General features: G+C 31.2%; 1 protein-coding gene across 6 annotated transcripts; it reads right to left on the bottom strand.

Moving 5' to 3' along the window:
* Positions 1-2898: 2898 nt before the first annotated feature.
* On the bottom strand, positions 2899-75048 carry LOC121130128 (uncharacterized). Of its 6 annotated transcripts, none has more exons than XM_071893825.1 (14): positions 10751-10868; positions 10627-10686; positions 10034-10194; positions 7577-7704; positions 7404-7513; positions 6733-6865; positions 6568-6676; positions 6089-6502; positions 5334-6029; positions 5142-5266; positions 4954-5085; positions 4100-4209; positions 3855-4040; positions 2899-3131 (listed from the first exon to the last, which is right to left on the bottom strand). In XM_071893825.1, exons 3-14 carry the CDS (start codon positions 10179-10181, stop codon positions 3119-3121), a joined length of 2304 nt encoding a protein of 767 aa, XP_071749926.1. In that variant the 5' UTR covers positions 10182-10194; positions 10627-10686; positions 10751-10868; the 3' UTR covers positions 2899-3118. The 6 variants fall into 6 exon arrangements, with proteins under 6 accessions (XP_071749926.1, XP_040581787.1, XP_071749928.1 ...); XM_040725853.2 differs by having other exon boundaries at positions 10755-10863; XM_071893827.1 differs by lacking the exons at positions 10627-10686; positions 10751-10868 and adding an exon at positions 74934-75048.
* Between the last annotated feature and the right edge of the window lie 69131 nt (positions 75049-144179).

Here is a 144179-nt window from a genome sequence, read left to right on the forward strand (position 1 = left end):
TAAATTATTATGGACGAGAGTAATTATTGTTATTATTTCCCTATAATTTTTGGTAGATATAACATAGTATTTTTAGTACTTTGAAAGTTTCTAGCAGGAATACATACATCTTGGTAGTCCTTCTATTCCATTTCATTCCCTCTCCCAATTTTTATTATATTTTCCTTCAAAATGAGATAAGACTATTTTTTCCCTCTAAAATCATAATTAACCAAATATTGCATTATTCTGTTGGTCTTGAGACTACTTAGATGCCTATAATATATATGTATATACTTTACAAGCTTGTATTATATGTAGTATCTATGCACAAAAAGTGTTCGTCAAAAACATGGATCCTAATTCAACAATGGCCTCGGTGTAGTTTCATAAAATGACGTCATATATTGGCCAACAACATAATTACGCAGTTTTTCTTTCTGATTATATTTAAAAAAGTAGGCATGGGAAATACTTAGAGTAGGGGGGGGTCTCAAAATTTTTTAAGTGTTAATTAAAATAATATGAAGAGATAATCTTGCAGGCTACACGAATGAACCATGTGCTTTAATTTTAATTGGACAGTAAATAATATAAGTATGATAAATGTGAATTTTGAGCTTTCTGTTTAAAGTTTGTATCCAGACTGGTTGTGACAACGTTAATTATCTGATCTAAGTGATCATGAGTGAGTTTGGTATGGTATATATTCTTCACCACATTCATCTTAGAGAAAACAAACTTGCATCCTGAATTAATATAAATATGGAATAAAAACAGAAAAAACTAAAATCGATGGTTGGATCTATTTTACTAGCAAATAATTTAGCTTCGAGGTAATGTTGGTTTATGTAAAGGGATGTTAGTTAAAAAGGGGAATATTACCTAGAACAAGTTCAGCAATTTGCATGCAATACTTGTGTGCTTATAAGTCATACACCAAACCTAAAAAACTGGTTCCTTCTCACATTTAAAGTGAAAATTTAGTCTTTGGAAAGATAACGCTATCGTAACTGTTGCTTCAAATGTTTTTGGCCAGAGTATACCAATTCAATGGGAGGAACAGATAGATTGGATAAAAATATTAGTTGTTATAGAATTAGAGGAAATAATTGTTGGTGGAGTTTGTTCACTTGGATTCAAAATGTATGGATAATAGGAAGGAAAAAAGGGGATCAAAAGAAGGACAATTAGAATCTGTTGCAATGAGTTGCTTAAGAAGAAATCCATGTAATGCAAAAAGATATGGGAGAAAATCTACATCTGTACCAGGAGAAAATGATTTTAAATTTGACAATGTTGGCCATTTTGTCCAAAAAAGTAGTCGGAGAAGGTGTCGGGAACAATTTTGTAAAAAAAGAAATAAAAACAGTTCAAAATGTAATGTGGGCCTTTGTATAAAATGCTTTCTTCCATTTGATCAAAAATAAATATTTATTGTACCCTGTGGCTAAAAAGATAAAATGTATGAAGAATAACTTTTTGTACCTTAATATGCCTAGTGTGAACCTACGAACACAGCGTAGTTCTCAAAAAAAAAAAAACCAGTTGATTGAAGAAAAAACAATATACCTATATATAAATGATATTCATGTGAGGATATGATAAAAATTTCCCCGACTTCTGAAAGAAAAAAAAAATATCATCATTAATGGGTTAAAATCCCTATTTATCGCTCTAAATAATTAGCATTTACTTTTATTTGCCTTTTTAATAGATGGAAAAGTTGCGAGTACTTGATTGTGTCATCATCTTATTCATGGTATTATTCCATTAAAAGTGCTGTAGAAAATAGGATCAAATACGAGTGCGAGACTATTGGTATTTAGAACCTTAGTACCGTTTTTATTTTCCATTCCTGTTATTATCAATCCTTAATTCTAATTATTAAGTGTGAAAGGGAAGTTATAATTGTAAATCCTTGATGGACTCAGAGTAGAATTGAGGATCGATTTTGGAGTCATTTTTGCATTAAAATTGCTAGATACAGCGTAGGATTTGTATGTACTTCCTTCATCTCATAGTTGCTTATAGCTGATCTAATAAAACCACATGACAGCTAAGCTGTTTTCCTTCCAAACATTCTATAAAATTGGAGTGTTATCATGTCATTATTCCATTTCTTTCTACAATCCGACAGTGCTTAAATTTACAACTCTATTTACAGCTATTCAATGATAAGGATTACCTTATCTCTAGTAGGAAAAACACTAAATGATTATCACATCTGTAGATGAATTGTTCTTTTTCAATTGTGACTAAAATGATAACATCATCCAACACTTGCACATCGAGTGGTGATTGTAGCTATATGCCCACTTATAAATATATAAAATCTAATGATAGTGGAACAAAATTTTGTAATCTAAAACATGCAATACATACAAAAATGAAGTTTTAGATACATGTTTTGTATGTAGAACTGAAGACCTGTAACTACATAGTCATTATAACACTTCTCTTAGAGGGAGATAAGAGTATACCTTTTGATATTCCGGATTAATAGCAGCTTTACATAAGTTGAATCAAGAATAATATATGCATATTCCTCCTTTTAGGAGATATCATGATCAAATTTTATGTCATCTGATTCAGATAAATTGACCTGAATCGACAACACGGAAAATAGGGATCTTTTATGTAGCACAACAGCGTATATGACAGCCTTAATATATTTTAACGTTGAATTGAAAATATTTCCATGTCACTTGAAAAATTAACCTCATGAAACACACATTAGTGCCACCATTGAGAGATTCAACTTATAACGATTAGGATTGACGTTTTAGAGTTTGTTTGAGGTTTTCAAACTTTTTATTCATATTTGTAAAGTAGTCATTTCCATTTTGACCCCTGAGTAATTTTAAACCTTTTTTTTTTTTATACAAAAGAAAAAATTACAATAAAATTAGTCCTCAATGCATTCGAATTTAAACTTTATTTCTTTGTTGTAAATTTTGATTATGATTTTTTTAACCATTAAAGTAAAAAATTTGACATGAGTTTATAAATCAAAAACTTATAAAATAATATTCATACATGAATATATGTATAGTACAATATTTGATATTTTTCTCAACACTACTTAAATGAACACATAGTTGATCATTTAATTTGAAATTTCAAACTTTCAGTAGAATTATTGGGAGTCCCTGCAATGAAAATAAATAATAATTAGAATTTAAGCATTAATCTTTCTTATAAATTATCTTAAAGAGGCACAAAGGAAAGAGGAGACAAGCATATTATTGTAAACAAATTATCACCTTGAATTCAGGTAGGTTTAATTTCAATTTGATCCGTTAAGTTAATTTTTTGACCCGTGTTATTGCCAGGGATGGGATTTTTGTAGAGACGCATTAGTTTTATTATCCTTTCGCTCTACAAATGTCCCCTTCATGGTCATTTGTTGATCAAGGGTGAGTGAACGTTTTTGTATTTCGTTATCTTATGCTTTGTCATTGTCAGAGAAAAACTTTAGTTAGAAAACATTAGCGCATTTCTTTTCGTACTCTACTAATTTCCCATTCGTAGGTTCTTTATAGATCTTTTATCTCCTATCATTGCCAGGGATGGGATTTTGGAAGAGAAGCATAGTTTTATTATTCTCATGCTCTACAAATGTTCCATTCCTAGTCATTTTTTTGATAGAGCCGGTGTACGTTTTTTGAGTACCGTACTGTTCATTTTTTTGTCTCTCGTCGTTGTCAGGGATGACATTTTTGTAGAGAAGAATTAGTGTTAATCCTCCCGAGCTCTACAAATTTTCCATCTTCAATTATTTTTTGATCGTAGGTGTCTGAACGTTTTTGGCTTTGTTATTATTTCAACCCTCTTGTTGCCTTTTCCCTTAGAGTCTCTTTAGTTTATCTTACCTTGAAGTAATATGTCTTTCAATATATCTTAATAAGGTCACTACAGAATCTTGTGATGGTAAACGTATATCCGCATTGGTTGCCGTCATATTATGGCTTACAATTCGAAAGGTCTTGGACAATCCTTTTAAGGCAACAATGGCATCCTCATCTGTAACATCATCTCCAGCAAAGATAATACGAGCACTAAAAACACATACAACAACGAAATAATACAATAATAATTTATTAAAAGACTAACGTACTATTCTGTCCAATTAACACCGAATGTAACTCTAAGAATATGTAAAGCAGCTCTTCCTTTATTCCACTTAACTTTAGGTTTACCTTCAAGGGCGCAATGCGATTCTCCGACCTATAACCAAAAAGTATTTATAACCCCATCTTTAAACCTAAATGTATACAGTGTGGTTCATAACTAGGGATGCCACTTTTGTAAAGAAAAACAAGGTTTAGAAATTAGGAAAGGGAAAGTGGCTGCTGCTGCGTGTGCTCTTTTTTTTTTTTTTTTCTCATTATCATTTTCCAATTGTCGTAGTGTTAACTTATCCCTCTAAAGTGAGAGGCATTTTCACCAATCTTTGGTGTAAATTGTTTTAAAAATGAATAATAATATAAGAGATAAATATACATATATTTGAAATGATAATAATAATATTTGCCCAACATTAATGCTATTTTAAACGTTGAAGCCTCTCTTCTCTATATCAGTAATCCATTCTCCCTCTAAAACCATTTATGAAGGAACTGATATTTACAAAGGTATTACTTCAGTAATATCATAAGTCCTGCCTTTCCTTCAATCTCTAAAAAAATGAGATACCTATCCATAATAAGAGTCCTATCAATTGGATACCCACTCACAGATTAGGGTATATCCAACATTGCAAAGTCGAGGGAGTAATGGTCAAGTGAAAAGGGAGGCCGAAAGTGTGTGTTGTCCCAAAATTGCTTAAAATGGTCTATGCACCGTTCTTGCTCTCTGCTGGGTAACAAAGCTTCTACACACACATAGTACTCTTAATTTAATGATGTTAAGGTTAATGGGACTCTAATTCTGGACCACGCTGTAAGTATATATAACGTTTGCTATCAGTACCTTGAATCCATGACTAGCTATTAATTTTCGAGCATTGGTTACCATTTTTTCTCGTAGCTCCACTGGAGTTTCTCTATAATGAAATGTCAAAAGTACACCCTTGTTTTCGACCCATGCTCCTTCAGAACATACCTAAAGTACATTATGTTAAAACAAAAATCCAAGGCACTTAAATCTAATGTACAAACCTCATCTTGTAAAGCTTTAATGAGTTTAGCAGTTCTCTCGACTTGATCATCTGGCATGGGAACCGTAAATTGAGATCCGTCAGGATAAGATATTTCAAGACCATGATTACCAGCGTATGTTATACCTAAAAGTACAAACATGGTTGATGAATATTCAAATAAAATTATTTGTATATCTATGCATATGAATACCCTCTAAGCCAACCATTTTTTTTGCATTACTAACACTTCTTCCGGATATAATGGCAATAAAAACGTCTTTACGATGAGATAGTCTTTCCAGAATGGCCTTCGTTTCGGGTGGTATAACAGCTAAATCTGGGTGGCTTACAATTGGAGTAAGGGTTCCGTCATAGTCCAGAAGCAAACAAATAGTTTTATTTGGAACAAGGTAATCAGCAAGAAAATTAAAGTCACTCTCTGCATAAGGAGTCATTTTTCTATCAACTGAAGGAATTTGAACTCGAGATGGATCGTCATATGTTATTTTACCAATTGATTGCAAAAACATTTTAAGCCAATTTTCTGTATCATTTATTCGCTCACGATTCCTCAAAGCAGCCATTCTAACTTCTCTATCCTCTATCGGCATGGATAAAGCTCTGTCGATTACGTTGGCTAATTGACCAATTTCGTACGGATTTGCAGTTAAAGCCTCATGCATATATTTTCCAGCACCAGCAAACGGGCTCAAAATCAAAACACCAGGTTTATCAACGCGACAAGCAACAAACTCCTTTGCTACTAAATTCATTCCATCCCTCAAAGGAGTAATAAGACCTACTTCTGCGTCTCTATAATAACCAGCCAGTTCGATCTGGCTGACACTCCCATATATGTAGCGAATTGGAGACCAGGTAGTGGTAGAGTATTTTCCATTTATCTGTCCTTAAAAAATGAATAACCGTTTAGTATTTTGTCAAAATCAATAGACCAATAAACATTACCAACAAGTTTATCTAATAAATCTTTTAGATCTTGATATTCTTTAATATCTGTGCGAGAAGGAACAGCTATTTGTAATAATACAACTTCACCAACGTACTCTGGAAACTTTTCAAGCAATCTATCGAAAGCCAAAAGACGATTAGCTAAACCCTTTGTATAATCCAAGCGGTCAACCCCAAGAATAATTCTTGCATCATTGTCCATTTTGTTTGGAGGTGCTTCTTTTGCAAGATCATTGAATATTTTAAATGGTATTCCAATGGGCAATGGTAATATGCTAACAGTACGATTATAATGCTCAGCTAGGAGCTCTGATTTGTCAATGCGGCATCCCAGTCCTCTTTGAATACAATCCATGAAATTTAAAACGTAGTCCTCAGTATGAAATCCAATCAAGTCACAAGACATCATACCTGAATTAAAAATCATTAAAAAAAACAGTACAAAATACTTGGATTTGGATATTAAAGAATTGGACCTTGAAGAATAGAGTCTGCCCAAGGGAAAATGTTGACCAAGTCCCATGGAGGAAATGGAATATGAAGAAAGAACGCAAGCTTGCATCTTAGTTTTTCAATTTCACACACCTTTAAAACAACCATTGATATTAAGATGTGTGTATATACATGTTTTTATTATATACTTCTCTTATGGTACACGCAGCTAGCATTAGCTGATAGTCATGAATCCAAATCAAGGGATTAGCATCGGGAGATTCATTCAATATATCTCTTAGAACCTTTAGAGTTGCTTGAGCAAAAAAACCATTCACTTTTCTAGAAAAATAATAAGAATGTTTGTAACATTTCGAAAATTGAATTTGTGTTCTGTCAAAAGAAACGCAACCTATAAATAATTTTCTCAAAATTTAGTGTGGATTGATTACATTTGTCTTCTTCAAGGAATTATACTCGTCAATTTCTATAAAAAAATTATTCTTATTAGCCCATTAATGAGCTTAATTGTGTGTGCTGTAAGATGCACTTAAAGTAGTCAATGTTGATCATTACAATTAAAGACTGAGAAATTGAAATATTATATTTAAAAGGTACCATATTGTAGCCAATTTACCTAACTTTGATCGAATAAAGGTTCTAAACTATAGATAACATCCTTGGGTATCGCCACAAATTTGAATAATGAGTATACTATAGACTCAAATACGTCTATCAAACAAAAGGGTGTATCATATATGAAGTAACAAAAAGCAGGAATTGGGATTTTCTCCTTTTCTTGATTTATGTTCATGATTGTTTTTATGTTGACCTACCACAATTCTAGAACATTTTATGACTAAGAGGTTGCATGACTCACTTGTATCCTTCCCAAGAATCCTCTTCAAATATGGCTTTATCAGGCATGGAGTGAAATAATGGCCATAATGTTCCATTACAACATCCATTATAGTATAAATCATGGTCCTCCTAAAATTATTTCATTAAAATCGAATGGAACTCCTTTTAATTCTAAATCTAGAACGTATATACCTTTTCTATTTTTACAGGAACGATTTGATTTGATTTCAAGTCCGCAGTTGGATTTTTATCACTTGGAGATGATTCGGGAATGGTAATGCCTTCGTTGTATTCATGTCCTGGCCAACCAACCCATTTACCTGCAGTATAATAATGATTATTTATGTAATTAATATATGTGGGCCGTTATCACAAAAGGAAGCTAAAATGATTTATCTCAAAATGGAGTGTGTGTATAATATTTGTATTCTTTGACAAATTATTGTCAGTTTCTATTAACAAATTATTCTTATTAATCCTTGGGGTGTGATGCAAATTCCACTTGAAATAGCTAAAATTGATCGATTTTATTTGAATGGACCATCTCCAGGGCAATATAAGTCTCATAAATTATAGCCAAACCCCTTGAATATCTTAGTGCATCCCAAAAATTTGAATACAAAGCCCATAATTGACACAAATATGTCTATGAAATATTAGATTGTATGTATACTTATATGCAGTAAAAAATATATTGGGACTTCCTCCTTTTCTTGATCTTTAGTTCAAGATTATTTTTATGTTGACACACTACGTATTAGGTTCCTGGATTCGTATCTCTCAACTAAGAACAATATTTTTATAAGTTGAGATTATGAAAAATATTATACTATAAAAGTTAAATCTGGAATAAGATCAATATGTATATATACTTTGTATTGACGCAATACATATTAAGAAAACATACATTTTATACTTTTTCAAACAAAAAAATATTTGAATCTAAATAAAAACAAATAAGGGAAGAGGAACGAACATTAGTATAAATTATCCGGTTAAGGACAAACCTTGATAATACCCTTCAATAATTATAAAAAATATGTTATATATGTACATAGAAAGTTTATCAAATTTACGAATATATATACAAAAATATTATTTTTTGAACATATTTCATCAATGAGTTTAGGTCTTTTAATACCAAAATATAGATTCCATAGTGAGCATGGTTTACAATTATGATTGCACGTCATATTTTATCATCCAATATCGAAATGGGAGACAGCGTATGCGGAAAGTTAAAATTCAATCATTGCAGCCTTTTAGTAGTAGCGAAGCGACACAAATGATATATTATTGGAGTAAGAGAAAAATTTAATATAAATAACCACAATATTCAATTTTTGTCCAATAAATAAAATAGATTTTTCAAATTTTTTAGCAAAAATTTAATGTCTGTGAATAACTATTGATTTCTGACATTTTTCTCCGAAAAATTTAATATTTAAAACTTAATTTTACAATTTTTTTTCCCAAAAATTTCTTTTTTTGAGAATAGCCATGGATTTTTTAAATTTTTTTCTAAACAATATAATTTTTAAAAAATAGCTGTGGATTATTGAAATTTTTTCCAAAAAATTTAATATTTGAATTTTTTTTTTTTAAAACTTTAATTATTCAATTATTTTTCAAAAAATACCGAAAAACCAACCCCTGGGGATTTCAGTTCTTTCAAGTTATTTAGACAATTAGCACTTCGGAGGATCTGGAAAGTAAATTGACGGTCTCATTATGTGGAAGAAGTTGTGAGATTCTCTTATGGACTAGTAGGAGATGACCCGAAGGTAGGGTAGATCGCTTCTCATTAGCTTGCACTCAACATTTAATCTATCACGGATCTTTCTTATACAGCAATTACATTCAGGAATACTTTGTAGAGGAGTCGTAGCAGTTTCCAAAAATTTATACTTAAGTTAATTCTTTATTATGAAAAGGTTGCGATAATTGATTTTTTAATTTTCCGTGTACGCTGATTTCGAGGTAGAAAGAGTAATATGACGTGTAGACGAAATTATAAGCCATACATTCCATAATTTCACTGTTGGTTAAGAAAAATCTTTAATCAAACTCTATTAGTACAAACAGAAAATTGACGAAAATTCTATTATCAACTTTACCATGAATATACATAAATATCTATTTAATTAAAAAAAAAAAAAAATTGGCTGAGAACAACAATATGTGAATTTGTTTGCATATATGGATAGTCAACATAAAAGAAATCTTGATCAAAAATCAAGAAGAGTAGAAAATCCCAATTGATTTTTTAACTTCATATATAAATACTGGCAAATATTTCATGTACATTTGAGTCAATAATAGGATTATTATTCAAATCTGTGGTATGAGTTAAGATGCTTAATAGTTGTAATTATAGTTTAGAACCTTTATTTGATGAAGAGGCTTATATTGGCTACGCCATAGCTTCTTTAAAATAAAAACCTTAAATGTCTAACTATCTCATTGTAACCATCAATTTCGGCTACTTTAAGTGTAATTTGTGAACCAGACAAAGAGTTGATAGTAATATTTTGTTGATAGAAATTGAAGATCATTCGACGGTGAATACAAATTTAATTCAAACTCAATTTTGAGAAAATTCATTCTAGCTTGCTTTTGTATTGACAAACCATATTTGTAATTACTCACCATTAGATCTAGCAACAACGGGTGCTACAGCAGTCACGAGTCCACCAGCCGATGCTTTTCGAACCAATTCCCCAGTCTCTTTGTTCTTCTCAAGTACAAACGGAAGGCGATAGCTCACAACAACTAAGTTTTTTGTCGTTATTACCATTTTTACTTATAACCTAATAAGATAAATATTAAGTTATAAATAACAATGTTTTCACAAAAATTAATAAATATTAGAGTATATTATTTCACAGTAATATCTACAATTTAGAAATGTGTATATATTAAAGCATATATTTGGTATTACGTAAAAGCAAAAGATGCAAGACTGCCTCAATCAGTTTTCAGAAGAACTGATTCAAGCACAGTAATAGAGTTAGTTAAAGCAGGTACACATAATTATATGATTTTCCACAATCATGTGATGTAGTAAGACTGTACTACTTGACATCTACACATTCGAAAATGTTACCACAATTGGTATTTCAGTAGTTTATCATTCAAATATGTAGGCATCTACAAAATTAATGCTCTGTATATGTACTAAGTATTTGCCCCAATCCATAGTTTATTCAAGCTTTTAATGGTACTATATTAAATGTACTTACTTTCTGGAGTCGTGGAGTTAACATTAAGTAAATCTACATAAACTAATATTTAATACAAAACTAGAAGTAAAAAACATCGTTTAAAAAACTTGTTTTCTATGTGGCTTTTGACTGCTTTACATACATACATTTAGCTGGGATTAAAAACATTTTATGTCTGATACTGTGTAGTGAGTACCCTAACCTTTTCTTTTTGTAGCACGAGTTAACATTGTGTACCCATTATTATAACAAACATGACTATCCATAAATGTTATATTGAAATGGAGTTTAAAGTCATTTTGGTGAAGAGTCAAAGAGTAAGAATGATAAAAAAACAACAACATGCTTTAATGGAGTACTAATAACCAGGGGAATTCCCAAGAGTGTACGTATTAGGCCTTGATACATTAAAGTTTACACTCGAATCACATCGTTAATTGTATTGTACCACAATCTATTGGTAGCTTGCCAATTAGTCCCGACTATGAAACAATAATTCAATAATTGTTAGGAATTATTCACCGCTTCAAATGATCTATTTATTATTGAATCAATCAACATTCATAACACTGATTAGGAGACAAGAAGCACACATCGACAGCTGATAACAAAATACGCTGTGTATCTTGTGTTAACGAGTTAACGCCTTGTAATGTCCAAAGGGGAGTTGCTATTATTTTTACTTCAAGAAAGAGTCGAGTTGAGACAGCAATAGGCTATGAGACTTCAGAATGACTCGAGTGTGAGTCAATCTCCTGTTCTGATTCAAAATATTTAATGTTAATCTTATAAAATGGATTAATGATGTCGTGTATCCCTTAGTTAATATTGACCGCGAGTTGAGATGCCACAAGGCATGAGTAGAATGATTTATCAACTAATTTTGGATATAATGTAAAAATTATGTTGATGATTGACTCTGGGAACGTTACAAAAATATAAATGGTGCTTAAATAAGGATTATTATAAGCTAAAAAAAAGGATGTTTTTAATCTCAAGTAGTGTTGTGGTCAACTCTACCTATTCATTGACAAAGTTAAAAGTCTAACTAAATATAGGGACTCTTTGATGTAAAATAACGACCATTAAGACGCTTTTTATCGGATCAAAACCTCATAGGATCTCAAATTAATAACATTACGAGGAAGTCGGAAATTCTGTCGAAAAAGTCAAATTTCCCAATAGCCTCTTCGCATTTCTTGTGATATAAATTTTAGTTCGAGCTTGGATATTTAACGTTTCACTATGTTTTAAGTAATAATTATCGTAGGGTTTGCCTAGAAACTAGGGCCTTGCATTAGCTGACGAGACGTTTCGGACGTTAAACAGTCCCTTTACTCTATCAGTACTTTAAAATGTATAACTAATCTAAAATATAAATCTGATCTAGAATGAGTATTTCATTTTTAAGTGTTCAAACGCCATACATAAGTACGAACATAAATGTCAAATTTATGAATGTTTGTAACATAATAATATTAATAATCAGCTTTTGGCTCATAGTTTTACAACACCTGCTTGCTTGATCCATGTTATGTACAAAGATAAAGGTAAATAAAATTTTATAGCAAATAAAGCCACCTTCATAAAAAAAAATAAAAAATAAGCGAATGTGTACAATTAATTAGTTTATTGTAGTTCTCTTTGTCAATAAAAACTACAGCTGTAATTAAAGTTACACCATGAGCTTTTTTACTACATGTAAGAATATATGTTGTGTACAAGTTGGTTGGGATTTTGAAGCAGTCGTAACTAGAGTTGATAATAATCAAACAAAGGATATTTGAGATTTTTTTAGAACTTCAATATAAAAAGACCAAATAATCACCGACTATAGCAAATTAATTTCCGGAATACTTTTAAGTACATATGTTACCAATTGGCATTCTCCTATCCTCCCATTGTTCACGTCTATTAAGTTCTTATACATGTACATCAATCATTTTTAGGATCTTTGATAATTGCATGTCTTTCATCCCAATCCCTTGGTAAGTTTTGCATTTAAAATCAGTTTGTCCCTTCAAAAGATAACTTGTATATAAAATCAGTGTACTTTAATTATATTCAAAAGTCGGATGTTGCTAGGCATAATCTTTCAGCTTGTCAAGAATTCTCAATCTAAAGCTTGAAAGACCAAAGCCAATAATAATAGTTAGAGAAGAGAAGGTGGAGCGGAATTATGGTATTATTGAGTTGATAAATAACCTTCTTTATATGAGTTGCCTGTTATATTATTTTGGAAGGAGACTGAAATACTGCTATGTGAATTTTCTACATTTAAAATAGCATAAGAACACCCTTAGTTTTTTTCTTTTCAAAGGTCCAATCTTTAATAACAATATATAATAGCTATTATTTGAATGAAGAAAGAGAAAATATTCTTCATCCAAAATAGTGGAAAAAGTTACTCCTTCGAAGAACCGAAGTCACTTTTATTTCATCTTCTAATGAGGATGAGTAGAGAGAATTAAAGGCAATGATTGGATGCCGCACAAATGATGTCAATTTTTTCCTCGTTACGGAACCTTATTAAGATATATATATATATATATCTCTCCTTTTGGTTACATGGGAACAAAGATACTTAGAGCGGAACTAGCTAGGATCTATAAACATTATTCAGAAGAATTGTTTAATGCATGACGTCATTATTGATATAAAGTGGGGGTATTTTTGCGGGCATGTACAGCCTGGAACATACGGGGGCGTCTAGTCACACTTTTATAAAATACTATTAATCTAAATAAATTTACAAAAAAAGTATATATTTTGAAGTCTCAAGCTTCATAAACCAAACCAAACCCCAAGGATAGATATGTTTACTACTCTACTGTATTGATTAATTTTTAGTTGTAACTTCATTGTCAAATCATAGAGCTTCTACATGTCTTTTTGGTTAAATTCCTAGATAATATGTGAATGAAGATGCTTCTTATTTTAATGGACCAAGTCTTTCAACAGAACACCTTCTAACGTAGGAGTTTGTTATTTTCTTTGTGCTTTGTGATTAATTGATGAAAGTATTGGTTGGACCATACGCTCATCATTAATTCGGCTTTAATTTTTGGTATTTACGTCATTCTACTATATTAATGAATAATGATATGGAAATACATTATTTTAACTACATAGGTCGATCATTAAAATAATGGATATCAAATACATACATGTAAGTGATGGGCGGGTTGGCTTTTTGAGACCCCCGGGTCCTGCATCTTTTAAAAATATGCACTCGACCCGCAATATTGCATTTCACTTGTTTAGTATATAAAATTTAACAAAAATACATAACACATTATTTCCAAATGAATATTAATTAAATGTCTTTACTTGAAATAAGTAAACTAAAATGATTTTTCTCAAAATTGAGGCTAGTTTATAATTGTATTTTTCGAAGAATTATATTATCGTCTGTTTCCATCAGCAAATTATTCCTATTTATCCTTTGGGTGTGCCACATTTGCACGTACAGTAGACAAAATTCAACGTCACTAAAACATAATTAGAAATCGTTATATTTCATTTAAGGGACTTATATTGGGCCCAATATAAGCCCCTTAAATGAAATAAAGATTTCAAACTTTAGTTAAAGTTCTCGTTCATCTTAACTCATCTCTCAAATTTGAATATTACGCCTATAATCAATTCTAATATGTTTATGAAGTATTGGCTTTTCTGCATTTCTTGATTTTGTCCAAGATTGTTTTTAAGTTCACGTACTACAAGTTTATTTTTCAAAATTACTAAAAAAACATTCATTACGGAATATTCATATAAATTATTTTTTTAGTGTGACGTATTATAACAAATTATCTCAAAAATGGTAGAATCCGCTAACTTCAACTGTTACGTTCTATCTTAGTTTCCAAAAAAAAAAAAGGTTCTCCCTTTAAATGTTGAAAAAGGTGGAATTGCTTGAGTTTCGAGACGATTGTGGGATACATGCAGAGCTGAAGACATTATTGTGGGACCAGGTAATATTGCCACAAATATCAATCAAAGTTGACTAAACCATTTTCCACTGTTTTTTTTTCTCGTGTTTTTTTATTTCTCAGGGGCCCTTTATCCAAGGGACCGGTAAAAAGGTTACCCCCTGCATCCGGCCCTAGATACACGAGATCCCTGGAATCGTGATACTAGGTTTGTAAAATATAGGACACTCAAAGTGTACGTAAACACTTAACTACGAAGTGAGGAACGAGCTGGTGGTTATTGGAAAATGCAGATTCAAAATGCGCAGCCCGACATAAAGGCTAAAAACCAGCATTACATAACTAATATACATGCACGTATATAATTATTAGTATTGGATAATTTAATACGCTCTGCGGAAGTCCTTATATATTTTCTCCTATGATTAGTTGAATTCAATAACATCCCATGTCTTTAAAAAAAGATTTTGCGTATTGATATTTCAACATATTTTCACGTTTTTTGTTGGATTATAAACGAAATTACAAGGTCTCTATTTGAGATGATAATTGAGATTGTGTTCAATTAACAACGTGTAATCTACACGAATGCACAAAATTTTCATTTTATGTAAAGGTACTAAATATTGATGACCTTTTCATGGAGAACCAAGAGTTAAGGTCAGAACCATTCCCACTTCATGATTGCCAATGATTTTTTGCAAATTTGTTATGATTATTTTATAGTAAATGTTAACTAATTCCTTTATTGTTTACGAGAGGAATTGATTTTGAATATTGACAGTGCATCTTTCTTATCAAATAGAGTTATTTCTATGGCTCAGTGGGTCCCAAATATTTGTAATTTGCGTCACATCTGGGAAAATATTGAGATCATCATTTACCACCATTGATTAACAATTCGACAATTTTTTGACGGAATGATAAACAAAGTTTTGAATGACTTTTTTTTTAAAAGACATATTTTTTTGGGGTTCTAGGAAGATTGGACTCAGAAAAATAGTATGTAGTAGAAAATTGCCTACAATATCCGGTGACTCATCTACCAATCTGTTCAACTACAGATAGGACTGACCATTCTAATGATACATAGATAGTTTTCCCATCTGCAGAAGAAAACATTGAACATTAGGATAGATCGTTTATGGTTCTTAAAGCGGCGGTGAGGGGTTTCAATCTTTGAAGTTGTTTATACTGTATCGAGGTTCCACGGGTATAAGGAGCCTGGAGGGCAACCCAGGAAATTAGGAAGGTTACGTTATTGTCACACATCTACAGTGGGAAAATTCTATGAACCATAGATGGTTCGGACTCATCTGTAGACAAGGCGCCCGTAGGGGGTGGGCTGGAGAGTCTGTGCCCCCTAATTAAATAATTTTTGCTTTTTAATAGAAAATTTAATATATGAAATTTAATTTTTCAATTTTTTTTTCCGAAAAATTTAATTTTTTGCGGACCATTATGGATTTTTTAATTTTGTGTTTTTTAAATTCTAAACTCCCCAACCCTTAAAAAAATAATAAATATATAATCCTGCGGACGCCCCTGGTAGATGGACGGATTGATAGATAAAAGGTCTGCAGATAACAATATTCCATAGGGCAATTTTCCACATATGATTATTTGGATAATCTTCTTTTTAAAAGTACAAATTTGTTGACCTTTTTATAAAAAAGATGTTTTTGTGGAACACTTTTTAATAAAAACTAAGGGAGGTTTCTGTATTACTTGTTGTACGTGTAATACTGTTTGAGAACCCATACTTTATCTCATATAGATAATGATTCAACGAATAATTATTGATAGATTTGAGTGCATTGGTAGGTACAAAGTTCATGGTTATACCATTTATACTTGCAGTATGGATTTTCCTAGTAAAAAATATATTTTCTTCTCAATAAACATTTGTGATGACTTGCATACAAGGCGGATATCCTATAAAGTTTATGGGGATATATTACTCCTTATCTCAAAATATGCAGGATTATTTTTTCAATTGTTCACTTTCATGGAAGACTGAAAAAAAGGTCTGAGTCTTTCTTTGTTCATTTGTTTATATGTAGTAGAATTAACTAATGAGATGAGTAGTTCCTACTAAGGCCTTTAAAGCAGTTCCAGGTCAAAATGTTGATTTATTTAACAAAAATGTCAAAAATGTACAAACTTCCTAATGGAACATAGAAGGAAACTGGAGCTGTTGGCTTTAAAAATGAATAATAATAAATATTAAACTGTTATATAAAAGCAAGATTATGTTATCAATATAGATATTGTTTGATATTTTATCACACTAATTGTATCTTGCAACCTTTGAGAGTGGTATCTGTGAGTAGTTTCTTCCTCTCATGTTAAAAAAAAAAGAGAAAAAGACAAAATGCCTGAAATCAATGCATGTTTGTCAGCAAATTCTTTCCAATTATGTAGTTATTATTCAATAATTGCTGGGAATCTTTCATAGATTAACAGGAAATCAAATAATCAACGTTCAGAATATTGATTTGGGGCGCCCTAATCAATTAAGCATCTCACACCAAAATTCAATTGCATTTATGTTAAGTAAATATTCTGTCTCTTACCAAAATGGGCTAGTTTCACAACAATGATGTCATGTAAAAATTATACACTGCCTTAATGTATGGTTATATGGAATAGTGCCTTTTAGAAGAATATATTATAAGGATTTTAAACCCTCTCTGTCAATCACGGCGATATAAATCAAGGACATAATTGTTGAAGACGAAATAAAATAAATTCTACCTGAAATCTAGCCAATGTTCCGTATTTAAAGCAACAATTATTTAAAGTAAAATTATTATTATTTTTTTTTTAAAATCTACAGTATAGTCTAAATGGACCAAAAAAGAAAATTTGTGGTTGTAATGTCCTTCTGCTGTAAATCTCCAATGGATATCAGGAGGGATTGATCCATTAACAGCTTGTTAGTTTACCAGATTATAAGCCACTATAAAATTTGTAGAAATGTTACTAGAAGGCCTTGCCAAAAAAGAAAAGGGAATATTTTTACAAATTCTGTATTGAAGGCCATCAAAGATTGGTTTGTACTAATTCCCCACTGTAGAATTTAAAGAATAGTTAGAGACATGAGTACGTTAGTAACAAGTATGAATAAGATAATGAAAGGGAACCTTCTAGCTAAATTAAGGATTATAAATTTAAAAAAAAAACATTTTAGGAATGACAATACAAAATTAGCGAAGGTTCACAGTATCAAAATTTGTCTTTAAAGTCATCAAGGCAAGAAGCCCACGAGTGATTTTGTTTTGTGACTGGATTTTATTTAGAGTTACCAAGTTCTCTACTAACTGTCGTAAAGACAAGAATATACCCCCAAAAAACCTGAGGATGAATCTGACAAAATTAAACTTTCTTTTAAATTAAGGCACGCAGCTTCAATCGTGGGAGATATCCCCGCAGTAGGGCATTTCAGCCACAAGTTTTCTTTTCTTTTTCATTTCAGAGAAGATTTTTACATTAAAAATAAACCTCAATGTTTGTCATTATCACGCAACCCTATCAATAACAAAATCTCCATGCATTATTGATCCTATTTTACTTAAAGTAAGTGATGTTTTAAATACGGAACGTGGGGTATGTGAACTCCTTTTTTTTTGGCCAAGTTGCGTGTGTGTCCAAAGTTTATTTTTATAACTTACATTGTAGCATTTTGTACTTTTTTGTGTACATCTTTTAAACGGTTAGCAAACAAATTATCTAGTATTTTAGGCTCACTGATGACTCTATTTTTGAACGAATGAAGAGTAGAAAAATAAGAATTGGGATGCAATAATTTATTACTCCTAAATTAACATTTATTACCTTTTGACTCATAAATGACCCGAAAGTTTTATTTTTACAATCTTATTTGTGTTATAGTTTTCCTTTCACGTGTCTAGGAAGTACGCAGCCAGTAATATTTATATTTGGCTCTATTGTGGGTCATGAAATACATCAATGTGTAGAGTAGACATTTTTGGGTTAAAGCTATTTTCCTCCTGCACTAAGATCTTTTCTACTGGGGAATATTAAAAAACTGATTTTGCTAATTTTACAGGACTGTTTTTGCATTAAAATGGGCCATATTTAGGCCTCTTGAACTGTTCCAAATATGAAGCTATGAACAATAAATTGTACTTTTTATATTTTGAAGTATTTGCTTTATTATTACAAGTTTTTTTATCGTTTAAGGGGCTCAAGATGTGTTGAATAGTTTTCGATTTCCCAATTTTATGTAACAAAACAATGTGAAGTTTAACCCTAGGAAAAGAAATATATTGTATATGGTTGATAAGTAAGGAAACATGCCTATTCAAAGCAACCTATTTAAAACAGTACATGAGACCTAAAAATGACCTATTTTGACAGAAAAAAAACCCATTTTTTCCCAAAATTAAAAACACTTGTACTACGCCAAAAATGACTTGAGAGCCCTTAAACTTTGCCAAAGCCAGTTTTTTATTGTCTCCTGCAGTAAAGGTCTTTGTACAGAAGGAGAAAAATATATAACCAAAAACAGAGAGTCTAGTACACAAACATTTATCAGATTTACTGAAATAAAAGCCTCCAAGGGCCAAATATATTTTTATTGATGTAGCAAAAGTCAGTTTATGCAAAAAAGTGTGCTTTTATAAAGTTGTAGACTACAAATAGATGTTACGGGGGTACGAACAGTCTACGTTTTTGCCTATTGCATATATATTAGAACTAGAGGTGGGACTTGTCATCGAGAGCTTTTTTATGCTCAAAAATTCAAAAAAGCTTAAACAAAAAGGAGCCTATATTATAATGACGGACTTGAAATGAGAACAAAATAAATTTGAGGACTAGATGCAAACAGTTGAGGACTTGAAAATTTCAATAAATGACTTTTTTCTATCTAAGATATATACCCAATAAGAAGACTTGGCTTTCATTTAAATATATTTATCGCTCCTTCTGACACGTAAAAAAAATGATTTGTAATAAACATTTATAAAAAACTTTTGATAGAAGTTTAATTTACCTAAATTTGTTAATTTTACTAATAAACTGTAATGTGTAATATATGGATGATATTAAAACATAATCACGTTTTTTTTCCCCCCGAAAAGGTGTAAAATTTCAAAACTTTAGGGCGTTGAGCTACCTCTGAATATTCATAGAAATTGTTCAAATCGCGAATCGTATTTTTTTATCAAAAGGAACAGATTTGAACCCTCAAGTTTGTACTTTTCCACACAAAAAATTAATTTAATTGCCACCCTACTCTACATGGATAAATATGCTCTGAATAATTAGTTAAAAACTTTCTTTTTCATAAAGTGTTTTGTACGTCAGGAATGTTGATGCCTGCGATCTTTAAGGCCTCAACAGCCAAATTTTATACAATTAAAATTTGGTTGTCTCACAGATTAAGAAAAATGGTGAACTAAATTTATAAAATTGAGGAGGGAAATGGTGGATTTCTTGCCATATTTGTATCCTTTTTAAGCGTAAAATATCTTTTTTTATGATTAAGTTACTTAATAGTTTTTACTCATTTTCACGTATGTATGCAAATTTTCTTCCCTCGTCATTCGGCTTTTTAATTCATTTAAAAGGGCACATTCGTGGAGGTTGCATAGTAGGGTATGAAAAAACTAAAGAAATATATTATCCGTAAGGTGGTGTGGCAGTCTGTTGCTTGTGTATGCACCCTAAATAAATTAAAATGGTGATTCCTTCTTAATTTTGAGAGAGATTAACATTCATAGCACCCTCTATGTGAGTAACATACCTCACATTGTTACCTTTATTGTATCACGCAATCTTTCCTTTAAAAAGAAAAAGGCCCGAAATCATCTGGTAGTTAGACAAATAAGTCAATCATACCAACAGCTATTGTCATATTATTTCTCCCCAATTTTTAAAATGAATTATATAAATATTAGTGTTGGGTTTCGGTCTGGGAATCATAGACCGATCTGAGACCATTAATATTTTTTTTGGACCGAATTAGTTTGGCTAAAAAAACAAAACAAAAAACAACTTGGTCTGAACCATTCTTATGTGCAAATTTGGTATAGATCGGTCCAAAGAAAAAGTTCGGTCTATATTGGTCCAGAGGGAAAATTTGTTCTAGTTTGGATCCAAAAGAATCGGTCTATACCGATTTTAAAGATAAACTGTTTATGACATGACATCATATGGTTTTGTTTTTTTCAAGTACAATGACGTTAACCGAAGTTTAAACAGAGATAACTTGGATTAATTTTGATCCCACCGTCTCTTTATGTATACAGTATTTTGTTCTAGAACTAATCGTGTACTTTCGATATTTTTTTGGAAAAAATGAATGACAGTTGATCTAGACAAAAAAGGTATCTCATAATATTTGAGACCGGAAAAAAATCGGTCCAGAAAAAATCACATAAGATGGAATCGAAAAAAAAATGTGGTGCTGGACTCAAAACTAATAAGTATCTACTATAATATAATATTATATTACATGTCTGTCCGTCTGTCTGTCCGCGGATTAACAAGTTTCTTTAAGTACTCTTAGTATTTGCTTAAATAATTCGTAATAAAGGGAAAGAAGAGGATTAGCGAGTGTGTCTTATTTATTGTTAGTATATATACTACGGGTACATTCTAGTATTTCATAATATCAAAAAAAAAATTCCTATACTATTTTATTCGATACGTTAAATTATAATATGGCTTTGTACTATTTAACTAAAAGAATAGCTATTTGTATATGATAGTCGTCAAGATTTCTTCATACATAGAAATAATAAAAGGCCAATATTAATTTATAAATATACAACAATAACGAGGGATCAAAGAAGAAACTGTATTTCTGTCCGTTAAGAAAAGGAGCTTTTTTTATAATAACTTATAACTTTGTTTATTTTTCAAGAATGAATAATTATGAAATAGACATGACGTATCAAGAGACAAGAGTGAATCGACAGCTCACAAGAAAATACATTTGGTACTTATGTGTTATAGAGGTGACGCCGGGAACTATATTTTATAAGACATAATATTACATCATTTAAGTAGCTGTATAAATAAGAAAAAAATTAATAAGAAATTAATTTTGTCACTAACCTATTATATTTGTAATTCAATCAAAAATCAATTACGAAATCTCTCTTTTTAAAAATAATTTGTCAATTTGGGTAAAAAGGGAGATTGGGGAAGACCGTTGGTTTATCATCGTTCATGGTTTTAATCTGATAAAAGTTTGGAAATTTGTGAGTGGGTTATATACTAGACATACGTATATCGGTCTACATACATACATATATAAATGCCATAAAACCACAATTCCCTCTGTATTTTTTCTTATGGATATACCTACCCATGTTTTTTTATTGTTGGAAAACCTTATAAAAATTCTTGTTATTTATATATTATATATATATGTATTTCCATAATAAAAATTAGTTTGAGATAAGTAGGTTGTTTGGATGTAATTTAATTTCCTTTTATAATACCATGTGTAATATAATACCATAATATATATGTTATAAAAACAAAGGTAATTACAGCTTTTGTTTTCTCCAATTGAGTGGAACTCAAAACATCAGGCTACAACTTGAAGGAATATATATATATATTTAAGAGAGCCTCAGCATAATTCAATTTGTAAGAAGTAAACGTTTTTATTAGGTTTTTGAAAAATAATAGATAAGCCATAAACATGTAAGTCATTTGTAAGTTTGCAAAGAGAAGGTACTTTTTAATTAATTAGCTGCTAAGTATATAATAATACACAAAAAGATGTGTTTTTACACAGAGGTTGATGTTACACATTGTATCTTTGAACCGTTCATCCAAAAAGAGAAAGATGTTAATAGATATAATTGTATTAAAAATGACGGTACATTTATAAAAAAATTATAATGAACATGGACATCCTGTCAATTTGAAGAATTTTTTGCTGTTATGAGGTTTCATTAAAATGGCTACAAGTAGCTATAGGAAGAAGAAAATCCACATAAATCCCACTCTGTGTCTTGCAAGGGCGTAGGCAAGAACTATCCCTATTTCGATCCTTAATTCTACTCTTAGTCCACAGAGGACTTACACTTATAGCTTTCCAACAAATCCTTATTGTCACTCTTTAACGCACAAGTGATTACTTAATGTATACTTACATTTTATCTATTCAAGAAATAAAGAATAATGATAACAACGTTGGAAAAAAAACAACTTGCTTAGGTTGCAAATACAAAAAGTCATGCATTATTCTAAGGTCATATTTTATACAACTAGATATATAATGGAATAATGCCATGAACCATCTGATGACAATTCTAGCACAGGAAATAAAGCACAAATTTAATCATTAGTGGGTAATTGAACTTGCAACTATTTTTTGACCCGAGACTTTATCTTAAAGACTTGCAACATTGATCTCAGAATCAAATCCTAGCAACTCGACTAACACTTGGGAGCTAAAACTCACGACTTGATTTTGAACTTAAAAGGTTGATGAATAAGAAAACTACTACGTTTTTTCCTATTTTTTCTAAGGGCATCACGTGATATATACTCTGGAATTGTGAACAATTCTCAGTTGACAAATACCTTTTTTCACTAAAAACTCAATTTGGACTCGATGTAAATATTTAAGGACTTTTACTTATGACTAGACTTGGACTTACAGTAGAAGGACATTTTCCACCTCTACTAATGAGACCTGCACCCCACTAGTCCCCCTGTTCCTATCCCTAGAATAGTGACAAAATTATGACATAAATACTTTATGTGTAACGCTTCACCTTAAGGTTCGTTTCTACAATTTTCAGGGTCGCTGTTTTAATTAAGGAGTAAAATATATTTTTAAATACAATTTTTTTTGACGTTTAAAAACAGAAGGATTTGCGACTAACCAAGTGTCTTGTTAATTGATGGAAATTGCCATCAATAGAACGTAATGAAATAAATACAATAAATACCCTTAAATTGGGGCAATTTTCTTCCTTAATTGAATTACTTTTCGAATAACACAAAACAAAAAAATAATTATATTATTGTAGGTTAAAGATCACTACAAACAGTGTCCTAGTTTGAAGTGATAATAATCGTTCAATAATTATACTAGGATCTTTTAATATATGTTTTGTACAAATTTTAACTAAGGTTAACAGAAATACAAGGTCATACCATAACGCGTGTACGACTGATGTTTGACTTCCCCCACACTTTTAAAAATAAACGTCATAGTGTATGAGTGGTTGCGTGTTTTCTCAAAATCTGTTTTTCTTTCCCAGCAGGCGGTACGATACATTAAATTGAGAGTTCTAGCAATAGCGACGTCATAGACAGCTATGAATGGATGTGTGTTTTGTCACAATCTACCTGTATTGCCGCCCAGCAGTGATTAAGGTACATCAAATTGAAAATTCAAGTAAGCTTGATTACATGATAGTCTAACCTTGTATTTCTAATAACCTTGGTTGTAACTTGTACAAGTTAAAACCCACATTTGAGATATAATATTCTCAATGAAGATTTTACAGTATGACTTTTATCAATATAACTAAATGATTGAAATTACATGACATGGTATATATAACAATGTTGTAATTTTAACCCTTCTTATGAAAATTACCATCCAATAAGTATTATGGGGCACACTTTCAAGCTCAAATGCTCACGGTTCTTTCATGCGTAAGTACATGTTCAATGTTTATTAAATATTTTTAAAATTTAACACTAATTTGTGATAAATTTAAATCAAGAACTTATGACATCATTCCATTTAAACCAACCTAAATTTAAACATTCTCAACGTTGAATTGTTTGAATTCGAATCAGCTCTTGTTAAGCTGTGATCCATTTCCAACAATTATTAAAAAAATAATTGTTGGAAAAATTGACTAATAACGATCTTTAGGGCATTTTTTTTCTATTTCTTTCTGAAAGAAAGGCTGTGAGATATTACATGTGCATAAGGATAATGACTTGACAGATCAAAACGAAAGGATAGCAAAAATTACAACTTGTACACTAAATATGCATGTGGCTGCTACTTTTGCCTTCAATTATTTGGCATCAGGGCACTTTGCCTGAAGCCATTTCGCCTAAAACTATTTTCCCCCGAGAATATTTGGGTTTATAAATATAAATGAATGAGTTTTATATGTCATTATTTTTATTTCATCCCAATGTTTCAGTCATTTTTATAATAATATCATTTAAATATAACCAAAGAAAAAAACAAACAAATGATTAATAATTAATAGGACATAAGATAGCTGCTTTAAACAATAAAAGAGGAGTCCACACTTCCTCGTTGGAATGATTCTGTGTTTCTTCTGTAGTTCTTTGAACCAATTTTTTTTTAAAGAAGCTTTGTAAAATTGGGTTGTCAAAAAGGAACTCTATTTCTTCATTAAGCTATTCAATTGATAGGAGGTAAAACACTAGGCGACATTTTAGTGACTCCAAAGGCCTCCTGCATCCATGCATTTTATTAATCATGATAGTATTTTGGGGACTATTCTATCATTATTTATTTATAATTTAAGGTAGAATATCCTTGAGGAAAAATGGGTTTAAGGCAAGCTGTCCTGAGACAAAATATTTTAAGTCAAAAGTATCTAATGCCACCTATACAATTCAAGGTGGGAAGAGTACTTATGCTATAATCCCTAGTAAATTATCGAGTCTTTACTTACAAGACCAAGTCCTTGAATATTTTTGCTACCGTCCAATTCGAGTCCTCAAATTTCTTTTGAAGCCAATTCTTATACTATACGGTCCAAGTTGAGTACTGTTTTTTTTTTTTCAGTAATGGAGTCCAAGTCAAGTCACGAGCGTTGAATTGTCATATCAAGTCGAGTCAAAATATCAAAAAATCTCCACCTCCCCCGCTAATCACTGAAATCACGTTAGTGTCAAATATTATTTTGATAGCAGGAGGGATTTGTCCAGAGGTTCATTACCCTGTGTTTGCCACTCCTCCCACTTGATCAACATATGACAAGCATTAGATATCCATGATAAATAAATTGTCATTTTTCTATAGAAATAAATAGATTCTCTGCCAATTACTTTCTGAATGGTTGACGCTGCAAAATTGTTTGTATTTTTCATTTTTTACAAAAATGTTCAATCATGGATGACAATATATGGATGCTTTTGAAGGGATATAATATCATCATCATGATCTTTGTGAGAAAGAAAGGGTCCAGGAAAGGTGGAAGCAGCATAATGTATATCTGAGATAAAGGGTTATTATTATTTATGCGTTATTATTGGTATTATTTACTAGACAAACAAGGAGACCACCCTCGTTGTTGTCGGCGGGCAAGGAACATATTATCTAGCCAAACAAATTTATCACGTATTATTATTAATATGTATTCAAAATAAACAACAATATTTAGCCAAGGAATATTCTATACATGGAGTCTGCAATCTTTTTTTTCCTCCCTTATTCCCCCTTACTTCATCCAAAATAAGGGCATTTTAATTCGAACACATTGAATTGTAAACTTCAACAAAATATAATTTCTTAGTTAACATTAGAATTTCAACAAAATGAATACTATAAATAGATATGTGCCCGAGCTCTCTTAATCATTAGTGTAACCATCTTTAGCGGTAACTATGGCTTTGAGGTGGGAGTGGAAGGTCTGGAACCCACTACAGATGTAGTCATCTATCATGGCGTCCAAGTGCTGGCTTTGAGAGCCTCAGCGTTTGGATGACAGATACTACAGGCCTTCCCCTCAACATGCACCCAAAAGGTGTAGTTAAGGGGGTTAGCATCAGGACTGCAGGTGGGCCAAAAGTGTTAAAAATAATCCAAAAGAGTCTTACAACGGAGAAGAGTGGCTTTTTTTTTCATAGCTGGTGTCAAAAGTGGTCTCTCCATCCTCATAAGGCTCTTTTTACGGACTATTTTTATAGTTTTCTAAACAGTCTGCTGTTACATCCTATGATTTCTTGCATGGGGCCTCATGGAGTTGAGAGGATTGCCCTGGGCTGTTTTATTTAATTCTCCCAGATCCAGTATAACCTTTTTGACAGTGCCCTTCTTCCTCTCCAACGTTTCGAATTAGCTGACGTCGTAGACGCTGGTCCTGGAGAAGCCTAACCACTTGGAATGCGTGAATGGGAATTCACCAAACACGTTCAAGTGTTTTTTTCTCGACTTGTAAATAAGCTAGAGAGCTGAGATTTGGATTGTTTTGTAACTAACTGTTTGTGGTTTTAATATATGGAAATATGAATTAATTTCTATCACTCAACTTTTTTACATACCAAAAATGCTCAGGATTTACATCCTTAAGAATAGTAATGAAATAAAAGAGCCTCATCTAATAATAAAAAAATATAGTAATTAGTGTCTAAAGGAATTAAAAAGCTTTTGTTTCTTGACCAATTTATTTTATGTTGTCAGAATAACTATGAATAAAGTTATTTTATTCCATAGACATTCAATTACAAAATTACTTTAACTTAAATCTCTTTTTTACATCATAACTATTCCACATATAAAAATCCCCTGTAGTTGGTTAAAAAGAAGATAAAAATTAATGCATATTTTATGTATAAAGTATAAGAAGATATAAACACATATATTGCCTATAAACTTAAATTAAAACATATTATAAAATATAATACATTTGTTAGAGACTTTAATAAACTTCATCACTTTAACGTTAATTTAATAGATCCCAATGGAGTAATCTCAATTAAGGGACAATTTTTTTTGTTGGGAACGTGTATAATTATTTATATTATGAACATTTAATAAACTAATGAGTTCAATTATCGCAGATCATGGAGGGTTATAAAATATATATTGGGGCTGTGAACATTATCTTCAACTCCTTGGAATCCATTTTAGGAATTATTCATTCTTTTTGTATAATCAAATCTATTAGGTAGCGAGGGGTTAGATAATTACATATGCCCCCATGATTTAAGAGAGCATCCCTAGAAATTGTGTCAGTGAATTTTAATTCATTTATATAAAAACATTTTGATCTTAATAATGAATGAGAATGATTATTTTAAACGCATTAAGCTTCTCAGCCATCGATTTTCTCCCATTCTTGTCCATTTTAGTGTCTTGAACGTTGGTTGGTTGACCAAACTATATGTATAACGATGATGTCATACATTCGCAACCTTACAATTGTATTATCAAAATAATACATCTATTCAAAAAAAAGTGGCATCTCAGCCACTATGGTTCTGGCGTTACTCCTACGGGAACAATTACCTAGTATTATAAGAAATAGTCACACAGTTTGAAATAATTGGATAACTATCTCCACCAACGAAGTTGAATGGAAGTTATGTTTTTGCATATGTGTATTTGTTTGTCTGTTGGTTACCAGAATATCTTCAAAAGTTACGAATCCATTTTCATCTAACTTTTTACGAAGATTATAAATGGCCACAGTAAGAGGCCATTAAATTTGAAGAGGTCAAGGAGGCACAAAACGTTAAAAAATACATTAACGACAATAACTTTAGAGCAAATTAAGGTACAGAGCTCAAATTTTACAGGGAATGAATTTACTTGGAATGAAATTACCTAGTACCGTTTAAAACATTATCCTTACTTCATAAAACTGCAAAGATTCATTAGTAGTTTTGTTTTCCCAGATGACATCGATCCCTATCACTTAAATGTATATAAAAATACGCATATCCTCGTTCATAAGTTGACTCTGTAAAACAATTAACCACGTTCATTATACATTGTATCACCTATAGATCTAAAAATATGATCCTTTTGACGACAAAATGGTAATTAAAAGTTTGACAACCCTTATCATTTCTTTTGTATCAATTGATAGAGAGCAGAGAGCTCAAACGATAATTAAATTACTATAGTTATAATATACACATGTAAATGAATTTTTTCATTATTCATTCCATTGAGAATGAAGTTTGAATGATCTAAAAAATTCTCTTTATATTTATGAATTAAAAATAAAGTAATGCTGGACGTGTTGACCTCATTTAACAAATAAATATAAATATTCGAAAATATTTTGTATTTGTACCAAATATATCTGTTGATTATAATTATTGAAAAAAAAAGGAAAATTAATCAATTTTGAGGAGACAATGAAGCTAACAATTTGTTCTGACAGTTCATCATTGTTAGTACATGGTAGAATGTCTTTATATATGGAAATGAAATACATTCCAATGTGTGGATTTAAAAAAATAATTTTAGAATGGTTTTTAAATGGTCAGAAAAATTGGGGGATCCAAATATATATATAGATTCTAAACGTTTTTCTAGAGTTCGATATATTATCAAGTTTCTGAACGGTTTTTTTATTTTTAGGAGTGTCTGCAGGGGGTGTAGCCCCCTCCATCCTAACCACACAATTTAAGGAATTTTGCTTTTTTCTAAAAAAAAATTTATTATTTGAAATTTAATTTAATTTTTCAATTTTTTTTCGCAAATTGGATTTTTTGTTAATAACTATGGATTAAAAAAATAAATTCCGAAAAATGTAATATTTGATTTTTTTTTTTTTATTCTATATTTGAAATTTAATTTTTGAAATTTTTTGGAAAAACATTTGTTAACAGTTTGGGATTTTTGGAATTTTGTTCAAGAAAGAAAATATATATAAATTTTTTCTTAATAGCTACGAAGTTTTGAAATTATTTTCCAACAAATTTAATATTTGAACATATATTTGAAATTTTCCCCCAAAATTTACTTTATCAATTTTTTTATTGAAAAAAATTTAATTTTTCAATTTTTTTTTTAAATTCTAAAAAACCAAGCTCCCCATAAAATATAATCCTGCGGACGTCCCTGATTTTTGTAAGCTGTTATCATTATTCTTTAATTATTGGGGAGAGAATATCTAAGTATAAATTTAATTGCCTCATAAAAGATCAATACTTATGTTTTTTCAGGGAATTATTAATAGGGTTGTAAATCGTGAGCCTTTTCGGACCGTAAAATATAAAGAAATGGAAATGCACATAGTAATCTATTTGAATAATGTTTTGGAGGTTAGCAGCTTCGTGATTAAATCCAAGTCCAGCAAGGACTTGGACTTACAATTGCCCTGCAGCTCTTTAGGTTTACTCTCCGACATTTATGAGCAACCACAAGGGCGTTTACATTTAATAATTATATGTTCTCCCCTCAGGATTGATAGATATATGATAACAGCTTTATAAAGTAAAAACACATTGATAATGTTGCCAAGAACAAAAAGTACTTCAAATATACAATCCAACACGTTGTATGACCAAGATTTGTAGACCCCTAGTTGTAAATGTAAGTTCTAGTTGGACGGAAACTAGAATTAAGGATTGTCATTGGAATAATTATAGAATGACATATATATTTATTCTTTTTATTCGCAGCTAATCTATTCAAACGTCATGACAGGTAAGCTCCTCTTATCCTCAAAATTCTTCAAATAATTAGAGGTATGACGTTTTTAGTTATCAAACCTTTTATAATTGAAAGGTTATTCCTACAGATATTAATACTAGATATTACAGGTAGTACGGTACGGGGTTGTACCGTGGTTCGGTTGACGAAAACCTAGCAATATGGCCTTGGGATAATTTAGGTAAATTTTCCAATGTTTTCAATGTAACTCAGAACCACAGGTACATATGCAAACGAAATAATTTTTTCAACCGCTGGCGATATTGTGACTCCTAGCCGATCTTGTTTATAACCGGAAAATTGAGAAAAGCTAATCCTTTTGTGAAAAAAAAATTATAAATTCATGAAATATAATATCCTTATATCCCCCGTCTATTTAATATCAATCTTTGTTTTTTTAGAAAAGTTAATTATACTATTATACGGTACCAAACCACGTACCCTAAAAAGGTGTAAAACTACAAGAATTCATTGAATAATAAATCATGGTATTTTGGTCTTACATATAGTCAAGATGACAGATGAAATAATATCCATGGATGCAAATATTATTTGTCATCAACATCTGCTCTATATATATTCGTTTATAGACCTACAGATTTAATACGAAATTCTTTCAAGCATGGCGTTATATATTTATTTATGAAGCAAGTCATTTACTACAGATTGCTTCACCTGATGATTTAAATAATTAGTTGTTCAATAATCCAAATGCCATCTACGATTCCAGACTTACATTATTGATAATAATAGCTAATGCGATTAAAAATAAAGTTGCATTTTTTGCGAAATGTGTTTTTATCAAATGTTTTAAAGTCCTTCTGTTCGTCAACTCAAAATAATTCTTAAATAATCATTGCAACTTGTACAAGTTATACGGAGTAAATAACTAAATATTTGAACATTACATAGTATAGAGGTTCTAGGACTATTTTAATTAAATTAAATCCTCTGCTAGTTAACATCCTTTGTATAACACGGTTTTTGAACAGTATATAAAAGAAACCCCAAAAATTTCTATTCAATGTTTATTACTTATAAGATTATAGTTTTAATATTACGTTATGTAGCTACGCCTCAGACCTCAGATCGAAAAAAAGAAGAATCAATGCAATCAAAACAGAGGTATCCAAAAGGATTAGGCTTGAGGGGATGTGGCTCCCTCCCTAAATTAAGAAATTTTTGCTTTATACTAGAAAATTTAGTATTTGAATTTTTCTACAAAAAATTTAATATTTGAACTTTTTTTCCAAAAAAAAATTAGATTATGATGAAGAACTTTGAATTGTAGAAATTTTTATTCCAAAAACTTTTATAATTGAAATTCTTCAGCAAAAAACTTAATTTTTTGTGAACAGTTGCAGATTTTTGAAGGTTTTTCCAAAATTAATAATTGAAATTTTTGGTAATCAGCTGCAGATTTTTGGAATTCCCAAAAATTAATATGTTTAAATGCTTTTTTCCCCCATAAATGTTGAAAGCTGCAGATTTTTGAATTTTTTGGTGATTGCAGATTTTTTTTCCAAAAAATTGATATGTTTAATTTTTGAATTTTTTTCCCATAAATAATTAATTTTTTATGGACAGTTACAAAGTTTTGTTTTTACTCCCCAAAAAAATTAATTTTTCGTAGACAGCTGCGAATTTTGGAAATTTTTTTTTTTAGATTTCGAAAATTTTTTTCCCCAAAGATTAATTTGTTGAATTTTTGAAAGTTTTTCCGCAAAAAAATCAATTTTTTGTGAACAGGTGCGAATTTTCCCGAAAAATCAATTTTTATAATTTCTGAAATTTTTTGAAAAAAGCTACGGATTTAAAAAAAAAATTCCCGAAAAATTAATTCTTTAGGAATATCTACGTTTTATAGCAGTGGTTGTCAAATTTTTAATACACAAACTTATTCTAAGTGATACCCACAAAAGTGACTTTGGGGTTTTTTATAATAAAAGGTCATCCATTTTGTTACATAACATTCTGTCAAATTTTAAATAATGGTTGGTACTTATGGTAGATGGCTTGATTTTTTTAGCTGGTATATAATGTATACAAAAAGTTTGAGAACCAATTGAATCAAGTTACGATATAATGTTTGCTATAAAATGTATAAGGGATTTTTGCATAAAACTTTATGTTCAATGAACTTTCATATATAATAATATTTTTAGATAAATTATTATCTGTTTTGTCTTGACTTTTTTTCTAAGGAAAAATAGTGTCAATAGACGAGTATGATCATAAAATTGATCAAACTATTGAAAGGAAATTTGAAAACTTTTTAAAAGTCTACAAAATCATTTTTGAAGACATTTTCATTATATGCTTTTTTCCCCCATAAATGTTGAAAGTAAAAAGTTAAGAGTTAAATTTTAGTATGGATAAAAAATATATATTAGAATGGATCACTAATTTTATCTCCTCTGTGTAGTAAAAAGATACTGAAATATGAAAAAATAAACTACGTATTAAAATTAATGTATGTAGATAAGTGGCTTGTCAACACAAAAAAAAACCCAGAATATTTTTTATCAAAACTGAATCTAGATTCCATTTGACGAATGATCTATAATTTTTAACCACAAATTATTCTGATTTATCTTTAGAAAGCGTTGCAAATTGCAGTTGAAGTAGCATCAAGTCATCTTCATAATGAAAATATCATATTGTATTGATTGATTTTATTGGAAAGTCCATATCGGAGTCAAATAATACTTCATAAATCATGTTTAGATTGTAAAGTATAGCTAAATATTTTGAGTACCTCAACTCATCCCAGAAATAATTTGTATACAAATTCCATAATTAACTGAAGTACGCTCTGAGTGAAGGAAAAAATATATTGACAATTTCTTATTTCCATGATTTTTGTTCTATATTGTTTTTGTCTTTAACTTACAAGGTATATAGATCGAGGTCAAAATTTACTAAAATATTTGAATGAACATCATTTCTAGGAGTAATTGTTTATAAAAATATAGAAAGACATTAAGTTTAAAGAAGCAATCATCTCATAAAAAAATTATACATTTAAAAAGATACAACCCCCACAAAACCCATAAAAAATCATAACTTCCTCATTAAATCAGCCTCATATTTACATAAATATACAGTATTAACTACATGGGATCATGCTCATTTCATATACTTTAATTATTATTAGTTGTTAATGTCTGTACTTTGACAAGAAAGCCCTTGTAAAGTTCATCAGCTATTAGCATGCAAAAGAAAACGAGGGATTCATAGGATTTTAAATCCTAAGCATTTTTGGTACTTAAAGCAGAAATCGATAGTTAACATGGTAACATGGTATCATTAAATCAGCCACAAACAGCTGTATTGAGGGAGGAGAAGGAAATAAACAAGCACCTGGGTAATAATTAATCTGATGTTTATCCTCAATTATAATCTGAATCCAAGAAGGACTTAATCTTATAACTCTGCAAGAAATCCTTAAAGTTACACTATCTATGTCTTTGATGAGTATACACAAATAGTCATTGCAGTTTTTATAATTGTATGCTGTGTAGAAGTAATTATGATAACAGCTTAGGATAGGAAAAGGGTTACTTCAGTTTGCCTACTCTAAAAACGGGGGATCTAAAAAATTCTTCCAATTACCCTCCTGATCACTTAGTGATACATTGGATTGTAAATCCTAAGCATTTTGTGTAGTTACAAAATAAATCAAAACATAACATAGCGACCCTCACAATTTGAGGAATGTTTGAAAAGGTAGTAGCGTAACAGTCATGACATTTAATTACATTAGCTATGAGAGAAAATAACTATTTAAAAAAAAAATCCAATGTTGTATCTAGCAAGGACATAGACAAGAATAACTCCTTTGTCGATCTTCAATTCAACTCTGAGTCCAATGGAGTAGAGTCTCCAAAACAAAATGTTCTCTCCTCCAGAATACAATAATAATTACTACGATATCGAACCTAAATCCTACTCACAGTTTAACGTATAACTACCACATAAATCCTCAGTGTTACTCTCTATTATCTAAGAAAACAGCTACTTTATACTTATACAGGTATACTCGTCTAAAACTGAACACTCCTTTAAATTTTACAGGCTTAAGGGCTTAACGAAGAGTTCTGTTGTAGACCTTTAGGCCAAGATCTTCCTTAATTAGTCGGTCCATGGTCCTTCTACTGACGTTGAACTCCCTGGAGGCCGCTGACGGTGCCTCTCTTGTCCTCGACAGACTTTTTCACGGCAGCAATCATTTCGTCCGACCTTCGAGGCCTTGACTTAAATCTTGTGGTCGCCTCAGGAGTCCCTTTGGCTACCACGCTGTAAACGGTGGCGCGGCTGCAGTTCAGAACCTTGGCAATTTCAGTGGGAGTTTTTCCCCACGCGGAAAGTTCCAAAATTGTGACTTGACGTCTCTCCATATTATCGGCTGTTGTTTCACTGTTGCTATTTAGAATTTTGCTGGAGTTTTGTTTATAACTAGTCAAGCCCCTTGCCTCGAAGTATAAACCCGTTTCAACTCAATAAAATCACGAATATGTGCATTGCGTAAAATTTAAAGGAGTGTTCAGTTTTAGACGCGCACACCTGTATGTTCCATCCTCAATGATTAAAGAATGATGATAATAGTATTGGAGAATAAAAGCACAAATTATAAATAGTCTCGCACTCGTCTAAGGTCATATTTTTTTCAACTATAGTTGGGGTTGTAAATTGTACACTTATTATATATTTAAAAAAAACGAAAATTAACATAGACCATTCCAAGATCTGTTATGACGTTTCATACAATTAACTCTGAAATTATGAAAATAAACAAAGGTCCCACACTGGATCATAGAAGGATCTAGGTAGGAATGACTACGTTTTCGATCCTCAATTCTACTCCGAGCCCAAACAGGGGCTTACACCTACATATAACTCCCAAAACAATCCTCAGCGTTAATCTCCGTCATGATGAGCTCAAAAAGTTGTGATTACACTTTATATTTAGACTCCTCAAGAATGAAAAAATAAGGATAACAGAGTTAGAAAATAATATAGAACCACCGTTCAGGTAGCCAACATAAAAAAATCTTTGCACGCTGAAGAATTACCAGAACTCTATAACTTTACTCATAGACTAATATTCAAGTATACTCGACGCTCCTAGTGGACAAAAAAGTTATTACGTAGTCAAATATATTGAGCAAATATTGATGATGTAGTCAACGTCGTTTCGCCACTTTGTTTATATCTTTGGTATAGTCTAATATATTGTGAGCCATGATCATTCAATCCCCCCTTTTAAATACAAAGTTAATTTAGATATGTCCATATAATAATGACTCTATATCAATGTATGTTTAATGCCTTTTGCAAACAATTATTGAGTTGTCTTTGTAGTAACGTTATACTTTTATGAAAAAAAACAATGAATTTAACTAATTATGAGTAGGTAATATTAAAAAATATGCATTTAGCTTCAAATTTTAGAGTGATAGCTATTTTTGATAGGAAACAGTATGAAAGTGCCCTTTTAAATTATGAATTTGACATGTCTAAGTGTTAAAGAAATAAGCTTAGCCTCACTCTAAGTAATTCCATAACTCGCCACAGGGATTTTAAAGATTTTTAGGATAAGGCTGTAATAATAAGTTAATTTTAGATAGGCCCCGAAGAACATTTCTCTATGTTGATGTGAGAAGGTAAATTAGTCATTGCCATTGCCAAATGCTCACACAAAATCCCAAATAACCAATGTTAATAAAGTAACTCATCTTGTGTCACCCCGTGTGTGATCTGAACTCCATGAAATGCTTCTTCCTTAAGACAATTTCAAAGTTTAGCATCTTGTTTTTTGATAATTATCGACTTGTTTTGTTAACTTTTTGTTAGTGTTCTACAAAGAAAAGATATATGGGGCAAATGAGCAGGATCTTGACGTCCAAGAAAGGTGGAGCATTGGTTTAGAGTCAATTTTGGACAATTGTCATGCTGTGCGTCAGTGCAAAGTCCTGCCTAGAACAAATATTTGCGTCTGGCCGAGACTTTGTTCATTCCTGGGGCGACAGTGTTATTTAGGAGGTCAAGGTAGTCCTCCTTGTTGAGCCTTTGCATTGACCTGGAAAAGAATACGGCATGAAGTCGCCCTCCGTCGACACCGTGATGTAGGCGGATCCCTTACTGTTCTAATTTGGGACAACTTCAGCTTGCTCTCGACGATCCACCTGTCTTTCTTCCTGTTCTCGAGTGTGTAAACTTTTTCCTCTGATATTTATCTCAGAAGAGGAATTTGGCCAGTCTTTAGATGCCTTATGATCTTGGTGCAGCTCTCCAGAAGCTAGGCTTTAGTGGCAGAAGAGAGTAAGTGAGCCTGTCCATGGGCATAAAAGGTAAAGCCCAAGTTCTTGACTACCTTATTTACAGTCATCGTGTTTACGGAGCGGTCCTTGGCCAGCTTCGATATGGGCTTTGTTTTATTCACCTCAATTGAAGTCTTTAAGCCGGCTATGAATGTAAGGATCCTATTGTCGGTTCAGAGCTATTAAAAAACGTACTGGTGATGTCGCCTGACTCGTTTAAAACCTCGCAAATGGCTGTCTTGGGATACGCGGATTTATTATAATTTATACAAAAAACAAAACAAAAAAAAACTATTCAGTGTCCTTCTTGAATAAAAAGAAACATATTTGATGTAAAGTGAAAGAATAGGAAATAATAAAGAGGAATAAAGAATGGGAAGAAAATTTAATAAAGTTTTTGTAATCACCTTCTTTGTACAAAGCTTTACAATATCTCAAATTTCGTCTGAATGATTGTGTTTGGAGTTTTGATAAAATTATATCAACTAATAGAAAAAGTCTTAAAAATACTAATAATATTAGTTACAGAAAAAATAGTTGAAAACTGATGCTATTATTACAAAAGTAGTGATCCTTCCAAAAACTGTTTTAATAGAAATACCACGAAGAAAACTTGACAAAAATCTCATTTTGCAACACTATCCGATCTCCCCTACCAATAAAACTGTTTCCCCATCACTTTCTTTAACGATGGTGACCACCCCCAAAATATGTAGGTACATTAATTAATTAGTTTTCAAGGACCTTTAGATGATTAATTTCCAAACTAGTATTTATATTACACTCAATTGATAAATGAGTCTTTGGCACTTATATTTATTAATATTAATATGAAAATGCTATTGATAGCCCATTAAGCATGATGCTTAGTATGAACAATAAATCATGCCTTTATTTCAACCATTATCAAATGTGTACTATATCATTGCATCAAAGGAAGTAATGTGTCTGGGTGGGAAGAGGCATGCATGGAATGAAGGAAAAATGAAAGCAAGACTTTAATAATTGTCTTCCTTAATGAGAGGTCGGATTTGTAAGGAGATCAATTTAAACAATGTACACCCGGGTGCAGCGAAAAAATCTTTAACTTCGTTTTTGCTACATACATCTAATGATGCTAAAAAAACAACTAGATCTTCCTATGTGTCTTACAATGCAGAGAAAATAACATTTGATTGTGACTAATGAATTTTGGTCCATGCAATTTTAACGCTGGCAAGAAACCAACGGAGATGTTACTATAGGTCCAAACCAACTACCCAGACATGCAAGTGGTGTTCCAGAAGGATGGTGCGCCTGTACACCCATCCAAAAAGGACCAGATGGGGTTGTAAGGCACCTTGCCTTTCTGGCCAAAGAAAATATGGCTCCCTACTCACCAGATGCCAACCTATTGGACTTTACTTTTTAGGTGATGTTGAGTCCATGGCCATCATCTTCCGCCACCCGAATATCAACACCCTCAAGGACATCGTCAACCGGCACTGGGATGCCATGTTTGAGGACTATATCCGCGTTGGATGCAACGCCTTCCAGGGCTGCCTGAAATCCATCATTGGTGCCAAGGGAGGCTACATCAATGATTATGGTCGCCAAGATATCATATTACTTATTTTTATTTTATTGACAAACCCTATTACAGCTGGTTGCTAAAATACATCTTGTGTAACAAGAACAATGTTACTGTTATGTATATTAGTTGAACGTTCGGTTGCTATTGTGTACATGGCATTGATGCAAGATTAAAACAAGTCCCGCTGTTCCCGAACTAGTAATTGTATGGTTACATGATCTTTTATTGATTTATATTGAGTGTCCGTTTTAGAGTATGCATATTCTAATCAAAGAAAGATGTAAGGGTCTTCCTATTCGTGTAGCACGTCATTACCTTTATTGCATCGTGCAAACTTTCATACGAAAATAAATTTAAAAAAAACCCACAATCCTTTGGTAGTAAGTTCATTACTTTGGAATTATTATTAAATAATGTTGAAAAGTGTTTGATTAAAATTGAACTAATAAGTGGTCACAACACTGATAGGGAGAAAAGAAGCAGAAACATCGATAGATGACAAAAAAATGCAGCGTACAATGTACGGAGTGAAAAGTTATCAAAGTGATGAAAGTTGGGGGAAAATGTACATTCCATGTATTGGCCAATACATTTTTGGATTCAAAATTATTTTTGTACAACATGGAGGAACAATCAAATATTTAGCCCTTTAAATCGTTAGGCGAACACTTCTCTAACCAAAAGTTTCATAAACAATATTTAATTGTCTTTGGGTGGACTACGTCTTCATTATCAATAATGGATTAGACATATTTATGACGTTGGATAAAATTTAGAAGCTCCAAATCCTAGACTATCAGAAAAATGACATTTGGGAGTACCTACTCTTAGATATAGGAGTAGTCTTGGACCAGATTCAAACATCACCTAGTGACATTATAAGTAAACTTGTATTTCCCGAAAATATTAAAGAACTGAGATTCGGGTACTCTAACTTTGACGGATTTTTAACAAAAACGAGGGATTTTTAAGAGCTTAAAAGCTATTAATTAGGATTACCTAATATTATTTATACTGAGCCTAACATCTCAATTTATCTAGATAAACAGCTGCATGTTGTAGTTAGTCCAATGTTATTATAACAAGAATTGTAGTAATAAATAATATTTATGTTCTAATTGTAATTACATTTGGTTATTCATTGCTTCAGACTCAGCAAAAAGGTAACCTTAATATAAACTTTGGGTAAAATGATCATAGAATTCAAAATACAGATGTTGCTGAGTTTGCTTTCACCGATATTGATGTATAAAGATCCAGATCCAAGAAAACTAAATATTTTATTTAAAAAAAATAATATTAAACTCTTAGTCAATATTTTAAAAATACTTCTATTCGTTTCAGGGAGGTTTTCTTTTAGTTTGTGCGTTTTATAAGATTAGATCATAGTTTTCACAAGAAAAACACAAAAAAAAAAAAAAAAAATCTGTGTGCTATACATTAGTCATCATACCATTCCCTCTTCTTTGCTATAACATAATATACTTACTCACTTCACTGTACTATGAACGGGTAATTGAGTGTATAAATTTTAATAGCTGTTTCACTTTTAACATTAATTGATTTTTGTGAGAATGCAAGACTGTTCTATTGCCCCGGGATGTACAACAAGTCATTTGGGAAATAAAAAGACGGATAACAAAAGTTCCCATGGAATCTCAAGGAGTGAAGGAAAGTGATACAGGTCAATGAAAAGGTTTGAGAGGATTATCCTTATCCCTCAAATACTTCTAATACTTAATTCCTTCAAATAGAGGTGGCTTCTTTGCACCATCAGAAATCTTCTATAAACTAGTTATTTTGTAGCCTATTTCTACCAAAAAAATTGGAACAATCTTACACTCTTAATAACTAGTATATATTCGGAAAGAAATCAATCTTTATTTACTGCTGCCGTTATTCAGAAAATGGAGGTGGAAGACTGAATAAATATTATATCAAATAAAAATGTAAATTTGTTTATATCTTTCTAAAAAAGCAAACATCTTTACTTTGAAAAATATACTCTGTATTCAAGATTAATTTGGTTAGAGAAGAGAGGGATCATGCTTGGCAAAGTAATAAGTGGAGCAAACTTTGATAAGAAAGATTGTACTCTTGATCAGACAAAGTCATTTATTAATTATTTCATGAAAAATCTATTTATGTTGCTTTCACAGTTTTTTCTATCATTCATCTATCATTATCCACCTAATTAGTAAACTCAATTCTCACAAAACATAATTAAAAATTTCCCAATTTTGAGACAAAAATATATGATTTATTTATTGGACGTGACTATATTTGTAATGACGAATAATGTATTGTTTTATTTTTACTTTAGATAAAAGACCATAGTACTATGTAGATATAACCAAACCTTTCATAAACAATTTGTTTTTGACTTGGGGGAGAACGTTTTTATTCATAATGAGTTTTCTTGTCTACTTCAAACCTTTACTTTAAAAAAAACAGAAGGAAAATTTGAAGAAAAAGACTTTGGATAGTCATGTAAAGAAATTTTGGCAAGCTAATGCTATGTAAAGGTGTTTTTATATCTTTTAGAAATCATAAATAATTTAACTCAGTTGCTTTAAATCAGGAAGGTTCATCTTATGTTTTTCATTCCTGGACCCATAGATACATCCCTTTTAAATTTTCTAATCCCAAGAAATAACAGGATCCCGTTAGTAAATAATAATTACTGTGAAGTTTAAGTATTTTTTATATACTTTAAAAGAAAATTCAAACTGGTCTTTTCCATATGTTCTCTACTTCTAAATCATGACAAAATAGTTGATTTCAAAAGCAATTAACGTTCAGTTATGCTACCAATATCATTATTTCAAAGAATAAATCGTAAACACTTTAAACCAACTTCTTCATTTTATATGTATTCAATATTTAATTTAATGAATTATTATTTATAATTTAGAGAAGCTTATAATATTAAACAATTCAGGTTATTTCTTTGCCTCTGTTTATTTATTTATTAGTCATTTGGATTACAATAAAAGTTGCGGATCAAATCTGATAAGTAGATCATAGTAATTTGCCCTTCAATTTTTAAAGGGGTAAGTCACGCTTTATATTGCAAAAAATCCAATTTATAAAATGTGATCATAAGTGAAGTACTCTACCTAATATCTATTCTAGTTCAGTAATTGTTACCCTAAATATCCATCTCTCTTTTTCCTTGGGATCTCCAAAAGTCCTATCTATAGGTATATTAAATTAGAAAGATATTGAGCTTATATCTTACGATGTTTACTAAAGGACCAACTAGCTGGCTTTAAGCCTTGTTAAAATAATACTCGCTGAAATGCGCAGTTGCGGCTATAAGCTTTTCAACTAATCAGTAGCCAATGTGGTAAAAATAATATATATATATATAAATTATTTTAATTATTACATTATTTCTAGGACTTTAATTAAAAAGAGTTTCATCTCTTTGTGTACAATGTGCATACATGCGTGAAGATCCTTCTCTAAAGATCTTGTGTTTGATAAGGATTTTTTTTAAGAATTGAGAGCTGTATGTTTTTTTTAATATGTGCAATATACTGTCCCGTTTTCGGAAGTATATCTTTTTTCTCTATGTACTATTACCAATTCTCCTCTGTGCAAATAAAAAAACAAAACAGACAAAAAACAAAGGTTGAAGACTGTCTAGTCATTTTTGACGTAGTACAAACACTTTTTAATTTGAAAAAAACCGAAATTTTTGGGTAGAACCTAAACATTGTACCATATCAAAAATAATAATAGAGTCAAAAATTGGAATGTATATATTTTTTAGTATGTATTTTTGAAATGATTAAATACACTGTATTGTACAACATTTTTTACAAAGAAACCAAAATACTGAAACAAATATCGCTAGTTCATTTTTTTTGGTGTTTTCTCGAGTATTGACCAAGAAAATCAGAAGTAGTACTAAACAAATATTTTTGGGCCCCTATGTTATCAATAAGTATTTTTTCGTATAACAACCAAAAAAAAAAAAAAGTACTAGAATCCATTTAACTAAAAATGTAATTTTTTGGGGGAAATATTCATTTTTTCCACATTGAGTAAAAAGAAGTACGCGCTATATATTTTATTGGTTGTTTTTTCCCTAAGGAATAATCATTTTAGGAAAATATTGAAAACTTTTGAAAGATATTTTGAAAATAAATAAATAATTTAAGAACCACTTTAATATATACATTAATGCTTGACAAATAAACACAATAGATCGATTTTTTTTTGTTATTTAGAGACTTTAAGATCCTTGCAGAACTTATAAACATTGATCAAAATGCCTGGAACTATTTATTTCTTCTTTTTTATGAAAAATAGAACATTTAAAAACAAGAACAAAAAATAAGAGTTATGCACTAACTAGTGTTGGGGCTAAGTTCGAAAACCTTACACCGGTTGGATCAGTTTCTACTAAAAATTGGGTTTGGAGTTGGTCTAACAAAAAAAAATGGTCGGGATCTGTTTTACTTTAGATTCGGTTGTTGTTTTTTTCAAAAAATTTAATTTTCTGTGAATAACTGAATTTTTCAGATTAAAAAAAAAAAAATATTTCAAATTTATTTTTGAAATTAAAAAAAATTCATAATAATTAAAATTTGTTTTTTTAATTTTTTTCCAAAAAAGTATTATATTTTATACTTTTTTTCAAAAATTTTTTTTGTAAAAAGCTATGAATTTTTGAAAAAAAAATTCAAGAAATTAATTATTTGAAATTAAAAAAAATATATATAATTTTTGCTTTTTTTTATCAAAAAAAATTCCAAAAACCAAGAATAACCTAAAAACCTAAAATCTTTTAAAATTTGGTTTAGACCGATTCCATTCCTAATTTGTTGATTATGTCATGTATGTTACAAAATTTTGACCATTGACTTGCAATGACGTCATAGGAAGTTAAAGATACTGCATAAATCAGGGAGATAGAGGAGAAAATCCTTCTTCAGATTGATTCCGAAAAATCGGTCTACCATTTAAAAACGGTTAAATTTCAGAATACAGTCTTAGATCCCGATCTAGACCAAAAAATCTCAGGACCGAACCGAAAAAAAAAGTTTGGTCTAGAACGGTGTCTCAACCCTATGTAGTACTAGTTTATTCATAAGCATATTTTAATTAAAGTATTGAGAAAAATATGTTTATTTAAGTTAGACATAATGTGTATGTAAATATAAGGATTTTAGGAACACACACACACACAAAAAAAATCTATGTACTGTGTACACATAAGACACTGGGTTGTCGTACTTGGATCTTTGTGTGTGGTGTGACGAATGAACAGCTGTATTTTTGTAAAACCAAGTCATTTGTTTTGTCCACTTTTATGTTGTTGCTTGTGTAAGTAGGTTTCTACACCTTTCTTCGTACAGCTATTTTCCCTAGACGCACTCACGGAATAATCAGACATAATTTTTAATTCCCACATGAGTGGAACAAATAAGGAGGGATGTATAAAACGAAACGAGAAGAAAGAAAAGAACCACCCTCATCATTTTTTACTCCATTTCCTTCAAGATGGGAAGAAAAGAAAAACATGGTAAAGAACAAGCCTTATTATTACATATTTCTAGAAATTATATGACTAATTATATAAGTCAATAGTAATAATTAAGTGGTGATTAGGCGTCAACGAACAGACAAATTTTGTTCGTTGAAATATAGAAGATAGCTCCCTAAAAAATCTTTTCAGTGTTACTCAACGTTTTTCATGAGTATACTCACACGTAGCTACTTAATACTTAGATGTTCTCTCCTCAAGAATAAAAATAACAGTTTGAGAAGAATAAAAGCCTTTGTTTTTGGTTGTCAACAAGAGCAACAAAACTAGCAAGCAAAAATAACAACGCTAAATATATATACACCTTTTTTAAAAAAGTTCCTTAATTGGTCAGATTGCACTAATTAAGTATAGGTAAACATTATAGTATGGCAATTACTCCAATTACTCTTCTGACTTAGCCATTGCCTTTGAAGTCTATTTACATAAAGTATATTTCCTTCTCTAGGAGCACAAACCAACACATTTGAGTTCAAAAGAATAATTACTTCCGAGTGGCTTGTACATGAGCTCTGTTAATTGTATTTTTCTTCTAATTTTTTAAGATCACCGGATGACTGATGAGCCGAGGAGTACTTTTGTTCCAAGAGCGCTCCCTGGTTGATTTTTAGCTACAAATTGCTAAGTCTCATTTAAAGTCACATTCATTATTTTTGTATTCTTTAAACGTACTTCCATTTCTTTTTTAATATGACTTGAGGTGTATAAAATATGTGCTAGAATGCGGGAACGACTTTTTTAAGTTACAAACTGATCCTGATTTTTTCATTTTCAAATGCGGCTGTCATTATTAGTCATTTCTTGGTAAGGAAACATCTAAGTATGAAGTAATAACTATGTCGGTGCTCACAAACGACGGAGAATAACAATTAGGATTTGCTCCTCGGGAGCAATAAGTGTAAGTCTTTGTTGGAATCGAAGTATAATTAAGGATGCCATTGGAGTAATTGCTATATTAGGAGTGGGATTTGTGTTCATTTCCTTCCTCTTACGACTGACTATGCAGACGAAATTAATCACTAATATAAATCCCTTTGCAGTAGTGATACTTGTATTATAAGATTCCAGCCCTAGCTAAAAATAATAATGTGTATTTTACAATTACAGAGGCCCCAACTCTACCAAATATTAATTCACTAATCTCTTATGATTCCAGTGTATTTTGTTGTGAGTCGGATGAGGTTACAGAATTAGCAATAGGGTACCCCATGGTCTTTTAAACAACAACCATAGACAGGGCCGTACGCAGGATTTTTTTTTTGGGGGGGGAAGGAGGGGCTCCCAAAAATCTATAAATATTTACAAAAAAATGCAAAAATCTACACCTGTACAAAAAAAAATGAAATTTACTGAAAAAAAATTTTAAAAATTAATTTTTTGGGAAAAAAATTTCAAATATTACATTTTTCAAATTTTTTTACAAATAATTGACAGAAAGTTAAATTTTTTAGAAAACAATTTTAAAAATTACATTTTTTGCTCTGCTACATAATTTGCCTGAAGAACCTTTTTTTCAGCAAATAAATCTTGAAAAAAAATCCCTATTTGTATAAAAATTTTTCACGCTGCCCCAAAAAAATAATAAAAAAAATAGTCAAAATCAAAAATTTCTTATTTTGGGAGGGACGCTATAGACCCTCCAGCCAACTCCCTGCGGACGCCGCTAGTACACCATTAGTGAACATGAGAAAGTGAAGAAAATGAGACCTGAGAATAAAATATTGGTAAGCCAATTAGAAAATTAATTCGTATTTCTTCTGAAAGTATAAAAATAAATAGATAAATTCCACTATACCTATTATTCCCTAACGAAATTTCAATAAAAGAAATATTCTCTTGAAGTTAGAATTCATACTACTCAGTATGGACCCGTGTCCCACAAACTAAATTTAGTGGTGTCAATATTTTGTAAATTGTGCTAATTTTATTAATAATAAAAGCTGTTTTATTTATATCGAAATTAATAAAATCAATTTATATAAATTATAAAACAAAGACATTAATAGCCTAATTGAAATGAATGTTAAATGCAATCATAAAGATCTATTTAATGCAAAGCTGATCATAGTTTTACTCCATCTATGCACAAATAAATAGGCTTGAAGATTAAGTGAAAAATAAGCGTTGTTTGTACTTTTTGTTCATTTCCGAGTGCCCCAATTATCAAAAGATTAACATAAAAAAAATCTTCGAACTACGGTAATTTAGTACAAATTTTTTCACTCATTTTCTATTTGTTATCCAAAGACATTTTTTACGCCAGAATCACAGCTAAAAACAAGTGGTAAAATGTGATCATTTTTTATTTAAACTCATTTGAATAAAAGGATTCTTTCTTTCCGTTAGGTGGACATTGGGTGTCATGAATTACTCTATATCTAACTGCGCAATCTTCATCCTTTTAATATAATTCAAAAGGTCAATTCTCCCAAAGGAAGTAAATATCACATACGTCATGAGGAAATGATTATAAAATGATGTCATTTGTAATACCGGAAAGTAAAAATCCCAAGCTAAAAGAAGTTTTTTCATTGGCATTAAAATTGAACACATTAAAAGAAGTGAACAGAAAAATTGTTAACTGATACAAGTCCGCAAATTGGTATTTTAACTTTACTCATAAGAGAGAGGTTTTTGCAAGGCAACCTTTGTTTCTCAGATATATGTATCTATATTACCTAAAAGGCATGGAAATAGTAATATACTACTTTAAAAAAAATTAAATTTGGGAAGCTGTTTATTTATTATTATTTTTTTTTTGTTTAAAAAAATATGCATTTCCTTGAGACATGAGATAATTATGTTCCTTATATACCATGTAGAACAAAATTGCTTCTAATGAGACAATCCAAGTTAATTATTTCAACTTCAAGAATAAGAAGGAAGAAAAACAGACTTGGGAAAATGATTCAATTAGTTAAAAAAAAACCTATATAGACAGAAATGAAAAAATATGATACTTGAATTATCATTATTATTAATACAAAGGTCGTTTGAAAAGTCCACCCAAAGTCCGAGATATGGCAGTACTGTGCGCGTATCGCGGTTATATTTTGTTAGTAGCATCTATTGTAGTAGTTACTACTCCATAAATCAATGATGAAATCCATGATATGGGGATGGATGACAGAAGAGTGAAAGCGTGTCAGATTGCTAGTGCTGTGGCCATCTCCAGTTGGAAGCCTATTTCCATTAATTTTGCGACCACATCTGCTGTGGTGTGAGATGGCGCATTGTCGTGATGGAAATGGATTTTTTGTGGCCCAATAGTGGGCCTTTTTCTTGCAACAAACGGTGTAATAACGACGAAGAATATGCATCTGCAATAGTTTTAGTCTTTTCCAGGGAGTTGATGAAGATTATTCCTTATGAATCCAAAAAACAGTCGCTGTAATTTTTCCGGACTATTCCTCGATCCAAACGAATACGAAACAGAAAGAAATAGACCGATCTGGATGAAAGATTGGGCGTGTTCTTCTAAAAAAGATGCTACTAGTTAAATATAACCTCGATACACGCAATAGTGACATCTCTTGGAGTTTGCACGGACTTTTCAAACGACCCTCATATTATTTTCAACTATAAAAATGAGATTGAAGAAACAAATAAAGGAAAAACGATTTAATCAGTCATAAAAACATTTTTCTATTTTCAGTATAGTAATATTTGATCAACGCTCGATTTTGTAGGCTTGTAGGTTCAGGAGCGTCAGCAGAAATTTTTTTTTGTTAAGTTTTTTTCTGAGTTGTTTCATAGCTATTCTCAAAGGATTATATTTTTTGTAAAAAAATTCAAAAAACCATAGCTGTTCTTGAAAAAACTGAATTTTTGGAAAAAAGTTTGATCAATAGGAAATATCACATGTTTTAGTAAGAATAAAAAAATCCTTATTGACTACTGATATATATTTTAAATGGGATTGAGGTCCAGAGACTGGTAAGGCCACTCCATAACCTAAATTTGCTTCGTTTTTAGCACTCCCTTTTGCTTTGGCCGTATTTTTAATGTCATTATCTTGCTAGAAGATCTATCAACGACCCATTATCAGTGCCCTACAATACAGAAAGTTACCACCTCCGTCCCTGAGGGTGGGGATGATGTTCTTAAGATTATATTCAGGATTTTTCTTCAACTCAAACACTTTTTTGAGGTCATATAATCTATCTCAAACTTAATATAAACATACTATTAAAGTTGTATAACGTTTATTTCCTACACATTACATTATGTATATATAAATGACTAAAACTCTAGGACAAATTCAGATTTTTTAATATTTTTTGAAAGGTATTTTTTATTGTACACATAGATTAGAGAAATATAAAATATTAAGAAGAACTGCGTAACCAAAAACATAAATAAAACGTTGTATTTTAAAATGCGACCAAACAACAATAAAAATATCAAAAATAATTAATGACTTAAAACACAGGAAGGATAGGTGTAAACTGGTGTAAAAGTCATCAATTAATGACGTTAGTCTCTCTTCAAAAAGTTTCATACTGTCAGAGGACCCTCTTCAACGTAAAATAGTTAGCACAGAATCTGATATACAATACTTATTCAAATCAAGAGCAGATTCCCTGGAGTTATCTACTAAGTTTAGGATCTGTTGGGGAAAAGCGGTATATCTCACAGAGGCAGATATACATAATTATTGGCCCAGATCTTGCTTGTACAGTGAGGTGGGAATCAAATTTTCGCCTACTTTAAACCTTGATAACTTGAAGACGACATTATCAAAAAAAAACCAGTTACCAAATAGGAAAGCTATGCTTGTCAGCTGACGATATGTAGTTCAGTTAGCATCATGCCGTCATCATATGAGGAGATAAAGAGCTACAAGTAGAATGAGGAGCTTTCGAGGTCCGCCGTAGTCATGCCATTCGTTAATAATGGAGGTGAAATCTCCAATTCAACGATTGTTTCAACCTTACGAGTGAATTTACGGACTGTTCAGCGTATCCGTAAGAAGCTAGAGGCACCTGGGATGTTGGCGCCACCATAAAGAGGGCACCCAAGGAGGAGGGCGCCGCCAGGAAGGTCAGGGACACTGACTCTGTCGACAAGGTGAAAAAGTTGGTTGAGGATGACCCTACTAGGTCCATGAAGGCCGGAGACAGTTTCTGGGTGTGGCAACAGGACTCAGCACCCTGCCATGTGTCCAAAATCTCCATGCAGTGGTTAACCGAGAACTGTTATGACGTCGTAACCAAGCATTTGTGGCCTCCTAACTCTCCTTAAACCTTAATCTTTTTGGACTATTTTGTCTGGGGCTTTGTCGAGAGACATACCAATATACATCTCCATTGCACCAAGGCCAGCCTAATGGACTCCATCAAGGAAGTATTTGGCAACATGGACAATGGATAGTCAGAAGAGCCTGCGGCCAGTTCAGAGGCCGTATTGAGTCCGTTATTGATGCCAACGGTGATTATGTCGAATGAATGGCTACTCTATACCTATATGCTCGTCATAGTTTTGATTTTCAATAAAAAAGGTAAAAAATATATATTTTGTGTTGGTTTTTGTAGAAAAATATTTTGGCAACAATTTGATCCCCGCTCCCTTTAAATTATTACACAATTAGCTAGCTATGAGAGCTGAAACATTTAAACAGAGCAAAATGTGTTGCTCGACTTTCTTGGAATAACTTTCTGGAAACACCAAATACATTTGAGGCCTTAATTACCATAACGTTATACTCTGTCATATACATGTTGAATGTCAAAAACTCTTGAAGTATTTGTACACAAAATGGCATTCAACGAATTTACAAGCTTGGTCATTTTAACATTTTCATATTTCATTTATTTGTTAAACGATTATTAAAAATTTATAATCAAGTAAAAGCATTGAATCAAATTTAATAATTGTTATTTTATAAACAAGGGTTGTTAAATGGAAAATACAAATGTATAAATATTTTGTTTATTTGTCAGCCAATTATTGAAGATTAAAATTGAATAAATGGGTTGAACATAACAAAATAATTGGTTTTTTATAACCATACTAGATAATAGATATAATTCTCTTATAGAAAGGCCTATAAAGTTAAGTTTTTGTAATCCTACGTTGTTACAAAAGTTGTTTGAAGGAAAATGGGATTGTATTAATATTTCTTTAATTTGCCAACCGATTATTGAAATCCCAAATAAAAGAAATAACTTGAATGAAAGTGAATGATTCTTATTTTATAAAATTAAATAAAAAATCATTGAACAAGGCTCCATTTAAGCTCCGCAGTGATTACATTGTGACATAGCCTAAGGTACATACAATAATAATCAAATAACATCATTTGCAAGACAATTGTTCATTTCTCTCAAGATCAAACGGAGGTTGTCCCCTTTGATTCATTTAAAGCATCAAAGAACAGTGGGATCCAGAATGATGTACAAATATTTACAAAAAAGATTCCTTGACCTTAATTGAGTCGTAAAATAAATTATTTCTGCACCAATCAAAGGGATGGGATTTATTCTCTCTACACACAGCTGTTTTTGATGTTCTTTCTTATTTAATTTACAAAAAGATTCTTTTGACGAATAAATAAATATAACTTTTTTTTTCTTCATTTAAACTCTTTTACACTATAATTATATATGTAAGTATACAGCGTTTTAAGTGACGTCATCATATTATAAGTCGGCCATTTTGTTAGAGCAATTAAATATCCAAATTTTATAAAAATAAATCCTAGTTTGTATAATCAAAAGTGTTTAGTTTTGGCATTTTAAAGCCTTCAAATGAAGTTAGTACTAATTAGGTTTGGAGATTGAGTGGAAAATTAGTGTTGTTCATTCTGTCTGTTCATTTTTGAGCTTCTGAGCGCTTGAATGACAAAAATTGAACGATTAACGTAAAGAATCTTTAAATGACAGAGAATTACGCTGAACGGCTTTCAGTCTAAGTTTTAGTTGGACTATGACTAGAATTGAGGATATAAAAAAAACCCGGAATAATTCCTACTGATGTTCTTGCTTGATTTGGAGTGGGACATTGTGTATATTTTCTGTATCCCCGCATCTAATTTAATGAAATGTTATACAGCTAAGCTGCTCTCATCTCAAAAATTCTTCAAATTTTCATCGTTAGGATGTTAATTCTTGGTATAGTTTTATTACATACCGAAAAGGCATACGAATTACAAACTTATTTATAAGTAACTTTGCAACTTTAATGACTTCAGAAGATGAATTCTGAGAATGGAAGAAAAAATTGAATACGCCACGAAGACAAATGATAAAGTGACGTCATTTGAAGTACCTGTAAAATATTACCTTACTATGACATCGTAGCCAACTAAATTTGGACAAAAACTGATGATTTGGTCATCGTTTCTTTAAAAAAATAAACGGATGAACGGAAAAAGTGTAAACGGATCATAGCCTTATAACAATTAACAATCTTGCCTGCGACATGATGTAGTTTTGGTTTAAAAATGTAATTCTGTGACGTCAGTAAAAAACACTCAATATACAAAAGCTATTAAAATGACAAGAAATCAAAAAATGGTACTCACAGTAGAAGTATAAATAGTTCTTATCTTACCTTTTAAATTCGTTTATTATTGTTTTTTTAGTGTCTAACTCTTCAAATACGCAATGTTTGAGGGAACATTAGGTAATAAAGACAGAGACTTAAAGAAACTTCTTCTTATCGCAGGTTCTTAATTTTCCTTACATTTTATCTTTTAATGTACACACAAAATAGAGTCCGTTTACTCTAAAATTACGAGCAACAACCCTGTGTTAGAGATGCACTCATACATCCAAACGATCAAACTTTCAATCAAAAAAAAAAAAAGGAAAAATCCCTAAATCAGTTGATGTCAAGCCAATTAAATAATTTCCCACAAATCTTGATCTATTTTAAGAGTGATCATGTGTATACCTGTACAAAATATGATTTGTTTGAACGACAAATGTAGAATGTTTCGGAGGAGTTTAGCTGTTAGAACGTTTCATTATACTTACTAGGAGAAGCTGAAGGAAATATAGACAAATGCCACTTTGTCTCTTGTGATCACATTATATTTAGTTAGATGTTCTCTCTTCAATAATTATGCAAAGAGCTTTGGAAAATAAAAACACTGTTCATGTTGCAATAATCAAAATTATCCTACTCTATTCATGTCAAATTTTTTAGAACTATAATTAAAGGGATATGCTTGATGTTTAACATATATACATTTTTTGATATTAGAGAAATAATACCGCTGTATTTAGATTATAGTAATCAGTGTTTCAATTCATTGACATATTTTTTATGTAGTGGAAGACACAGGACAGGAAATGGAAGAGTATGAATGTATGGTGCAAAGGTTACACAAGGGATTATTGACCTTTTGGAAGTGTGATCAATTTAAGGAAATAAACTCAACACTCAACGATATTATCGAAATTGAAAGGAGTAGGTACTTGATGTGCAATTCATGACTGATCAAGTCTATCAAAATACCAACTATTATTGTAAATTAAAATATTATACCCTATAGAGATTATTCTACAATATGGAATTGATCTGAATCTAAAGGAAAAATTAATCATTCTTTGACATATTGTTGATATTGTGCAGACGGTAGAGGTAGGTATTTAAGAAAAAAAAATCGTCTGTTGTAAATGAAAACACCTGGTCATATTAGAGGTTAGATCGTTTGACCTTTTCGGAAGTGTGCCTTTAAGAAAGCCAACTTCCTACCAATCACAACATTTTCAAAATTGAAGGTGTGTAAAACTTGTAACCTAAAATATATGTAATTCTAAATCTCAGTGATATTGGACAGATAGTAACGTATGAAAAGTAGAGCTGTTCGTTTGTACAACTGACTTCCGATCCCAGAGTTTGTTATTTTTGAAATTGCGATTAAAACAAAAATAACTATCAGTTACACTACTTTAATGATATATGATGGTCTAGAAAAAATAAGAAGAGTATGGAGGCAGAAGAGGTGAACAAGATAGCTCGAAGAGAAGAAGAAGTGAAGTGTGACTGAGGTCCAAATATATATTAAGATTGTAAAAACGGTTGTTTCATAAAGAATATATATATATATATAGAGCCCTGAAATTGTTAATGTACCTGGGGCTCTCATGTCTAATTGAATAATTAATTATTATCTTGACAATTACATATAACTAATTATCGTCAATTCCTATCAACAAATTATTATCACAGATTGTAGTTAAGCAGGAAAAAAATCATTGGCACATTAAACGAATGAGAGATTGATGGGCTTTATTGGAAAGGATCTGTGTTAGGGCCAAATTATTATGCCCTACAAACAAATGAAGGTTCTTAACTATAGTTAAAATTCAGTTTCATAAACTTGAATACAAGACCTATAATTGACCGAAATATGTCTATGAAATAGGTTTGTAAATATGAAGTAAAAAAATAAATTATATATTTTTCTGTTTCTTGTAGTTTGTTTTAGATTGTTTATGGGTTAATCAGCACAAACTATGAAAAAAGGTATTTGTATTTCACAAACACTTGCTATTTACAGGTATTATGTACACTGCTTGATTAAGACATAAAATAAATTTGTTGCCCTTGTAGGGCAAAGAAATAACAACATTTAAACTGCAAAAATTGTACTCGTAACATTCCAAGACTATGAAGGTTCTTTACAGAATAGAAATGCATTCTAAATGCCTTTAAATTAAAGTATTTAAACGTTCATTTCTGCATAGACAAATATCCCTCAACTTACAAGGAAGGAGGGAAAACAAAAATAAATTAATTCTCTAGAGCACAATTTAAAATATGTATTTTGTTTCAAAATATTATGAAAAAAAAGAGTTATATCCGCTCTTAGCTTTATTAATTAGCCCGTTGAAGAAGTGAATCGTCAGAACTGTTGCATTTATTCTTGTAGATTTATGATGATGGAAGAAGAGGATTGGACTAAAAGACTCTAACCTTTTTGCTTTTATATTTTTCTTCACATTACCAAAGAATTTTTCCGCTTGGGACAGATAATAAACTGACTTTGGCAAAGATTGAGACATCTCAAGCCATTTTTGGCATGATACAGACCATTTAAAATGTTGAAGAAAAAAAAATCAATTTTTGAGTCGAAATTAGACATTTTTTGGCCTATGTACCTTACCAAATATGACTCAAAAATGGTATATTTTTGAGTATTTGGTGAATGAGTAAAATGTGCACATTGTTCTTTAATAATTATAGAGGTCTAAGATTTGCTCAATGATTTGCAGTTTCTCGGTTTTATCCAAGAATAGAGGCCGTATCCAGTATTACTCAGAGTAATTAGGTGCCCACAACGTACGAGCAGACCAACCTTGCTTTATTAGTATATGTAGCTAGATATCCAGTGACTCAAACAATATTAAATACCGGTATGTTAAAAAAAAAGACCGAAAATGAATGGTGTCACCTTCACAATTTGAAGAATGTTTAAAACGTCTTATGAAATTAGCTACAAATATTCATAGGGAGAAGGAAATAAGTACAAATACCACTTCATTTCTCTAGGCAAGAATTACAACGATGTCGATCCTCAATTCTACTCCAAGGTCATCAAGGACTTAAACCTTTAACTCCACCCCAGAAATCCTCAGAGTTAACTATTGTCTTTTAAACACTAGGAAGTACTTCATGATAGTTTTTTTATTATCCTCCGGATAAAAGGAGGTGTTTATGCAGGGGATATAAATAATAACACGATCGCAGAACATTCTATTCGACAGCAATGGAATAAGGAATGAACAGTTTGTTGCTCTTCAAAAACAAGACCAAAAACAAAAAGGAAAACAAAAAAACGTTAACCAGATCCTCATAACCATGAACGAAGGAACAATCGAGTGACTCTCACAAAACAAGGTCAAACCAAAAATTCAACAACAATATATAATAACCCATTTTTTTGTGAGTGTGTTACTTCGTTATTGTTAACAGGGACGACTCAAGAATAAATAAAATGATTTTTTATTTTTTTTATACACGTTTTACTTTTTTTTCTTTCAATGAGCTGCAGGTTAAAAGAAAAAGGTAAAAACGAAGGAAAATAATAATAAAAAATAACAAAAAAAATAAAATAATAAGAATCTGGAAAATGTCTTCATCTCTTCTAAAGAATATCATAACAATAAAAAAAAAAGATTTTTATAGTTAGAAACCGAACAACGCCGCTTCGGCTTTTTCTTATAATAATATAATGTAGTTTTTTTCTCTCTATATTTTTTTGAATAAGGACATAAAAATGATGATTTTTGTCTCGTTCAAAAGTAAGATAAAAAAAATCTCTTATACAAGGTACGTAGTCTGGTTTGACATCAATAATGATGGTCTATGTAGATACCTTTGATGTATATATACTTATATATAATTAGAGTGTACAGGAACCAAAAAAGTTAGGAATTCGTTAAACAGAATAATGTTTATTTTGCATTTTATTAATATAAACAAGATAATGATCATCATGTGTCTAAAAAATGGTCTTTGATTCGAAAATATGTAAAATGACGCATCAAAATGAAATTTGGATCTTTTTCCTTTCAAATTATCGATTTAAATCGAATATAGGATTTTTATATTATCTAGTATTATATATTAGGAGTATATCTTTCAACAGTATTTTTAGAGCACTGCTCTAATTTACCTCATGCAATGTGGATCTCCGTCCCAAACATACTGCCAATTTATAGATATTTTCTTTTAGTACCGTCTATTACGCGCATTTATTTTGACGTTCTCTTCATTTTTACTAATCAGCTATCTAATATATTATCAAATATACTTTTATTGTTCATTTATGCCAAATAAGAAACACTACTATACTTATCATTTTTTTAATACGAAAGCTGTTTATCAAACTCTTTTAAATACTCTTTGAATTACGGTCATTTATTTAGTATGCCTTCATTGCTAGGTGTATATTTTGTGTATTTAAGGGATACCAAATCACCAACTATTGACAATACGGTACACTCTAATATATATACAGAAGTCAGGATATAAATGCAGCCATGTACAAAGCAATATTAGGAATTAGTTATCTGAATGACATCTCTCAGCCTTTCTTCCTTAAACCCATAGGAGAAATAAAAATACTTTAAATCAATTGTTAGTTATCCAATTACGCTATTCTGACCAACGGTAGTTTGTTACTTATACATTAGTAAGTATAAGTGCTGTAACTACTCAGAACAGGTACTACTTGGCCGTACCCTTACTGAAAAAATGAATAAAAATTCTTCTAGAACTTTCGAATTGTGATTGCATTCTTAATTTAATTATTTTTTATAAAAATCCTTTATTTTTAAAGGTGCTCTCCAGAACTATGATGACTTCTGTGATTATTTAATAAAGTAGCAGTAATACTCTCGGAGTAATTAGGTGTCGGCTATAAGACAAATTTTGTTGTGATAGTATAGAGGATAACTTCCTAAAAATCCTCCGTTTTATCTCCCAGTTTTTCATGAGTACACAGAAACGTAACTCCTTCATACGTACATCAATTCATATATAATGGATAATAATTAAATTCCTTGAAGGATGTAAAGTAATTACGATTTTATTGAGGGAAAATAAAATGCCTATGTCTAGATGAGCAATCAGTTTCTCCTAGAATTTTGTTTTAACAAACTTCTTATCCAACTTGTACAAGTAAAAACGCTTTCCGGATGACTTGAACGAATTATCATCCATTTTTCCCTGTAAATAATTTTTATTAAGCACAAATTGCACTCAAAGTACCCATAATTGATTGTTATAATTAAAGAATGATAAATAGATATATTTAATTTGAAAAGTTTCATATTTCTGACACTATAAGCTTATTAAATCAATTAAAAATTTTCATTTTTAGCTAGAATTTTGGCACATTCTAACTGATAGTAGTAATTTGAGCACAAAACATATCAGGTTGTGATAATTATTGACGCCGGTATCTAAGTGTGAAAGTTGCCGTACTATCCCGATTTTGGTATATGAGGATTTGACATACAATGTGCATTCGTGGGACAGTTTCGTCTTGGCGTTACTTCGAATGTGCACGTAGAGGAGGGACAGAGAGCAGCCATAATAATTAGAATCGTCGCAAGATAGACCAATTCGAAGATTGTAAAGTTCAACAATATACCCTGTAATACCGTCAAGGGTTACATGAAGGAGATTGTGGCTGTTAACGGGGATTATATTCGTTATTTCCAAACAGTACAGTATCCTTAGAGAATTTAAGCCGTCGATCATTATTTTTACCCGAGATATGTAGAGTTTTGTAAATGCTCAAACCCCGGCATCAATAGCGTTCGTACCCTTTCATTATGAAGTAAAATAAATAAATTGGGTTTTTCTCCTTTATTGTTTAAGATTGTTTTTATGTTACATTACCACATATGTGTGAGTTTTGTGCGTGGGGGTAAGAAAGGGGGCAGTTTGTGTAGACGGGGGGTAACATTCTTTCAATGTCATGCTTTATAATTTTAATGATTATTATTCTTCGTGATTAAGGTGATTATTTTTATTATACATATAAAAGAATAGGTAGGTGAAATACTTTCATTATGAAATCAACTCAAAAGTAGTTCTTACGACTTACATATATGTAGTAGTGTTGAGACACGGCTCGATACCAATTTTGTTCGGTTTGGTCTTGCATGGGTATCTTAGACCTACATGTTGGACGAGACAGAGGTGGTCTCATATCTTTGATCAAAACTTAATCGTCTTCAAATCGAAGATGGATTTTTTTTTTAAATTTTGAAGGAGTATGTCATATACCGTCAGAGAGCATTTTTACGATTTTACAAAATTTTCTAATCACTAGATTCATAACTCCAACATTGGAGAAATGATAAAACTACTTCTTGGGCCGTAGTGTCCTTGGGGTCAGACCCCAGGGCCCAAGAATGGTGCAACATGTAGCATTTGATGATTTTCTTTTTGTCTAACGTTTCAGCCAGATACAACCGTAATATAATTTTGAATTCATTAAAAATACAAAATCCAATGGATCCTTATCTCAAAGGCCAACATAAAGTCCCATTCCAACTGACTTTGGATCATTTGAAAAATTTATTGAAGCTATTGTAAATTAAGTATGAATTGGCCTTGTAGATCCGAGGTTTCTAATAAATAAAAGATATATTTTAAACAGTTTTTTTTTGTTTTTTTTAAACACGCCGCATATAAGGCTAATTTGAATTTTATTTTTGTAAAACTGCAGAATTGTGACCACATTCAAGATTACTATGCTTAACAATCCATCATTTTTATATGGTCCATATCTATTACTACATCCATATGTCATAAAAATAAGTTTCAAAATTTTGTCTTTTGTAAGAAAAAAAGGACTCATTAAAAAAAAATCAATTAATGTATTTACGTATAAGGTAATATCAATTTAGTCATTCCCTAAAAAAATCAAGGCCTCCATGATATAATTTGGAGTGTCCCTTCTTCGATATAGATCTCGTTACGGAATTGTTCAAACTACGGATTTCCAAATGAGTCGGCCCTTAATATTTTTTATTTTTTTAAATTGTTTTTTATTTTATTTTATTTGAGGGGAAAATATGATCTTGATTATAATTTTTGTATACAAGATTCACTTTATTCCTGTTTAAACAATAAAGAAAAGGTTTCACATAAACTGTTTAATTTTCCTCTGTACTGAAATATTCATTACATAGCACGTTGTTTCTCTTATTATATCACACAACCTTTCCCACTAAAATAAGGAGAAAATAGATGCAAAATCATCCTGTGGTTAGCCAGAAAAGTCGATGATCATGCCAACAGCTATTATTTTTATCTCATAAGTCCTCCTCAACTACCATTTTCACATTATTTTTTCACAATTTTTAAATTAATTAAATATATGTATATATTTAAATCCTATATAGTCTTTTATTCGATCCTATATTATGATATTGCTAATCAATATCATGCAATGAAATTCTGAGTCTGTTAGTAATCAATAATCAAATTCCTCTTTGTCTCAAGGATGAACTAGAAGTCTGATCCCAATTAATGTTGTATCATTTAAAAAAATATAAATAAATTCTTTAAAGAAGTATAAATTGCTCTTATACATTTAAGGGGTTTAAAGAAATTGCCAATTTTCGTTAGCACCTAATTTTATTTAAAAAACACTGTATATATTTTGGTGAAAGCATAAATCATATTATGAGCGTGTAGAAATGTGTCAATTACCAAGGAGAAAAGAGATAAGGAGGGTGAGTTACATCCCCCAACGACAAGCATATCTTAAATTCTTTCATTTTTTACAATTCATCTTATGAGGGATCACCCCTCCTCCCATGCGCATACTACAAGAAACATATGTGGCTACGATCGGTCAAATAACATTGTCATTAAAATACTACAAGTAACTTGAAGTAATAGAAAACAGAAAGTCGTTGAATGAGGTGATTATAGGTAGGTTGTAGATTTAGGGGAGGCGGGAATTATTATTTAATGTAAGTCATTTTTGTAAATATGGAACGACAACAACAAGAACAACACAGGCTGATGTAATAAGGATTAAGATGATAATAAAGTTATCACTCTGCTTGTCACGAACTGACAAAAGATGTAATTTAAAGAAATGTATAAAGAAAGAACACAGTAAGTCGTCTGACTATAAGTAACATTCCTACACCTATGTGTGCAAAGCGTTTGTCATTATTGTGTAGAGTTGGAAATCAAAACATTCTACGGGGCTGTTTTTAAAATAATGATTATAATTAGCAATAATTATATTTACACAAAATACCTATGACTTACTGGTATATATATTTAAAAAAATACTAAAATTGTCATAGTAATATTGACAAAATCAAAAATGTTTTAAAGGAGAGCAGTTTAGGTGATATTTTATCTGATTTGCTGGATACAAGTATGAAGTTGCAAAAATGATATATACGCCATTCGTACTCCATTTCTAGTAAAAAAAAAAAAAAAACAGGAATGACTTCGATGTCATATTTTCGACAACTCTTCGAAAACAAAATTTCGAAGTATATTTATTATTCTTTTAAGTCCAGGGAGGTGTATGCAGAGTAGGATGATCTAGTACCACCTGAAATTATAGATCCTTCTCTGGATCAGCGGAAACTTATTTTGATACTGAGCTAGGTCAATAGAACGCAGATACAAAATTGTAGCAAATTTGGTTAACTGTACAATTGCAATTTCTAAGCAGGTTTGAAGCAAAAAAATTTTTATGATGGCTCATCTTAAAAACATGTATTTAAATAAATTATTTTATTGAACAAAAAAAAAATTATTGATTTGAACAATTCTTTTTCTGACTCTAATTTCCTTGATTGTCAAGGGAGCAATAAGAAATCACGCCTGGACTGTTTATTAAATGAAATATACAATATGAAACTTTAGTTAAGAAAAGGGCAACCTTTCTTTCACTTTTTCTTACTAATTATCTTTTTAATATAATCTAAATTTGCATTTATATACATTCAAACATACACAAAAAATAACCACATTTTGAGTGTTACAGTTCCCCCTAAAATATAAATCATCGTCAGAATCAGGTAGCCCTTTCTATAGTAAGTTGAGCACATATATATATAGAAACACAGTTATTACAGCATTCGTCTAATTAGATAATTACTGATTGATGAATTTCCATACAATCTACACGCTTTTCCCATTAGTAGCCTTTTGCTTACTTAATCCCAGACTCAAATTTAATACTTCTTTATTTTTCTTTTTTTAAAGAATTTTTCATTTTCTGAGGACTTGAATTAGAGTCGATGAATATTACTTAAGGTCTTGGACGTGTGAGTAAAGACTTGAGACTCGACTTGGAGTAAAATGACGATTCCCACCTCGCATTAAAAACAGATAGTCTAATTCACTCGCAAACTAAGATATGACTGTCCCTATAAAGGAAAATGACACTTTCTTCACCCTCAATGTTTTCATGTTTAAAATTGTACCTTGAATGTCATCATCATTTTGAGGACAATCATTACTATTATTATTTATACTACCTACCTAGGTATGTAATGTATGTCACAAGCTTGGAAAAAGACAAATATTTCAAGAACAATAATTGCTTTATGCGTAGTACATAAATCTGTGAAAATATTATCAAGTCATGCGTTTATCACTACAAATATTTGAAGGTCCTTTATATTTTCTTTCAGAAATTAAATGAGCGGATATTGGTCAAGGATGCTAAAAAATATAAATTTTAGTATATAATAATACATTGTCCTCACGGAATGAGTAAATCCTTAATATACGATTTCTCTTGAGTGGGATTGTGAAAATCCGGAGAAAAAACTTCTTGTGTATATATCAAAAAGTAAATGATATGTTGGCAAGCTTGATAGACTACTTATTTGCTGATAGAGATCTTTTAAATAAACTTAAGGGGGTCTTGCTTGCTTATACTTTTTAATTTTCAAAATATGTACATATGAATTATTACAAGCACACTTTAAAAAAAAAATTTCCTCGCATGAATTTCGACGATTTAAACGCAATTTAAATCCAAAGAATTTTGTATCATACGATCGTTTTTCATCAGGATTTCGACTATACGAAAAACTGTTTTGGCTACAACTAAAAAAAAGTTTCGGGGTCGTCTAAGGTAAGGTATTATCGCCAACTCTACGCATATTTATTATTCAGTCCAGGGAGAGGAATGTATGTATACTGTACAGTTATCGATAAAAATAAAAGGGTACTCCTGAGAATTTGAAGAACGTTTGGGAGGATTGCAACTCAGCTGTCGTGAAATTTAATTTCAGCAAGCACCTGTGAGAGGAAGGAAATAAATACAAATCTATCTCCATATAAAGAAGGAAATATACTGGAATTGTTCCACTCTGCCTTTCATAAGCACAAACATTTTTTACTTTATACTTAAAATAAAAAAAGCCTGTAAAAATTAATCAATTAGAAAAAACCACTCCCGCTTTTTTAGAACATATTTTATACAGCTGTGCATATTTAACTCCTTACCAGCATATTTAAGAAAAGTTCCAAAAAACCACGACCATGCACAAAAAATTAAATCTTTTGAATTCTTTTTTTCAAAAATCACAGCTATACACACAAAAAAATTGGCGAAATTTTTATAAAATCCACATCTGTTCACAAAACAAATTCAAATTTTGTACAAAAATTTTAATGTTACCTAATTTAGTGAAAAAAAAGTTAAATTTTTGGGGAAAAAAATGAAAAATTAAATTAAATTTCAAATATGAAATTGTTTAAAAAAAAAAATTAAAATATTAAATTTTCTAGGGAAAAGAAAAAAAATATTTAACTTTTTTATTTTTTTTATTTGGGGGGATATCGGAATCACAAATTAACATTATTTTCAAGATGCCAATTCCAGAAAAATACTCGATTCCCCCATTCCAATTCATCGTCCCATCACTAGTTATTACATTTATAGTTTTAAAAAAATTATTTTTTTATACATTTGGTTAAAATATATACATATGTTTTTTTAAACGATAATAATGTATTAGATTTTTTTTTTTTCACAAAAAAATTATTAATATGAAAAAGTTTTTTAATTTTCTAACAAAACGTAGTATCATTAATCATCATCTGTCTAAAGTATTTTGATTACACTGTCTATTCCAACAAATGTATGTATGTATGTCTCAAGTTCATGTTATCATAAAATTCTCTGACGTAAAAGATGAATATTTATGAGGGTCTAAGGGTCTGCGGATGAAAATGAATACAACCAACACTTTTAAGTTTTTGTAAACAAAAAAAAGTTAGAAATTTTTAAGCTTAACCTTAAAATAACGGAGAATTTCATGTACGAATAAAATCTTTTAGTTTTATTGAACATATTTTTATGTCTTCAGTAAGAAAAATATTTGTAAAGTAGCAGTGGGGGCGTACGCGGAATGATAATTATTTTTTTTTTAAAATATATATATATATTTTTTTTTTTGAACTCAGAAATCCATAGCCATTCTCCAAAAATTTAAAAAATCTACAGCAGTTCAGGAAAAATTAAATGTTTTTGGGAAAAAATATTAAAAAATCAACACTTATTCAGAAAACTTTAAATTTTTCTCTAAAAAAATAATTTTTATAAAATATTTTTTCTTTGCAACATTCATTACGACCAAAAATTTCAAAAATCCATAAATATTCACAAAAAATCATTTTTTTTTCTAGATATAAAAACATTTTAAATATTAAATTTTGTGTAGAAAAATTTCTTAAATCCATGGGTACTCATAGAAAATAAAATTGTTTATTTTTAAATTTGAAAAATTCAATTAAATTTCGGATATTAAATTTTTTGACAAAAAATTTCAAACATTAAATTATCTAGAAAGAAAAGCAAAAAATCATTAATTGGGGAATGGATACAGCCCCTCCAGCCCACTCCCCGTAGACTCCCCAGAATAGATAGCAAACTATATAATCTACATATACTTATAAAACCAAGTTTTTATGTCCGTCTGTTTGTTTGATTGTCTGTGGAGGATTCATTTTTAACAAGGAGCATGTTTAGCTATATCACAGTGCCTCATATTAAAAAGAAAGAAAAAAGGGAGAAAATATATTAAGTGATGTAAATTCTAAGCATTTTTGTTGTTTTTGGCAACTTGTACAATATTTTTTAATTGTTGCTATCATTATGTTTTCATTTTTTAAGAGAGAAGATTAAACTATTGAGTAACTAGTGGGAGTACTATTATGAAAAACAGGGAATAACACCAAGTCTCTATTTATAAGTTACCTTCTATATTCGTAGAGAAAATTTATCTATTTGTTGGCGCTTAATAACTGAGAATAACTCTATGAAAACCATCTCCCGGGTTTCTAGCGTGGGTTTGCAAAATATATGCGTCAGGTTTGTTACTCTACTAAGGGGAAAGGACGACGTCACTGCATCGTAGGGAAGGTGGATGGGCCACGCACTGATAAATCTTGGGGATCAATTTCCTTTGCATGGAAAATAAGACTTGTAATTGGTCTTCCAGCACGCAATAATCCAAAATATACTGCCAAAGCAAAAAAAAGAGTGGCTCAAGAAGAAAAACATTAAGGTCATAGCCAGTGTCCGGACCTCCATCCCATAGAAAATCTTTATCAGTGGCAAACTTACAATATTGGTGGGAGATAAAAAATTATGTCCTCTAATTTGAACAACTCCACTGTTTGAAGCCTGGGATCAAACAGAGGCGGTCATCATTGGTGAATAGCAGATAACAAGACATTATCAATAAATACCAGACCAAACACAATTTTGACGACTCGCCAGAAGCTCCAAGAGTTTAGATGGGAAGTTCTTATGCATCCAACCTATAGTCCGGACATGGCAACAAGTCACTACCCCCTATTCCTATATATGGACAACGAGCTTGGGGATACAAATTTGACTTCAATAGAAACTTGTAAAAATTGGTTGTCCGAGTTTTTGCCAATATGGACAAGGACTTTTATGAGAAGGGCATTATGGAGTTGGATTCGTGTGGGCAACATGTTAAGGATTGAAATAAAGCGAAAAATACGAAATTACTTTTTCCCCAACTTATTATATGGAATATACAAATAGATTGAGGATATCAATATAACTTGAGTTTAATTAAATACTTAGAAATACAAACAAATTTACATGTGTACCTATGGCTGCCTGGAATTAAAAGGATAATTAGGTCAGACAACCGAATTAAAACAAATAGGGTCCAATATATTAATATTAAAGGATTAACAAAAAAGAACGATAGCACCAAGACTTTTTCCTTTTCCAGTCTTAAAACTGTTATTTTTCTCTACGTTGTGGCCTATATAGCCAGTAAAAAATACTCTTTTCAATAGTATATTATGAACAAAATACTGCAACCTACCATTTCCTTCTGGTTAATATATAAAATGAACATTGATTTTTTTGTTCGTTTTTTTTTTTTTTGGTTAAATATAATTGAATAATTAATGATGTATGACATATTTTGTATAATTATTGGAGTTTGGAAGCAAAGTGCATGTAGCATACAAGCACATAATGTATTTAACTTTCTCCTTTTGAGTCATTTCCCAGTCCTTTGAATTATCATGACTTCCTTCTAATTACCTTTTCACATTTATTCTTATGTAATTATAATTTGATTAGTTTTCCCCAAAAATGAAATGTGGCCCGTCAACACCAAAAAATTGAGAGTGTATAACAATGATATCCTTCATCGAATTATAATTCAATTCTTATTTTATTAAATCTTTGGCTGAGTTGCAAATTGTACTTTCATTTTAAATACCCTATCGGGCCCAAAATGAAGGCTATAGTTAATCTTTTTGGGTGTATCATCTCATCTCAGAAAATTGAATGAACCCAAGTATGTCTATGAAATATTAGACAGTATGCATTACATATGTGGTGTCTCATCATACAAACAATCTTGAGCAAAAATCGAAAAAAGGAGAAAATCCTAATTTATTTGTTTACTTCATTTAACTATACGACCAATATTTCATACACATACCATTCGGTATGTTTGTTAAAGACAATACACTTTTAAATTTGCCACCCATAATGATGTAGCATTGTGATTGGCTCTTTTCAGCCAATCAGTGAATCTATTGACATATAGAGAATATTTTTAAAAGAGAGGGATTAAGCATTTCATTTGGAGTATCATCATGGCAAACATAAAAACGGACGTCTTAGATGGAATACAGGGGAGCTACTTTAAACCCTTTATAATTTGTATGAGATGCTCTTTTACCTTGGCCCAAATTGTAAGGGATTGCTGGGGTTTGATCAGATGGACAAAAGTACAATCTCGTCTTCCTTGAACTGGCGAGAGGTTGGATTCAGCCACCTATATTAATTATTTGAGAAAAGAGGTCCTCCCCTACGAGCACAGGTGGCTGCTTGAAGATGGCGCCAGCTGTCACACTTCCAAAGTCACGCAAGGGATGTAGATGAATGAAGGTCCTGGCATCTTTTCAAAATAGTATTTGTCTCCCCATTCGCCTAACACTACACCATATTTGGGGGACTGAATGGTGGTCTCAGTGGGATCCAATTCAGGAGCAAGGGGCATTTGAAGGCCAGCATGGTTGACGCTTAAGTCAACTTGCTCTAGTGGTTCATCAAGAACAGCTTTAAAAAGTTTAGTTGTGAGGGAAAATTGTCTTTCTTAATCTAGATTACATTTATCGATAGTACAAAATTAAATAAGAATCCCTTTTTCAAGTTATTACCTTTAATACATTCTAAAACTGAGTGCCTTAATTTAAAGAAACACACCTGTATTTTAGACCATTAAAGGTTTTAATTCCAAATTTGTGAGATAAGTTAAGAGCCCCATGAATTGTAGCTATATTTTAAAATTTTTATTTGATTTAAAAGACTTATATTGAGCCTGATATGGTCCCTTTTAAATAAAATCTGTCAATTTCTCTTTTTCTTTATTAGAATCAATTTTGAATACTTAAAAAATGGGCTAATATGAATAGGTTAAAGATAGAAATTGGCGATAATTTGTCAAACAATACAAAAATTATTTACTCTCAATTTTGAGAAAAATCATTATACAACATACACGGAGCGGGGATCAAATTTTCGCCTACTTTAAACCTTGATAACTTAAAGACGACATTATCAAATAAAAAACTGGTTACCAAATAGGAAAGCTATTCTCGTCAGCTGATGATACGTAGTTCAGTTAGCATCATGCCGTCATCATATGAGGAGATAAAGAGCTATAAGTGGAACGAGGAGCTTTCGAGGTCCGCCGTAGTCATGCCATTGGTTAATAATGGAGGTGAAATCTCCAATTCAACGATTGCTTCAACCTTAGAAGTGAATTTACGGACTGTTCAGCGTATCTGTAAGAAGCTAGAGAACACCTGGGATGTTGATGCCACCATAAAGAGGGCACCCAAGGAGGAGGGCGCCGACAGGAAGGTCAGGGACAACGACTTTGTCGACAAGGTGAAGAAGATGGTTGAGGATGACCCTACCAGGTCCATGAACGGCCATGGCGAGGGATCTGGGATGCCATGAGAAAACAATAAGGGACTGTGTATCTGAGGATTTAAGGTGCAGGAGCTACAAGATACAGGTGGGCCAGATCTTGACCCAGAAGGCAAAGGACAACAGGCTGATGAAGTCAACAAAATTGCTCAACAAGCTCAAGCAGCCCGGGATGCTGGGGTTTTTCTCTGATGAAAAGAATTTCTCTCAAGATCAGAAGGTCAACAAGCAGAGCAACAGGTGGATAGTCACCTGCACCAGCCATGTGAGAAAGGTAATGAAGACCAAGTTCCCTGCAATGGGCATGGCGTTCGGTGTGGTCAGCAGTGAAGGTCATGTTATACCTCCCCACATGTTTGAAACGGGTCTAAAGGTCAATACAGAGGTCTACCTGGATGTTATGGAGAAGGTGGTTCTGCCCTGGATCCAAGGGGTGGCAGGAGACAGTTCCTGGGTGTGGCAACAGGACTCAGCACCCTGCCATGTGTCCAAAATCTCCATGCAGTGGTTAACCGAGAACTGTTATGACGTCGTAACCAAGGATTTGTGGCCTCCTAACTCTCCCGACCTTAATCCTTTGACTATTTAATCTGGGGCTATGTCGAGAGACCTACCAACAGACATCCCCATAACACAAAGGCCAGCCTGATGGACTCCATCAAGGAGGTATTCGGCAACATGGACAATGAGATGGTCAGAAGAGCCTGCGCCGGTTCACAGGCTGTATTGAGGCCATTATTGATGGTGATTATATCAAATGAATGGCTACTCTATATCTATATGCTCGTCATAGTTTTGATTTTCAATAAAAAAGTTACAAAATGTATCTTTTTGTGTTATTTTTTGTAGAAAAATATTTTGGCGACAATTTGATCCCCGCTCCCTGTATATGATGTAAAAAAGAAATTGGTCACATACCTTTTTCTTCGTTTTTGTTCAATATTACTTTTGTGTTATAACTGTTGCCTGTTTTTTTAATATTTTTAATCTATATTTTATTACAGGAGCTTAACTCAATTTAAAGACGTACAGATAATTCAATAATAAATATAAATTTGCTAATAAGTAGGTAGGTTTTTAGTAAAGGAAGGTCATTTAATGTGTTGTAAATTAAAAATGAGTTCATGACAAAATAATTGAATACAATGGAAATTGTTTAATCACTAGGAAATAATTGTAAATAATAAATTTATGAATATCATGTAAAAAACCCTCAAAAACTTCCTTAAAAAAGCAAACAAAGTCTTTTTTGAAATGATGTAATTAAACGAATTAACATTTTACAGAAGACTTGGCAGTATATACATACAACATACAGGTTCCTCCATAAAAAATAGTATTTGGAATAGTGCGCCCAGGCTTTACTGGATATGTTTCGAGCTCTAAGCCTTTTTCTTTAATGATGCAATTATTTTGTAAAGCTATGAACAAAAAATCAGGAAAATCAACGACCAAACACGACAAACAAACAAAAATATCCTTGGACTATCTTCAAGCAGAAAAAAAGTTGGTATTTTTGACAACAGTCCAACTTAAAAGGGTCGCTTGAATGAAGGAGAATTTTGAACCTGAATTTCTAACAGTGTACTCCTGCCCATGGATTGAAGCCAGTGGATCAGAAAAACCGAAATCATGGTCGACAAGCTGTAGAAGTAGCGTGTACAGCCTGACTGTTCTCCACCTAGCTGGAACTAGTAATTAAGGCACAAACCGGCCAAATTTAGTCATCATGTCCAATAAGGTCACATTAAGTGCCACAATCTGCACTTAAATTAGCCATAATTATTTCTAAAAAGGAGGTTGAGAAATTGATAGATACTGAAAGGGCCATATAATATTAAAATCTTAACACTTACTAATTCAATAATCAATTAAGTTTGAGTGATTGGAATTAATTCATATTCACAAGTCGAGAAAAGGACACTTGGATGTAATCGACAAATTTCCATTCACGCAATCCAAGTAGTTTAGGCGTCTTTAGGATCACTGTCTACGCTGTCAGCAAGTCATAGACGTTGGAAAGGAGGAAAGGCTCTGGCAAAAAGGCCAAACTGGACACAGAGGAGTTAAAGAAAACAGGTCAGGCCAATCCCCTCAAATCTATAAGGACCCACAGGATTTCCCACCAGACTCTCCAGAGAGCTATAAAAAAGTGGGTGGAACCATCATTCTGTGTATGGAGAGGCCAGTTTTGAAAACAGGAATGAAAAAAATCTTTAAACTATTTTTGGACATTTTTGGCCCCCTACATCCCTGATGTGAGCCCCTTCAACTACACCTTTTGTGTGTGTGTACGTGCCAATATATGCCCTTATAATCAAATAAAGAATCTTCATTTAATGGGAATCTTCACTCGTCCCAGTAATTTGAATAATAAGGTGACATTTGGCTCAAATATATCTATGAAATATTAAGCTGTACGTATATATGAAGTAACCAAATAAATTGGGATTTTTTCATTTTCTTGATCTTTCTTCAGAATGATTTCATGTTGGTATACATATACCTTTGTTATGTGCCTGAATGTGATATATTTTTTTTTATGAATTACATATAACTATTTTTGGAATTTTCAAAAGTGTTGTGTTTAAAACAGAAGGGGCTTGTATTTAAGATAGACTTTTTAAAAAGAAAAACAGAATGAGAAACTTAAAGTTTAAGTATGTGAAGGTTGATGGTACATGATATCTTTAATAGGTACACTATACAGTCTACTAAAAGGTTGCAAAGACTTAACTATAAGACGTGTCATTAAATAGGTGTAATTTAATAGTCAAGGTATGATCATTATTTTAGATCGTTCATGACTATATCAATTTTCCTACTAGGTATTTCGATCTTAATCAAATTTATACGTGGTAAATGCGTAAATACAATTATTTAAAAAAAAAAAATAATAATAACATCAAGGAAATTTCAGAGTACTAAATCTTTCTCTGTTGTCGACTTTTTAGTTACAGTCATGACCATCGAAAAATAAATATATGAAGATGACAAGTTATTTTTCATACCAATTTTGCAATCTGATCATCGTTACTGGATTGTATTTCCAAGTGGTGGTTCAAGTGATATTATGGTGACGTCATTAGACTACCCTCTATAAAGACTTTTGTTTTGTTTATAAATCCTAAATTTGACAAACACCACTTTTTATTAAAAATAAAAAAAAGCGCCTTTTGAAAATAAAAGAGTTGAAATTTTGTAACGAAAGAAATAAAATTTTTGAACAAAAATATATTTTTTTTTGTGAAAAGACAAATTGATTTTTTTTTTGGAAGGGGAACATTTTATATGAGGATAACGATAAATTATTTACAAAAGTTAATATTATACATCATAAAGTGGATAAGAGGATTTTTTAGTCATAACACAAAAGACTTATCCTTTTCATCAGTAGGATTGGTTAATCAGATTATGTTGAAAGACTTTATTGCCAAGAGTTTTATTAGTGGCCAGAGGTATTATATAATTAAGAATAAGGATTTAATTGTCAACTATAAAAAAGTGATTATGATCTTCTAACCATAAAGACATTGGCACATTGTATCACTGAAGAGGATTTTGGTCAGGGCTAGTATGTTTCGGAAATGAGCGTTATTTTAAATTAGAGCTATCTTAGCCAAGAATATATTTAAAAGACTCTCAGGTTTCCCTTCGCCCCTATGATTTTATAGTCAATTTTTGCGGGGCAAGCGGTTTTTTTTAATATAAAACTTGAGTATAAATAATTCAACTGCTATAAAGTGTTTTTTTTTTGTTCTCATAAGCTGCTTTTCTCAAAAAAAAACAATTCAGAATTTCAGGGTTACCATGTTTATTTTTAGTTTATTTTGTTAGCATACCAGTATGTCTAACTATATTTTAAACATGTAAGGTTGCGTAACTATGACGTTGAATGATTCAACGTCGACTCTAGTCATTATATGTCTTTCCTTATAATTATTATCTAAGGTATAACTTTACGTAGCACTCAAAACTATGTTTCTAAAGTTGAACTTGAAAGATCATATTAATCAACGCTGACTAAACATTTATGGAATAGCTGAATCATAGATGAATAAACTTCTATGATCTTTGGCTTAAACGCCTTACAAACTATTCAAGACTTTGGAATAACTACTTATATACAAGTAGTATATATGGATCTTCCTTTTGACTATTGGACATTTATTAAAAAGGTCAAGTCCTTTTTTTTAAATATTCTATTATTCTGATTTTGATTCTCGTTATTGCACTTTTGATCATTTATATTATTTTTTTGATTTATATATAAAGTTCCTAGGAGTACGAGGAACTTGGATTTTTAATTAATTAACGTTTTTATGTTTGCATTGCATCTTATCAACAAATATGTTTATCACTTTGTACATAACATAAAAGACAGGTGACCATTCTTTATGCAACATCCACTTCCGTCTTTTGTACATACCAGAACAGGAGACTCCAGTATAAAGTCTTATTAAACTAGCACATCACACTTAAATGATCTCAACATGACAATAAATGTGATTGTACTTGAAAGAGAACTCGTGTTCAAAACCTAGAGGCTTGATTCGGACTCGATGTTTGGTTTCGGTATGCAAATCCTAAATCGGTTTAAAACCATTATGATTTATAGTGGACGAATTTTATTCGTCCCTTTAAAGAATTTTTATCTCATTGAAAATTTTCATACCGGGTGCGGCAAAAAAAAAGTTTTAGAAGTAGAGAAAATGCCATCTGAACGTTAGCAACGAATTTTAGTCCGCACACTTTTAACGCTGGCAAGGCACCAGGAGAGGAGAAGTTGTTACCATGGGTCAAGACCAACTACCTGGACATGAACAGGGTGTTCTAGTATTATGGCGCGCCTGCACCCACGTCCAAAAAGTCCCAGAAGTGGTTAGAGGACAATTTACCATTCTGACCAAAGATAATGTGGCTCCCCTACTCATCAGATGCCAACACATTGGATTTCACTTTTTGAGTGCATTTTGAGTCCAAGTCCTGCACCGTCGGCCACCCAAATATCCACAACCTCAAGGATACCGTCAACCAGCACTGGGATGCCATGTCTGAGGATTACATCCACAATTTGTGCTAGGCGTTCATGGCTACCTAGAAGCCATTATTACTGATATCGATGGTTAGTTATTCTTATATAATTGACATAACCTATAAAAACTGGTTGCTGAAATACATTTTGATGATACAGTTCTAGATTAAAGGTGTACAGATTTCTTAGTCGCACCCGGTATGCCAATTCTATAGATGAGTTGTAGATGACGTCAATTGTGAACATCGATCTCCAATGACGTTATATGAAGTTAAATGTGTACATAAATATAACATATGTATACAACTCATAAATCAGAATAGGAAAAAAAATCAGGCATTAAATTAAAAGCAAAAAAGATCGGGCTATATTGAGAAAATTCAAATAATTATTAATCTTCTATTAGAAAAGGATTTCGCAGCGTCAACATGAAAAAAATCTTGAACAAAAATCAATATCAAATTAATTTTTATACATCATATTTGTAATAAATACTTCCCAATATTTAATAGACATACTTTAGTCAATTATCAGCGTTCCATTCAGATTTCTGAGATGAGTTGAGCTGAGATACCCGAGTAAGTGAATTATAAGTTAAATCCTTTAGTCTTAATATGATCTATGAAAATAATTATATGAATTTATCATTAATTCATTGTATCAATGAGTTTTAAATACTTTAAGTATAATTTGCGGCACCTCCAAAGGATTAATTAGAATATTTGTGGAATAACATATATATATATATAGATCCCAGACTCAATTTTGAGAATTTTGTTTTGATAGGTTTTTATTAACTTTACAACTTAAATATATTGAAGTGCAGAAACATGGGATTGTCACATCTGAGTAAAATATATATTTGAAGATGAAAAAGCTGGTCTTTGCAGTGGACTTATAATGAATAAGCTCTTTATCCATAAAACTAGATATAATTAATCATGAATGTGATTTTCTTTCATTCGTTTATCTGTATTCCACGATACTTGTTTTTCATTGTTTACTGCTCTGGTTTGTTTTGATCAAGTCTCTTAAATGATATCAGGACTTATCCACAGGAGGGGTAAAAATGATTTTACACGCCCTTTCAAATCCCTATGGAAAAGATACCTTATCAGCAACATTGAATCTGTATCCGTGACATTAAGATAATGTCCTTTTATGTGCACAAGTGTAAAACATGAGTTTTCTTGAGAGGCAATGGAGGGAATATCTCCATATTTACATATGAGATCCGTTAGCACATAATCAATCATGAATAAAAGTAATAGAAATTTATAAATTACCTCCGCAAGGAAGTTGAATGGAGGCTATGTTTTTGAGCCTGTTTTTTTGTTGTTGGTCACAAGGATTACGACAAAAGTCATTCATGATTTTGATCAAACTTGGTACGAAGATGGGTATATGGTCACAGTAAGAGGCAATTCAATTTTGAGAGGTCAAAGGTAAAGGTACCACAAAATTTAAAAATACATAATCGGCCATAATTTTTTAATAAGTTGAGATAGATAACTAAGTTTGATACCGATTGCCCATTCGATTTTATAGCTTATTTACTTTTTAAATTCAGATATTGTTTACGTCAACTATGGGGTTTTTTATTCCAATTTTTGGTAAGTGGGTGTGAAAAGACTATTGATTCATTCCATGTCAATTCATTAGAGATGGATATAACCCTATCTTACAAATTTAATTTATTTTTACATTACTTATTTAAACATGTATACTCCATGCAAAGCTAAATTTAAAGCAATCTAAAAAGTGACGTTGTACATTTTTTTAAACATGCATGCACCAATAATATAAATCTCAAATAATAATCCGTGATGGGATATTTTTTAATCATTTACTCATTTCTTAATTTTAATAATAATCAATTATTCTAAATTTGAAGGTTCTACCTTGACAAATAAGGATTTTATAGGGATTTGAAGTGTGAGTGAGCTTTCAGGAGGAGATTTGAACACTGCTCCCGGATTTGAATTTTGTATAGAGTCTAGTATTATTAGTTGTAATACATGGTGTACAAATGAACCACATCTTTGATTTACATAGGCTTATAAAATCAAATATATGTATAGTAATGCCTGAATTGACCCTTTAAGGAAAGAGGAGATAGGACGCCTGAAATACAAATGAAGCCAAAAAAGATCTACCTAAACTATCTTCACTCATTTACACACCCTCGATGTAAAAATGTTTTATATTCGACGCATCAGAAATCCTCGAAGGTACAACAAATCTTTAACCCTTTTCCCATAAGGACGTCATATGACGCTAAAAGTAAATAAAGCTTGTCATTAACCAGAATATATATATACGTAGCTGGTCCATAAAGGCAAGGGTTATTATCTTAATGTACATACTTATGCGTTTACTCTTAATATATAGCTTTTAAACTAATTGTATCAACACAAAATTATATGAAATATAAACAATGATGGCTGCATTAGATATATTAAGTGTTGAAATTGCTTTCTCTTCCTAGGAGAACATCAAACTAAGGGGTTTGAATATGGATTTGAAATTGTATAGACTTGAAAATGATCCCAAATCCAAAAAAAAAAAAAAAATTGAAAGTGGCAAACAATTCTCTGAGTAAGTCTAACATTTGCTTACTTCTTGCATTCGTTTCCCGCGTTCGAATCAGTAGCAACGGATATAATTTGTAAGATTAATTATATAGTGATAATGTCATACTCATACAACTTTTCTATTTTATTACATAAATATTAGAGGCTGTTATTTTCCTTGTACCATGCAACCTTTCATACGAAAAGAAACAGGAAAATAGGGCTAAAATCAATTTGGAGTTGAAATATATAATATATTTAAAAAAGTAAACGATTATTGGGTGGAGTACATTTTTATTCTTTGATTAATAATCCGTAATATTTATCAGCAAGTTATTCTGACTTAGCCAATGGAGTTGGTCTAAAATTGCCCTTACAATATCCAAAATCGGTTGTCTTAATAAAATAAATATTTACAGAAACGGTAGTCTCCTTAGATAAATTAGTAGGAAAATATAAATCACATCGACAGCTGACAACAAATACTTTGTACATTTTTGTGCTAGCGAGATAACACAGTGTCTACAATGCAATGCCTTCAATGGTTCCTCCACCACTGACTCGAACCCACATTATAAGTACTATTCAACAGGTTCTCCGTCCAAAATATGAACAGATTCAAAACAGTTTGCCCACAAATTAAGTCATTACTTCTATAGATACGATCAACAAACAAATGTTGTATAATTATGTGTAACAATCTTGACAACGAACCACCCACGTCCCCCTCTACCTATATCCATATAAATAATAAATACTCCATTAAAAGATTTTTGTTTTGGCTTGTTTGATGCCAAGATGTTACTATGACGAAACATTGTATTAATATCTATTAAGAGCTATTACGTCATTCAAGGCGTATAATTATCCATATTAGGGATAAATACATTTTGTATCACATCCATATATACATTAAATTTATTACAAGCATATTTTGTTAGTGAGTCCACACATAGACATATGAAAAAATGGTCGACTTACCACTGAAATAAGACGAAACTAAGGCAAAATAAGATCACAAACTATCTATTAAAAGGAAGAGTATTTGAATGTGGAAAGCACATATGTTTCCTGCTTTCAGTAAAGAAAGAAATTCAGGCATATGCTTCATGTCTTTATTAAGAGACCTACTATTGGATGACTTTCAAATATATATATAAAATAAGCCAATCAAGTTGGTGAAAATGATTTGTTCTACGTCATAGAAGTAGCAATGAATGCACATGTAGGTGAAAAAATGGGAAGAAGAAAGTAACGGACAGTCACGTGAATGGAATGATGTATTGCTAATTACTTTTGATGTTGTAATTGTATCACACAACCTCTCCTCCAAAAAGAAACAATAAAAAAGTCCCATAATCAAAGAGCCATTTTTCCAAACTATAGAATAATTATTTAATCTTTGTTGAGTATGGTTTACAGTTCGAAAAGAGCCAATTCTCATTCAACCAATGAATCTTCAGAAAACGGATTAGGAGAATAGAATCAGAAATATCATCAGCTGACAACAAAATACTCTTTATAGTTTGTATTAGTGAGTTATGGCCGTGAATGTATAGAGCGTTTTTACTAGGGTGAGTAATTGCACCATAATACTTTTAACACCATCTTGAGGGGTGAAACCTGATATTTGTACACCATAAAATAAACAAAATTCCAATTAATCTTAATTGAATTATGTTAAATGCCTTTAACAATAAAAAAAGCTTTAATGTTTGCATTGAATACTACTTAAGGCAAATGATAAACAGTGATATTTGCCCTAAATAAAAGTAACACGAATTGGCAATCCCTATGAAATGCCTAGATTTGTACAATTAATTTTTTTTGTATTGATTAGGAACGATAAAAATAGGAAAATTAAATGGAAGTCTCTTATTTTTTCGAGTATAATTGTTAATTTATTACCTACAAAATGAAAAGAATGTTGTCAAATGATATAATAACATATTTTAAATACTTAATCATGTATAACTATAGACCCGTAGTGGGCGCTGTTGCAGCTGATGGAAGAATATATGCTTTATTCAAAGGTTTTTATTTCCTTTAAAATTGTAATTTGTAGTAATTAAACATAACATAAACAATCCTATCTATTAGTACCGGTTCTTTTCTTTTGAACGGTTTCCTCTCGGTCACGGATCAGCTTTATCAGTCAGGGTTCCGGTCTTCTGTCTCAGTTCTTTTTTGGTAACAGATACTTAAAACAAGGGGCGTCCTTATATGCAGAGTGCGTAGTGCTCCAAGTTCCAACAGGAGCACGGGTAATGAAGGTTGTTTAAGATAAGGTTTTCTTAATTGGGGCCGTGAGGGGAGGCTAGGGGTAGGGGGCGCAGAAAGATGGAGGATTGTTTTTAGTCTACTCATACATAGTACAAATGTTTCTTATAGAGGGGACTTCAACTAAAAATTTATTAGTGTAAAGGCCATTGATTTTGAACCCCTACCTAATAAATAAATATTATATTTGTATTAAATGAAAGGTAGCGAACCTGGATTTCTGTTTTTGTTTTCTGATGAAAGATTGCGTGATACAATAATAGTCACGCCATGTTTCATTTACATAAAAATATGCAGATGGAATATTAAAAGGTTTTAAATATACCAAAAAATACAACAAACTACAATAAGCACTAGAACCGAGACCGATAAGCAAGATATTGTGGCATCGGTTCGACTTTGTCAGTTCCAGGTTTTGAACCGGTAGACCGATAAGGGCAACCTTGGGCAATAAAATACGTTTGTCTACTCCCCTTTCCTTCATTTAGTCACTCTATCTTTCTCTATTACTCACGTAACCTCCTGAATGTAAAAATATGTAGTTTATTTTGTTGTCGGCCGTTGATGTTTTGTTTCTTTCCTTTTAAACCATGTTCTGGATGTTGATTGGCTGAATTATAATGATCATCATTCCATTGTTGGGAAGAATTCCACTTGATTTTGGGCCCTTTTTTGGTTATTTCCTTTGAGAAAAAGTTGTATGATACAATAAAAGTAAGAAAGTACATTGGGTCTGATATATTTTATAATCACAATAGGCATTTGAAGGGTAGATTTGATATAGACAGTAAGGTTGAAGTCCTTTCATTGGTGGGTCTAATTTTGATATTCAAATACACAGCAAGGGTTAACTATTTTCCTTAATATTAATGAACAAAGTATGTTTATTTTGATAAGCCTTGCTTGTTTAGTTTTTCAAAATGGGCATCATAAACAATGCGGACGTCACATCCAAAAACTCTATAATTAAAGCAATGAATACGAGAAGGTACTGGAGGGCCTCAATGAAATGATGTATTCTCTATAACTAATGATGTATGTTATCTATCCTTTCATTTGCTAATGGAAATAATTTTTCTAAAGGAAATCTGGGGATATTATTTAATACGTTGATTTAACCCATGAATGATAACAGAACACTTTTCCCTTGGCCACCTCATCCATTCTGTACATAAAACAGAGTGAGTGAGTGTTTGTTTTGTTGTGAAATTATGGGAAGGGAAGAGAAGAGGAGTCAAATGGTCGATTAAACTCAATTATCTTCGTACACAGGGTAGTAGCGATAAGACAAAAACAGATCTGTTGACATATTTATACCTATCTGACTTCTTTAACCTTTATTTTGCTCTGCAAGTCACTTGATGATTTATGCAGTTCTTTAATGTGTGTCTACTAATACCTCTACATGTAGATCAGGTATTCAACTTGTGCATGTTTAAGAAAAATAATAATTGTGTATAAATTATAGGGGTTTAAATGAACTCTATCTATTAAAGTTCATATATACAACACACTATTGTAATGCTCTGTCTTCAATCCTAAGGATGCGCCCGAATCGTACGTAAAAGACGGCGTATAGAATAATATTTGCTCTATAGCGTCATAATATACAGTCTGTTTAAAAAAAGCAGAAAGTTTGCCTACTCACAAAAATTTGACATTTTTTAAAAACTGGGAATCCTTATAATTCTAATTCATACTTCATTCTAAATAGATTAATACTTATTTATTTATGATTTATACCGTCACAAAATTGGAGATGCTTTTCAATCTTTTTTCCTAACAACAGTGTCTCGGATATAAGTATCGTCTCTAAGTAAACTCTGGTGTAATCTGAGGTACTTGGCAACACTGAAATGAAAATGATGGCTTCTTGAGAACGATCTAAAAGTTGGAATGATTGTGAAGGAGGGTGGACAGGGAGTGGACCGATTTTAAATCCCATATTAAAGACCGCTACAACCCTAATGCTTACATACTTTATCATATAGTTAATAGTTTGTACATATTTGCTTGAGTGAATGCACTTCTGTTGGTTCACCAGGAAATACAAGGAGGTCACTCCGATTTGTTTTACTTGCATATTATAAAGATTGATTTATAATATGAATGTTTTTTTCTGCTAATATTTTATATTTATTTATTAATCAAAGTAAACTTTGAGGAAATAAATTCAATGTTTCATTGAGGAATAATATGTTAAAAGACGATAGACCTTGATTAAATCAGTCGATTTATTTATTATTTTTTTTACAATTGTACAATTCCCTAAAAAAATGAAGTAATTAATTTTAATTATCTAAATGTTTTCTTACTAATCCCAATAAGCATTACTCAATTATAAATGTGATGAATGAGCACAAAAACAATCAAAATCAAGAGAATCCATGCAACTTTTTTTATGTAGACGTAAAGTTTGCAAAAACTTAGATGAAACGCTGCTCGAACTTTATTTTATAACTGATTTTATTGACATTTCCACAAAAATCAACATAATACCTAATATAAATTTGACATTCAATTACTAAAATCCCCACTACCTTGAACCACACGTTCCCCGGAAACGTCCCACTGCCTTCTTGACTGTCCCAGTGAGTAAAATCTGGAAAATCCTCCTTTTCCCAGTTCTCAAATATCTTATGGTACTCTGGGGGCCTTCATTGGAAACTTCCTTTTCTAGATTGCTCCGGACAAAGTAGTCTAAATATTTAAACTTTTAAAGTCCTAATTATATCTTCAGGATATAGTCCTTTGCCCGTGATATATATCAATATATATTTGTACTTCCAATTTTATGTTTATATATTTTCATATAGAATTGGTATATATATGTTTTGAGTTTGACAGTTTTGAATTGGAAATAGTGTGTTATGAGTAGGGTTCGGGAAAATATGCCATTTGGTCAAAAGCAGCATTTTTTTATTTATTAAAAAATTACCAACTTTTTTCACTGTTTAAGGGGAAAAAGTTGTTAAATTTCGGCTTTTATAGGGCATTTCTAATAAATAATTTTTGTAAACTTTTTTTTAGTTATTGATGGACTTAAACTGATTAAGTATAAGTAAATATTAAATTATTACATTTATTCCATCTCACCTAGGAATTGTTTTTGAAGTTAATAAACATAATGTTTAAGGTTTTTTTGGGATATACTAACCCTGTCTGATAACCCACTGAGTATAACCCAATTGATTTACTGCAAAATATATATTCTGCGAAGGAAAGGAAAAATCCTAAGTTGTCAAAGTTTTATAGATTAAAAAATTTTAATATGTGAAATACTGCATTTAAAAAAATATATCATATGGTGACACTTTTCTTTCCATATTTCTTTAACATATTCGCAACATATTTTGCTTACAAAATTGACATATTTTTTCAACCACTAGTTTTGAGACATACGAATTACACCTTGTACAATCATTCATGTTGTGTAGCCAAAACTCAACCAGAGAGAGCTGTAGAGACTAAAGTACTACCTGGCTCATCGCGTTATATTCAAAAAGAAAAGATGAAAACTAATATTTAAGTTTGTAAAATCCAAGCATGTTTGAATGTGAGAGTTTATTTGTTGTTGGCAACCTTAACAATATTTATTTTTATTTTCTAAAGCTTTTTTCATTATTAGGGGTGTGAAAATTGTCAACATTCTCGTGATCATGAGCGGGAAAAAAGTATAAATTGGTAGTCGCAAGATATTAGTGCTTTTATTAATTATTTATCCCTATTTTGAAAATTCAAACGTATGAGCGAACATGGAGTACCATATTTTTAAAGTGATATCTAGTGATGAAAATTGTGTGTATATTGGGCGGGCGTGTTAAAAAAAAAGAAACCGAAAAGCAGTCGTGATAAGGGGGGAGAGAGAGAAGTGAATAAACAAGGATAATGGCAAGAATTACTCCAATATCGATCTCCAATTCTATCCTGAATCCAACCAGGATTTACAATTATAAGTCCCCAACAAATCCTCCAGGTGACTCTCCATCATGGGCACACACAAATGTTAAATCAGGCTTTGAATATAATTGAGCATAGTAATAGTAGTTTACTCCTCTGAAGTTAAATAATATTGACAAATCCTAAGGAAAAGAAAATTCATTCTTTAGATTATCAATTCCAAAAAAATACAAAAAAAAAAAGGTAGCTATAAAATACAAACGATGTTTACATCACTAATTATCTTTGTTAATCTTTGTCCTTGATCAAATTTACCAACGGATGCTTTTCATTTTGATTTGAACTAATGAGGATTTCGACCATTTTCAAATCTATAGTCATTATTCGTTCATTTTTGAGGAGGAAACATCCAAATATAAAATGAATACATGTGTGAGTGAGCTCATGAAAAAGTTATATGTAGTAACACTGAGGATATTTAGAAAAGTTAACTTCTATATTCATAAAACATATTTGTCCTTTTATCAACGCCTAATAACTCCGGACCTTTTCGGGGAATAAACAAATATTGATAGACACAGAGAACCAAACAAAAACAACCTCACTTTGTAAAATGGGTGTCTATATAGGCCATTACTATTTTTTTCAACTTATTTTCTTTATAGATAATTGTAATTACAGGTGTGTCCTTCGAAAGGTTTTTTTTACCCTTTTACCTTCTCCTTTATCATAGGTTGCATAAGGTGTTTCAAAATCCTCTTTTACTTTTTTGTTTTAGTTTTCATCTTCTTCTTACCTATAATTAAAACATTCCCTCCGTCAAAAAAATAACGTCTTCAATCATGTAAAAAAAAAAGGAGATTTTTCTATTTTACTTGTGACTGGGGTAAAATAGCATCATAGAGACACATTAACCACAAGTCTCATAAGTTTTTTAGCTCTTTGTATGACTAGAGATGTGAATATTAGCTAAATTACAATAAACATACCTTTTTAAATAAAGTATATTTTTGTTACCATAAAGATATTAGTGCTCTTATGGATTATTCCTCTCATTTTTGAAAATTCAATCGTATGAGGCAGAACGGAGCCTTATAGTTTATAGTGATCTCTGTCAGCAGATGTGTGGAAATAAAAATATTTTTATTTCTTTCCTCCTTGGAAATTTCGCAAAGCTATATATATATATTATAGCATAAGTGAATCTTTGCATTTATTTTTTCGGACTTAGAATGGGCTTTCCTTCACTTGAATTTCTTTGTAATTATTTTTTTTTTATATGGACAACTTTACCAAATGAATTGAAAAGGGACTTTTCAAAAGGTATCATTAAGGATTCCAGTTCCTGAGCTTCATCTATAGGAAAAGGCGGTGGTATATGTCCTGCAGAGGAGATGGAAATAACACGAAAAGACAAGGTATATATATTTGCCCTACAACGACACTAATTGTAAAAAGCTGCTCATATATTCTTGGGCAGCATTTGAAAGGTCCGTCGCAAGTCCAATGAGGTCCAAATCCTACTTCCTGCTCCAAAAAATCAAAATAGGCATGATCCTCATCGAATTGTCCACTGTCGAATAGCAAGAAGTTATCTACATAGGCTACCAATGAATGCAAAAAAGCCTTACAAATAATTTTAAGTCAAGGGAGACTCCATTATAAAAATTAAATTATATGTGAGAAGATATATTTGATAAGTCAATGTGATTAAGCAATCCTAAGACGTTATTATTGGTTGGAATAATATTTATTTCAGAAATGCTATTGATTGAAAAAACATATAATATACCAGACTATTATTATATGAGAGAAGTTATCTTCAAAAATTGGAGGAGGAAAATGTTTCTATAAATAGAGAGAGTTGAAGGGTGGACGAAGATGGATGAAGACGAAAGTTTTTTTGTGATTGAGCAGGGGAAAAATAAGTGTCAATTCGTTTATGAATTAGGTTGAAAAGTATTTTTGAAGAGAGAGATAAAAAAAAAAAAGATGGAAAAGGTAAGTTGAAGATAGTTGAAGAATAAAAAAAGATAGAGTAATCAGTAACGCACTCAGCTAGAAGAAATCATTTCTGAAGAAAGACAAAAAATTACTTATTAATATCTATACTTACATATAGCTAGAATTGTTCTATTTGCATGTTATCTTAAATAAATAGGTAATTTCCTTGCTTTAGTTGATAATTTCTCAAAATGTGGTACGCGTACCACGGGTAATCAGTGTTGAATAATATGACATTTATATTAACTATATCTCCTATTGAAGAGTAATTTAGTTATATGCTATGACTTATTACTATGAATCAAATGAAATAATTTTACTTATTTTTATCTTACTGACAGAGTCAATGAACTAATACATAATAGGTCATTAGATATAACTCAATGAAAAAAGTAACTTCGTCATATCACTTCTTACGTCTTTAGCAAACTAATAGCGTTTTACTATTATTTACTGAAAAATTAAAAGTAATCCAGTATTAACAACACGTTACTACCCAACATTCCTGTTGATAAACAAACTTCCGCTTAGGGGGTTCTTATACTTAAAAAAGGGTTACAAGTCTATATACTTTTATCAAAACAAATTAAATATCCAAAAAGTTGTCAAATTGTTAAAGTTTTTGGGGAACATGAAGATCAGTATATTTTCCCATAGATTTTTGAGAACTGTTACTTTGAGTCACTCTTCCAAAAAGACTAACACTTAATCAATTCTTAGTATCTTGGGATTAGTGGTGTTTTGTCACTCGAAAATTTATTCAATCCAGTCCAGATCCGACCTTTCCTTAAGACCATCGGTCCTTCAGACTGTCGATACTAGAAACTGGTTTAAAAAAAACACAAGATAAAGTTAAGTGAGGTATTCAAGGATAAATTTTTGAAGTTTTAGGACTGAAATGTAGGAATGAAAAGGATCGGACCGACGAATGAACTGAATGGGATGGCAGTCTTGATTCCAAAATAAATACAGACTCAACACTACTTGTGATTACTTAAAATCGTTCAAAATAATACTGTTTGACGGAGAAAAAAAAATGTAACACCAACAAAATTTACTGAAAGCAGTGGAGTTTTATCGCCTGATTCCAAATATGACCAAATATGAACATAAAGATATTGACCATATTTGGAATTAAGTCCATATACCTAGACATTACTCGACCAAAAAAGCATGCTTATTATCTTTCACCGACAAAACGGTTTTTTTTAGTTGCAATTTTTAATTGTGACATTTTGTCTTTTTGACTGTGTTTGACGTAGAATGACACCTTTATATCCGTTCAATTTAAAACAAATGAACACAGATTAAAGTAAAATGTAAAATTCTGCATAAAATTAACAACACTAATTTTGTTATGAATCTGATTTATTAAAGTTATGATCTATTTTGAGTTTTTAACATTTTGTGTCGTCTTTAACATTGACACTGACCTGTTAAGATATTTACCTTTCTACAAAAAAAAAAAAATCAAAAATCAAAACTTTATCTGTAATCCTTCTTAATTTTTTTTTTCTCTAATATTGATCTTACAAAATATAATAAGGTTATACTGTTAACATATAGTGGGCACGATTTCAATTTCAGAATCTATACAATTAAAAAAAAAAAGAAGTTTTCTCCTTAACTAATCATCTGATTTTCTTAAAAACCAATATACAAATTTATAGCTGAATTTAAAAAAATATATTATTCAGTATAATTGCCTTTGGCGTCAATGACGACCTCGATTCGATCTTCGTAGCATACTAGATCTTGATGAAAGTCCCCTTTGGCAGATTCTCGAATTCTTCCAAGATCCTGAACATCATCTTGATTTTTTTGTTGGGGGAAGATATGTATGAGAGTCGCTCAACTGTTCCCCAAACAGAGAAATCTATGAGGTTGATGTATGGTGACATTGGAGGCCAAACACAGCGTCATTTGAAGTGTGACATGGATTTGAGTATTGCTGTCTCCTCCGTCATGAAATTCCATACAAACGACTTATCCATGTTTAAGAAGTTTGCACTCCCAATATTGTCTTGATCGGCGCGGATTGCAACAAGAATACTACCTTTTCTACAATTCTGGAATAAATACTTTACAAATGACGCCAAACATTTTGGCTAGCCAACAACAATCTGTACATGTGCAGAAAGTTTTGCAGGCTGTATAACCCTCATAAAAAGTTTCACCAAAATCGATTTGTAACTTATTTAGTCATTCTGCTTTCAAACAAACCTAGGTTAAAACACTTCCTCTGTTCGATTTTGTTGGCAGGGGTAACAATATGCATTTTATGTTTTTTTGGGTCAATTTTCTTGAGAGTGGTTGTTATCCTTTATCTATGATAGTGTCATCCTATACATAAAGTATATGAAAATCAATTTATAACAGTTCAATTATTTTTATATTTAAAAAGTACATACTTATATGGAACATTTAAAATCAATCCGTCAAAGTTTAAAGAGGAGTGGAATGGAATTCCTTATAATAAGATATATATATATATTCTTCTTTGAAATCTATTTCAAATACTATATATTTTTTGTTTTTCATATTGAGATAACAAAAAACATTTACTCACTCTATAAACTTTTTTTATGTCATCTTATCACATACATAGGAACTCAAAATGAATATTAAAAACCACTTAATGACTCTAAATATTGGATTGCGTCTTAATTGAGTTGATGATGTTATCAATAAGGAAAAGAGAATGTCTGTAGATATTATAGTAAATCAATCGATGACAGTTTGATAATACCATGGTAAATAGTATTACTATGAGGCTGAGGTAGGGACTTGCAACTCGACTCAAACACCTATTCACTGACTTAAGACTGGATTCGGAAGCACAGACTTGCTAATGCACTTGGACTCGAATGCCATTTATATTTTTACAATGGATTTATTTATTCTTAACTAGAACTTGAAAGTTGACTCGATGAAAATATTCAAGGGATTGGACTTGCAAACAAAGACTTGGGACTCGACTTGGCCTTGTAGTATACATACTTTTTTCTCATCCCTCCCATTCAAAACATAAATTATGGATCTGACCAAGATGACTTTATATTTTTTTGGATCGATATAATTCGATCTTTGGAGCTTAGTTTGGCCTGATCTCAGACTTGGAGACTGAGTGATCCTTCATGTTTGAATTCCTGAGCTCTTAAATAAATAAAGACGAAGGATTAGCGGGGAAAATAATTCAATGGATAATAATTTCGTTCCTTTCCTCATTATCCGCTTTTTTATTATTTTCTTCGACCTTGAACCCGACAGCCTGATGAATATAATTGAATATATGTATATTGAATATCTCAAATATTAACACCGTCTGTCCAACAAGTTCCTAAAGTGGGAGGCTCTCATTAATGGAAAGATTACGACTTCGTCAAAAAGGATAGCAATTTTCGGGCCAATAATTTGTTATCATTGCCGTGCTGAATGCCAATATTTGCTGATAAGCAGGGGCACCATATATTGTGCAACAATTTGCAGGAATTATTTTTTTAACTAAAAGATTAATGTCTGAACAAAAAAAAATTTAAGAAAAAGAAGTCTGATCTTAATAAATTATTAATAACTTCCATTGTGATTTCAAATAATGGACCAGCATCAGGGGCGTACGCAGGCATATATTTTTGAGTGTGCTTAGTTTTTAGTATTTTTTTCACAAAAAATTTCAAAATTACATTTTTTGGAAAACAATTTCAATAATCCAGAGCTGATAACATTGTTGAAAAAAAGCTCTGAAATTAAATTTCAAATATAAAAATTCTGAGAAAAAAAATCAAAATATATTATTTTTTCGAAAAAAGATTTAAATTCATAGCTCCTTTAAAAAAAAAAATATTCAAAAACCCATAGCTGTTCAGACAAAAATGAAATTTTAGGGGGAAAAATTTCTAAAACTGAATTACATATATGAAATTTTTTGAAAATAAATTTCAAAAATCCATCTGTGTTCAAACGAAACTTAAATTTTTGGGAAACAAATATCTAAAATTATATTTCAATTATAAAGTTTTTTAGAAAAAATTTCAAAAATATGATTTTATAGAAAAAAATTTCAAATATTAAATTTTGCAAAGAAAAATTTCAAAAATTCATAGCTATTCACAAAAAATTAATTTATTTGGAAACAAATTTCAAAAATCCATGGCTATTCTCAAAAAAATTAATTTATTTGGAAAAAAATTTCAAAATCCATAGCTGTTTAGAAAAAACTGAAAGTTTGGCACAAAAATACCGAAAATTAAATATATATAAGAAAAATTTGATATAAAATTTTTTGAATTTTTTTTTTTCAAATATTAAATTTCTGGTATGAATCAAAAGCTCATTTTTTTGGGGGAAGGGGGAGCTATATCCCTCCCTATGTGGACACCGCTGAATATTGCATTGATAGTGTCATTGATGCTTTACAGTGACTCATTTCAATGCAGAACCCACAAAGTTAAAGTTATCCTTTTTTTTCAGTTTGAGGCGGATTAAAAAATAGTCAACGTGTTGTAAACGATTTTCGAAGGAAATATTTATCGATTTAGAAAACTAAATAGGATTATGTTGATGTCTTAATTGTATCTTGTAATCTCTCATTAAAAAAAGGCAGGAAATGCAAGAGTTATCAATGCATTTTCCCAAAAATGGAATTAATATTGAATAATTGTTGGAAATTGTTCAAAGAGCTTGGAACAAGCAAATTCAAATTAAGCCAACCAACGTTCAGAACACTGATAAAGGTAATCTATAAAGCAGATAATCTATAACAAGCAACAAAATACTGTTTAAATTTATATATGATTTAAGTAACGCGTGTGAGTTAGATAATAAACCTTTTAACTCAATACAGCCAAAAATGTGATTTAAAATGGTCAAACATAACTTTGATGACTTCAAATGTTGCTTTTTTTCACTCATTTCAATGCAAGGCTGATAAAATAATTGGTTCACAGTCCCAGCTCGATTTAATAACGTGAAACTGTTTCAGAACGATCCTTTACCAAAATATCGGTCAACTTTAAAGGAGTCCATTAAACCTAACCCATTTATTTTGTCAGCTGTCGATTTTTCTGTTTCTTTCCTATGGAGAATTAGAAATTTGCGAATGTGGCTGACAATTTTTTAAAGCGTTGATCATTTTAGATATTGTTCTCATTATTAATTGTGCTCTATTTGAAAATGGAACATCCACATTTTCAAATTGCAAATCCAGGAAGTTATTCAGTATCCCTGTGAATTGCGAATAGGTCTAAAATACGTATGCTAATACAACTATTTGAGACATCATAAAATTCTTCTTATTTGACAATTTTGTTGTCACATGTCAATGTTTCTGGTTATTTCCAGCTATTCAGTGATTGGTTGAAACGAATTGATGAGACACTGTGAACAGTTCTCCATTATTATTGTTTAATAATTTAATAAGATTTGTATAACAACTATCATTTACTGATCTTAAAATGAAAGATTGGGTATTGTAATAAAGGGAAGGACTTGCTCTTGGAAAATCTATCAACGCTGAAGCTCAGATTAATTTAGCAGCAGTTACAATGCCCTCCATCCATTATTCCATGCATCTTCCACTAACTGGTTTCACCCAAACTTTGTCTCCGACACTTTTTTTTCTCTATTGTAGGGAGGCCCGTAGAAGAACATTTTATCGTTTTCAAATCGTGTACCAAATATGCAGTGGGGAAAAACTAATTAATTACCAACTGATTTTAGCCCTTTTTCCCCCTTTTCTTTTCGGAAGAAAGGTTGCGTGATGTAATAAAGGAACATCGTTTGTTTAGGAAGATATACTCAATACTTGAAATGTGTAGACCAATGTTATAATAAGAAGGTTTGTCAGCAACGATTCATAGTTATCCATGAAAATTTACAACCACGACAGAGGACGTCATTGGAAGCACAAATACAGGAATAAAAAGATGCAGAATGATTGACAAACCTAAATAAGGAATGGATGAAAAAAGTAAATAACAATAAGTTTTACATTTATCTTCAATGACGTCATCAGAGGGATAGAGTTATTTAATAAATCTGCTCTGATTGTCCTACGATTTTCTTGTTGCCTAATCTTGTTCTAATAACAAAATATAAATCCACCTCCTTGGTTTTTTTTTTCCTTCTCATATCTTTGGGCCATGGAGCTTTTGACTCTTGAAACGTTCAATACATGTAATTCCTTTAACAAATTCATTAAAAATGAGTACCTAGGTATGTGTGTACTTACTGAACAAAAAAAAAAAAAAAACAAGAAAAAACCCGGGAGAAGAAAGAGTAACAACAAATTATGATTAAACTTTCAAGGTAACGTTTAATATAATCAATAGTGCTTTGTTCTATTCTTATTATTATTTCCATCCCTGATTGAATAAATTGTTCGGCTCTATAACAGTACTCTACACCACATTGTTAAATGTCTTATTCTTCATTAAAAAAATACATTATTATTCCATAGGTAGAGCCCATAAATCAATATGTTTGCTCACATCCCTTCCCCTCCAATTACGCCACTAACCTAGTACATGAGTGTTATGCATTGGCTCATATCAAAATATTTTTACAAATGCTTAGAAGTGCCCGTATCCCTCTTCCCACTTTTATAAGGCTCTGAAATCGGACTGCTCATTTTGGAGTTGAAATCCATCTCATTCATCTTCTCGTTGCTTTATGCGTTACTTAATCGAAAAGGCTGACTCTTGAGAGATAGATTTATTGGAATAAAAATCATATTTAAATGGTAAAGTATGGATTTATCCATTGGATCCGGATTTAGTTATGTTAGCAAGATGGCAATTTAAAAGAATGGGTATTTTTAATGGATACAAACTTGACAAGCCTTGGTAATTACCAAAAAGCAAATATTATCGTGTATTTTTTACCTATTATAATGATGAAGGAGGCACATATTGTGTGCCACTCTTTTTAAGAAGTACATAGGACATAACATTTGGTTTCATTCATTCGTCTAGGTTTGAGTACTCTCTGCATAAAGAATTCTCTGGGTACAAAAATGGACAACAATTAGTTTTCATTTCTTTTCCATTTGTCTGAAATATAAAATATAAGGGAGAAATATCAAAATTTTATCTAGTATTTTAATAAAGTACAAAGTCATCCATTTGATTTTAGTTTAGTAATCTTAGAAAGATTCAAGAAAAAACTATTTTTATACAAACCAAACTTAACAAGACTTGGTAATGACCTATCTTATATTTGTCCCTAAAATAATTACCAGGGAGGAATTTTTTTTGTCAATGTCTTGTTAAGAATTTATATATATATATATAAGGTCCCCCATACGCTCTTGGCTAGGATGTAAAAAGATGAGCTTGTGAAGACGAGCCCTTATATATGTATAAATGATATCACTTCTACTTTTTCTCTACAAAATTTGCATCCCCTGTTAAAATTATGATTGAATACGTGAAATTTGGTGGAGTTTTGACGTACTTAAATATATAAAACTATTAGTTGGTAATCTTGATGTTTTTATTTACTTAATTATCCCCTATTCTGAAAATTCAATCGTTATAACTAAAGAGAGTTTCTTAGGAAATATATATGAGCAAATATATAGCATCTCAGAGTTTTATGACACTATTACACTCTCCGGGATTATAGCAATTTTCACATCTCTATCCCTGATCACTGATTATTGCGTACATAAGAATTACATAGTCTATCAGTTGAGACCATGAGAATATATCCCCGATATTGACTATTGTTATCGAGAAATTCCCAAGTCCATTAATAAAAATATTCGTTCATATATTTTTTTAAAGAGTACTTTTTTCCCCCACTATCTTTGACTATTTTCCCTGGATGTATTGGGTTTATTTTCCCCATGAAAAAATACAATGATGTGAGCCACTGTGAAATATCCTTTTTAGAAACACAAAATATATGAGATTTTGCCTGAAAACGTAAAAAAATATGGGTAGGTAAGACAAATAACTTATTCAGACATGTCATTTATGCACGTGTATTACAAATTATATAATAAAGGAAATCCATAATTAGTTCAAAAGATTGCTTTAGTAATGTCTATGTTGCAATGCATAAGTACAATCAGGTTACGCTAGATGGTGTTAGAAAGATAATATTTAGTATCAAGGATTAACACTAACAAACAAACAAAAACTTGCTAATTTTTACATTTTATTTTCGAACAAGGCGAAAACACAAATCAGGCGGTTGTAAACTTTAATATTGTTTGTGGGCTTGACACTGTAACAGCCATAGACATTTAGTCACTCGGTATTTGTGCGTGAGTGTATGTTTTAAATTACAAAAAGAACAACTCATTTAAATATGAATCAGTTTTATTTTAGACATTTTTCATGCAACACTAAATTATGTAGCCAAACAGACATCAAGAATGCTCTCTGGCCTTATTATGTTTTGCAATTCATTGATTATCTTCTCTATCTTAATAGCCTCACTAAAGCTAATGGTTTCACGCTCAATGTTCAAAATTACAACTCCTGTGAGACGATCTTCATTGAATCGGTTCCTCACCTATGTTTTTATACGAGGAAGGGGTGAGAATGATCGTTCTGCTCAACAGGAAGTTGCTAGTAAAGAGACAATAATAGTTGGTGCTGCCTTGTACGAAAGAAGAATATTTACGATGCCGTCACTATGCATCCATTTGACAAGTTTGTGAGTAGCAGTAAGGGCATCCTCCTTTACCGTTCATGCTAATCACTATTTTTCTATGTTTTTTTTTCTTCTCTTTCCCCCTTTGGAAAATGAGGCTATAGCTATTTTAAGACGTGACGTCAGTGACGTCATGTGAGGCCCCTTCCGTTAATTGGTAATTTTAATTTCAAAAATATACTACAATCTGAAAGTCCAATAGTCAAAAAAATTGGGTAAATTAATGGAAATCGTTGAGTCTGACTGCTCTGTAAGCATTGTTTTGATTTATAATGAGATAAAAATTAGTTAAAAATAATTAATAAAATCCATTAAAAATAATAGATATCTTGTTACTACAGCAATAATATATTTCTTTAAATAAATGAGAAATAGTATACTATATCAAAGTCTAAAGAATCTTTATTAATTTAGTCAATAGGAGTGTTCAAGTACCTATATTAAGATGCAAGGCTCATAGTTGAGGAAATATGTCTTTAACACATATTATTAATTAATTTCATGCTATGGATGAGTGAGCAGGGATATTTTCATAGGTGCAAAGAATGTTGATCAATTTTCTAACATACAAACATTCATTTTCCAATGAGTCATGAAATTAAAACATTACACTCTTTGCCCAAAATATTAGACGCATTTATTATTTCCACCCAATTTATTGACTTAAAACTGTGAAGACCTTTCAACTCATGCAAAACGTTGTCTTTTGAGACAACGTTTTGTTGTATACAATGTATGGGTATATATTGCTCTGATATGGAAATTTGTCGAATATATTCATAGTCAGCGAATAAAGAATTGAGAATGGGGACTATTTCTACATATAAAGGACAGATTAAAAAGTTTATTCTAATTTATAATGTAATCATAGAGTGAGGACACGATCATACTACTAGTAGTTATTTTTTAAACTATAGCACAAAGTAGTTCAATTTCTTTGTTACTCACATTCATCGTGTAATAAAGTTTTACTTTTTTGATATTTATGAATAATTATGGGCACGTTGTCATTTGATCATGCATCTAAAAAATATAAAATTTGAACAAAAAAATATTTATTATATAATTTTACAAAATAAGTCTGAATTGCAAATTTAGACTGATCATCCTATCGAGGACATCAAGATCTCTTTTCTTCTCTTTTTACCTCCGCCCATCAAGTTGAACAAAGGCTATGTTTTTGCCTCAGTAGGATTACCACAAAATTTCTTACTTTATGGGCTATTGCAAGAAAGCTACTGAATACTACGTCATCCTCGTACGTCGTGGAAAGGTCCCTTAAAAAATCAATTACGCCGAGATTTGAGATTAATCCTGACTCATTTGAAGCCGGATATTTTGACAAATTGTTATCAGAGCACCCAAGGCACCCTTCTCATTAATCATTTAAATATGATTATATTTTTATTTTATTCTTCCGTGTTTTAAATATATATTTCGTTCCAATCTTAATATGTATTTGGACTTTGTATTTTTCAATAAATTTTTTCTCTCTTTTTCTTTTTATTAAAATTGTCCAATTTTAAAAAGAACCCTAGTGAAGAAAGAACGACTGTCCAAGCTATGAGAAACATTTAAAATGAATAAGTTTAAGTAAATTCAATAGGATATATTCCGAAATCTTTGGGCTCTTAAACTTTTGGAAGCTCTGATAAAATAAAATAAAACTACATTACTTTAACATTATTTCCCATCTTAGGCTAATTATTTGTCGCAATATGAAATGTGTAAGAAATAAACTATGGATTTGTTTTTTTAATTTTTATTTAAGTTGTTTTGAATTTTTTTGTTTTGGTTCATTAAGTTTTAAAAAGATATTATATTATATACGGATGAATATGTGAAGTTGTATATTTATGAGTTTATGCTAGTTTAATTCTTTTGGATTTTAGGTCCTTAGAAGGGAATTAATTTTTAACAGTAAGTTGGAATGATGTTTTTACACAAATGCAATTTCTTTTTTGTTTATCAATTTATAAATAGAGACTTTTCTGCTCAGAATATTAAAACCACCTTTCCTCGGAATGAGTGATTTTGTGTGTATCTGTTACGAAATTTGAACGAGCCCTAACTCATGTTTTTTACAATATTTTTTTCATAGCTTAATTAAAATAAAAGACATTTGACGGCTTACGTCATGCATGACTACAAAATTTATTTATGCAAAAAAATAGTAATAATTATCATCTAGATTGCAAAAAAAAGATGGAGGATTACTCCTACATATGTAATAGATTTATTCCACTAGATTTATCTGCAATCTCATGATATAAGAAGCATTGGGGGAACGAACGACGGATGGATTAGGAGCCAAAATATAAATAAATAAAAAAATCAAATTATTGGGGATACGTACACGACTCATAAACTAACAACTAAAAAATGATTTATTTATGTGATAGATTCCCTATTGTACATATATTCAATTCGTATTCATTGGTTAATCAGATTATTTTGGATTAATATTGTTCATAGAATAAGTCATTATATAGAGTAAATATTTGTATTGTCGTAAAATACAAGGTGGGGATTTTAAATCCGGTACAAGTTTAGGACCCCAATGCCTTGACGACCAGGAAATCTATGTCTATAAAATTATATTCATGATATTTCACTGACAAAACTGTATACGAAAAAATACAAAATCATTGATATGTTTTCCGAATGCAAACGCCGTGCAAGCATTATTTTGCGCCTTTGCACATTTAAATAGTGGACTTTATTGCTAAAAAAGGCGTTAAAATGAAGAAAAGAAAAAATTCTATACAGCAAGGGTTGGCAACCTTTTGGAGAGTAGGGGCCAAACAGATATGTAGTGTCATAGCAAAGGGTCAATCAGTTATCACTACAGAGTCATGGTGGAAACCCATGTTATTGAATATATAATTAATTTTCTAGGTGTTTAGAGAACACAAGGATTCATTATGATTTTATTTAAACAATACCCTTATTTTTTACTAAAGGAATTATAATAAAGAAATTAAATGTACACACAATCTATAAGAAAATGTATATTTTACTTTAAAAAAAGGAAAAGTTGAAAAATAGTAATTATTTAATGAAACAATTATTTCTGGTTATTTTGTGATTTTTTTTCTCTTATCAGAACAAAGGATTTGTGAATTGCTGAATTAATTTAATGAAATAAGTTGTCAAATAAATATTCTTTAAACTTTCCAAATTTAAAATCACAATCCTGTAGATATGTACAATAAATTAGAACGCTAATAAATATGTGTTACTGTTCAACTAAATTAAGGCTTTGCTTGAATAAGGCTTTTATCATTATTTTCCATGAAAATTCAGATATATATTTTTTCTTCTTCATCAATTTCTTTATTCAAATAACTAAATGTCAAAAATTATTCGACGAAAGTTTAGTGTAAAAGGTAAAATGACTTATATTATTAAATTACACTTCATATTCAACTAAAAATGTTCAATAATAAATTCAATATATCTCAATCTACGAGGATGATAATGAAAAAAAAAAAAAGGTTATAAGAAATTGTTCATTTTTGAACTTTAACACTTGAATGACTTTAGTAAGGGAGTTAATTAACTACCTTTTCAAATTGCTGGTAAGCAATGCAAATGAGTCAATCTGTAAACAAAGTTATTGCGAAATTTAAAAAAAAAGATTTCATGCACATTCTAAATTTATTTTTAACGAATAATAGTAGATCCCCCATCTAACGACACACGGTGGTATATCAGCTCCTTTTGATGACTCTTGGTATCAAAAAATGATCCCATCAAAGATTCAAAACTATGTTAGTTAACAAACAAATTGATGTTTGAGTCCGTTCTGACTAATTCAGTTACAATTCTAGCACGCACTTTCTTGTAAACACCAAAATAACGAATTCCGATATCCCTGAGTACATATTTGAACAAGTAAAAATCTATTTGTACACAATGACTCCACTTTCTCCAGAGATAGCATAAACTGTTTTTAGAGATAATTAAAAAGTCTACATATGACTCCAAAACCTTGTTTAGAAGCAGTTATCACATGCTTAATGAAATACAATGTTGAATTTTTGGAGTATGCTTTGAGAATTATATAATATTTTAGGGAATAGTCAAAATTGTATCGTTGTTCGAGTGTTAAAGGCGTTGAGCGGCCACTAAATGTTAAAAAACGATATTTTTTGGATTGCTCTATGGAGTTTCATAACAAATTCAGTTTGATTGTTTACTAGCTATGTGGACAATTTGTTACAAAAATCAAGAGAGGAGAAAGTTCTTAATTTATTATTAACTGAATGCAACAAAAAAACAGGCCAATATTTCATGGACATAATAGATGTAGGGAAACGAAGTCCATTATTGTGAATGGATTTTTCAATTTTTTTCTCCATCAATGTTTATCTTTTTGAGCAATCAAAACAGTGCCTTGCATGACGCTCGAACTCAAAGATTTGTATTCAAAACTGTGCTTAAATGAGGGTCAAACTCGACGATTTCCATTATTTATCCACATTATCGATAATCGGCCGTCCAGGGTGTATATTTATCAAAACGAAATCGACGAAACTATTTAATTGCGTGAGTGGCTATTACAGTATCAGGACCATAAGCAACATTTACATTTTCAGCCACCTGGCTTGCGTTTTCACCTTGTTCGACGAAAAACTGTAAAATATGGCGTATTTTCTCTTTAATGGTGTCCATCTTTGATGCACACTAAAAAATACTGAGACACAAAACTCTGCAAGAAGATTTTTTAGTAGGAAATATTATTATTCTAATGGTATCTAGTGTACACCAATCATTCTACTTCTACAATTCAAGGTATACATTACTAAAACTATCTACTGTGAAAACAATGGATTTTTTTAACTATATTTGCAATTATAAGCTTCGATTCAAATTTATGGGAGGATTTTAGATATCCAAGTGTTATAACAAGAGTTTAGAACCTTTATTTTGATTGAGATACTTAAAATAACTCCGATATGTCCCCATTCAATCATGTTTATTTTATTTGCACGATATTTTATCTACGTTCCAAGGGCAATTTACAACGTATCCAATGGTTCAATAAGAATAATAAGTTGATATAAATGGAGAATACTTTGTTTAAGAGTAGAAATGATATCCACACTCAATTTTGAGAAAAATATTTTTAGGTTGTTTATGTGTTGACGAACCTCATATATACTTAGTACGATCATCAACCTTTTTTGTAGAATATTTAAAAGATTTTTATTTTATATAACTATATAAAATTTAATTGATGTTTTACTCAATATTATTATGAACGTCTTTTTATGATTATGCCACGTAGTAAAATGATTGTAGCTTATAGACGTTGATTCTCTATAAAAATGATGAGTTCCTTACCTTATATAGAGCAGCTTTGATTAAATTCATGTGGTAGTGTTCTTACATACATACACACATATCGCTCCTCAACATAATGTATGGGTAAATGTCTGGATAATGGGTATAATGTGTTGAAAATAATGAGTATGTACTTACACCTACGAAAAGTGTTGTAACTATGATATGAAATATTTAATGTTTTTCCGTTCAATGATTAAATGATAATTCTGTAGAATGTATATATGTGTGATTGATCAAAAAGAACCCGTTATCAATTGTCATTGGATTTTAGGAATGATTTATTACTCACGGTAGTATCCGTTATTGCTCGGAGTAATTAAGTGTCGTCTAAAAGACAAATTTTGTTTTAAGAATGTAGAATATAACTCCCCAATTCATATGACGTGTAGTAAGAGTTTGAAAAAAAAAAAAAAAATTAATAAGTTGAGATGACTGATGAGTAGAGTTGAGCAGTTTGTACAGAAAAAAGAGCGCGAAGAGAGGGTGAGATTTAGACATATGGCACCCCTAAATTTAAATCCTTGGTAATATCAGCTGTCTGTTTATAGTTTTGTTGACAGGAGTGTGAAAGATTCCGTAAATTTTAGCGTGACTGCGACTGATTGGGTTAATCTCAATGACATTCTTTTTTTTTTTTTTTAATGTTCCTTAAATTGGTTAGATGGAGCTGCACTGATTAAGTATAAATACACATTATAGTATTACAATTACTCCATCTAACCTAGGAACCTTTTGATGAAATCCATATACATAAAGTATATTTCTTTCTCTAAGAATCACCAGGGCGCCAAGGCACACACATCAAGTTCAAGAGAATAACTCCCGAGCGTGCTATCCAATATCTAAGGCGATTAAATGAATTTGGCCGTGTGTAGAGAAGTTCCATTCTTTGAAAGATTACGTGGTCGCCATTAGGGAAGTTGATCCCACTGTTTGTTAATAGAAGTGTGAGATATTCTAAATATTTTAGCGTGACTTCAACTGGTTAGGTTAATCTCAATGATGTTCTTAAACTTAACATCATTGATAATAGAGATTCAATTGAATAATTTTACAAATGACTATTTAATTGTAAGCTCATTTCTTTGATTTCTTCATTTACTTATAAGCTATTAGATGACTGACTCATAGCCGGATGTGAATAAAATATGTGATAGAATGCGGGAGCGTTTTTTTTCGAGTTGGTAATTTGAGTAGGCTTTTTTTACTTTCTAAAGTTGTTATCCTCATTATTTAATTTTGAAGACAGAATATCTACGTATAAAGTAACAACTAGTGGGTGTGCTCATAAAAGACGGAGAGTAACAGGCTCCAAGGGAGTTATACTTATAAATCCTTGTTGGAATCAGAGTGGAATTGAGGATCGACATCGTCGTAACTCCTGCCTATATTAATTCTATATACGGAGTGATAATTTGTGTTTATTTAACTTATATCACTGTTGCTTGGAGCTGATCTAATGAACCCCTCTCCACAGGCAAACTACTTTCCTCCCAAACATTTGTCTTGTATTCAGGACTACTACACCCATTTTTGAGTGATTTATACCCGTGGGGAGCACTGTTGTATATATTTTGCAAGTCTGCCATCTCTTATACTGCAATATATTATGAAAAATTTAACTTTATTTGATTACACTTTTAAAATAAGACATTTTCTTTTATTAACAAAGGATATATTTATGTAGTTATAATTATCTAAGCATGCTCATAGGTATAACTTGTCCTGAAGGCAATCTGGTTGGACATAGAGATATGTTTGACATAAAAGTATTTGATCTTGATGATCATACGACATTTCTTTTTGATATGAATTGATCTTTTTTTTTTTTTTTTTTTTTTGCAATGAATTAATTGCATTTTCATCATGAAAGAGGAACATAACTAGGTTTTTATAATGGATCATACTGCATGGCTATTCTTTGTAAAATGAGCTGGATAATTACATACATATCTACGACCTTCAAAGCCTTATAGTTATACATATATATTAGGACGGTGTTTTTTTTAACTTTTTTCGAATTTCGATAATAGTTATTGCGAAAAAGCTATTGTCATGTCGTAAGAAAATAATCTATGCAAAATTTTATTATTTCACGATGTCATGCAGGCATATTTTGGTGTAGGTTTGAGATAAAGATATCAGTTATTTGTTAGGTCAATAGGAAACATTATTTTTTCTTTTTGTATTTTACATTAAAACATTTTGGTAGGCATTTTTCTAACCTATAAAAAGTATTCATAATTACTTGTTCTAAAGTAATCTTATCGAAACAACAAGGAAAATAAGGTTTCTGAAATTTTGAACATATATGTATATCTTTCTATTCTAAAAATGTGAAAAAAGATGCGCGCTATACGTGGGGCATTCATATTTTATTACGTTATTCTCAGTACTTGCTCCAGAGGATACTTTTGGAAGGACAAAAAAACTGAACTATATAGGAATGGGATGCAAAACTTGGAATAACATTTAATTACGCTTTTATTGACTAATTTATTTCTGTTCAAAGTTTAATTACACAAGCAAAGTACAGCTGAAACAAAAGTAAACATGTTTTTTTGTATCACATGTCTCTAAGTCTAATAATGTCGGAGTGACAACAAAAAAGATAAGACGTATGCGATCTCGTCCACGCCAGTGTCAGCACCGAGAAGGCTACAGAAACCTTTGGAATTTCCATTTGTACTATCTACTACATCAAAAAGTAGTTCATTTACTGTTAAGAAGAATCAAAACTTTTCCAGCAACAATATGCTGACCTTTGTCCTGCCTCCATGCGTCCCTCCTCGAGCCCTGACCTCAAGCCCGTGGGCTTTTTAGTTTGGAATCTATTGATAGCATAGTATGCCATGGACACGACATTGGTCGTCAAGAGCTGTCAATCTATTCGCAGGCTTCCTGAGGATGTTATTCCTTGTAAATAAGGACATATTGAATAAAAAAGACAGCTAAATATTGTATTGAAACAATTCACAAATTGGTTTTGAAAAAAGTATTTTCATGGTTCCATAAAAATCACGTTTTTAAAAATGTATTCTTGCAACTACAAGTTCTAGGTCTCAAGACAAATACTTTTCAAAATAAAGAAAAATGCTTTAGTTGTATCCACCAAATAAAGTATTGTTGCCTTTTTTCTAACTCTGATCTAGTTGTGCGCCCTAAAGATGACGTCATCGTCATTTTACATAGATTATGTTCCTACCTCATAACAACTTTTCCTCACTGGTAATAATAAAAAATGATAAAAAAGTTGAATATCAAACCGCCCTAATTTGATATTAGATACTTAGATGGAAGGCTTTTTAATTGCTCCACAAACCATATGATCTCAAACTACTACATTGAATACCATGAATAATGAAGAATTTTTATAAAGAGGAGGGGGGGATGAAATCCTCAATTTGTTCCGGAATTACATATACATACATGTGGGTTATTTATTCATGATCCCTTTCAATAACCATATATGCTGTACATCTGCGTTGTACAACATCTAGGCAAGTCTAATGAGGTATCGAATGGATATAATTATAGGGGGTCCAATCCTTAATCATACTTTTTCAAATATGTGAATTAAAGTTATAAGTAATAACTACAATGTAAAAATCAATTTCACTATTTTAGATCCTAATTTTGTGGAAAAAATAACATTGGATCCTGATTTTTTTTTTCTTCAAGAGCATTCATTTAATCTATGTCATCATCACTTTCAAACCCCGTGTATTTATTGTACATTACTTAACCTTCAAATCCTAATGGAATTACTTTCCTAAGGTGTTTACCCACCCCAATGTTGTATGGGATATTTTAGCAATGTATTACTTTATTTGCTATTGCATTGGAAGTGCGTCAATTAAAAACAATCTTAAGCAAAAATGAAGAAAATTTATTATGATTTAGACCATTATTTCATAGATATATTTGCGTCAATTATGGGATTTGTATTCAAATTTGTGGGATTAGTTAAATGACATAATAATTATAGCCTTCCTTAAGAACTTTTATATGATATTAGAGACTTATATTGACCCCCATATTGTCTCTTTCAAATTAAATATATCAATATAACGATTTTTTTTTACTGTAACGATCAATTTTGGCTATTTTAATTGCCATTTTCAGCAGATCCAAAGGGGTAATAACAATAATAGACTTTTATAAATGAACGATTATTCGTAGAAGAATATAAATGTAGTCCAAACTTTTATAAAAAAATAGTTCTAGCTTGCATTTATGTTGATGGGCCACTCTTATGTCAAACTATAAATATCAGTAAACAAATTGTATTACCTTTTTTCATTATATATAATTTTGAGTGGAATGTACGTTTATTGCATCTCTAAGCCTTTTCTCAAAACAGAAACAAAAAAAAGGACAGAAATTAGTTGAAAGCAATTTACTTCCCACAAATAGAATTATTATTCAATACTTCACGAAGAAAAGTATAAAAATCCGCAGCCGACAACAAACAAAATAACGTGTAATGTTTACCAAACACTAAGGTTGTATTAGTTCCAATATAGATATTGACTAATATCGGGACTCGGTCCATCACTGAATTTTTTTTTTTCGGTTCGGTCTTAAGGGATATTGTCTAGATCGATTTTTCGGTCCAGACTGTGGACTAATTTTTTTCGGTCTCACTTTGTAGACCGATTTTGATTCGGTCTCTCTTTATGGTCCAATTTTTGCGATCTCAATTTACGGACCGATTTTTGTCGGTCTCATTTGTTATGAAAGGCCATTTTTTTCTCTAGATCAAATATCATTATTTTTTTTTTTTAGTCTCAAAAGTACACAATAAGTTCTGGAACAAATATTGTATATATATAAAAGACGGTGGGATCAAAATTAATCCGAGCTATCTCTGTTTAAACTTCGTATAAGGTCATTGTATTTGAAAAAAACATATGATGTCATTTTATAAACAATTTATCTGTAAAATCTCTAATGAAGTCTGGTAGTTTTCATCCGATGAATTCTCTTACCGTCGTCCATCTTGGAATTTGGAATCCGCATTCGACCATCTCTTAAAAAGGATGGTCAAGTTTGAAGTATCCTCCTTCCATTGCCTCAATCTTCCTTTTACAAGGCATGTCATCATGAAATTGGAAAAAATATGAAGATAATGTTCACTATTTGCTAGTACACTCCCATAACAAATGGGATATCTACAAAATTAACCAAAATTGAACAAAAATCCTTTTAACAGTAAAAATGACTCTGAACGAGAATAGTCCCAAATGACTATAATCCCAGATATTTCAGATGTGGGAAAAACTCAGATTCGTTGTGCATAAGGCGTTCATAGATAAATTCGATTATTGTTGTCAATTCATTTTTAGAAATCCCCCTCCCCTCTAATTGTTCCTCTATGTTTTGATTAATTTAAGACGTCAGTAAAGCACTCTAGGTATATTTTAGAGCGCCTTCAACGGGGCATTATTTTCACAATTAATATACTAAAATACTTTAGCCTATCAATTGACAGGGACAAAAAATTTGGGATAATTAGATTAAAATATCTTATTCTGTCCATTTTAATAGTTAATTTATTGTCTATACTATAGAGATAAGAATGTACAACGATGTAAGAACATGTTTGAATACTTATTAGAAGTGATGTCCAAATAATTCATAAAAATAGAGCTAAATATGCAGATAAAATTTTTCAATATTTTTCAATCATGCAGATAAATCTGTTAAAATAAGATGTATTCTGTAAAAAAAGAAATATGTAACTAAAATTTCTGAAGCAAACAGATCCTTGTTCCGTTAAATTATCATCAAGAGCGGCTAGGCGTTGTCTTCTTAGAGTTTTTCTGCAAAAAGTCTTTGAATCCTCTTTTTGATCTTGGCTAGAGGGGTATTAGTAAAGGCCTTCACTAGGTCAGTATTGAAGACGTCATCGCTGTTATCGTAGGAGAGGAGGATGTTGAGCTCTTTCTGTGTTGTTTTGACTACTTAGTTGTTAAAATCTATATCCTTTTGACGGCTGGCCTACTGTTCATGCTGTACTAGAACACACTTCCTATTGGATTTAACCCTAAAGTTCCAAAGCTTGCATAACAAGTACTTTGTGTCAAGTACTGTAGTACAAATTTTAGTGGCATTTAGCTTCTTAATGAGCACTAAGGGATTCACTATTTTAGCTATGGTAAATTTCAAAAGATGGTTTTTCACTTTGATTAAATGAAAATATAATGAAAAGTTGTACTGGATGATCGTTTATATTTAAATAAGAAAAAATGGATTGTAACAAATCTAAATAATTTTGGTGGCAAGAGGATTATTATAAATATTTTTGAATATCCAAGTACTTTTCCTTTATAATTCATGGTGCTAATGGATTCATTCTTTCCCCTTCTTCTTCTTTTCTTCCAATATTCGCACTCAATCCTCCCTTGACTCTAATAATTGCATATTTTTTTTACCTAAAGGGTGGGGAAAATGCAAATAAATAAATAATAAAGGTTTATGATAAAAATAAAAATAAACACAAATAAGAGCCCAAAATTCAAATAAATCTTATTTGCATAATTTGGATATCACTACGTATTAGGATAAGATATATTATAAAACTATGCAAGAAAGGAATAACATTTTGATAGAGAGTATTGTTCAGTCTTTTTAATATTTTTGGTCCCATTTTAACATCCATTAGTTCACTATTTCTCTTATTATTAATATGAAAAAAGGTTGTTTAGCACACACACCCCTAAAAAAAATGAGGGCAGACCTCAATCATACATTATATAGAGGATGATAACCTTCAATATTTAAAATAAAATTACTCCAAGGAAAATATTGTAAATTTGTATTCAAACATAGGCACACAATATCATTTTAAACAATCTATATCAAAAGTAGATGGAAGTTTATCGTTCAGTAATTAACGAGAACACCAACTTTTTTTCCTTTTTTTTAAAAGTGTTATTTTTCTCTACATTTTGCTCATACATAGTTAAATAAGATTTGATTAAACTATTGGATAAGCTATCAGGAAATCTTTTTAACTTTCCTTTGTTGTTGACTTTTTGGGCACACCAATTATGTTAACATGACATTTATGACCCATAATTTTGCTCTTCTTAAACTTCTCTACAATTAGTTTATTGCCATGTTTTTCCCTCATATGGAAGCATTGTAGATTTCTTACAATATTGGCAAATACATTTACGTTTTCAAATATAAGAAATAAATATGCAGTAAGTCCCTTAATTTTTTTTTTTAAGGGGCATATCAACATAAAAACAATCTGGGGAAAAAAATCAAGAAACGGAGAACAGACCAATATGTTATAGAACTATCTGAGACAATTTTAGGCTTTGTATTCAAATTACTGGGATAAATCAGGATAGTCAAGAATTTTAGCTAAAGATTATAAGCTTTATTTGATTGAATTTATCAAATTATTATAAATATATATTGATATGATTTATTTTGTTTTTTTTGAAACGTTATTTATTCATATTGTCAATGGTATTTGTAGAATTATATTTAAAAAAATATGAAATGTTAGGAAGAACTGCATAACTAAAAACATATATCAACATTGTAGTTTAAAATTAGACTTAGAGACAATGAAAGTATCAAAAATAATAAAGTAAGTAAAACACAACAAGGATAAAATAACGTAAGACTGTTGTAAAATTATTTAATTTATTACGTTAATCTCTCTTCAAACAAATTTCATACTGCCAATCTATCCTTTTCCAAGTAGTATAGTAACGAAGAAAATATGATACAATTATAACTTGGGAGGGGCTTGGTTGTATTATATTAAAATTATTAAATATTAAAAAAAAATTCCAAAAAATTTTATATTAAATTTTATAGGGAAAAAAATATGAAAGTTAATTTTCATAGAAAAAAATTTGAAAAAGTACACAACTATTCACAAAACATTAAAATTATGAGGAAAAATCAAAAATTAAATTTTAAATATCAATTTTTTAGGGGAAAAAATCAAAAATTACCTATCAAATATTCAATTTTTTGGATTTTTTTTTTTTGAGTAGCTATTGAATTTTTGAATTGTAATATTTGTTACTTTTTTCAAAATATATAAGATTTAATTTTTTTTCCAAAAAATTACTTTTTCAAATGTTGACACAAACAAATCCAAGATCAAATCCCCTCCTAAAAAAATATATAAATATATATATTCCTCTGAACACCCCTATCTGGCACCAAACATCAAAGAATTGTAAATGAAAATAGTTCAATTCAACTTTTTTTTCGTACAAAAAGTCTTTACAGTTTAGAACCTAGATCTCCCAAGCCGTTGTGTATCAAATGGATAAAATAAGCTAAAAAAAACATCTTTGTGGATCGTTGATGTCAAAGGAACAAAAAAAAAAACCAAAACAATTCATTTCAATGCCTTTAAAAATATACATAACGTTACATAGAAATATCTGGTCTAAGTTTTTAAGAACAGAACAATGGTATGAATGGTTTTAGAGTTAGCGAATCGACTTATGAAGCATCATCATCCTATTTAAACTTCCCTCCCCCATACCATTGACACATAAATAATCCCAACTATGTACCATATATATACATACATAAGAAGACTCGTAATAGATATCAATAAATTCGTTTCGGACATCGAAAACATGGGACGTCAGAGAGGAAGTTTCCTCATAAATCTTTTACTTTTTACCCTTGTAATAATATAACATACGCGTGTCTCACTACTACAAAGTGTGACGCAGTGATCCTTAATCATCAGCAAAAATATTATGAACATTCTAGTGATGTCACGAATCGCAGGTCCGAACCGGCTTGTTAATATACAACTGATAATGGTTTTTTTCAAATATCTAAAAGGACTGGTTTGTTATCCGTTAATTTGTAATAACCATAGAATTTTAGGCACATGGAACAATCACAAATACAAATTAGCTAGTTTTTTTAATTTCCCATCTTGAAAGAATGGAGTAAAAAATGACGTTGACCCCCTTTTTTTTTTTTTACTTTTTTCAACCAATCACTTCTTTTATATTTCCTTCATCTCGGAATAAAAATTCTGCGTGATTGTTTCAAGACTTTAGATTTCCATAAGAAGGAATCGTCATCATTCATAGTGTGCGTTCACTCAGTGGTATCCCGTCGCTATTTTTGACCCTAAATTAAAAATTAGAAAAAAAAATACCCAAATTAATTAATAGACAAAGATTTTATTGTCATCCCTCTGAAGATGTTGCCGCAGGTGATCCTGTATAACAATATTTCCCTCGTCTGGCAAACCCATCTATCTGACTTAAATCAAAGTTTACAGGAGAACTCTAAAAACGTAGGTATAAGAATCTTAATTAATCCTTTATTTTTAGATGGTTGAAAGTCAAATTGCATTTATTTTAATATTCAAAAGGTCTGGATTTTTTTTTGAGCAGATACATTGTTTTGGAAGATATGGGCAGAATAGGATACACCTATGCCCCTTTCTTCTTGTCCCTGGTACTATATAAGTACTATTTACTTTTACAGAATAAGGAGGTAAGAATAAACTAGGTCCAAACCGGATTAAAACTGCTAAAATTTAAATGAGGATCTGTTAAGAACCCGGAAATGCAAGTTAAAGGATTCGTTACATCACTAGTACAAACTATATACTATATACAATTTTGCAATGATTAAAATTGCAGCTGTTTTTTTTTTGCAAATGAAGTGAGTGAATATAAAAGAAGCATACAATGGTTAAACATTTATTGATATTTGTTCAGTACATATATAAATATGTACTGAACAGATGTACAATAAATCTCTGTGTCAACCCCTTATGGGGATATGTCAAATTATTTGTTATTATTATTGTCTGACAGATTTTAAACAATGACCTCATTAGATTTGTTTGAGCAATATGACAATTGAACCATTTGATTATGTGTTTTCCTCAAGCAAATTCATTAGCCTACATAGAGAGTTGTAAGTAAGTATTTGATCCCATGGCGATTTTGTAATTGGTAAAAAAGACAGAATATGAAGTCTTTGGAATGGAGAAAAATACGGAGTTTACCTACAAGAATACCATTGTCGTCAAGTATGAGGCTTAAAAAATTATGTTTTAAGGGTCTTTCTCCCATAAGGGGTAAATACGTATTTACCCCATCTAAAGGGAATGAATGGAGCCATATACCCTGGAAATAATGGGAAATAACTTCCTTCCCACTGGATATGGTACTGAAATGGATGGGGTTTCCTGGACAACAACGACATCAAATATACGGCCAAAGAAACAAAGGAGTGGCTCTAGAAGATGTACATGAAGGTAATGTCTTACCCAGTATCGGAGTAAAACCAGCTTGGAATGAACAATATATTACTAAACTTTCATAATACTGATCATTTACTATCTCATCTCAGATTTTTCTGAGATTCCAACGTGTAAAAGTGGTGTTTTTGGGATCTCGCTGAAGGATCATATTCCGGGGAATGAGAAAAATAGTTGGTACACTCAATTCAATACTTGGGATATTTCATGTAACAACAGGATAATTGCTTCAGGAAAGAATTTGTTGGAGGGAAGAGGAAAGAGGGGAGTTGGAGAATACAAATCTTATTATTTTCAACGTTTAACAAAAGGCTTATTGTTATTACTACTGCCTCACGGGGACAGAAATCAAGATGAATTGCTCTCATGAGTACTATTTCTTTATCTCTTAGATTTTACCCTCTATTTCTGATAATATAATTAATTTTTGGTATTCACACATTGAAGAGCGTTTCTCTTATAGTTACGTACGTATTATTTGCATTTGAGTATTATTCCCAATACCAATATTTTTGTACTGTTTCGGTATGAAAATTAGTATCAATATTTAGATATGTTTTCGACTAAAAAATATATAGTTAAATAGCAATTTATCAAGACTTTCAAAGTTACCAAAAAAAATAAAAAGAATCCTTAGTGTAGGGAGGCACTCTTCATGTTTAAGTCAACTGAAACTGAATATTAAAAAAAACTGGGCCTTTTTTGGTTTTTATAACGAATGTTCAATCAGGGTTTGAATATAATTGAACAGTAGAAAAGGCAGATAACTACTATATAGGACTTGAATAATATTGATAACTGCCTAGGAAAAGAAAATTCATTCGTCAACACGGCGTTACTTTGCTCTCAGAAAAATACCCTATGTATTCTGTTGTGAACTTTCGACCCATTCATTTCACTTGATTCCTCATGGCTAATTCATAATGTATTCTTTTTGAAAAATAAACGAACTAATCAGTTATTCAATACATATACTCCGTTTCCAAAAGGACAGAAATGCAATTTCTTGTTGTGGTTGTATATATATAAAAGTTTGGCCATCATTTACAAATACATATGTGTTAATGCGATTTTCTGATAATATTACTAAGTAATGTTTTCATACAGCATTAAATTAAATGCTATTTAGGATTTGACTAAATTATGAATTAAATAGGGGTATATATAATTCATTTTAAAAATGGTGGATAAATAGTGCGACAATGATATTCTGGGAGGACTTAAAAAATAAATAGCAGTTGGTATGATTGAATGATTGATTGGCTTACAAGGAGATGATTTCGAATTTTTTTTTCTGTTACTCATCGGATGAAAGGCTGCGTGATGAAATAAAGATAACGACGTGTCAGATTGTCAATTTAAAAAAAAGACGGACCAGGTAAAAAAATACACACGATTTACATCACTACATATCCTTTTAAACACTATTGTGTTCCTTGCTTCCTAATTCCCTAAAATTTTCAAACTAGGGATGAACCAATAATAAGAGCAGTAATATCTTGCACAATTGAATTTAAACATTTTTACATCCCTAACTATAGAGCTCCTTCCTTACTAAGACGTATGCATTTTCAAAATAACGATACATAATTAATAAGACTACTAATTTCTATAATACTAACTTACGCACTCAATAATTTGCACAATATTCACACCCCTATTAATCACAACATCAACTAATTTGAATTTCTGCCATTTGTCCTGGGATAAGACCGGGCATTTCATGAATATATATATATAAATATCCTACAGACAGGATTTTAAAAGAAAGAGGAAATGCCTAAGGACAAACAGGAAGATTGGTCATTCTAATTTATGCATACGTTATAAAGATTTTTTTTTGTCATGTCATGAAAAACAAATAAACAAGTGGAACTGGTTACTTATGGCTCGAGTCAAGCGATATGATTATAGTTATTCAAGTCCTTTGGAGTCAATATAACTCAATGAATGAGAAATGAGTTTGTACTTTGTAGTGGGGACATACTTCTTTGTCACATATTTTAAGAGGCGGGAAATTGAAATGGTGTCTTATGAAATGATTAAAATTGAACTTTTCTAAGAAATGAGATAAAAATGCAAAATTTGTACATTTTTAAATCTATGGGGAGTCATATTTACTAATGACCCCCTTGTGAAAGTAAGACCAGGCCGTCACTGGCTCGAAGGTGACTAACTCAGGGCTCTCAAGTTTTGTACTTGTCTTCTAAATTGGTCAGATAGAGTTGAACTGGCTAAGTATAAGTAAACATTATAGTATTATAATTACTCAATCTGACCTGGAAATTGTGATTAAAGTCCGTATGTATAATGTACAGTACCTTTTCTAGGATCGACCGTGAATTAGACTTATACATATTAAGTTCAAAAGAATTATTTCTCCTGAACGCGTTATCCACTCAGCTACTTCGCTCATATGTACAGGATACAATGCTGAATCATGAAAATTAGGTTATTGCATATTGAGAGGTTCTGGTGAGTTATTTAGAGACGGATGTAAATAAAGTTAGACACGCTGAACATTCCATTATACTGTCTAGAAAAGTCGTTTGCTTATCTTTTTTTTAAGTTATCAAGAAAATGGCGTCTGAACGTAACAGTTGAGTGAAGATCTGTGCCCTTTTTGATTAAAGAAATAAAATCAAGAGGCTTACTTTATCCCATAATTTTGAGCTAACTTCCTAGACAATAATGTGTCCTGCAACGAAACCGTGCTCCTGCTCCAAAATAGTCTCGTAACTGTTGTTGTATCGGTACTAACTTCATCGTGACCTGTCCTTCGATCAAAATAAGTAATATTCATATATAAGGAAGAAACATCTCAATAAAGGCAGGAGGGATAGAGTTATCCTTTTTTTAAGGACTATAGAAGGACTGTTGAAAAACGGGTAGTAACCAAGTAGATGGAGTTGTAGTTTAGGGGGGCAACATATATTGGGTAACATAAATGGGTATTCCTCATTTATTTGCTTTTCCTATTATTCAGGGAGTTGTATTTTTTTTTTGCAAGACTCTCGATCATTTTGTGAATAAATTAAAATGATTAATCAACGTTAATGCAAAATTATATTCACTTTGTCATGTAATAACTATTATATTAGCAGTAAAATAGCATTTTTGCTGGTCAAAAGAAAGTGTGAATTCTATGTATTAAGTGTTCTTTGAATTAGTTAGGAACATCTAATTCCATGCAACAATAAGAAACTAACAGAACCACATACAATCTCAAGTATGCAACTACTTGACAAAATCATTTAGAGAGTAAAATTCAAATAATGTCCATAAATACTCATAGTTCATAAATATTAATGGGTTATTATACTTTCTTTAAGACCCTTTACTTGAAAGTGATTTAATAATGCTCATAAATATTAGTGTTACGTTTTGGCCCTAAAATTTAGACCGGTCTAAGACTGCTATAACTTTTAGTGTGCCTGGATTTATGGTATGGTATTTCAAAAAACTGTTGTAATAATGTGGAAAAAGAAGAAGATTGGAAATAGGCTTTTTAATTAATACATTTGTATTATTCGACAAATATTCGTCAATTTATACCAACGAGTTATTCTTATGAACCCTTTGGGTGTGCATCAAATTGCACTTAAATTATCCAGAGTAGATTGTCACAATGTTAAAATTATAAATTCATAGATTTTATTTGAAAGGAACAGCATCGGGCCAATATAAGACTCTTAAAGAAAATAAAGGTTTTAGACTATAGTTAAAATCATTGGCTATCTTCAATCATCCCACAAATTTCTATCAACCAATAATTCTTACTAACTCTATGTACGAGGCACTGAAAGTAACGATAATAGAGCGTCACTATAAAAGAATAAGAAATGGACATATTTTATAAGAAAAGTGCGATATTGGGGTTTAAAATATTGTTAAAATTCTTGGATATCCTAACTAATTCCACACGTTTGAATAAGAAGCCTATAATTGACTCAAATACAAGTTTATGTCATAACGCGTGTACGACAGATGTTTGACTTACAGCCCACTTTTATTAGTGACGTCATAGGGGTTTGCATGTTTCTCAAAATCTGCCTGTCTTGCCCAGCAGTCGTTACGATACATCAAATTGAAAAATATAGCAAGCACATGATGGTCTAAACTTGTATTTCTATTAACTTTGACTCAAATATATCTTTGAATTATTTATCTGACTGTATATATGAAGAAAAACATAATTTTTCCAGGGTTGTTTTTATGCTGACACACACCACATATTATGTATCATGAATAGCCTTGAGTCTTTTATTACATTATATATATATATATTTTTTTAAATCATGACCAAGGACCATTTAAAAGTGATGAATAAACAATTTATTTAGTAGTAATAAATTCTAAGAATAATACTTATAGAAAGATGGACACTTGTGGCTGCCTAGTCTGGTTTTATGTCTCATAAAGACCAGCATCGTTGTTTTGAAAAATAAATAGTATCCCATAATTCATACAGCATGATCAGTAATAATAAATTCACGGATGTCATATTAATGGAATAATCGCTATGATCATAATCAACTGGGTGTATAGTTACCATGTATAAGAGTACATATAATAATATTGAGCTACCAAAGCGTTATTCCGTGTTGGTTCTTCTTCTTTCTCAGTAGAGCTCATAATTCAATTCATAATATGTGTGTAATCATGAAGAGCAACAACGCCTTGGCACACGGCTCACGACGCAGGAGTGTTTTTCTACATATTAGTCATGTATCGAATGTTTCCATTTTAATGAGTAGATTATGTGCATTTGCTGATATTTATGTATCTCCATTGACAGGGGGAAGAAGCACCAGATCCATAGGGGACATTGGCCCCCACTTTTGCAAAAGTAAATTATCATATCCGTAAGATAATATTAATTAATTTTGGATATTTTGTCATCAAACTTTATTTTTGTCTTTTCTCTACCAAAAAGTCATACGTTGAAAAAACATAGTCACGGCCTTGCCCTCAGGATGCCCATAATGACGTTACAATTAAATATAATTTTTCTTTCCTACTTGCAAATGGATTACAGTGCTGCTGGTCGAGACGCAGCAGATACTATTTTTTAACTGGAGGGAGGGGATCATTTTGGAAACATATATGTACAAAGTACGATGTACCTAGTCAATTTCTGACAATTTATGTCTATGATATAAAACAAAAGTTCCCTACAAGCCTTTATCTCCTGTCATATAATCCCAGACACACCAATATACAAAGATCTCTCTGGCTTTTGACCACTGAAACCACCTATCCTGGACTGTATTACATTTTTCGCATTTTAGTAGTACTTGAATCTGTAATAGTAGTACATGAACTATTTGCATTTACCGGGCCGTGCAAAATTATTTACCGATGATGTAAATATACTTTTTAAGAGGTTGTGTGGCAACCAATCTGATTGTTTCGTATTTTTACTGTTAAAATAAGCAAAAATCCTTCCTGTGAGAGCGTAACAACTTCCACACGTGAGACCATGTCCAATCAGGAAACAAAGAGGATCGAAATTGCAGCCCTCCTCCGAGCGGGAGTGCCTCATAACAACATTGAGGAACATTTTGGGGCCTCGTTGAAGACAATTTACAACGTTTCCAAGCACTTGGAGGCTGGGGGTGATCTCAAGCATTCCCCTGGGGCTGGCAGGAATCCCACTGTCTCAACATGGCAAGTAAAGGTAGTGTTCAAGAGGACTCCCAACAGGTCCATTACCGACATGACCAGAAAGATGGGAACGTCGAGATCAACTGTTTCAAGGGCATTGAAAAGGGCTGGAGGGAAGCCCCTGAGGTGTACTGAACGCCTTCTGCTAACTGAACGTCAGCGAGAAGTCAGATTTGAGCGTGCCAAGAAAATTTTGAATGATATCACGAGCTCATCTGGACGCATCATCATTTTTTCAGATGAGAAAACTTTTACGGTTGATCCTATTTTCAACAGGTAAAATTACCGTGTTGTGAGCTTTGGAGATGTGCAAGATAAGCACCGCTATGTGGCAACAACAAAGCACCCTGCTTCGGTGATGATGCTGGGTCTCGTGGCCTCCAACGGGAAGGCCATGAAGCCGGTATGGTTCCCACTGGCTACAGTTTAACGGCGGAGGATTGTGTGAAGATTCTGGCGTCCAAGGTCCTTCCGTGGATCTTATCCATAGTCGGCAACTCTCCTTGGGTTTTTCAACAAGATGGAGCACCCGCCCACGCTTCCAAGAAAGCTCAGGAGTGGCTCAAGGACAATATGAACTTTTGGCCCAAGGACTACTGGCCCCCTCAGAGCCCAGATCTGAACCCACTAGACTTCTCTATCTAGGCGCACGTGGAGACCAATGCCTGCAAAAAACGACACAAGAACATAAATGCCTTAAAGGTTGCTGTGAACAAGGCCTGGGCCTCCATGGACGCCGATTACATCCAGCAAGTCTGTGGCATCTTCAGACGTCGCCTGACCAGTGTCATTGAGTCAAATGGTGACTACATTGATTAAATTTGATCACAAACTATTTTATTATTCTAAAAATGTATGAATAAATTGTTTCTCAAGTCATTCGAAATGTCATTATTGTCCGCGATATGTTCTGAACAAAAATCGGTAAATAATTCTGCACGGCCCGGTATATCTGCTAAGTGTGTAGTGAAATAAATTATTCACTACACACTTTATGACAGAAAATAATCAGAAACCGAATTATCCGGAGAGAGCTGGATGTTGTAGGGCGAAAAAATTCCAGTTGGCAGAGAAATGATTTGAATTGATGCTGTTTTGTGGCTTAGGAGTCATAAGTGTAATTATTCTTCCCAAATTGCTGGATGGAGTCTTTCAATCAAATGATATAAGTAGGAACAAGAATATTGTCTGAACTGTGGTGAGCGTAAAAACCAACCCTGAGAGAATGTCATTGAAAAAAATGGGTAACTTTGACATAGATCACTTTCGAATATAGTGATCCTAGCATGCTGATACTTTTGAATTTTCAAAATAGAGAAGAGTAATTAATCAGAGCATTGAACCTAGTTGTAGTACTAGCTGCTATGTCACCCTGGGTGACACCATACCTCCGCCCTCCCCCCAAGTAAAACTGACAGATTATTTTCCTTCTTAATGTCAAAAGAAAAAAAAATATTATTAGCAAGTATCACTTTTTTATGTTTGAAAATGACGTTGATTGACTTGTAAATGAGCAATACAAAAACCAAAGGAAATGAATCCAAGCAAATATTAAGTATTTATGGCCGCTCATCTAGTTTCTCAACCAATGCAGTTGCCCAAATTCCCGTATAAGGAACTACCCTTGATTCAACACTTTACTTTTTTTACACAATTCATGCTCATCGCTATTTAAACAATCTTCCCACCCATAAATATTTGGGACCGATAAATTACTTTGGTAGGAGTTTTGTATACCTTGGGTTCACATAGAAGGTGGGCTTAGCATGAACAGAGCCGTGGGCATAAATAAATGTGCGGGCTCCTTTTTTTCGTTGCTTAAAAAAGTTTTAATGACAAAAACTTTTTTTTTTGGAAAATAATATTATATTTTATTTTTAAAAGGATCTTTTTTCTGGAAAAAGTCAATCCTGTTTTAATTTGACGTCTTTTTGAAATATCCTCTCAGTGGTTGAATTTAAATTAAAAATATACATATTCAGCGTGGGGCCCAAAGACATATGCCCCCTAAAACAGGCATTGTTTATATCAGGAGATATTCTAGCTCATAATATCATTAAAGAGTGTTTTTGTATATATTTTGCTTCGTGGATGTGTGATGCATATAACCTTATAAAGATTACAATTAAGCGTCTAACAACATCATTAACTCTTGTCGATTAATATCAAAGTTATTTGTAGCTACATAATATAATATTTAGGTACATATGTTCATGTGAATTAATGAGCTATTGTCTCATGGCATTTCCTAACAACAGCATTGTTCTTCCTTCAAATCTGTCTGTAGAACATCAAATTACCTACACATAAGATAATTACAGTGAGTTGTGTAAACTGCATGAAATGTTTTGTTATAATTATATTAAACCCATAGAGTATAACCTCTAATTTGGAACATTTTAATGAGTAGTTTGTTCTGTTCTAAATTGTACAGTCATACTTTAAATTGTGAGGCGCTTCCTGTGAAAGTGTTTTTTATATATATACATGAATAATGAAACAGCTTTTTGTAATTGCAACCACCACAGGTATCTAAATTTTGCAAGCTGCTTTTATTATTATTTTATTCTGGAAGAGAGAACTTCAAAGTATAAAGCAATCACTAGTGCGTGAAAGAGAAAGATTTTAGTCAATGAACTGATGGTGGGCTCCAGGGGTAGGAGATGCTGCCCCGGACGGAGGTCTTCTGTGTGCAAGTGATGTTGTGACGTCTCCTGCAGGCCTTGAACTCCACGTGCTGTTAGATGGAATAGTCTTTGGGATTGAGGCCTGCGGCGGCCAGAAGTCCTATATCCCACGTGGAGTAGCACTACGATCCTCTTCTCGTACTTTGTGTTTATAGTGTGGACTAGGACAATGTTTTTCTTAGCAATAAACAGCTAATTATGTGTTCTAGAACATTGATCATCGGAACATTGTAACAAAAAGACTCTTAACCTCTCAAAATTTGTGAAATAGAGATGAGTAAATAATAACGGTTGGCCCGGTAAGTGTTGTCGCTATCTGCATAAAAATGTTTGATATACTTGTTACCTAGTTTTTTTAATCTTATAGCTGCCTTGTTCTTTCAAAAATTCTTCAAAAGAGGCTAACATTAATAATACCACAACTGACATTACTTGTCAGGAAATCTCTGAAAACTTGAATTGGAAATATTTATAGATTTAAGCTTGTGCCCAAATAGATTGGGTCTCGACTTGACCAAGCAGTAAAAGGACATTTTCCTAGCTCTGCAATTAAGTCACATTTATAAACAAGCTTTGCAGTAAGCTGATGTTTACTGAACAAGAACTGAAATGACTCGAGAATCGTTTTCGGTTCAAAAGTTGTTGTATTTTTTTTACTGAAAATAAATTACTCTTTTATTTTTTGAGGAATTGAACTGGAATCTATGAATATATTCAAGGACTGGGACATGTGAACAAAAACTTGGGACTTTACTTGGACTTGTGTGTCAAGACATGCAACTCCAGTTGGAAAAGAAATATAAGGACTTCTTTATAAAAATACAGATGTTCATAGAACAACACTCCAGACATTATTGAACATATGTAATGTCTTTTTTTCAGGAATCATTGATCAATTGTCTCAAAAGGCTATAGCCTAACTGTGTCTTTTTTTTATAAAAACCTTAGAGAATTGTCCTTTTAGTTCAAAAATATAATTTGAATAAGAAACACATTATTAAAAAACAACAGCTGCAGGTTGACCCATATCTTGACAAAAAAAAAGGAATAAAAATACATAGTTTTGGAAAAAAATTAAAAATCCGTCAAACAACAACGGTAACTAGCTGTAGTTGACAGAACCACAAAAAGGTCGGGTAGGATTTTAATGTTTTGTTGGAGCTCAGACGAAGTCCGAATAAGTCGAGTTCCGGGATGATATTTTACATTTGTTGCATCTACAGCATTACAGATATTACCATAAATGACTTTATCATGAAGGAAGTCAAGCAACCCGAAGGCAATTTCAGATCTTTTGAGGGGATGTTTGTGGGCTGAAACTAAATTACATGGATCATAATCATATTGAGATTTTTTTTTTGGAAAATAAAAATCAATAATAAACCATTAACAATTTTTTATTTGTATTTTAATGAAACATAACTTTTTCTATTTTCTTTTGTTCTTTTTCAAGATCATTAAGTCCAAGGAGGAGATTTTTTAAAGAAAAAATATCAAGGTGGAGGAAGTAGCTTGTTTGGACCATAGAGAACCATCATCGTGTCTATTATAATTAAGATAAAAGAATGATTTAGTGCATTAAATTACAGTGTAATATCCATGCACATAGGTATTTTTAACTACTGTGGTTGTTATTGATATTAAATTGTACTGCGCACATACCATATAGGGGTATTAGACTGTCCCATTTTTCGGTCAACATCCCCCTATACAAACCCTTTTCTTCTGGGACCATAAAAAACTGACTTTGGCAAAGTTACAAGCTTATTAGATCATTTTTTCGGGTGGTGCACGCCATTTTAATTTGCAAAAAATATTGGTAGCCCTGTTTTTGATAACTTGTCGTGCATTAAACTACTTTATCATCATATCACCAAAGCTACAATGGCCAAAGATTTCAACCTTACTTGTACCGGAATGTCCCCAAAAGAAATGGTTACTGTAAAATATGGCTGAAAGGCATCCATTTACCGTGGCAAGGAATACCTATATAATGGCGAGAAGCCCATAGGAGGAATCTTCAATGAACGTTTACTACTGAAATTGTAGTCAAAACCATTTAAGAGCAGTTAGATCTATTCATGACGGAGATGGCCCTAGAGTTCATTGTCTTAAGGTGCCTCAACCATGGTTGGTGGAGCCCAAAAAGTAACATTCCTGACAGCAGAGATGGTGAAAAAGTGCACCATCAGTTCCGTCCAAGTTTATTTGGTAAATTTTAAACCTCCTTTTTGTGCTCAATGATTTTGCTATTCATCAAACATACTTAATTACTCTTAACTATGACAATACCGTCTACTGATAATATTATGCTTCATGTGAATGAATCAAATAAAAAGAAACTTATGTGGAAGTGAGAAGCACTCGAGTCTCTAGCAATGATCGGAGATTCTTATTATATCGATAGATCTATTTAAACATTCATACCCTAGTTGATAAAGTGACAGTTTATGAACAAACCGCAGGAATATACTATTTGATTAAACAGGGAAACAGCAAATCATTGAGCACACTGAGCCTCCATTAGTGAAAATCCTTTTTATAACGTGCATTGTGAACTGTGTAGAAATAAACCCCAACAATAGAACGTAGGTTAAAAAGAATTTGAAGCATTTTTATGTACATATCTCAGATTTTGTGTTGCGGGAGGATCTATTGGCTTGTAGCTCAATTGTGTACTACACACAAAAAATCAAAAATCTATTGGGTCGAGGTCCGTTGAGCTTGAAGACTAAACATTGGGTCCAACAAAGTCAAATATATATATATATATATATATTTATAACTACCAAATCAACGTTTTCTTTGCAGTGTGGCATACTTTTGCAGCCTCTTCCAGTTCCTTTCCACCTCCCCGGAAAAAGGACCTGCCCAGGAATAAGAAGTTTGCATCTCAACATTTTCTCGTCAGTCATGGATCTTAACAATGACACTGCTTAATCCATTATGGTGAAATAAATACTTTGTTGATTGATGATTTTTTTTCTAATTGACGACAAACCTTTCTATCTAACCGCCAAAACAACAAATCATGTCTTACCTGCGCATGCGCAGCTGTTGCATCCCACATAGTTTGTTGTTGTACAACGGCTGTACGCCAATCCCTTCTGGCTAGTCGACAAAATAACAAATCACGTCATACCTGCGTAGCTGTTGCAGCGCTCAAAGTTCCTTGTTTGTTAAATGACGGCTGCACACAGTAAGTACACCCTTTGATGGATAGCACGGGTATAAGGTCGCCAAAATCCCACATAAATATATACTGATTACGTCAAAAATATTTAAAAAGTATTTGGGTTGAGGGACATAAAATATTAACTCAAGAATGGGACAGTCTAATGTAAATATAATATATATATATTCTACAATGCTTGAAGCATTGAAGGACATGCATTGGAGATACACTAGGAGTGATGATGCCGATTTTTACGGTGATTAAATTTGTCCCCCCTTGTCCCACTCCCCATATTATTATTATTATTATTATTACGTTTCTTTTTGTTATTGAACACGAGTTTCCATCATTCTCAACCATGTTCTGTGTTAGGGTATTATTTAATCCTGTAAATATGTATATATATAGTACACAATGGATGAACCATTTCTTTTGCGTCTCCTCCTACCCCCATTGTTCGAATTTCATACCGTATTGTTCTATATACATACAACATTCATAAAATGTAGCAGTAGCCCCTATAACAATGAGGGATCCTAGGAAAGAGGATCGATTCGAGACGGCTTCTGATTTTAATATTTTTCTTCTTATACTAATGAAATTTACACACATATATAATTCAAAAATAAAAAAAAGGAGAAAAACACCAGTTCCATCACTAATTGGTCTCATTAAATGTGATTCCTTTTTTTCCCATTCACGGATCATGTGTCAACATATTGTATAATCTTCATGGCACGCTGATGTACCGACTTGCTCCAAGGGATGCGGGATTATGATTGAAGAAAAATGATATTTGCGTATGTACCATGTATAGAATTGTATAAAATACGTCAGAGTAACCGGGAACGACTTTTTGGCATAGCAACTTCAGCATGATTTTGATTTTTTATAGCTGTTAATCATTAACCAATGCGTGGCTCATGAAAGACGGCGAGTAAAAATATGTTTGTTCTGGAGTAATAATTGTAAGGCCTTGTTGAATTCGGAGTAGAATTGACATCGAAGTAATTCTAGCCTATATATCCTATTCATAAGGGGTGGGATATGTAATTATAGATTGCTTGTGAGTGCTGGTTTTGCGTAAGTTCACGTTATACTGTTATTTTCCCTAGCTATTGGTGAAGTTAAGAAAAAAACGAGAGAAAATATATATTTATATAAATATAACGTAAATCCTCCAAATAAGGTCGATTACAACCTCCTCCAGAAGTCTTTGTACTATAAATATTCGCTATAGATTTGATGATATTTTATCTTCTCATGGCTCTTTGCAGCTGATATAATGTTAATTGGTAATTCAACTGTAAAATATTCTTCAAATTGTCAGAATTCTCACGTTCACTTTCAATTTATATTGCTTGTACGCACCGGGAAGACATATGTTATATAGTACTGACTATTTATGTTCGTCTTTGACATTGGCTGATAAATTGGATCACAATCGGAACAACGATATACTGCCACAGTATTCATTACCGGGTGCGACGAAAAAATCTTACACTTTCAATCTAGAACATTATCAAGATGTATTTCAGCAACCCGCTGTAATTGGGCATGTCAATACTATAAAAAAAAGCCAAATATGATGTATTGGGGTCTCTAATCATCGATGTAGCTCCCCTTGGCAGCAATGATGTCTTAAATGCGACCTTGCACCCTTGTAGTCCTCAGACATGGCATTCGAGTGCTGGTTGACAGTGCCCTTGAGGTTAATGATATTTTGGTGACGGACAGTGCAGGCATTGGACTCAATATACACTCAAAAAGCGAAGTGCAATGGATTGGCATCTGGTGAGTAGAGGGGGTCAAATTTTCTTTGGCCAGAGAGGCAAGTTTTCCTCTAACAACTTCTTGGCCTTTTTGGATGTGTGCTGGCGCACCATCCTGCTGGAACACCAAGTTAATGTATGTGTTCATGTTGGATATCTCCAAGTGCATTGCAATCTCCGTTGGTTTCTTGCCAGTATCCAAAAGGGCGCGGACCGAAATACATTGGTCACGTTCAGGTTGCATTTCCTTAACTTTGTAAGACAAGTCTAGTTGTTCTTTTTTCATTTTTTATTTGTTTTTAGTATTTGACCGGACCAATTTTAACTATTCACAAAAACCTTGATTCATGTTGCAAAAACAAAGTGTAAAGATTTTTTTGCTGCATCTGGTATCATTGCAGGAAATTCTTAGAAATTTATATATTTGCTCTGATATTTTACACGATACAAGCAGGAAAAAAGAGGGAATGGAATAATAACTGAGTTTCATTTTCTTGTAAACGTATGTAAAAATTACAAATGTCATAGAGAAAAGTGAGGTCATATGTGGTAGCTCATAGGTGATAAATCGCTAGGTATAAGTTTCTCCTACCCAAGCATATTGATAACGTTGTCGTCCTTTGGTTGAAAAAAATGAAGGATTGAAAATCAGAATGAAAATGTTTCAGAAAAGACCAGATGAATGTAAATGTCTCAGAAAAGAACAGATAATCAGTTTGATATAGACGTACTGTCAAAGAGTTTAATAAAGAAGAATTAGAGTTTCTAGTAAAATAATGATTATCCTTTCATATCAAGATGCTCTGAAAGGAATGTTTCAAGAAGAAGAAAAATTGATTTCCCATTGCGATAATTACATTAAAGTCAATGACTTTATCACTGATGCATCATTATTCTTCATTTTTGTTTATATTATATCCCTAAATCCCGGAGAGTTTTGGAAAGAAATGACTTTGACGAGCGACTATGAAAGAACATACATATTTTGTCATTTGACTCCTTCTTCATTTTGTTATTCTTGAAAATGTTGAGAGGACATAGTTCAATAATATTTTTTTTGAGCAAAGATGAAGATGTACTTTTTTAATTTGAGGGATATTGATCAATATTAGTGGTTTCTACATTTCACAATTTCTAGGAAAAAACAGCAACCTTATCTAAAAATAGTCAATATTGATTGTTTAATGATAACTCATTTATAACAACGATTGTGTAAATTCATAGCTCACCGCATCATATTAAGAAAGAAAACAAAGGGAGTACATTTATGTGCATTAGTGTAACTTTAGATGAGGCTTGGCAACGAGCGTGCGTCATATTAAAAAAGAACAGAAAAGGGGAATAATTATATTTAGTGTTGTAAATAATAGGTATTTTTAGCGTGCGAGGTCTTTTTTTTTTTTTTTTATAATCTGATTTTTTTTGGTTTTATTTTCTAAAGCTGTCATCATGATATTTTCAAACTTGAGGAGAGAACATCTTAATATAAAGTATGCACATGAAAAACGGAGATAATTGTGTTTACACTCATATCTTATGCGATACAAGATTAAGGTATAGAATTGAAATAAAGCATTTGCAATCTAAACAAAGTTCTTCATTTTCTAAAGCTGAACTCTTTCATTCTTGAGAAGAGAACATCAAAGTATAAATTGTAGGCACAAGTGCGCCGGAAGAGTAACATTAAATGTATTTGTGGGAGAGTTACCTTCTATATTATTAAACCAAAGTTTTTCGGTCCGTCCACCCCCTAACATCTTTGAGAAAACAAGTTTAAAACCAGTCTAAATACAAAATGATCATCGAGACTCCCCCTAAGGAGGAATATGGAATGATTCTTGTGAGATATGTATCTTTTTTTACATAATACAAATATTAAAAAATCCACTGATAAATCATCAATTATAATATTTTGTGCGCGTAGGGAAAGATTTCAATAATGACATCATCTGGTTCAAAATATGATGCATTTTTGTTATTATAATATTATTACCCATAACGAAAGGACAAATTGTGTTAGACATTTAAAGAATGGGATTCCATATTCGATCAGATAATTAATTCCATTCATTTTCTCACAAAAAGTAGGACTTTTAAATTAACTGGGTTGAACACTGTTTTGTTATAAATAGTTATTAAAGCTATTGTTAATCTTCCACGTGGTCATTTTTTCTGAGATTACTTTTTTTTTCGCTAGGAGGCGTTGAGAGTTCCATGAGTTACTCTATCCCTAACTCAGCAGCTCTACGAAAAAAAAATCCCATATGCATGGAAATATTGTCATACTAAATGACACGGTTCATCCCTTTTTTCAATAGCTTTCGGCCAGACTGTTCCAGATCTCCAAATTTTTTATTCTGTTTTGATACTGCTACGTGTATACCCACCAATATGTAAATACAAACGATATAACATTTAAAATGGCACCATGTTGGAGTTATACTTGTATATGTGACCCATCTCCCAAAAGTAAGCAAGAATGGTATTTCAAAAAATTTAGTTTGGATAACATTTCTGTTCTTCTACAAACTATCGTAAATGTATTGTTGAATTGCAAATTGAATGAGAACCAGATTGATTTCATTTGAAAGGGAGAATATCCGGGTCAATATAGGACTCTTAAAGAAAATAAATTTTTTAAACTATAGCTAAAAGTCCAGGGTATCAAAACTCATCCTACAAACTTGAATACAAAGCCTATAATTGACTCAAATATGTGTATGAAATATTGGCCGGTGTGTGTATGTGAAATAAACAATGGATTAGGAGTTTCTCTTTTTTCCTTGATTTTTGTTTAAGATTGTTTTTATGTAGATACACTACATAAATAAATGTTATTATTAAACAAAAATTTTATTCTAGTAAGGTAGTCAAAATTGATTTGTCATCATTAGAAAAATAAAAAAGGATTTGATTTTAAAATGGCTATATAGGGGCTATAATATGCCTCTTCAATCAAATAAAGGTCCTAAACTATACCTAAATTTCTTGGGCATCTTAACATATCCCAAAAATGTGAATACCAAACTTACACTTGACTCAAATGTATTTATGAATTATTCACCAATATTTATACATCCATCATCAATAAATTAAAGTGCCACTCTAGAGTATTTATAATAATATCAAATCTTGCTTCCTTCAATCTAAAAGGATCTTCTAATTATTAAGGAAATTGGGGAATTTCATTTTGTGACCATCATATATCATTTGAGATTGCATTCAGTTGATACATTTTGACTGAATTGAGTAAAACATCGGATCTTTTGGAAAAAAATCTTGCTAATTGTCTAAAAAAGAAACATCTAGCGGGTAAAAAATAATTTCTATAATAATAATATCCATCAAAATCTTATGGGAATAACAAAATAAATAACTATTTTATAGGCTGGAACACGAGTTTTAATTCCTATAAAGTTACATTGCTCAGTCTTCAAAAATGGCAGACTTCATTAATGATAACCTAGTCAGAAAGGTGAATATAATCCACTATGATTCCGGTGATTTTTTCTTACAAATTCTAACTTATATATGTATATAGTTATTTATTGAGAGTTATTGGGTCTTTTCGTTGTTTAGTTTTCAAGGATGATTGCTCTCAACTTTGATTGTTTTTCTCATTTACTTATACCTATGTATCTATGTAAATTCTACAGACTACGTACACGAACTTATTATGGTAAGTGAAAAGGATAGTTTTTTTTCTTTCTCAATGTATCACCATTACAAAGGAGGAAAAAAATTGTTTTTACAACTTTCTAAAGACAAGTCAAAATGATGAATGTCACATCATGTATGTTTGTATAAGTTACAATTGTATGTACAAACATATTAGGGTGGCCTCAAAAACCAATGAATTACTTTGTTCTGTATCAACTCCTCCTATTTTGTTTCCATCTTAATAAAACCTGGTTTGGCCTAAATATTTTTGATTCTTAATGTTTTGCTTTATAAAAAATGACGAAAAGTAGAAATTGCAATTATTTGCAGCTGGGGATTTCAAATCCAGAACAAGTTTGGACCTCAATATCTTCGTAATCCTGAGAGCTATATTTATGAATGTGTACTCATCAAATTTAGAAGACAAAACTGTACAATATTAAATCTTTGAGATGCACTCCAAATAAGAACGCCGTCTGAGAATTATAAAATGGCTTCATGCCGGCTGCACACTCAAAGATACAAATAACTCAGTAGATAATGATACTACACAGCATAAATGGGTGCTTACAGATCTGGTGTTATGCCAGAATTTTAAATTATTGCAGTTTGTTTAATTGAGCCCTGCATTATTCCAGGAAAAACCCAACATTTTTAAGACCTTTATGTGTAGGGTAAAGGCAAATTGACGTCATAGCGAACTGGATCTGAGCCCCTTAGACTACAATGTGTCTTGGACAAAGAGTCCAATAAACGTACCCGTAACATTATTCACTCCATTCTAAAGACAGTGACCAATATAGACAAGGAGTTCATCATCAACACTTGTTCCATGTTCAGGGCAAGGTTGGATGCTGTGGTTGAAGCTGAAGGTGGTTGGTTAAGTGATTGACTTCACTACGTCATGTAAAACCAAAATATTTGTGAATTTCTCAAATAAGTGAGGGAAATATCCTCACATTATCCATAAATTTTACAGATTTAAAATCCACACCCTGATCATACTACCCAATGCTTTAGATACATATTTTAGTCAATTTATAGACTTTGTACTCCAATTTGTGGGATGAGATAAGATTCTTAGGAATTTTAAATATTCTTACAAACCTTTATTTTAGTTAGAGACGTATATTGACATATATGTTGCTCTCCATAACTGATATTAATACAGACAGACAAATTTTGCCTTATTGTTATTCATGTAGAATACCAGCTTTATTTGAAAGTATAAATAAATGTTCTGCACATAGAAATACTTTTACTAGTGTAGTAGTTTTTGTAGGTAGTTTCAACATTCAGTCCTTTTTAATATGCTCAATTAAATTATTTAATATTGTTTGTACTACAGAAAATTTTATGGAATTAACTAACCATTATTTGAAACACAGGAATATATTTTCAGAATGTAAACCAATTGTGAGAATGAAAATCAAAACGTTTATTTTCTGCGTTTCATAATAAGAGCCACCCTAATACATATGTACACCATTGAATACAAATATCTTTATGAATTTATGTTTTGAGAGCAAGGAACAACGAAACACAAATGAAAATGAAAAGAATAACTCAAACAGAGGGCCGTTAGTTTTTGTCATCTTCATCGTTTTTCATGAGGAAAAGTGAGTCAAAGAAGCCGTCAATTTGGTTGTCATTATAAATAAATAGTAGAAGCCGAGAGAGAGAGCCCCTGTTTGAAGTCTCATATCCATCAATGAATAAAGATTCCGCTTCTCATACCTACATATAAAATAGTTCATTAATGATTTTTTAAATATATTAAAATACTTATTTGTCATTGTATCACATCTTAAACGCTATTATGAATCCTTTTAATATTTGATTTTACAGCAGTATTTCAAAAAGTATGGCTCCACCATACCCGGACCGTAATCTGAGTTATACCCAAGGAGTGGCCTCTCAAATTCTAGGAGGGCCAGTGTCGCTGTCTTTAGGATTACCTCCGCTAACAAAGTTGATCGGAGATTTTATTTTCACCTCAGTTTGTTTGTTTGTTTGTCTGTAAAACAGATTAAGGAAAAAGTTACACTCTCATTTGGTTAAAACTATGTTAAAAGTTATATATTTTAACACTACGAATCCATTAAATTGTGAGAAGTCAAAGGTCACAAAAATAAAAACCGTTTAAAGTGCATAATCACCATAAACAAAATGAGAAAATCAGCTCAAATTTGAGTCATTTTGTAGTTATAATGAAATCACTTCTTATACAGAGTAAGGTCAACGTTAAAAAAGGCCAAAAACAATTCAACATTCCAATTGGGCTCTACCGAGTGCCCATTGTAGTTTTGAAATATTTTATTGATATTTTAGTTTAAAAAACCTCAACCCATCTCGGATATTTGAATAAAAAACCCATAAGTAACTAAAGTAATATGTCCTTGAATGATTGGTCTGTTTTTATTAACAATAACATGAAAATGAGGGGGGGTCAGCTTTTGTGTTGACGTTGACGCAGTAGATATTTTGTACTTATTATGGCTTTGAGGTAAAAATCAATCAAGGGTTCACATTTGTATTCAATAACTTGTCAACATAAAACAAACATTTGTACTCTTCGACGAATAATCATCAACTTCTATCTGGAAGTTTAATCCTTTTTAAGGAAGCACCGTAAATTGAACTGAAAACCAAAAATTCTTGGTCAGAATAAAAGAATTAAACATATTTTTTTGAAAGGGCACACTGAGGCCAAGTTATATGCAATAAAATCAAATAAAGGCTTAGACTATAGTGAAAATACATAAGCATCCCAACTTATGCCAGAAATATGAAAGAAAAATAAATTATCAATAGCTGAAATACGTTACTGCAATTTTGAGTAGGTATTTATAATATATAAAAAAAAACTAAATTTGACATATTATTTAGTTTTTGTCATTTACGTTCAAGATTATTTTCTGCATCCTCGTCAATTATTATCATAAATATTATATAGAACGAAACCCTGACTAAAGCTAAAAGATTGTATATAGACTATATAGTTCTAAAAAATATGACATTAAACGAGGAAGATACTTTTTATAATTGCAAGCTGTACATAGTTTGGTGTTTTAAAAAGCTGCATCATTATTCTTTTATTCTTGAAGAGGAAATCTCTCAGTATGAAGTCATCCCTAGTGAATGTGCCCATAAAGGACAAAAAGTAAGACTGAGGAGTTGTAAATTGTAAGCATTTTCCGTATGAAGAAAAAAAATACAGAAATTAAACATGGTAACTCTGACAAATAGAAGAATGTTTTTGAGAATAGCAGCTTAGCCGTCAATTATCTATCAAATCCTCAGTGTTACTCTCAATCATTCAAACACACATTTGTGGATACACTTTATACTTAGATATTATCTCCTCGAGAATAATGCTAACAATTATATGTTGGCAAGAACAACACGCAATCAGAACATATTAACTGCTACGATGTTTGAGTCAATTGCCATAAATTCAAGTCCTATCAAGCAAGGGCATAAGCAGGCTTCCATACTCAATTCTACTCGGATTCCAACTGGGACTCACACTTCTAAATCTCCAACAAATCCCTAATTTACTCTCCGTTATTCATCAGTTAGTCATTGTTAGACTCGGAGTGGAATTGGGGACGACATGGAGGGATTTCTTTGTGGGACTTTTGTTTATTTCCGTCATCTTACAGCCGATAAGTGTTAATGAAATATTATGATGATCAAACTACTCTCCTCTTCAACATTTCTCAAATTTTAAGGGTTACCATGTGTTTTTTGGTTCTTTTTTTTAGCACACCGAAAATCCTTACAATTTATTAGCCTACTTTGTTACTATTAGAAGCAGTAAATCGATGGAAGTAAGCAATGCACAAAAACATTCAAATATACATAGGAACCTATAATAATGTTTTTTTTTTAAACAACAACTTATAAATATAAACAACTTCATAAATTCAGGGATGGAAAGAAAATTCGTTTGGGAATAATATTGCTACAACAAGAAAGTAATTGTATAATAAATTTGTTAAAGCGAAACCAAGAACAAAAAAAAATAACAACATCTATTTATGATTTATCATAATGAATTCTTGTACTTTTTCTCTTTTTTTCTTCCTTTTTTTTCTTGTTTACACCAGTTATACTTATCTCTCATTGGTTGTTGTTGATAAGTAAGTTGATTGTTTATCACCCCACTTCTTCCATGCATTTTCATCTATTCCTTCAATGCGTGAGAAACTTCATTTTGTTTTCATTAGTTCTCATCTCTCTCTCATTTCGGATTGAAAAGTTCATTATTACATTTTCCATGAGGATTCACAGTGTACAGAACAATGTACACATAGATTAGCTTATCGTTCACTCAGTTCCTTCTTTTATCAATGATATATATGTATGTACACTTTGATATCTTGGGGCTAAAGTTGTTTTTGAGATCTGGGGGTTACATCTACAGGAGTATCTCCTGGATTAAAAAAAATATATATATACACTTGCTCACAAAATTATTAAAATTATATCAGTCCCTTATTACTTTTGGGGGTTTCTATTTATCTGTTGAAAATAATGGAGACTAATCCGACCAGAGGATAATTGACCAAAACCTGTATCCAAATAACCTCTATTATAGGCCAGAGACGAACGTTTCTCTCCGATCAGTTGCACCTTGCTATGAAGACTCCCTCTACTCTTGGTCCACTCTATGGTGGACCGTGACACCTTCCTCACTGTCTGGTGAAGGGGTTCCATTAGATCCTTAGTTGTACTTCGAGAGTTGTTGTTAACCCCTCGAATTAGTTATTTTGTAAGCCTGGGGGACACATTACGCTTCCTGCGAAGCCTGTAAAGACTTTTCCCAGTGTTGAACCTCTTGTGATTGTGTATAATACTCTAGACGGTTGCCACAGGACATCATACATTGAAATTACAATATAAAAATTTCCTTTCCTGTGGATACAGGAAAGATGCATACGGAGGTCCTCAATGGGCTCCTTCTCGTTTATCATGATGGCCCGAAATTGTGTTGGACCACAAGCCTGCTGGTTTTCATAACCTCTGTCAGAAGGTAATGTGGGGTCCTCGTGTATGAAGACAATCCCAATTCACCCTTCATAGATAAATCCTTGGCAAGGTAATTCATGGAGCTGGTGGGATTCTCCTTGATGTCTTTCTCCAAGCTGGGCATCAATTCGGATACCTCTTTAAACTGTGCCTTTCATTTGTTGCTTTTCTAGAGAGGTCTTTCCCAACATTATTCATCTTGTCCACCTTGAAAAGCATGCTCCTGGAGCACTTCACGATGTCTGTAATCCTCTCCACCTCAACTTCATCATCTAGAATATCTGAGATGCCTTTTGGCTTCTTGCTTACTCATGATGATGAAATATTTATATAGTTTGTTTATGTACACAGGATGACTGAACCAGAATGTCAAAAAAAAAAAAAAATCAACAAACTTTCGTATATTCATGATAAATTAACATTAATTAACAATCCAAGTTTTGTTGCCGAACCAAGTACACTTCTGGAAAGATACTATTTTTATATTGTTTAACACTTTTTTTTTGTTATCCTTCAATAAAATACCCAAAGAAACTAAGAGATTCTGAAAGTGGGTATTGTTGTCATTTTTTGGGTATTTATAATTCATTGATTTGCAAAATAGATGCGAACGGTCCTGATTACTGTTATTGAAAACAATATAAAAGCCTAAGGGGACACAGATTCCTTGGGGGCGAAGGTATAACCAAATCTTGGTTTGTAAAATCTAATCCATAGAGATACCAAATTGATTTATATTGGCAGTTCAGTTTTGTTTACCTTTATATTACACCATCAGCTTAAATCAGAGTTGAATATTATTTCTCAAGTTGGAATTGTCAATTATTATCTAAATTAGGCTCTTTATGTGATATAGAAATAAAAATAATTATAAGTGATATACCTTAGATATTTGTATATACATATTTATTTCTCTATGAAATTATTACAAGAGCTTTTATTTACTCGTTACTATGATACAAGTTATTTAACCAATAGTTAACGTTTCAAAAGCTTTATTATAGGCTACATACCCTTAAGTGCATTAGACAGAAAGCAAAAAAACACGGAAAAGTAAAATATGTAACTACAATTAAATATATATCTAAGCCAGTTTGTGTTAATTTATGTACTATTTAACAGAGGTTGGGATTTGGACTCGAGACTCGAATTGAACGTGAGTTATGAATACATGCGAGTCAATTTGATTTCACGATCAAAGACTCGAGAGTAGACTTGGACTCTAAAGCTATTTTATACTGAATGCAATGAAAACTTTAACACTATACAATATCCTATATTAGAATTATGGACCTGAACTGAGATCAATATTTGAACTCGAATTGTGGTCGATTAAAATATTCAAGGACTTGGATTTGAGACAAAATACTTGAGAAATAACTAGCGTATATGAACTTTTTGTCACCTCTGCATATATCAATTTTCAGATTACAGAATGGCAAAAATTTGCAAGTCAATGAAAGGACAAAGAATGTCTCAGTGGTAGGTGATGGAAATAAAATTCGAGTTCATAATCATGTTACGTAAAGATGGGATGGAGTCAGATGGATTTTTGAAAAGAAACAATACCATAAATATACAATAAAAAATAAAGTTTCAAGACCTCTTAAAAAAAATTAGGAAAAAATTTTAAAGCTAAAGCTAATTTTTTCAAATTTTATGATCCATATCTTTTCAGAGAGGATTAAAATTTTTGTAAAAAAATTTAAAAATTTAGTTAATTTTTAAATATTAAATCTTTTCTAAAAAAATTCAAATATTAAATTTTTTAGTTAAAATAAAAAATTCTTTATTTTTTTTTTTTTTTTTTGGAGGAGAGGGAGGCGGGGTTCAGCGAAGTTGAGCGGAAGTAAAAATTATTAATATAAATCAACTCTAAAAACCTGATAAATATTAACATTATCAATATATTCTTAATAAGAAACCATTGGGTTAAGTATGTTATTCTACGGATTCCAGATTTTATAATAAATATAAAATTAATAAAATAATTAAAAGTTTTTTTGTCGAAGAACCTGAAAAACTTACGTAGATTGAGTCGGAAGTTCAATGTTTTTCAATTTATTAGAACGTTACTTTAGACCCCCAATTATCTATCTCTGGAGTCTGGCTTAATGATGAATAACCTTGAGTCGTTATTCAAATAATTAAAGGCTAACTTTTGGTTGATTAAGAATCATGAGATATGTTTTTTTAACTGATAAAAAAACTAAACAAAAAACAGAGACGTCATGATGCATCATGAAATCTTTTAAGTGTCTACACAATATGTATATTGTATATGTGCTGAGTCAATTGTCTGAGGGGGCAGCTCCTTTTATTATTTAATCAACAACCACGTACACCAACGTGGTTTGTAGGTATAATACAAGTACGTTTGAAAGGGATGATACAGGCATTCATAATATCGTCACAAATGCTATGTGAGGGATTGATCATAATTGGCTATTTTTCTGGTTACCTAGTGTATTTCACATGTGTGGTTCAAAATACAAGAAATCCTGAGCAAAGATCAAGAAAAGGAAAGTTCTTGAGGTTTGACGACATTTTGAGAGAGAAAAAAAAGAGCCATTTAGTCCATTTCAAAATTATAAATATTATTTGTGAACATATCTGATAGAAAGAGCTGTAGAAAATATGATCAATGAGATTTACAAAAATTTACTTGACCAAAGTTAATTTGAAATATATTTCTGAGGAAAGTAGTTTAGTTGTCAATACATTTCATTAGATCAGAGGGAGAAGCTATTCGATGAAGAAAATAAAACTAAAGCTCACTCCGTATGTAGTAATTATCTGGCCACGAATTACTCCGATATGTATCCTCCTCCATTCTTCTCCGAGTCCATCAATGACTTACACTAACAACTCTGCAACAAATCATCGGTGTTACTTTTTTTTTAAGTACTAGCGATTGCTTTATACTTAGATGCGAGGATAATAGAAATACAGGGTTAGACCATCCTGTGATCGGGCTTGCTATAATTTTCAATTTGATGTATTGCATCGACTGCTGGCATGATCGGCAAATTTTGACAAAATACCCAACCTCTCGTAGTCTATGACGCCACTACTGATAGGAAATTAAATTTAATATATCCTACAGACTTCTGGGCAAGACAAAACAGATTATGAGAAAACACGCAACTACTAATACACGATTACGTCAATATTAAAAAGCGTGGTAGAGGTCAAACATCAGACGTAAATGTGTTAGGATATAACCTTGTATTTCTATTAACCTTGCTTATAAGTAATTTCACTATTCTTAAAAATAATGATAATAGCTTAGAAAAACAACAAAAACACTGTTCGGGTTGCACTTGTCTAAGGTCATATATTTTCAAACTCTACCCATATTTTTTGTTGACCTACTAACTGTTCATTACTTTTTTTGAACAAAAAAATGAGAATTACAATAAATATCAAATGGTAATTGGGACTATGAAGCAAATTAGGTCATGATTGCTCACAAAACCTCACAAAAATAATACAAAGGAATTGAAATTTTTTTTTAAATAATGTTTTTGCATTAGTCAATAATTAATTATTATGTATCCCTCAATGTTTTCTCAAAAAGAGTAAAGAAAAGCCGGAAAACTATTTGCTGGGAAACAAATGTGTTCCTACTTTATTAAATGTTTTTCATTTAATTTTATTAATAACTTATCGAGATATATTTCGAGTTGAACACATTAGAGAAGGACGAAAATAATACTCGAATAATCGATAGCTGACAAAAAGCAAGCTAAAATGGTTTTTCTCAAAACAGAGAGTAAAATTCCTTTGTATTCTTCGACCAATTATAATTCCTTTAAATTAAAGAATTATTATAATTAACCAAATTGCACTATAAGTATCCAAAATTGATCGTCACGATAATAAAAGAAGAAATGGATGGATTTTATTTGAAAGGGGCCATATATATGGGTCAATATAAGTTTCTTAAATCAAATAAAGGTTAAAAACTAATCTTGGATGTGCTAACCTTTCCCTGAAATTAATTTGAGTAATAAGCCCATAATTAACTCAAATATGCCCATAAAATATTAAGGTGTGTGTATTGAGTAACTAAAATAATTTATTGGTGTTTTCGCCTTTTCTAGATTTTTTTTCGAGCTTGATTCTATGTTGACACACATATATATATAGTGTACAATGTACATTTTTATGATAGTTGGAAAACAGCCTGTTCAATTTGTTTACTTACAGCAAATAAAATTTGATGGAAAATTAATTAAATTGATTTTTTCTCCTTAGGAGTCAATTTTCTTATTTTTACAAAAAAAAAAAAAATCATTAAAAAAAAGACGATATCCCAATAATTGCAACAAAATCAGAAGCAAGGGGAGCGGAGAGGGGAATGGCAATGTAAAAATATATAATCATAATAATAACAATAGCAAAAATATTGCCCATTGATTTTAAAAAAAAATATATATATACATATATTGTTTTGCAAGTTTTTTTTTTAGTTTTTTATGAACAAAAAATTATTTTTTTTGTTCATGTTTTTATTATTATGTAGTTTGAAACTCCAATATTTATTAAGAAAAAAAGCGTTGGTTATATATTCATTATTAGTTTGAAAAATTCGTTTCATTATTTCAATATTGGAATAGCCATATACAATACATGTTTGCTAAGAGCCTTACCCATGACTAGAGGTGTATAAAATATGTCCTAGAAAGCGGGAACGATTTTTCGTATTTTCTACTTCCACGGGGATTTTTATTTTATAATGATTTTAATATTATTATTCAAATTCGGAAAGGGGAACGTCCCAGTGTCAAGTATTAAATAGTGTGTGTTCTCATGAAAGACGTAGAGTAACAAGAGTGTGGGTTTGCTCCTCTTGGTGTAGAAAATATGTCTTGTGTTATGTAAAAATAACAGAAACCGAAAATGAAAGCTGTAATCTTGACAATTTGTAGAGTATTGAGGAAAAGAGCAGCTTAGCTGTCATGCCGTTTTATTAGATCAGCTGCATCAGCCGTGAGAAGAAGTAAATAAAGAAAATCTCCTTTCTTATCCAGCATAGACTAGAATTACTCCGATGTCGATACTCAATTCTGCTCCGAGTCCAACAAGGACTCAAAACTAACAAAAACAGTCTTTTTTAATTATAATTTATTAGTTTAAACTTAAAGGTTATTTCTTCAAGAATCAAAGAATAATGATAATGACAGCATTAGAAAAAAAAACATTATCAGATTGCATCTACAAAAAGTCTCACACGCATTCTAGGTCATATTTTATACAACTCTAGCAATTATACAAAACGTAATAAATAAATGATGCTTATCACTCATCAGCGTAATTTTCTGTCCTTCAAGACTACAAATACTCGTAGATGGACTCTATACTTGGATTTTCTCTCCTTAAGAATGAAAGTATAATTACAACAGCAGTATAAATAAAAAAAAACACTATTGTGGTTGCCATGAAAAAAAAATTGGCACACCAAAAAATTCTTAGAACTTATAACCCCACTTGTGACTCCCCACCCAATCCCCATTATGAGTACATGTACAAGTGATGAGTTTAAATTAAAATGTTATCTCTTTAAGAATTAAAGCATAACGATTAATAACAGCATTGAAAAATACAACATTATTCAGATTGGCAACTAGAAAAAAATATCACATCTATGAAGGTCGTATTTAATACAACTCTATTTATCTTATCATTGGAACATTGTGAATAATGGCGGTACTATTCTACAAAGATGATATCCTCCGTTTATGCTCTATGAATTCTTTCGAAATTATGATTTGAAACACATAAGTAGTAGGATGCAAACAACTCCATTTTCAAAACTCAAATAGACTGACACATACAACATAAATACACAGAGACACTTTGATAGCAAAAGTACAGAAACGGTTAATTTACTCCAAGTAGTATAATTATATCTTAATGATTAAAAGCAAAGGAAAAGATATTATTACAAATGGTTTTATGACTTAAGAGTCATTAAAAGTCGTTTCTAGGAAATAAGCACATATACAAAAATGCTGATAATTCATCCATCCTCTTGTCTCATCATTATATCCAAGTATTACAAGGCTGGATACATACCTAAGGTACATGTGTAATAGTTGTGAATTGAAATGATAATTATTATTTTTCGTTTGTCGTCATTATTGAGTAGGTAAAACTAAGAGTACAATCAAAATGGTTTTATAGCTTGTAATTAAAACTTCAAATCGACTTTCCTTGTGCATACATAAAGTAGGCTTTGTCATGAGTTTTATGTGTGTACAGGGTGTACAGCAGCACGGACAACTCCATAACAATTACTTCACATGTCTTAACCAATGAAGCTTTCAGGCTCTAAATTTTTTTATGAAGATTTGCAAATGCTTTTGAATGGTAGTAGATGATAAAGTAATCGCAAATATATTTGTCTCTAACTCGTCCAGATTTCGTGATATCTGGTTACTCTTCTACGTATTCATTCATACTGATCCGGGGGATCACTTTGATTCATGAAAATATTATTTAAATAACATAACTGTCGCAGAAACGTAGCGGAAAGTGATGTTTTAGTTAATTCTAGTAGGAAAATCCTATGCTTTCGCTATATAAAAAAAAAAGAAACAGGAAATGAACTTGGAGGAGACCATCTTAGTTGTCATAACATTTTAATCAATCAGCTACAAGCAGCCCTTAGAGGAAGGAAATAAACATATGTCCCAAGGAGGAATGGCCTTAAATAATATACAAATTCCATCCTATGTCTTACTCTTTGTGGTCTATTCGTAAGGCAAAAGACTGTGCGAATCCTCACAAGAATTTTTAGAATCTAAAAGCTTCGCTGGTTAAGGCATTGCACCTAATCGATAATGAAGTTGTCCTGTCTACCGTCAAGGACTTTTGTCCCTTCTGACAGCAACTGTGAAGACTGAGGATTAGCATTTGGATTTAATTTTTTATTTCTTGCAAAAAATTTAATTAAAATTATGTGTACGAAGTTTAAATGCCGTAATTTCAAAAATAAACTTGTTTTCAACTTTTTCTGGAGTATCCCAATTTCTGTACACCCTGTATCTAAATACTATTGTATGAGAGTCGAAAATTAGAATATGGAAACACCATAGCACACTCGGGAGTTATTCTCTTGAACTTGATGTGCCTACGTTCGCGCCCCGGCGACTCCTAGAGAATGAAATATACTTAATGTATATGGATTTCACCATAAAGATTATTACGTTAGATAGAGTAATTGTATTACTATAATGTTTACGTATACTTAATCAGTGCAACTCTATCGAACCAATTAAAGGAACATTAAAAAAATAAAAATAGAATTCCAGTTAATGTAGAATATCAGCCATGCTATTAATTTTTTGAGAGTAGCAACATTTCTAAGAATTCATTTTGCAAAAACATTCTGTATCAATTTGTCGTTGCACACAATAATTTCACGCCATGTATCAAAACATAATATTTATTACGTATATTCATATCAAGCTTTTCAATTTTTTTCCATTGTTAGTTTGATTGTCACACGGATTACAGCAAAAGTTACGGATTTATCAATTTTGATCAAACTTGGCAGGAAAATTATATATGTTCACAGTAAGATCCCATTAATTTTCGATAGATCAAGGTCAAAGGTCAACATAAAACAAAATGTAAAAAATGTATAATCCACCATAACTTTAGGAGAAATTGAGATACATCACCCAATTTGATTTGAGGGGGAGGTTGCGTTCTACTGAGTATACATTCCAATTAACGAGTGTTTTTCCACTTTTCCTTTGATGAAGTTTTTTTTTTATTAAGGGGATGTCTTATATATTTCTAATTTTTTAAAGTTGATCCATATTTCATGGCTATTTTATTTTTCGTTCCATCTTCCCTAGGACATCATTTATGCCATCTTCAAATTGACTACACCCCAACGAGGATAAATGTTGTTTTAGGGCGTATCCCCTCCAAGTGCCCACGTGGATTATAAATGTACCCCCATTTTAAATGATCAAATTTGATTAATCCAATTACCTAATTACTTACTTCCTAGTCACGTGACCTGAGTCCATACTTTTTATGATGGTTTTGTAAAAACACACACAATGTCTATCCTAGAGGGCAGGAAAAGTAGTGAAACCTGAAAAATCCATACAAAATTAGAATAAAATAGTTTGTCCTCGATCCATAAAAAAAAGTTAAAATTATGTCCAAATACTTCTTGGAATCCGGAATAATTGTTTTTAGTTCTGAGCAGGACCTCACATTGTGTCAATGAAGACCATTCTATATTACAATTTTTTTTTATAAAGACGATGAAAAAATCATTTAAAGATAAAAAAAAGTACTTGGCTACATTTTTGAAATAATTTTCTTCATATTGATCCTTATGGAATTATTACTATTGAATTATTCATTATCAAGGATATTTTAACAAATTATTTTTTAAATTCAATTGTAACCTCAATAACTTCATATTCATATATTTTCTCATTAGCCCAAAAACATTTTTTGAAAGTGCGTGGCTTTAGACTCATGTCTATAAATGTCTTCTTTTTTTTTTATGAGAGTAATTTTGGTCAATGTTTATTTGTATAAATATATATTGGGCTTTATATATCTTTGTAGCTTTAAATCTAAGGTGTCTTCAAATGAAGTACCTTAGATCTGCATTTAATTATACCTAAAATGAACATATTTAGTCTGGGCGAGATTCCATTTGGTTTATATGTGTTTCTTGAATTTTGTGTACTATAAAATATTATTTATAATAACCAAGTCAAGCAGACCCGAGTGACAATCCTTGTTAAAAGTCATTTTTAGCAAAAATTAAATGATATTTTTTTCCTTTGCCTAGTGTTGAAGTCTATTTATGAAAAGTAAACATATTACAAGTCTCAAAAAAACAACCAAATATAGGTTTTTTTCGTAGCTTAAAGTTGAAAATGAGTTTATTTGACCTGTAAGACGCAAAGAGTTATAAAACCTTAATTCATTTTAAGAATCATATATTAACACTGATATGTCCATTTAAATCAAATATATATCTATTTAATTCTGCCTCAGAATGAGTGAAATTTGAGATGCCTTCACATGGCTAATCAAAATAATTTAGTGGAATAGTCAACAATATACAAATATAATCCAGAAAATATTTTTGAAAAATACCTGCTTTTGTGTTGACAAAGTACATATGTACCGTGAATAACTTGTATTTAGTTTATCTTTATTCGTTTGATTTAAAAAAGTAAAAAAGGTTTAAACCTTATTGTTCACTGTACATAGATTGACACTCTAGTCCACATTCATTTAGGAATAAAAAACTTGATATTCAGCTCAATGATACTTATATAACTTAGGTATTCTTATTATCAAATTAAAACGCTCAGCAATTTACGATCCATCACTTATCTTCAATGCAATCTTATATACTTTTTTTAATAGAGTCAAAGGCTGGTTAATGAAAGGAAGAAGTGCAGAAATTAAAAGAACAAAGCCAGGTGCTTTTGCAAATATGTTACAGGGGAGGTGCTGAAATAATACATTGTAAAATTTATGACGAGTCTGATAAAACAAAAATATATATAAATCAAGAGACTGTGTCATATATATTAAACAACATGAAAGCTTCAGACCTTCTTAGCACCTTTTATATGTTAGGCAAGTCGTAAAATATTTGCCCAAAATAATTCTATATGGACGCCCATATTCTGTTGTTTTTGGATGTCTTAAAATTAAAATACTTCTTCATTTGAATCAAACAAATTGTTTCATTTTTAAATTAGTCAAAATCAAAGATTTTCATTTAAATTGATTTTATGTGTTTGACTAGAAATTGATATTTTCAAAGTAATTGATTGACTGTTTTTGCAGTGAATGTTTTTCACTTTAAACACATCTAAATAATATCTATATTTTTGCAAAAATAAATTGTTTTTGCACTTTAGAACATTGGTCATTTTTTTAAATTTAATTATTCATTAATAATTATGTAATAGTAATTAAATTCATGACGCTGTTGAGGCAAAGAGTTGTCAACCTGCTTACAATGAATACTGCAAAACTCATGTATCAAATATTATGTGTAAGGATGGGCATTTTGTAGAGCCAGAGGAGAAGGTAGGAACGTACATATGAACTAAGACCATTATTAACATCAGTTCCCTTATGTATGGTTTTAAATGGAGAAAATATATTACTGCTTTAGAGGGGGAACCTTCAACATTTAGAATAGTATTAGTGTAAGAAAACATGATATTTAAATATAAATGTTATTTTTAAATAAATATTTAAAAAAAAAACCTTCCAATAAAAGGTTGGAAGACATTGCTCAGAGAGGGATGTTTGCAGCACAGAATGGGGGAAGAGCACATGCACCAAACACTAGGACCTCGAAACTCGATTGGGTAGTGGCCACATACCCGAACCTTTGTAGAACTCTTATAGTACAGGCCATCAACAGCAAAAACTGAATTAAGACTATTATTAACATCAGCTGCCTTTTTGGGAAGTGGGATTGTAATACTCATATACGATTAAATAGCAGCATAATTAAAGGGACAATGTTATAAATATATTTGAATATAGATGAATTATGTTTTTTTTTTTACATTAACCAAAGGTAAATCGGAATCCTTCTTTTCGACTAAGAAAAGCTACCGCCAATGCAATTTATCAAAGAATGAACATAATTTTGACAAAGGAGAACTGTTTACCCTCGTCTAATCAGGAAACTGTATTTCCCCCTACATATCCTATCCCTAGTTACAGAGTTATAGTGATTATAGATATTTATGACCCTGGATTAAAGGATCACATTATTGCCTTGTCCACTTTCAATTTAATATTAATATAACAAAAACGATTGATTGACGTATTTTTTAATATATTTTAAATTAATTGTCAACTACTAAATGTGTGTGTAACCCATATTAGACTCATCAATAATTATTGAAGGACGGGCATAAGGGAGAGATACTAGTAATTAACTCATAATTACTCACCTTCCAACACTGTATACAAACATACATTTAACCCATTTGATTTAATTAGTCTAGGCTACATAAAAAAATACAGTTTAAAAAAAATGGAATTTTACAATCCCAGTGAGAGTGATTAAAACTCATATTTGTCTATTCATTTCTGCACCTAATGATTACAGCTCCCTTGTCTCCTCCGAGATGTACTCCAATAAATGAACGTCTTGGAATTTAAATAGATTTTTATTGTTACAAATATATAATATACATTGTATAAAATAAAATATGAAGGGTTTTTATATGACGTCAGTAGTATGGAAGTCGACCATCCTGTTAGCTGGGTTATAACAACTTAATTGTACAGCTATTATTCCTTTTAACTTAAATTATATGTGTATTGCAGTTGACGCTGTTTCTTTCCATTTCAAGGCATTACATCAGGAGTAAATCCGTAGGGTCTACTTTTTCTGGGGATAAATTTGTATTAAAAGAAAAACATATTCCAGACATTTGGAAATTGTTCAGGAGAGACAAAAATATAATATATTTATAATAAGTTATAATTATTAAATAAAAGATTTGCAAGATAGGTCATTATAAAATTAGTAAAAGCCACAATAGTTTGTCAAGTATCACACCAAACAATATAGGTCGTGTTTAGGATAATCTGTGATAATCTGAACATGGAGACTTTGATGATAACTCAATTTTGAAATGGGATGAGATAGGACATTGTTATTCCGAAGTAGCGGTTTGTGAAGAAGGTTAAAGCAAATATAACTTACCAAAGGTCAGTGAATTGATTAAATGAATGATCAAAACACAATCTCTCAAAAAGATGGAAAAAATAAACTACAAATGAAGATAATTAACTCCTTAATATGGTGACTGTTTTCTCTGTTCCAACTCGACTCTTTCTTCGTATTTTCTATAGTACATTCATGTTTTTAACAGTTGAAATGTATAGCAAGTTATTTCCCAGCTTTTTGCCTTTATATACTTATTTATCTATCATTTGAACCTCCAAAAAGAACAATCCCATTTTTTTTATAAACTCCTTCCAAGTTAGTTTATCACTCTAACAAACCTAACCAATCTTATCTCAGAGGCCGTCCATATTTTTTATTACAAGCTCTTACTTGGCATCTGTGTTGCTCTGGATTCAATGTACATCATATAACCCTAGGTATATTTAGATCAACACTTGAATAGTGCAGAAATAGGGTATATAATTCACAGATGTACAAATGTATATTGAAAGGAACCCAAATATGCGAGTCATCTGCTCTTTTACATTTTTTTTACGATTATGTTTTTAAGATATGGAGTGTCTACAATGTAAATATGTACAGATTATTATTTAAAAAGTAATTCGATAGGATTTCAAGTGGAATATAATAAAACTTCAAACTGACATTGCCCCTCTATGGTCGATATTAAAGATCTGTTTGAATATGGATTTTATTACGTTAGGGAAAGGATATCACTTCATTGATGAGTTATTAACAAAACTTTCATTTATACACTGAATGAAATAAGTATTTAATCCCTTTTTATTATGTAAGTTTACCAGCAGATAAATATTTCCTACGGGATTGAGGTCAAGAGACTGGGAGGCCACTTTATGACTTCAACCTGGGCTTTTTAAGTAAAAATTCCTTGGTTTTGTTACTCATATGTTTTATATCTTTGTTGTGCTGGAAGACCCATTACACGAACCATTTTCAGTGACCTGATCCGAGGGAAGGAGGTTGTTGTACAAGATTTCCAGCGAACATGACCCTGTTCATCCTTCTTTTTATACGATGAAATCCCTTAGCAGAGAAACACAGCTCAGAATGGCTTTCAGTATGAGGACCACTAAGGTTTTTCAACTGCTCTGAGGAAAGGACGTTGTAATCCAAGATTTATATCCAGAAGTCATGGTCCTTTCCATCCTCCCGTTGATACGGTGAAGTCGTCCTTTACCCTTATTAAAGAAACGCCCCAAATAATGTTTCTACCGCCATGGAGATGGTGTTTTGGGGGATATTTTCAGTATTTTTCTTCCTTGAAGCACTTTTTTGTGGGTTTATAGAGCGTATTTCACTGTTAAAATAAACCTACCATCAAAATTATAAACCATTCTTTTCTTTGTGAGTGGGTAAACTTACAACATTGGCAAAGGATCAAACACTTATTTTTTTCACCATATATTTGCAAAAAAAACCAACACATCTACAAGATGAGTATTATGCCAAAGTATGAAAATTAGCAAACTAGCCCCGCTCTAACATCATCCATTTCTACTACATACAGTCATTAATATATTTCCATGTTATTAAACATCATATTATTGATTCCAATAAAGCTCTACGTTTATTAATTAAAAGTGTATCCTTTTCTCGGCTCCTTTGAGAGCCTTAAAAATCCAATGGTTTTTATGACTAAAATACAAAAGTACAATAATTAATGGATTTGAATGTATTCATTAGGATTGATGATCTGAAATGTCATTAAAAAACAAAACAAAAATTTGATATATAACTCTTTTATACCTCACGTATTATATTTTTGTATCATCATCCATCAAATTTAAAATAAAAAAAAGTTTTGCATGGATAAAAGTATATGAGGAAATGCCAGAGTATTGAAATCCCTCAGAGTATATTTTGAATTATAATAATAATTTGTCAACTGAAATTGATATTCTGTTCATTTATAATAGTGATGATGGATCGATTTAGTTGTAATTTAGGTGTATAAGAAAACCTTTTTGGAATCAAACGAAAAATGAGTGATTTTTCCTGTGGACTACGTGTGTGTGGGGTTTGCTACCTTTCGGAATATAAGCTTACTGTGAAATATGTCGAAAATAAATTTTCTACAAAAAAAAAAAAATGTTATTTGTTAATTTTTGGTCCTTGTCACTTTTGTTAAATTTCATTTGTCCATGGCATGATCATTTGAGGAAGGTAAAAAAAAAAAAAACAACACAGGCAGCAGTCATAGAATTATGTTTTATCTAACCACAAATTTCTGTAAGCGAAAGGAAAAACTTCTACTAAATGGTCTTGCCGGGGTTGATGAAATCATGTATGGACTCCGGAGAGGTTCCACCATATACAACTCTCAAGCTCCAAAACTTGGCCTGGAGAACTTTGAATCTTGCCGTGATAAAACTGTCAGTCATAAACATCCTCAACTGATCACAATCCTCTGAACTGTGTACATTGTATGAAGGGGTTTTTGGACTTTCAATTTTCCATTGAGCATTAGTAAACTAGATATTTATATATATTATACGCAAGTTGGAGTAATAATATATAGTAGTGATGGGATGATTAATCAAGTTCGAAATTGGAGAATCGGATGTAAGTTAGGAGAAAAAAATACCCCTCCCCCAAATTTTTTTTTTTGTTTTTAACTTGAAAATTTAATATTTGAAATGTTTTTCTGAATATTTAAAAATTGAAATTAAATTTAATTCTTCAAATATTTCTTCCATAAAACTTAATTTTCTTTGAATAACTATAGATCCGGAAAATTTTATATTACAAATTTTTTTCCAAAAAATAACTGAGGATTTGCGAAATTTTTTGTTAATAGTTGTGAATTTTTGATAAAATTTTAACAAAAATATTTGATATTTTTGTCCAATTTTTTAAAATTTTTTTGTATTTTTTCAACTTTTTTCAATATTTTTAAATGTAAAATTTAATATTTGAAATGTTTTTCTGAATATTTAAAAATTGAAATTAAATTTGAATAACTATAGATTTTTGAAATTTTCCTCCAGAAAATTGTATATTACAAATTTTATTTTTGAAATTTTCTTCCAAAAATTTATTTTTTGAAAATAACTGAGGATTTGCGAAATTTTTTGTTAATAGTTGTGAGTTTTTGAAAAAATTTAAATAATCATATTTGATATTTTTGTCCCACTTTTTTAAAAAATTTTTGTGTATTTTTTCAAATAAAAACTAAAAATCTAGGCCCTCAAATATAATCCTGTGGACGACCCTGATAGCAAAATGGTATTTTTAAGTATTAAAGAATCGGAATCCATAATTTTTACTAGAATCACGTGGGAATCTGGATTTTTTTTTTTTTTTTGGATCATTCCATTACTAGTATCACGGCGCTATCTTGCTAGCACAAAAGTACCTATGTATTTTGTTATCAGCTCTCGATTTTCTCTTTTCCCTTGATACGCCATGGTTATTTTGTAATTTTTTTTCATAAATGCAAAGTAAAAAGTTATTCTATACATATGCTCCGTTTCCAAAAGAACAAGAATACATTTTCTTGTTGATTCCTCGTCGTTTATATAATATATATATTGGCCATTTTATTATTTCTACGAAGAAATTTTGGCTAATTCTTTATGGAAATAATATAATAACTTATCAAAACTACTCTTTTAAAAAACATTACTAAGCAATTTTTATAAAACAGTATCGAATAAAATACTAAGTAGATTTTAATCATCTATGCAATTTATTTTAAAAATCCTGAATGAATAATATGGCAGTGATAGTCTAGTAGTATATCTATAAGAGATAAATGGCAGTTAGTATGATTGACTTATTTAGCTATCTCTCAGAGGATTTCGGTCCCTTTTTCGGTTTCTTTTTGGAGGAAAGGTTGCGTGGTACAATACAAATAACGACTTGCTATGTAGTTAGGGGTGCACCATTCATATTTTTTAAATTTTATTCTTTTGCGCCCCAAATAGAATTTTATATTTACAATTTGCAATGGTAATATATATTAGATATTCAGGGAGTTGTACGTAAAACGTCACCACTCTCAATGG

This window comes from Lepeophtheirus salmonis, chromosome Z, assembly GCF_016086655.4.
Source record: "Lepeophtheirus salmonis chromosome Z, UVic_Lsal_1.4, whole genome shotgun sequence".
Taxonomy (NCBI): domain Eukaryota; kingdom Metazoa; phylum Arthropoda; class Copepoda; order Siphonostomatoida; family Caligidae; genus Lepeophtheirus; species Lepeophtheirus salmonis.

Coding starts and splice junctions, on each gene's coding strand:
- LOC121130128 (XM_071893827.1), bottom strand. CDS start 10,181: ATGGTAATAACGACAAAAAACTTAGTTGTTGTGAGCTATCGCCTTCCG. Junction 7,705..10,033: donor CGTTGTTGCTAGATCTAATG/GTGAGTAATTAC, acceptor ATTATACTGCAG/GTAAATGGGTTGGTTGGCCA. Junction 4,041..4,099: donor GGTGTTAATTGGACAGAATA/GTACGTTAGTCT, acceptor ATGTGTTTTTAG/TGCTCGTATTATCTTTGCTG.